General features: G+C 36.4%; 2 protein-coding genes across 3 annotated transcripts; one reads left to right on the forward strand and one right to left on the reverse strand.

The window, feature by feature from the left end:
- Positions 1-3,894: 3,894 nt before the first annotated feature.
- On the reverse strand, positions 3,895-78,542 carry cplx1 (complexin 1). Its single transcript, XM_023328511.1, has 4 exons — positions 78,358-78,542; positions 77,564-77,681; positions 12,007-12,182; positions 3,895-8,393 (listed from the first exon to the last, which is right to left on the reverse strand). The coding sequence occupies exons 2-4, from the start codon at positions 77,592-77,594 to the stop codon at positions 8,199-8,201; spliced, it is 402 nt and encodes a 133-aa protein (XP_023184279.1). The 5' UTR covers positions 77,595-77,681; positions 78,358-78,542; the 3' UTR covers positions 3,895-8,198.
- A 56,222-nt stretch (positions 78,543-134,764) lies between these two features.
- Positions 134,765-141,010, forward strand: LOC102223743 (WD40 repeat-containing protein SMU1). 2 transcript variants are annotated; one of them, XM_005808615.3, is made up of 12 exons: positions 134,765-134,854; positions 135,674-135,884; positions 136,082-136,234; positions 136,587-136,697; positions 136,779-136,907; positions 137,019-137,138; positions 137,431-137,547; positions 137,743-137,870; positions 138,010-138,136; positions 138,655-138,822; positions 138,962-139,114; positions 140,353-141,010. In XM_005808615.3, exons 1-12 carry the CDS (start codon positions 134,829-134,831, stop codon positions 140,449-140,451), a joined length of 1,542 nt encoding a protein of 513 aa, XP_005808672.1. In that variant the 5' UTR covers positions 134,765-134,828; the 3' UTR covers positions 140,452-141,010. The 2 variants fall into 2 exon arrangements, with proteins under 2 accessions (XP_005808672.1, XP_014327836.1); XM_014472350.2 differs by having other exon boundaries at positions 136,587-136,907.
- Positions 141,011-141,799: the final 789 nt, after the last annotated feature.

Genomic DNA, 141,799 nt, shown 5'->3' on the forward strand with positions numbered 1-141,799 from the left:
TACAAGTTTGCCATTTAATGACCAAAATTTCATCTACAACATTATCTTTATTAGAAGTCTAATAATTAGGATGAACACGTAAAGTTAGTCATTGTTTATCTCCACATTATTAAATTATCATTTCTAGAACGTCAAAATAATCAGCGCTAAATTTAATAATGTTATTACACACTTGGCAGAAACTATTGCAAAATATGTCCAAGGATTTTATTGCATTTTTCATCATTACATAATATGAATTAATGGTTTATTACATTTTGAAGCCTGATTCTACTATATTATTACATATTGTGGCATTAGCCTCTGTGTATCAATTTTCTAATAAAGATATATGACAGCACTGGAGTTATTATGCACATCGGTTTTTTTTTGTGATTTTACCCATGAATCTTAAACCAAAAATTAAAAACATAAAAAAGACTACATAAATGTTGGAAAAAAGATTTACTTGTTACTTGTAACATTTCATAAACATACAAATATTTCTGTATTGCTTTTGGACCTATCAAAGCTTTAGCTTATTCTTCTGATTTTTAGTAGGGTTCAGGTCTTCAGACTGGGATGTATCCATTACAAATGTGCAAAAACATTTGTCACTATTTCATTAATGTTGAAAAACAAAATTTCTCAATTGCTATGTTTTCTTTGAGTAAGAAACGGGACCAAAATCACACCTAAATAAGTTTGTTCATGCTATAAGTCATTAAAAAACATGCTGAGCCATCGTCCTCTACTTCCTGTTGTCTTCTTTGTCGTTTCCGCCAGTAGTCAATGGAAAAGGCAGCTACTAACAATCCATTCCTTGAACGGATAGTTCTGGCTGAAGACATTGTGTCTATTTAAAGCCAAAACTCAAAACTGAGGCTTCAAAGTGATCGAAATCTAATAAGTAAGATTTTACTGCCAAAATCTGATCACCAAATCCTGTCATCTCAACACAAAAAGAGCAAATTAAGACATTAACAAAAAAGTCTAAATTAACGATTGTGATTGTACATTGTAATCAACTTTCTCAGCTCCAAAGATAAATTAGTGTCTGGATGGTGCATACCAGCTGGGGTATATGACTGGGAGCCAGTGCCCAGTGGAGAGTGATTAATTGACAGTGACTGTTTCATGTCTACAGGACAGCAATAGAGCTGTGACTTTCCTGCAGCCAGAGTGCTGTTCAGAGAGCACAAAGGCAGCCTGGTCTGAAAAGGCTACCTCAAAGCATGAATACTAATGGAATTGATTTATACCTCCATTTCCTGCTGGGAGACTTGAGGAGGCGGCGCTCTCGTGTGTGTTCAACAGCCTGAAGTGGCGGAAAGGCAGCGGCACAGTAAAACCACCAGATATATCGCAGTCCTACTGCAGAACGAGCAGCCAGGTCCTGAGCCATTAACAGTGTTCAGTGGAGGTGGATTAGGTGAAAATCAGGGCAATCAGGTGGAGAAATGTTGAACTGGAAATGTTGCTGCGTCAACTGGTGTCAAAATGTAAAATGTATGACAGAAAACTGGTTGCAAATCAGATCATAGTTTAACGTTTTATCTGTCAGTAGATGATAAAAATGCTCCTTTTGTTGTTTCACAGCCACTATTAAAAACCTTTGTTCATTGTTTGAAATGAGATACATATTAACGTTTACCTACAAATACATGATATTATAGCAAAGTAGCAAAGCAGAATAATTAATCTCTAGTCTATAATGGTTCAATAATTTTCACTTTAAGTTGATAAGATGAATAGAGTTAGCATAACAGCTCTAAAAATAGCTGCAGTTAAGCTATGCTAAAAATTAGCCTGGGTCCTAAACCACTGTAACTAACAAATCCACTGCAAAGTTTTCACATCCTGAACAGAGCCATGTGTTTTGTTGGTTCATTAAATAGTTTTGTTGTTCAAAATTTTGCCCAATGTTGTGCATTTAGATTAAATTGCAATTTTGGAGAGCAGTTTGTGTTTCTACTGTCCCCCCAAAACAAAATAAATCTGGTCACGCTCCTGGTATCACAACACATTCTGACATCTGCTTCATTGCTGTTCCCTGTAGAATTTTTTAAATGCTTTGAACTGTTTTCAAACATCTGGATTTTGGAGTGGTTGACACTCTTAGTTTATTGCAATAAAAGCATCCAGTGGTGCCACTAAGAGGCTACGATCCGGGGCAAAAGTCCACCTTAAAGATCCCCAAACTACTCATACCCCGGGCACAATTACACTCAAAGTAATCTTTTAATTCTGCAAACATTATTTGCGATGTGAGAATGACCCAACTAGATGTCCAGGATTTATAGAAAATGTGTGAAAGGAGATAAAGATTAGGATGATGACAAAGACACCATCTTGCCTCAAAGACCTAAAGCTCATCACCGAGGATATTTCACCAAAACAGTTTGGCACAGTTATTTTCACATCTATACCTGCAGATGTGAAAAGAATATAACAGAATGCTCCCTCCTCACAATTAGCAATAAAACCAAGTTTAATCTAGAATAAAAAAAGCAAAACATTTTGAAGCAAGAACATTATAATACTCTAGTTTTAGTCCATTGGCTAATCTTAATTAAAGTTAGATTAATAAGATAAAGAAGAATAATTTGCAAGGTTATAGCTCAAATTAAAACTGCTTATGGTTTATTTTCACAAATATTAAAACTCATATTAATTTGCTAGACATATTTCTGTTTAATTTTGCATAAGTGCAAATAACAGCCTTCCCATTTTACAAATCTATTTTGCATATGGAGAGCTGCATGATTTATTCAACATCTGTTGCAGCAGACAGTAAGAAATATTTAGTTTCAACCAGTGCAAGGAACAACACATAGAGCCTAATTCATCATGCATAAGAAAATGCTTTTATTTTTACTGTGTTTATATGATTTACTGGGTTGACTTGTTTGCAACACAAGATTAAAAGGTAATTATCAAAGTAGAAATAAATAACTTCCAATCTGGGCTAAAATTGCCATTTCATGAACAATTTAGTGGATCTTAGAAATAACAAAAATCTCACAAATAATAAAAAGCTAATTTAAAATTCAACACTGATTACCTAACCATTGGCATAACAATCAATTAATTTTCTGAGCAGAAATAAACCAAATTTAAAGAGTAATCCATAATCCCTGCCTGGCATTTGAATTTTTGGATATTCTCATATCAAAGACCCACTTAGAACAAAAATCTTATACGGCAGAGATGCTAATTTTATCTGTTTGATGTCCGTGTAATCACTGTGAGACAATCACAAGTCAGGTCTCTCTTCAGTCATGATTTGAACGACACACTGCATTCTGTTTACAGCCCTTTTCACTTTTATTGATGTTAAATCCCAGTTAAAAGAAAAAATAAAGCCATGCCGAGAATGAAAAACAGTATTTACTGACAGACACATTTACATGTGGTTTACACTAAATGTTGTACTGATCGTCATGCAATGGGATGGACCACAACTGTAAGGCTACGTCCTAGTCTCAGAAATATAGAGTGATTTTTACCAGAAAGCAGAAATACCAGTGGTTACAAAACCAAACACATAAACTGCAAAAGCACAACATCTTACTGAGAAATTTTGGACTAGTTGAAATAAGAGAAAATGTACTTTTCCTCAACAAATATGAGCTTGTTTAAAGTCAATAACTCCTTAATATTGAAAAAGTACTTGTTCTATTGGAGAATTATGGGGAAAATGTCTACCAATAGAACTAATGCATTTTCATCAATATTAAGAAATTATTCACCTAAAACAATCTCTCATATCCTGCTGAAAATTTTTTTTCTAAGTTAGTTTTCTCTTATTTCAAGTATACTAAAATATTTGTAGACCAAAATTATGTGGTAAGATTTTGTGTTTTTGCAGTGTGCTTTTTAACAGTTTGAATGCAGAAACACAAGACTATAAAAAATTATATGAAATCACTTTATTCTCAGTGTGCGGTGATTCCACTTTAGCAGGAAAGTTACATATTGAAATATTTGTCTAAAATAGCATGCAGTGAGGCTAACAGGTGGAGCTTTGAAACACAGAGGACACGAAACGTTTATATCCACAACCTTGCCTACATCGCACACCAAAAGCATGCATACACTTTTGTCAACACATAAGGAGGATACAGAGAGGAAGAGGCTGGGAGAAAGGTGAGGAGATTTTTGCAGTACAAAATAATGCAGCAAATAAACATATTTCTATTTTTTTTCCCTTTACTCAGAATACCAGCCACCAGAGGACAGAAAACAGGACTGACAACGGACAGGGAGAAAAAACGGCACCAGAAATAGCATCTCCTCAGCACATACAGAACAGAGAAAAGACAGATGCAAGAAGAGAGAAACGTCAGACAGTTACATTCAAGTCACATCAAAGGATTATTCTTCTAGAAGCCATGTTATTCATATTCAGGCAGTTTTTAAAACCTACTAATGAGTGCACGAGTGACATAAATAGGTGACTTTCAACTTTTGTGGGCTTTTGACTCAACATTCACAAAATGGCAACATATTGAGTTCCTCCAGGGCTTGGGCAGTTTGTTTGGGCAGCAGGAGAGCAATCAATTTTCTATTTATAAGATAATGCTAAAAATGTTTATGACTGTATTTGGTGGAATATTAGATGCAGACAGTGATTGGGTTTCATTAATTTGAAAAATACTTTTCAATACACATGATTTTTGCTAAAATGTTGTTGCTTGGCATCATTCACAAGGGCAGTAATTGTAGCTTTCTAAAATATTTTAAGACCAAACGTGATAAAATTAAATGTCACCGTGGCCTAAGTTGCTAGCAGTAAGAAAAAAAGCTCACTAGCGATCAGACTTTTCATTTTAAGGCAGTGATTGAAGTTTCTAACAAATCTGGGATTGAAGATATTCTAAAATAAAAGTTAGAATATTTTCTAAACTTTCAGAAGAAATGACAAAATATCTTTACTAGTTCAATTAGATGCTGATGTAGCATCTAGCTAAACTAGCTAACAAAGAACTTAAAGGCAATACTTGTAACTTTCTTTTTTAGATCAGTCAGTTTTTCACTATTAGCAAGGGCTTATCAAGGGCAGGATTAGTAGCTATCTAGCCGGGCAAAAGATTCAAAAATCATAGTTAATTGTCTATGTACTTATTTTCCATCAATCAAAATGTTACAAGCGACAGGACTGCTTGATTTAAGGGAGTAAGTAAAGTTTCTAAAATATTCCTGGGCTAAGGATTTTGTTAAATTAAAGTTACTATGTGTTAACTGGCTTGCCATCAATAAAGTAGGATGCCAGAAATGAAACTACTTTATTAAAGACATGAATTTATGTTAATAAAATACCAGTAGACCAACCATAAAAACTTGTTCGCAACAAAACAAAAAGTTTTGTTGCGAACAATAAAGCTAGGTTGCTAGCTCAGCAGTTTAAGTTTTGTTGCTTGGGAACTTATTCAAGGCAGGAATTGTATCTTTTAAAACTTTTAAAAATCAAATGCTATAATAGAGCAACTTGCTTGCTTTAAATAAAGCTAGGTTTTGCTAGCTAAACTAGCTAAACCCAATTTAGATAAGCTTAGCTAAACTTAGGTTTAACCAACTAGCTAACCCTAGTTTCTAGCTAGCCGTGAAACTGGAGTTTATGCCATCAAAATCCATCAGGTTTAAACACAAACATATTAAATGTGACTTCCTTTTTTAACTTTTATGTCACTGCTTATCAGTATTTTAGGTAGCCCAACTACTATTTAGTTGAATGTATTCAAAACTAATAGTAGCTGTTGACAAGCTAAGTTGTTAGCAATGAAACTAATATGTCTTTATATTGACGGTAATTCAACAACAGCTGTAGTTAACGGCTACTAATCAAACATCAAGCTATAATACCTGAGAATTTACTAAAACAAAAATGAAAGCTCTTTTACTAAATCTGCTATCAACATCACTATTCTTTGGTATAATTAAATAACTGCTCCCTAACATGGCAACAACGATCAAATGGTTGACTGCTAACATAATGTTGCCACAGCTGCCGGCAGTTTACAAATGCAATGAAGTCACAAGACGTTAAAGGAATGTGCTCAATGGGTGGCATTATGCCAGTGTTGTGTGTTACACTGTATTTGAAATAATTATACAGTTTACAAAACACAAAAAAACTAAATCCCTTATAGAAGAACAGGAATACACAAGTTCTGCAACATCGAGGCAAAATGTGTGGTTTTTAAAACCTCAGCTACAACTACACCTACTGTGCCCAAGTGGATCACAAAACATTCAGTAAAAAAATCTACCACAACATCTAAGTTACTGTTTTCAAAAGCACATTGATGATTACAGAGATTTGATTTTGGACTTTCTGTACATGGCAGCTAATATTACCCTTTAAATGGCATTGGCACACATCTCATCTGTTTAACTGTAGATTGGAGTCAATCTTCAATTTTTGACTTATAAAAGCACAAATAGTTTAAGGTTTACATTGTGATGTAGTAGTCTAAAAGGCAAAGAAGGAGTTGACAGAGGCCTACTGCAATTATCTGCAATTAAGTAGGTGGATTACCAGCATAAATCTGGTGGAATGTCAGAAATATCTGGAATGTTCGACAAGACACTCTGGAATGAAGTAAAATTAAAAACAAAGGCATAGAAAAGAATTTGTACAAGTATTTGAGTTTGTGCAGCTATTTCCTAGCACAACAGACCAGAATCTGTCGGAATGTTAAATATTTTGCCTTGTTGGGCCATGAAGCTTCGTGAATCATTTCTCATTGTGTTAGCCTTCCTCATTACAGTGAACGGTTTGTGAATTCCAGTTGATGAACGCTCATGTGATTAAAACACTTTTACGACATGAAGCAAATTGTCCCACCTTCCCTCTTTAAATAAATGTGTCTGACCTACAAAACTTTCACTGTTACAGTACGTTGACACGTGTGTGCCGTTAACATCGACTAACACATTTAGGGGTAACTTTGAAACACAAAACAATGAAGATTGTCTGTTATTGCTGATTTGGGACTTCACTCCCGTTTGTTAAACCAACAGACACAGGACAACTTCATTTTGAACAATATATTGCACTATTGTCACTGTCTGTTCACATATAGTGTGTACACAACATAGTTGTGTTTGTGAAGTTTCTATTCTTTTTTTTTTTTTTACATTAAAATAAAATAAGAAAACACAAAGATATTACACGTAGCTTCAAATTAACCAGCCAGGTAAAATTTTTACACGTCTTGATTCAAAAGAAGACTAAATAACACTGGCAACAACAGAGTTTTCTAAGCCACAATCAAATATAATATAACCAGTGAACTTTTTGAATTTATATAATTTTACCCTCCTCTTTTAAAACAAGTTTTACATATAGAGAAAATATTTCTCCATGGAAGAACCTTTTGAACAATCAGTTATCTCCTAATGTACAGTGAAGTTGAATGAAATGTTTTAATTAAATAATTTATTGCCTGAAATACCAACATCTTCTCTTTCATGACTACAAATTAAATCAGTATATGCACATCGCCTCTTAGGTATTAAATGCATGCATACAAAATAAACAAATTTGTCTCAATAGAAATAAATTCCTTCACTTCACAAACTTACTTGACTTTGTTTTTACACATTTAAAATGTCATGTTCATATTTCATATTCACATAATAATCAATTTAAGGGTGAATGGCCACAACGAAGAACCAATAAAAAAATGCATGTATCTCTGTACACTATGTATCAAAAACTAGCAGGAACATAAAAGAAAAATGAACATTTTAATTAAATTTGATATGATTTGGATAATTCCCTACAAGTTAAAAATATGGCTTATACTCTTAGTAATCTTGTCATATATCATATTTCACTCATATATAGTACTCTTTTATATTATTTACAAACAAAAAAGTGGCTGTCGGCAATGTTTGAACTTATTCTGAGAAATGGATTGAAAAGATGTTAAATAAAGTGATATATGTAGGTGTTTTTGTAATTTTTAAACAGGATAACTGATTCTCTTGTCATGATATTAAAAGTATGAATCACTGTCTGAGATTGGATAGTTCAGCTCAAAGACAAAATCATGGCACACTGCGTAATTCCAGGACACTTAGTATTTGGTTTGATGGGATTGGACAAGTGTGAAGAATAGTGTGACGGCAGGTTGAAGTGGGACAGGCTGGTACAGCATTAATTAGAAGGATTTTGTAAGAAGTTAACCATATTTCCAAGCAAAACCCTGTTACTTTTTATTGAACATATCCATCAGAGGGGCTGGGATGAATTTCATGACAGTATCCACGATGCTCTCCTCTTCCTCCTCATCGCCGCAGCCGGTGGGGACGGCCTTTTTAGGGCGGGTAAGGCTGCCCTCTGAGGCCTGCTCCATGGCAGCGGCAGCCTCGGCTTCCTTCTCCTCCTTCTTCTTGATGCCATACTGCAGAAACAAGAAAGGAAAAATGACGCAGCAGGCCAGATTTTAATAACATTTTGCCATTTGTCTTTAAAGAACTGGCTTTTGCTCATGTCTTTTGGTTTTTTGAAACCCATGTACTGTAATTGAAAATGTGTAGTTAACCACTTTGCATTGCTACATATTTTAAAGAATACTCATAAAAGAGGTTGAATGTCACATATTGACTTATCTATGTTTTTTATTGTCTGAAAATTTTATTTTTACACCTTGTTTCCATTGTGATTCTTATTTGCTAGACGGCTTATGAAAATATCTGGGATTATAACCATTACTCAAACAAACAAAAACAACTATCAGCTATGTCCAGTTGGCGCCTATGTGGTATTGAATAATTGAAGTAGTTTTTGTCATTCCATTTACTCTTTGTTAGGGTCACTTAATGCTCTAAACATTGTTTCCGACTAGTATACTTGTTTTCTGATGGCTACTTCCAGCAGACTTTTTCTTAACTGTAACTCTTTATTTTTCTTTTAAATATGCCTAATTAATGATAAAATCTTAGATATAATATAAATAACCAAATCATGAGCTGTGGATATAGGATTGAGGAAAATAAATCTGTACTTAGCAGTCAGTAGCAGCTACATTTAAAGTTAACACATGGAGGCTATGGACCCTTTGCATGTTATTGTTTACATCCGGAAATTTTGCACATGTGCATAAAGCTGGAGGACTATTCTTTTCCATGCCGTCCATAGCCGCGATGCCCCGGAGAACAATAACGTTAACTAAATGAAACCTGGGGATGTAAGTTTTATTTATAGGTAAAAATAGCGCAGAAAAACAGGTAAAGACCAACTATTTTTTCTTGCTCTCTGTGTCGGCTGCGCTACGCAGACTCGTTGCCGTAGCAACTGACAACAACGCTACTTTATGTTTCACGATTCAACACCAAAAAAACATTCAAACATTTCCCACACAATGTGGGAAATGTTTGAATGTTTCCCACATTGGGAAACATTACAGTATTAGTATTTGGTAATGCTGATACTATTATCAGTATCAGTATTATCCGTTACAACATAAAAGTGTAACAGACTGAATGTCCGTTACACTTTTATGTTTTTAGGCCTGTTATCTATTTTGCGATTATTAATAAGTGCTCGTTTTGGTAGATGAGCTACCGCTGCTAGTAGCTAAGCTAACACTGCGGTGGTTGATTAGCTCATTTAAACAGGTGCTCTACTGACCATCTGTCAGCGTTGGTGTTTTTTTAAAAAATTTTTAACTGAACCGAAACAAACCAAATTCCTCCTCTACATGTTACGGTTGTTAAAGTCAAGCATGCATAACATACCCTCTCCCTCACTTTTTTTTCTGTTTCTAAAAGCTTTTTCCTAACCTTGTTATAGTTGTTGTAGTGTAGCAAAGCACTGCGTCCCTTTTTCTTTTATATATATCACATGCACATTTAAGACTTATGTTAAGTTGACAACTTGACAGCAAAAACCAACGGTAGTCATTCCTTCTGTCCAAGTGCTTTGACCAAAAAAGTTTTGAGATTCAGCATATAACTTGGGAAGGGTTTCTACCAGCAAAAGGCCACTGAAGCAATTGTTTATTGATATATTTGCTGGAGATCTTCTCTTTACTTCTCCCTCATGCTGCTTTAACTCAACCTCCTCCAATCTGTCTTGTTCGTCTCTTTCTCGCTCTCAGGCTTATTCCAAAGCAACAAAAGGCTTGCATCAGTTAAAAGTGAAGACCGTCAAGCTTAGTCAGCGCCTCTCCACAGAATAAAGTCAAACACTTCCAGAAGACTCGCTGTCAAACCACACTTTATCTCTCATCTTGTTTCCCCATTCCCTGTTTACGCTGTGGAGTTCAGAGGAGATTCTCTAACTCTTCAAGAGTCTTCCTGTCAAACATTTAACGCATTATTAGCAGTGTCAAGAGTAATATTTTACCAGAAACGTGAAACACCTGTAGAGGATAATTAAATATTAATCATAAATCTTTGCAGTTTGAAATATCAGTAAACAAAACCAATCATTTTAGTGTTTTTAAAGCCTTTAAGGTTTTAACTTCACTTTTATGCATAGATAAGAAAATTTGAACTAATAATCTTGCTATGAAGCAGTTTCCTGCGAAATTTGAATTTAAAATAAATTTGAAAATTATGATGGAGTGATGTGGCGTTGAATAAGTTGATGTTTTGTTGTGTATTTTTTGTTTATTTGAAATGTGTCAGGTGCTAATCAGCTAATTTTGTTTTTACATGATTAGGAGACATAAGTTTATTATTTTTTCTGCTCCCTTTCATTCGCTACTTATTTTAGTTGTGACATCAACTATTCGTATTGAGAGGATTGAATAAAAAAAAACAATTAAATGATTTAGATTATAAATTAGACAATATTTGCTTTTCATTCTTTGCAAAAATAAAAAAGGCTCAATCTTACTAGGTGAGTAAGATAGACTTAGCTCTACTAGCCCACCATCTGTCCCTGAATGTATCTCATCTACAGTTAAAATATACAGACTTTATTAAAATTGAATAATTTTATCAAATTTTAACATCTGATCAAGAAACTACAGCCTGAAGGAATTGTATTTCACTAAACATTTGTTTATTTACTTTTTTTTCAATATGTACAAAAAAGAAAAACATGAAGCATAATGTCAAAACTTTTGCTTTACATATTGAAGGTAGTGGGTGGAAGTGTAAACTTAAATCAATATTCCCACTCTTTATGCACCTACATAACCTTTTGTTTATTACATACATACATATATATATATATATATATATATATATATATATATATATATATATATATATATAATTCATACTTAAATTTGCAAATGGCAAAACTCTGCTTCTTTGTCAAACAATTTTTTAATGTTTTTCAGTAATTTGTGGATTTGTAAAGAGTCAATTAATTTGAATACTTTCAATTTTACATAAAGTGTGTTTTCTAAATATTCCTCTTTATGGATTACTCTTGTTATTTTCTAATAATATTAATTCTTATATTGCAGATTTGTAATTATTGCTCCAAATCTCTGCACAATAACTTAAGATTAGTGAGCAATAGAGCACATGAAATGCTTTTTACAGGATTAAATTGTAGCTGCTGGAGCTACCATCTATGGCAGGCTCAGCTTTTTGAGATAATTTTGGTAATTTATTATTTTTGACTGGACATCAGCCCCACACAGTGTAACTGCGAAGAGGCTGCCAAATCTAATGCAGACAGGTAAAATCAACTATGTTTTTTTTTTTCCCTTGCAAGTTCTTGCTGTCAGTTTCAGCAGGAGATGGGATGGAAAACATGTTTTTATTCTGCCTAGAAAGAAAATCAGCCATGTTTGCGTTTGCAGACCCTTGGATGGAAAAATCTGTGGCAGTAAATTATGACCAGGGATGGAGCCAAAAAATACCTATAGCTAATTTAAATGAATAAATAAAGGAGTTGAATGACAAATTTATTGCACTGAAACAAAATAATTGAGAAAAATATCTTCTGTTTTATTATTTCTTTTATTTTTTGGTAAAGAATTGTAATTTTAAGCTCTTTATTTCACATTTTGACCAAAAACATACAGAAAATGTCCAGATGTATTTCCTGACCTTGTCCCTGATGCCCTGTCGGATGTTTTCTCTCTCTGCCTCCATTCTTGCATATTTCGCCTTCCTCTCCTCTTCTTGTTGCCTCAGTGCTTCTTGCCTCTCCTCCTCTTTCTTCTGAGCATCAGGGTCCTTCTCCTCCTCCCCACCAAGCATTTTGCCCATGTCTTTAGTGGCTCCTGTTGACAGAAGTAGCAGAAAAGAGACGGTCACTTCAATGAAAGAAATAAACAATTCTTATTTTCGTTGCTGCACAACTCATAGGTACATCTAATAGTTGGATAATTGAATAGAAATAATTTTGTATTTCAAATTTCAAGCCGGTAAAACAGCAGCACTATCTCCCTTTGACAGAAAGCTGCAGCAATAGATGGAACAAGTGCCACAATCACGACCCAGAGATAAGAGACGCTGTAATTTCACTAACAGTTCTCTTGATTGCTTTGTTGTCCTTTGTCATCTCTAACAGAAATTTATATTCTCATGCAAAGTGTACACTTTGACCTTGGATCAAGGCCTGAACAAAAGGCTGTTGAAATACAATAACAAGGGCCCGTTGCAACTCAACTTGTTGCTAATTTATGAATATAATACACATGTGCTAACATCAAGTTTGTTGTTGTAATATGATAAAATATGCTTTTGCAAGGAAGTGTTTCAGCTGTCTTGAAATCGTTAGGATATTTATTAATGAAGTGCTATCTTATCGCATCAATCCAAAACTTGAAATTAAATGTAGTTTATTGTTGATGATGCAATCATTTCTCAGATTAAAGAGAAACCAGAGAGCTGAGCAAATGAAGTCATTACTCAGTGAGTTTAGGCTTACGAAAACATCCACAGGCAGTTTTAAAGCTGTCATGAACCGATCTATCCTCACTAAGAAAACATCTTCTGTTTGCTACAGGCACCAGCTGACATGGCTGATCTGTGTGTTTTTTTTTAGGGATTATTTTCATGCTTGATCGTTGAAAATAAGATTTTATGTTTTTTATGTAAAGATGAGGTGTGAAGATGGGACAACATGATTGTTTGTGATAAGAGAAAGTCAGAATTTTTATTAAACATTGAAATATTTGGCTTGTGTGCACTGCCAGAGGTATCACAGTAAGATTATTATTTATTTATTTACACTGAAATAAATAATTTCTGTAAAGGGTCCATATTTTATGAGTGTGAGAAGCCATATCTCTCATATAGATGTCAAGAAACAATGTGTACATCTTAAACATTTTTCACTTTTTAATCAATTAAATGTAATTGAAGAGCACAAAATAAGTCATATATATATATATATATATATATATATATATATATATATATATATGTATTTCATCGATCATATACACACACACACACACACCTCTATATGTATATGTTCCACTAAATATTGATTTCTGAACTCTTCCTGGGTTATTACTTTAGTGTTGTTTCTAAATGAATATGAACTTGTTTTCTTTGCTTTATTTGAAATCTGAAAACTCTGCATCTTTTTTGTTACTTTGACCACTTTTCATTTTCTGCAAATAAATACAAACATTTTGCTTGCAATTTCAGAGACATGTTGTCAGCAGTTCATAGAATAAAATAATAATTTTCATTTTACTCAAAAATACACCTATGAAAAGTAAAATCAGAGAAACGGATCATTTAAGGTGGTCTCTTAAATTTTTCCAGAGCTGTATATATATCAAATATATTTGATTTTCAACATCAAATATAATAAATATTTCATGTTAAGGTCTTATCAAGCTTGCGGTAAAGCTAAATCTGAAAAATATTCCTGCAAATTTGAGAAATGGAGTTTACAGGATATGTTATTACATTTTCTGAGCTTGTTATTTTTGGTTCTGTGGTCTCACTGGGTCGACTGGCAAAGTTTTAAACTGGAAGTATCCAGTCCGACAGCTACACAGACTTATTTGAAGAGTCAGTCTGCATGCTGAGCTCGCTGCCTTCTCTTGGGACTCTGTGCGCTCTTACTCTTGAGATATTGGCTCTTCTTTCCGGCTCAATGGCTGGAAACAAGGCAGTGCTTTAAGAGTGGTCAGACGAATCCTGAACCCTTGTCTCTGCACTCAATTCCAACCCACAGAAAAAGAAGAGATTATAATGAGAACTGGGCCTTCTTGAGTACGCTGGGCAAATTTGAAATCCATCCCACTCCCATAATAACCTCAGTCCGGCACTCTTCTTGTCTTTATTAGGGCCTTTGTCTTCACCTCGGTCTCCGCATGTCTCTGGTGTAGAGACTTGCAAAGTCTCTGGAGAAAGAACTCAAAGGCAGAGCCATCTGGCTTTGCATGGAAATTGATGAGACATTTCTAACCTTGAGGTTCCCTGCTGACGTCTTGAGCTTGCCATATTGTACCAGGACAAGCCCCAGTCATTCATGAGGGGATTGCTAATTAATTTTTATATAAAAAATATATTCTTTCATGAGTCTGAACCAGCATATCTTAGCCTGATAATAACGTGTACAGTGGATTAATCTGTTCAGAGATTATATATATTTTTATTATACTGTCACAACATAATGACAGCTTTAATAAATAAGTAAAAAGCTATTTTTTTTCATAAAAGTTACATTCTGCAGTTTTAATAGTAGGATAATTCAATCACTTTTCAGCATTATATTAATTTACTTTGACTCGATCTAAGAGTTAGCAGACATTCCTAATAAATATTAATCACAAAAATCTTCAAAAATGTTGTGAGGATGATTTTCAGACTTCCTGTTTATTAGTTCATGAGAGAAAAATCACATATATGTAAAATGAATCAATATATAGTTTATATAAAACCTTTAATAGCTGCTCTGAAATAAATAAAAGTAAGTTTAACATGAACAGCAGCAGATTTTGCCATTAAAAAAGCACTTCCTATATTTTTAGCCTAAATAACGAACATGATGAGGGAAAAACAATGGATGATTAAAGAAAAGCATTACTTGAGCCACAGAAAGGATTAATTTCTGTCAGAAACTACAATTTGATTATTTAGTTTCTATAAATGTGTGGTAAAGTTGCTCTTGTTGTTTTGTTTAACTCTCAGTAGATTCTGTCTCCGTTTTCTGCCGCTGTCTAAATCTCATTATTCTGGTTAATCACACACTTTGCATGCAGACACCAAGTTACATTATTAACGTGTTTCTGAGCAATCACAAAAACAGCAGTGACTCTCTCAGCTTGGAGATAACACCCACAGGAGTTTATTCTTAAACATTCTGCTGCTCTGTGATTTGCTGGAAGACAAAGGAGAAGTTAAACTTTTTCTGTCTTTGTTCCTTGCAGCTTGAGGAGATTTACCAAATCTTGCATGAGTAGCAAGCTTCAGAAAGCAAAAGACTGAGGGATAATATTTTGCATGACCTCAGGTATGACAGAAAGTTTTCAAATGAAAACTAGTCTTCTCTACTCCAACGCTTTAAAATAAGGCGTGACACACAAAATTACATTGTTCGAGCTCATATCTTTTCTGTCCTTCCATTATGCATGATGCTGAATTTACATTACACACAGGAATTTAAAATTGGATTACACTGCAGATAGTGTGCAGTATTTTCTCTCCCTAATATAAACAAGAACATGAAGGCGAAATAAGATCATCGCCGATTTAAAGACAAACTATGAGGTTAAAAAAGTTTTAGCTAAAGTTGGAGCATTCATAAATATATATTTTAGATGTAAAACCTCTAAGTTTATTTTTCCCCTGTCTTTCCCATATGCTGATGTTTATTTTAACTTTCTCTCAAACCTTCACATGTGCAATCTTGATGCTCAAGGCTAATTAGCTCGTCTGATTGTGACAAACTTGCTGTGTGGAAATCTGTGACAGGCGTCATTCCCAAAAGCCTTGGAGTCATCAGAAGCTGCCTGTGGTGGAGTCTGTATGTTGGGAGAGCTCCAGAGTAAGAGATGAGAGCGTCGGCTTCAGCAAGAACAAAAAACCCCCCCAAAGAAACAGGATTTAAGGGGCTTAATTAGAGAAGATAATGAGCAACTCTGTGTTTTACTTGTGAATTGGCGTATTTCCTTTAAATGGCAGTAGATGGCTACGTAATGGTCTGATATAATTGGGCACTATTAATCTGAAATGCAAGAGCTAACATGCATGTGGAAGTTGGAAATTATTCCTCAAAATTGATTAAAACAAACTAAAATATGTTCCTGATAAAAACTACAAAACCTTATCCTCTTAATCAGAAATTCAAATAACAGAAAAGAGAGTTACTGTCATGTAATGGTAAAAGAGAAAGGCCCAAGGAAACAATTGTACTTTAAAAAATGCTGATGGGAATAACAGGATGGCATCTAAAATGACCCATATTTAAGATGGAGAGGTGATTTTTGAACAAGGAGCCATTGGTTGATTAGAAACAGGGCACAGCTGTAATTGAAGCTGGACTGATGAAATTGGAGAAATGGCTGATAAAAATCACACCAAACAAGAGAACAGAATATAAATGCACATAAAATACCAAAATGAAGCAAAATACAAAACCAAACTTGCAAAAAACATGGTAGTCTTCAAATAATCAGATGAAAATGGGACACAGAAAGAAAATCTAAACATGAAAAAAGTACCAACAAGTGACGTTTTGTTCTTCTTGTGGTCACAATAATTTATGACTATATTTTAAAATCTAAAATAAGGTTTTCTTATTTTATATTTTATATTACAAAGGTGATTTATTATATTTCATATATTCATTTGAATATGGATGAATTGACTTTTGTTGGTACTCAAGAAGATCAGACATACAATTGCTGATGGATCAGATGATTACCATCTCTCTTTGTTATTTAGTATGACTTGTATGCAAAGATAAATTTCATGCAAGTGCAACTTAATAAAACAGACCGTCATCGTAGAGTTAATTAATTTCAGTATTGTAGCTCAAGATGCAATATATAGATCTCAATAGTTTATTTTCATAAAATATTCTAGGTGAAGCCTTATGCCACACTTTTCTTCCACTGAACTTTTCATGTAATTTGACACAGTACTTCGAAAACACTGCAGTCAGAATCATGAGGTCGTCTTGTAGCAAAACGCCAGCAGCCAGTGCAGAAAGAGGAGAGGAGACGCGTTCCACTTCCTGTCCACATTGCAAATAAATCACACATGCAAACCTGAGATATGACAACGATTAATTCTCGTTTCACCACTGGGGGCATGTGTCTGCGTAAGACATCAACCAAGCTGTACTGCTGTAACCAATAGGAAAATCTGGCTGCAGTAACCACTATTCCACCCACAGAGGGCAGCACTAAGATGACCTTCGGCAAAAATATAGAACGTTAAACAAATTGTACACAAAACTGTCAAAATGTACTAAGAAACATGGAGACACCCCCTTACTACTTTAGACAGTTTATTTGAATAAAAAAAATTATTCAGGGTTTATTTATTGTTTAAGAAACAATAATTGCTCAATGGATTGGCAGCTGGAGCACAGAAAAAAAAATTCTAACTCTTAATTAATTTAGATCACAAACTGAAGTGTTTAAAACCCGTTTGTATGTTGCTAAGCTTAATGGTTTCTAGAAATCTGAGTTCATTCCAACTCAGTTTCTAAATAAACACCAAAAATGGCAGCAGTATTGTTGTGTTTTTTGAAAAATATAAGTCTTTCAACTGGCTTGGATCATTGTATCAAACCTGTTTCAATGTCAGAGCAGCAAACACACTGAGCTAGCAATAACTCACTTCAGCTTTGAAGCAGCTTTCTAGGTCAGCGGAGGCCTCGGGACTAATTTTAAAGTTGGAAGAGGCTTAGCTGGAAGAAGCGTGGAAACTAAAAGAAAAACTCTCAGAAGTTATGGATGGTTGGATCAAGAAGTGGATTATAGTGTGAGCATTTAAATAAAGGCTGGGTTTTAATTTAGAGAGCATGGAAAAACATGAGAAGATAGCATTAAATGTGTGTGAATAAGCCAAACGAGTACAAAGCATGCAGCTGCTGAATCCCTGCTTGCTTCTGTGCATGGATGGCTTTGCTACCATCTTGTTCCTATGCTATTAATGCATGATTGAGTGAATTTCCTCCAGGTGTGTCTAGGCTGCTGCTGCATGTGGATATCTGTGTGTTTCCATTTATATGGCACATATACGTAGCTGCAAACTTTAAGGCTGAAACCACACAGGCATCAGGCACAGAATTCAGCAAAAACACAAAAAATTACCAAATATTTTTGATCACGTTTATATTGCAAATATTTTAGTATCCTTCAAATAGGACTAGTAAGAAATATGAGCTTATTTTAAGTCAGTAATTCCACAATATTGATGATAAAGTACTAGTTCTATTGGGAGTTTATTTCACTTACAAGGTGTGAAAAATGTTTTGCTTCAAGCGAAATAATCTGTCAATGAAGCAAATATTTCCTCTTCTATATTAAGGAATTACTGACTTGAAAAAGCTCCAATGCTGAATTTAACATTATAAATCTAATGCATAAATGTTTTTGTGATTTTATATTGTTACATAAATAAATACAGCATCCCAGATTCACAATGGAATATTGCTGATCAAAATGTATTCTAAAAATATATTTAAATTCTTCCATCAATCATCTAAAACGTACAGCATGACATCATAAAGTTTGTCACTTGCATGTTTTGTATTTTCAAAAACTACAGTTTTTCCAGTATTTGAATGATAACTGGATTGTTTTTTTATATATGTTTATTTTACCATCATATGTAGTTTTAACAAATAAATTTGATTATACTCACATATTATTATACGAAATAGCTGTGAATTAAAACATTATATGTTTTCAAGTTTGCATAATTTTTTTTGCTGTGATTATACATAGTTTTTATGTAAATTAAACTGCTATTTTCACATTGCATATCTTGCTGAAAAGTTATTTGTAAGTTAGTTTTGTCTTAATGCAAGTGTACTAGAATATTTGTGCTAGAAACTAAATGAAACATATTTAGTGTTTTTGCAGTGAGGATGAGCAGACTGAAAGAGTGAAAAGAGATGAAAAAAATACAAATAAAAAACCAAAAATGCCTCTGAAAATTGAATTGTGAAAATAATCAGAATCAAAACCCAGTAAATTAACAAAAAATTGAACAATTCTGCCTGAGAAAGCGAGGAAGGAAGCAAATCAAGAGACCAAACAACAAAAAAGAAGGAAGAGAAGATGAAAAGGCAGCCATTAGAGTAAAGAGGTAACAGAAGACAGAGCAGGAAAAATAAAACAAGTGATAGTAAGAGAGAGAAAACAACAGGATCAGCTCAAGGACTCTGTGTTCCTGCTCTCCCATCTGTCACCAGTCCTCAGCAGGAACACGGCTGCAGAGCGGCGGGCCCCGGCTTCAGGCCCCCAGGCCCACAGCAGCCATCATCAGTGACCTCCTGCTCCAGGCCTGGCAGAAAGGTGGACTGAACCCCGACGGGGAGACCGCCGAGGGAACCAGTCAGGCGGCGCTGCTCCACTTAGCAGGAGCTAAGCTCGTATGTGAAGCTTGTTTTACTGCTTCTCACAAATTAAACGTCGTATCTTTTTCTGTCATAAATATTCTCTAAAACTTACAGAAGGGAGCGACATCCACAAGTTCCAGAATTTGCACATAACTTTATATTTTGTCTGTTTGGCGATATTTTAAAATATTGAATTAGATGTTATGATCAGTACCATTTTTACCAAATACTTTTTTATTCTTACTTGAGTAAAAATATGTGGCAGTAGAGCTACTCTTTCTTGAGTGCAGCTTTTGACTACTCTACCCATTTCTGCTAATAACACAATAAAAAATCTAGTTTCTGCAAATAATGAATGGTGCTGCTCTTACCCACCTTATCAACACAATGCTTATCTATAAATATTTTCTGCTTTTCACCGGTGGAAAAGAAAAATCGGTGTCAGTCCGCAAGAGTTCCTGTTTTTCCCCCTGAACTTCATCGTCTCATGTGCGTTTTAAAAAATGTGTATATTGTGCTGAGGTTTGCTCAAATGTAGGAGTTGATAAAGTGAAAACCAGTACACAAAAACCTTGACAATGTATTAAAGTTAGAGAAATCTTGCACACAATGTGATATCTTGAAAGCGTGTTTTTAACTCCTACACGAGGTTTCCTCAGTGGCACACCTTAAAAAGATCTTTTGTTGAAGCTGCACTGACTCACTCTTCACACTGAGCTGTTCACGCTCATCCTGGCTATTTACTGGTTGGGCTTTCTGGAACTCAGCTATCCTTAGAGAGCTCAAGAGACAGCATTTGATCATGAAAGGATTATTTTTTATTGATGTTTACTCAGGTAAATCTCCTGTGAGCAGTTATGTAAGACACTTTACTTTTTTATCTATGTATTAACCTATAGAGAAGAACTTAAATTAAAACAACCAGCTTATTATTTAATTTGCATTCATATAAACTGTACAATTCAAACAGCAATTAATTTTGCTCCACTTTTGCACATTTTGCATTGTCTATTTGCTTTCATTTTGCACTAATAACTCTACATACAGATTCAAAACATGCATGAAGTCCAGCAGATAATATATGCATGCTTTTGCCACTTCAGCCACAAACACAGCAGGGACAGAAATGTTCAAACAGATGGAGAAAAATAATTACTCATAGGAAGCTTAGAGAAAAAAGAATATTGTTCAAAATGTTGTTTCTGAATCAATAAGTGATGTGGATGTTTTTAATTCGCAGGTGCTAATCTAATGGTAAAAGTCATTAAAAGGTTTAGCCCTTTGGCTGATTTATTTAAAAAAAAATATACATAAATAGTGTAATATTTTTCCCTGAATGCATGCATGATTTCTCTGAGAAACGTTATTTATGCTGAAGAGTCATAAGAGGTAGATAAATGCAGAAACTCTGATAAACACATGCAAGTGAGGTTTTTGCAAACATATTTCTATCCCTTTGCATGGCTAACATTTGTGCTAATTACATGGCCATGTATTTATGCATGCCATAAATACATGGCATATAAGATACTTAACAAGTAAATATATTTGGTAAAATACTATTCAGCATGATGAGACTGCAGAGATTAAAAAAGTAATCAAAAGCTTAATTACACAAATTCAGAAACAGTGAGATGATTTCTTTATTCAACACATGCAAACTATACAGATTTAATTAGTTTTAAAAACAGTTTACAACACCTCCATGCTGCAAAGCTCAGCATATCTCTGTTAGACTCGTCTTTTGTTTGGTTTATATCACCTTCATCAAAGGAGGACAGCCTCACAGAGTCTGACCTCATTTATCACATTCATCAGGTCTGAGGTCACCACCAAGGACAAGCTCAGCCATTCATCCACAGAAAAAAACAGAGTGTTACTCCTCAAATGTTTCTTTGCATTTACATGAAAATACAACAAGTTGAGCAAATACTGTCAGGAAAATCTTTGCAGGCTATAAAGAAGCGTTAAAAAAACATTTCACCAGTTTACACATTTCTAAAACTCTTAATTTTCATGCTTTATGACAGGAGCAATAATGTGAAATCATTTTTTAGCTTCTTCTCCTTCATTATTATAAAAGACAAACTATTCCTACTAATTTATAACTGGATTTGGATACATTTAGGAGTACTTTACATTTGGATATGATATATGATATATTTGTGATGAAAAGAATCACTTTCTCAATGAGACTTCAGCATTACAAATGGGAAGACATCTGGAAGAGATGGAAAATTGACATTTTGATTTAGGTATCCTTTAACTTTTTATTTCTCCCTGGAAAAAATTAAAAAGTGATTCTGCAAAAGGTACTGAAAACAGGGAACAAATTACTATCCATCCAAAACAGAATCTGTACCCCAGTTTAAACTTCATTAGCTGTAAATGACTCCTGATTGCTGTATGGATTGGTGTTCTGTATGCTGTTCCTTGTATTCTTATGTTGATCTTTATTTTTGTTGCTATAAAAAAATCCTCTATTTAATATCCACATGCCTGAATATGATATAAAAATTCAACAAAATTGTGTAGGGTGTCCTACATTTTCACTTAAAGGACAGTATAATAGATAAACTCCACAGTTGGATGTTTTATTTCTGGTTTCTAATAAGTACTAGACTTTTTTTCCTGCAGTCTAACACCAAGTAATCTTATGAAGCTGATACAAGGATTTAGCATTATACCAAAAACCCTTTAACTCTTAGCAGAGCTGCATATCATCGTCAAACAAGACGATGATCACTGAATGCGATTTATACAAAGTATAAACTTTTCTTCTCAAGGCAACCAGTAAGGGACATTTAAGCATCACTGATTGTATTTAATTTAGACATAGTTAGTCAGGGCACCTTTTATTCTTGAATGTTAATTATTACTCAAATAATTACAAATTCAAAGACTTTTCTTTCTTCTCCAGCTTCTCCGTTCACATATAGTGATCCAACACAAGGGTCACCAGAGGTTGAGCTACATTATTTAGTCTAATTAAAAAGATCAGCTCATTAGGAAATACAAAAACACTACACCAGTTGTCAAAAACAGAAAAATTATAGAATAATTGCAAATTTCATCATTTCTACCCTGATTTACAACTAAATTACCTTAGAGCTTAAAGTTTGAATCATATTTTTTCTGTATGCTTTATTTAATTTAAAACTATAGTGTTCTGTTTATGTAAAACAATAAATATATTTCTGATTAAACATTCTGTTGCTGGTTAAAAATGAAGCTCAAATCTCTGAATTATGATTCTTTAGCAGAAAAAACATCCAGTTATGCAGAAAAAGTTGAATATGTAAAAGAAGAAGGTGAAAAATTATTTGGCATCATTCTGAAGAAACATAAAATGTTACCCCATCCTCTATTTAATTGTTAATAATTATTTTATTCCAGGGTTTAGTAACATTTTCAATGTGATCATATGTGTGTTTTAATCTTAATTTTACGTCATGCTGTTTCATTGGGACTTTAATTATTCACTGGATATTTTAAGGCAATAAGTGCCTGTTAAGCGCAGCCTGAAATAGCGTCTGTTCAATATGTAACACAAACAGGTGCTGTTAGCCGTCCAGGTCGCTCAGCCACCTGGATGAGCATCGATGTCACAAGTCACATCAATCAAACCAAAATAATTTAAATTAAGAGAGAGGCAGCAAAGACTGTGAAACTGTTCCTGCAATAGACTTAGCCTTAAATAACACGTTCTGTTTCAGTTATTTATTCATTCCACACATCATAGAGGCATAATCAAGTAACTATGTTATTTGTCCAAAATAATTGAAAATTAATTTGACTTCCTAATTTAATGCTTTTAAATTGTCTCCTGTCTCTTTAAGAAGCTACTACTTTTTCAGACTCTGATCACAACAATAACTTGTAATATAAAGCCCAATTTAAAGTTAGCTTAAAATGTAAAAAGGAGACAAAGTATACCTTCATACAGCCAGGTTGCTTTTAGATTCTTTGCTTGTTTTTTCCAATAATTACATTTAAATGATTTAAAACAGCTTTTTAAAGCTACCCAAGTTACTTTCGTCTGATAACTTAGTTTTGTTGATGATAAAATTAGACAGGTTTAAGGATGTCTAAGTTTTCTGCATCCACAGGAAATGTTTACGCTGCAAAAAATGCAAATCACAAAAATACACAAAAAATGCAAATCTACCCTAGAAATGTAAAGGAACTTTCCATTAAAACTTTTAACAGTTTTTTGCCTGTACTTTCTCCTTCACGTCAATGTTTGTGAGACACATTTTAAAAATTAAAAAGATTAAAATTTTTAAACAACAGAAATGTTTGTCAATGTGCCAAGTGCTACATCGTAAAAAATATTGAAGAATTCACTTTGGGATGGACTAAACGTGATAAACCGTTAAAATAAAAATAAAAATGTGTTTTTTGAGTTGACGGAAATGTTTGTAAAATTAACAGACATTTTTTCTTTTCTTAAATTCAAAATTTCCTTACAGTGTATGTTGTATGACAGACAAAGGAAACTGTTGTTAAGTACGCTGCTTCCTTTAATCCATAAAAACATCTGTGGGGAAGAAACATTTTTAATGAAACCTGCTTTGTGGTTATTTAATTGAAGCTTTGTTGTAACTTTGCCTGTCAGTCACTGGCGGTCATGGTGGCTCATTCTCTCAGTAATTAGGCCAATTCAAAACCTAATTATTTCTGGTTTGTTGTGCACTGCTGCTGTTCGCTTTGTCCTGTCAGGTAGGAGTCCTGCAAGCAATTATGTTCATGTCAGATGTCACCAAAAATTGTTTAACCATTTACAGAACTGCATAATTGATCGTGGTGAATCCTTCAATAATGTGAAATGTCTGGATTGAATCCAGCTGCTGACATTAGGAGAGCTTTGGCGTGTTTGCAAGTTATTTTATGTTGGGTTATTTTTATATCCTGTTCACATGTTCAACATACCTGAGATGTGACTTTTGACACCTTTGAATTCTAATTAACAGGTTAACTAATTAACAGATTCCTCTCCATTCTTTGTGAGCAGATGAGCACAAAACTGATCGACAAATCCTTCAATTAAAGCTGTGAATAACAAATCTGTGTTCTGTTTCACACCACAGTGGGAAAGTAACTAAAGTACATGTTGTGCTTTTTAAAATTGTACTTAGAACCAGTTGTTTCAAATAATATTCAATGTAATGCATATTGGAATCAGCCCCATAATCCTATGAATACTATGTAAGAGAACTGTTTTCTTCCTATTTTATTATTTTAGACACAAAGTATAGCTCAATATGCATGGAAACTGCGTATATTTTTTGTGTATTTGAAATACTTCTGTAATAGTCTTCTGAGCTGAAAAGCTCATTTTCTTTTTATGTGAATGCGGGGTAGATATTATAAGCTTATACTTCTTTCTGCTCCTTTTCATTCATGGTTTCTTTTATTTATTACATGATCATATATATGTATTATTGAGTGAATGAGAAAAATTTAATGAAGTGAAAACCATCTCAGCACTACCACAAAACCTAACATCTTCAGTCTTCATTCACTGTCTGGCAGCCAATCTGCATAATGGAAAATTAATGGCGCTTCTTGATTGGCTGCTTTGTAAAGCCAGCTACACTGAAAAAAGAAAACAGGCGATACAACTTTTAAAAACAGTGTGTTAATTTGTTACAAGTATCAAAATTAACTGTATTAAGTTGTCATGTGGAAACAACCATAGAACTTAGTTAAGTTTGACAAACCTGATTCTATTAAGTCTAGCAAAATATATTTTTTTTAAAGTTGGAGCTCCATTCTCTTTTCTAGTGCAATAGAGTGTCAAGGTTTTCCAAGCTACATTTCTTTCAAATGTTTTAGATTCTACAAAAAAAAAAATAAAAAATCTGCAAGTAGGCAAATCTTTAGTAAGTAAGTTGGAGTGATGATCCATAGTAAAATCCCCAAATAGGTGAATTCATGACTCCTGAACTGTGAATAGCTGTGTTCTACTTTATATGCTTCTTGTTGTGGAGTTATTACAGGAAATCCCATTAAAAACATGAATTTTATTGTTTGAGAAAAACAATAAATGCATCTACTCTTTAATTTTACAGTTGGAGCTGTTTCAGAGAATGTATTTGTCCTACATTAGCATTTTTCTTTTAAGTTTTTCCTAAATTACCAATACTGCACTGCAATAAAATTCACCACCAGCTATTCAGCTGACAGGCTCTTAAATCTAACAACACTCCTAAAGAGCAATGATCCAATCACAGGATGATTACATTAACAGAGAGCTGCATATGAAGGCGCGGAGGAATGCATTAGATTGGGAATTCACTTAAAATGCGGCCATATATGGCACAGAGAATATGAGACAAGTGTTTAAGAACATAAGCCTTAAGCAATATAGTGTTGACAAGCTGTAGAAAGATAGAAAAAATAAACCTAAAAAAGATGTTACTCACTCGAAAAGTTCTTGAAGTGGGTCAACAACTTTTTTCTTTTTTTTTGTTTCAGGCTTGTTTACTTTTTCGGGTAAAGAACTGGGACGCCATGAAAATCCCTTTATCTATTGTAAGACTTTTAATAAAGAGCAGACTTTAGTTGAATTATACAAAATTCTATTTGAGATGTACACAGAGTCACAATTGTATGCCATATACTACGTAACTTCTATAAAAAATATGTTTTTTTTAACATATTTGTTAAAATTATCATGTTGTGACAGTATAAGACAGATAATCTGAAAAAATTGAGCTCCCCTGCCTTCTCCCAGTGACTTCTAGTGCTAACTTTAGAAATACACTTCTCCATCAGAAACAACCAATCAGAGCCAGGAGGAGGGTCTTAATGCTGTCAATCATCTCCCATGTACTTGCTGCTCACATTCTCTGCTTGCTGTCTGGAACATAGCATGCCATGCATGCTAAAGCTAGTTAGCATGGCCATGGATTATGGCAGATAAACATTTTTTCTGGAATAGTAAGTTGTTTCTCCGTATTTAGAAGCATTTAGGCAAAGTTGATTGACAACGCTAACACCCGTTGGCTGATTGGTTGTTTCATTTTGTTAGACGCCAATAGTATCACAGGAAGAAGTTGGAGGAATTTAGTCTATTCACAGATTATCTGTCTCATGCCATTAATAAATATGTAAAAAAACGGTTTTGTAAAAGTTACATAATGCAGCTTTAGAGTCTCGAACTTGGACTGAACTGGTGCTGAATGATATGGCTGAAAAATCTATCACAATATAATCATTTCAAATCAGTCAAAATAGATCATTATTAATGTTTTTGTTTTAAATATCTGAAATTCTGCAAAACCGGCGGCGTGACCTGTCCTTTTTAATCCACAGTTTTCACTCCACTGCATTATTTTTAAGATGTTACGAGGCACAGTGGTGAAACCTTAAAGTACTGCTTCGCCAGTCACTCAACAGCTGTTGCTAGGTAACCAAAGAGTGAGTGAGTTAGTTGATTCCACTGGTCTAGCTTAGCTGGCTGTGAGAAACTGAGCCGATAAAGTCTTTCCTCTGCCTACATTCCCCAGAATGCTGTGCGGCTATGGAGCAGAGTTCAGTTAAATTATTGAACATTGTATTGATCAGTTGTCGTGATTTATATTGTTATTGTTTTATTTTCCAGTCCTAGAATGAGCTGTGATGCTTTTCTTCACTCCATGGAACTAAGCTTAAGGAGATTTGTTTTCCGTGTATCGGCAGCATTATGCACACCGATCGATTCCTAAGACCCAGAGAAAGGCTTCCCTCTCAACCCAAAGTTATGCTTTTTAGCTCTAATTTCACCTCCTGGCTCTGTGATAATACCAGGAGACATGATTCGGTCCTCTCTGCCTCCTGATGACTTCGGAGAGCCCTGGCGTGAAAATTAGCTTGACGGGTTCGAAGCTTCCCACGATGCATAATCACTCTGGCCTCCTCATCCTCCCCTGCTACTCTGAGTCTACTCATCGATCACACAGGGGAGATCTGATACCAGTGATAACTAACTCCATCATTCAAACATGAGATCATGCTGACTGCCATGCTGCCACACTGGCTCTGCAGCTCTGTGAAATATGAAAATGCAATTCATACCAATCCTTCTTGCAACATGAGTGGCCATGCAGAGGAAATATGACATACAGCAAAAAACTGGAGGGCTCTGCACGCCCCAGATTACTGTGAACTGAATAATAATAATTTTGAAAAATCACAAACGCCTTTCATTAAATTCATGAAAGCCCGAAGCGATAGGGGAGAGAAATAAAAGTGACTCACACTTTAAAAGTTTCAAATCAAAGGTGCAAAATGACTTTCAATGATTATTGCAGAATATCCAGCAAACCTTCATGTTGTTGATTCACTCGCTTTTATCTCATCATGAAATAATGTGACAGCTGGTAATAAAACCCAACTGAGCTGAATAACAGAGAAAGAGAATAAATGCAGTCTCACTCAGACTCTTCAGCTGCATAAAACACTGAAATATTACGATGCAATTAGAAAAATAGCAGATTATTATTTTAGTAATACAGATGCATTGTTAGTAACTTGCTAAATTTATTTTGAACAGACGGACGAAAATAAACAGCAATTTAAATAAATATTTAGTGATTAGACATTAGTTACTTTTAAATTGTTCAATCAGAAGTTTAAGCAAGTCTATATGTAATCTATAGAAATATGTTATGGTGTGATGAAAAAAAAACACCAAATGAAGTGTATAAGAATAAATATTCGTTAAAAGGTAACAGTCTGGAATAATCCAATCCCAGCATTTTGAAACAATAAAACAGTCACCAAATCAGGTGAAATTAGATCTTATTTAGTGAAGTTTATCACTGAAACCTTCTGTTTTCTTTCAGCAAACTGTTTAACTAAGCAGCTAAGAGTTTTTTCTGTTTGTCTCAGAGCATCTGGAGACTCCTCAAGAGAAAATTGTCAAACCAAATTAAATGGATGTTGACAAAAACTCTTTGCAATACATTGTATAATTTTTTTTGAATTAGACATGTCAATCTTTTTCAACTTTTAGGTGAAGAAATAAGCATTTAGAAAGCACTTTGCATAAGCGGACTGACCTTAGCAAGATGGACAGTTTTATGGTTATCTAATCTTTATTATTATTATTATTATTATAATTGTAACCCCTCAGGTTATATATATATCACTCTTTTCTCCCCTTAAACAGTAGTAATCACGTTTTCTTAATTTGGTAAGTGTTTTACACTCACATATTGTTATTTACTACCGCCAGTAAATGCATCAGTTTTACTTGGCTCTACCTTACTGGTCAGTCAAGGGCAAAATCAAGTTTAAGCAATTTGATTGGTTGTGACGGACTGGGGTGAGAACGGTACTGGAGGTGTACGTGCCGCTGCTACGCACAGTCAGTCAGTCGGCCTGCGGCCGTTCATGGACGAGGTTGGACCTGTGCCGTTGTGGACTATTATATTTTTTTTATTGCTAACCTTTTGGAGCTACCAACTTTTCCTGAACGCTTTGCTTGGTTTTTCGAGCCACGGATCCGGACCACGCTCAACGTTTTGCTTGGATTTTGGAGCTGCAGATCCGAACCACGCTCGTGAGCCGGAACGGACGGTGGGACCGAAGTTGGAGCAGTTTTATTGCCGTTCGTTTAAAACTGGTAATCCATGGTGGGGTGAGTAACCCATTCCTCGTGGTTGTTCTGGGAGCCGCCATCATTGGAACTGCTATTCCGAGGACGAATGCTAACAGAGTCTCCTCAGGCCTGCAACGTTTGAAAAGCCAACGGACTGCTTTAATAACTCAAGAAACTGAATAGTGTGGTTGATGCCAACAGTATTTGTATTTCATACATTCAGCTTTATTGTTTTTGTTTATTGAATACCACTTGTTTAAAGGGGTTGTTTTGAACAGTTCTGGTTCTGAGACAGCACAGTTGCACTAAGTGTGCTTAAAATCTTATTACTAATCTATTGGGGTTGTAATATTGAGTGTAGCACTTCCTGCGATTAATATCTAATTAATGGGTGGGATACCTTCTGTGCTATTGTTCCATGGTGCTGAAAGTTATCTGTGCTCTGTTAATGTGCATTGCCCTTGGTTTATTACTGACCAGTACGGTTTATTAAACTGGTACATATTCAACTTTACCATCTTCCTTCCTTATTTTAGTATAAGGTCACAGTCACACTGCATTTAGATCTTACTTATAGCTATCTTAGTCTTGCTCTTGTGCTCAGTTACGCACTCTATTCACTACATATATTGTTGCCAATTAATACATTATTTTCTCATTGTGAGGTAGTTGATAGAGTGTAGGTCAGAGAATCTGGGCGCTGTTCATAGGGGAAAACTAGAACAGTGGTTACATAAATGGAGGCACCGCTGGGATATTAGACCGAGTAACTGTCCTACAATCAAGACTAGAAGAACTATAATCATACCACAATGGCCAACTCATCCCTCCCACTACCACCGTTAGAGCTTCAGACCTGGTGCAGCGAATCAAATGTAAATCCAGCTTATGCAGTTGTCGTGAGTGGAGTTCCCATGGACACCAGTATTGCGGATGTGGAAGAGTTACTGGAGACAGTTAAAGCCTTCGGCAGAGTACGTGTCCGAGCCCAAAAGTCTGTCCCTCAACTGAAAACTGACATACTGCTGTGTGAGTGTCGCAATCCAGTTGACCCTAGCAAAGCGCCTCCAGAAATATTCCCCCACACGGGTGAATTACCGTGGAAGCTAACTTTGCTTACTGAACCTGCGGAAGAACCAGACGAGTTTGCCATAAAACTAAAAAGACTGCTTGAAAGTGAAGGAAAAACATTAGCAGATATTGAGCCCTTGCTTTCCCAAGAGTCAAATCTGAAACAGGAGCACCCTTCATCTATTATTCGGGCTGTTGGAGAACTGTTGGAAAAAGTGAGACCCCCACAGGAGAACAATGCATTTCGCCGACTACGAGTTTTCTCTGGAGTTACTCCCACCCCTGCTGGTGAAGAGACACTTGAGAATTGGTTGGAGCAGGCACAATTAATGCTCGATGAATGTGATTGTTCTGCCAAAGAGAAGCGGAAGAGGATTGTTGAGAGTGTAAAGGGGCCAGCGCTTGAAATAATACAAGCTATACGCTGCAATGATCCAGACACACCCCCTCAAAAATTCTTGGAGGCAATTGAAAATGTATTTGGCACCACAGAATCAGGTGAAGACCTATATTTTGCCTTCAGATCTATGCAGCAAAACCCAAATGAAAGACTTTCAGATTTTGTTAGAAGGCTGGAGAAAGTTCTCACCAAGGCTGTTCAAAAGGGTGGTGTCCCTCCTGCCCTAAGAGACCGTGCACGAGCTGAGCAGCTGTTACGAGGTGCTGTTGAATCTGACATTATGCTGCTGCAGCTGCGGCTAAAAGAAAGACTTCACAATCCCCCATCCTTCATGGCACTGCTAAGTGAGGTACGTGCAGATGAGGATCAGAAAATGCTAAGGCGGCATACTACCAGTGTGCGACAAGTTGGCGCAGCAGACCTAAAGGCACCAAAGCTCTCTGAAATGGATGCCCTCAAGGATCAGATAAAGGAGCTTCGAAGCCAAGTACAGCAGCTAACAGTAAAAGGACAAGATAGCCCTCACCTAATTGGAGGAGTGCCACAAGCTGTGGCTGCACGTTCTAATCCTGAGATGCATGTGTTAAAAGAACAAGTTCTTAGTCTCCAACACCAGTTCAGCCAACAAGCTACACCACCCACGGCTCCCATACCTCAGCCAAGGAACCAAAGAAATTCTTGGCGTAAAGATAGAGAACCCACAAAGTTTGCCAGAGAGGGTTCCAATGTATTTTGTTACCGTTGTGGCGAAGATGGCCACATTGCCACCAATTGCACCTGTCCTGAAAACTCTTCCAAGGTCATCCGAAAACTAATTCAGTCAATGCAAAAACTGCAACAAAGTCAAAAGAGAACCAGCTCACGGTCTTCAGAGCCAGAAAGAAAAGGTGGCCAAGTCACTGTGAGCCAAATTGGTCCTCCCACACCCAACCAGATACCTACAGGTCTCATTGGGGCACCAACAGTAGGCCAAATTATTATTGAAGGCCAGCCTTGTGATGCCTTAATGGACAGTGGCTCCACTGTTTCTATTGTATTTGAGGGCTGGTATACCCAACACCTATCCCACTTACCATTACACCCCATTTCGAGTCTAGACCTTTGGGGCCTTGGCCAGAACAGTTACCCCTATAAAGGTTTTATCGCTGCTCAAATACAGTTTCCTGAGGATATTGTAAAAGGTGGGTCCCGGACAGTCTTGGCTTTAGTCTGTCCAGAACCGAATGGTCCCGAACAGCAGCCAGTGATTATTGGCACAAATGCACGGACTTTCATTCATGAGCCACAATCCAAAAGGGCATCAAAGAACAACAAGGTGGCACAAACTATGCGGGTGTGCACACAGTCCATCCAAAAGTCACCTGTGACCCCAAACAGAGCAGCAGCTTTTGTGAAATGGGTTGGACCTGGGCCTCTAACTATACCCCCTGGTTCTGGACTTACAGCTACATGTAAAGTGTCCTGCTCAGAATCTTTGGAGGACAGCATACTGGTGATTGAGACACCTGTTACCAGATCCCTTCCTGCAGGGGTGCTAATGCCCTCATGTGTGCTTTTGTCCATGGACATGGATGCAGAACAATTCCCTCTGTTCCTGAAAAATGAAACGGCCAAACCCAAGTCCCTTCCTAAAGGCACGGTCATAGCTCATGTCCATAAAGCTGACATAGTCACCCAGATACAGCCAAGCCAAGTACCCCACCAACGACTTGACCCGACAGTCTTCAATTTTGGTGACTCCCCCATTCCTGAAAACTGGAAAGTCCAACTATCACAAAAGTTGGCTGAGCGACCTGAAGTTTTCTCTCTGACCGAATGGGATGTTGGACTTGCAAAAGGGGTTGAACACCACATCCGACTAAATGATTCTAGACCATTTCGAGAACGGGTAAGACGCCTGGCTCCCGCAGACATTGATGATGTCCGTCGACACTTACAAGAGCTTCTTGCTGCTGGCATAATTAAAGAATCTCGTTCACCATACGCCTCCCCAATTGTAATCGCAAGAAAGAAAACTGGCAAAATTCGAATGTGCATTGATTACCGCACACTTAATTCCAGAACCATACCAGACCAATACACACTTCCGAGAATAGACGATGCCTTGGCCTGCCTCACTGGGAGTCGCTGGTTCTCTGTGCTCGACCTTCGCAGTGGCTATTACCAAATTGAAATGGCAGAAGAAGACAAAGAAAAAACTGCATTCATTTGCCCATTGGGTTTCTACCAATTCGAACGCATGCCTCAAGGGATCACAGGTGCCCCTGCGACATTTCAGAGATTAATGGAGAAGGCAGTAGGCGATATGAATCTCCTCCAGTGTCTAGTCTACCTCGATGATCTTATTGTGTTTGGTCGTACTCTGGAAGAGCATGAAGAGCGACTTCTGAAAGTGCTCGATCGCCTGAGAGAACAAGGGTTAAAACTGTCCATTGATAAGTGTCAATTTTGCCAACCCCAAGTCAAATACGTTGGTCACATCGTGTCTGCTGCTGGCGTCGCAACAGACCCTGACAAGATAAAGGCAGTGGCGAATTGGGAACCTCCAGTAAACCTAAAATCACTGCAGTCCTTTTTAGGGTTCTGCGGTTATTACCGCAAGTTCATCGCCAACTATTCTGCCATAGTCCGGCCCCTCACAGATCTTACAAAGGGTTACCCACCAACACAAAAGAAACAAAGGAAAAATGAGCGCATTGTCACACCATACTATCACCCTTCTGAGTCATTTGGAGAGCGATGGACGCTAGAATGCACTGAGGCGTTTCGAAAAATTATCCAGTGCCTCACCCATGCCCCAGTCTTGGCCTTTGCGGACCCTACCAAGCCGTACATCCTTCATGTGGATGCCAGTCTTGACGGGCTTGGAGCGGTCCTTAATCAGGAACACTCTGATGGCTTACGCCCTGTTGCATTTGCTAGTCGCAAGTTGAGTCAGTCAGAGAGAAACTACCCTGTTCACCAACTAGAATTCTTGGCGTTGAAGTGGGCAGTCGTGGATAAGTTCCATGATTATCTTTATGGGGCCCGCTTTACGGTGAGGACAGACAATAACCCCCTCACTTATGTACTTACAACCGCCAAGTTGAACGCAACTGGTCATAGGTGGCTAGCCGCACTTACCACTTACGACTTTGACATCCAATACAAACCCGGCCGGGATAATGTGGATGCTGATTGGTTGTCCAGAAATGCAATCGGTGATGAACTCGGTTGGAGAGTAATACCCCCCTCTGGAGTTAAAGCTCTTTTCCACCCTGTGGACAGTACCAAGTCCTCAGAGCACCCAGAACGGCTTATTGACCAACTGGGGGCCACACCGAGTGCTGTTCCTGATGCATATGCTTGTTTTACTCACCTGCAGTTAAGTCCTCTGGAGAGACTAAGCAAACTGGACCTGGCCAAAGCACAAGACCTAGATCCTGTAATAGGTCCTGCCAAGAAAGCAGTCCAGGATGCGGTCTGGCCCTCCAACAGACATCCTGACTTATTGCTTCTACAAAAGGAAAGTTCAAAACTCCTGATGAAAGATGGCCTGTTGCATCGAAAAGTTTCCAGGCCTGCCGGCCTCCAGAACTTACAACTCGTTCTCCCAATTCAGTTCAGACCACAAGTACTCAGGGCTCTTCATGATGAGTCAGGGCACCTTGGAGTTGATCGCACAGTTGAGCTACTGAGAGACAGATTTTTCTGGCCCAAGATGGTCTCCGATGTGACAGACTACATCAAGAATTGTGGCAGGTGTGTTGCCCGCAAGACCCTACCTCGACGGGCTGCACCATTACACCAAATCACAAGCAATGGCCCTCTCGACCTAGTCTGCATAGATTTTTTATCTATTGAGCCTGATTCGAAGGGAGTGGCCAATGTTCTCGTTGTTACAGACCATTTCACCCGATACGCCCAGGCCTACATCAGCAAAGATCAAAAAGCCTCAACCGTTGCCAAGATTTTGGTTGAAAAGTTCTTTGTTCACTACGGGCTGCCTGCAAGGATTCACTCTGATCAGGGGCGTGATTTTGAGAGCCGGTTAATCAAAGGACTTCTACAAATGTTGGGCATAAAGAAGTCTAGGACAACTCCTTATCACCCCCAGGGTGACCCCCAACCAGAGCGTTTTAACCGCACACTCCTATCTATGCTGGGCACGCTCAATCCCTCTCAAAAGCAAAAGTGGAGTCAACATATCAGTTTGCTGGTTCACGCTTACAATTGTACGCGGAACGACGCTACCAGTTACTCACCATACTACCTTATGTTTGGTCGTGAGGCTCGTCTGCCAGTTGACCTTTGCTTTGGTACATCTCCAGATGGCACAGACCACCAAAGTTACCTTCAGTATGTTGAAAAGCTAAGAGCAGAGTTGCAAAAGGCTTACAAACTGGCACAAGAAGTTGCAGACAAGAACCACCAGCGCAACAAAAGATACTATGACACAAGAGTAAGAAATCAAGTTCTAGGACCAGGAGACAGAGTACTTATTCGAGCTACAGGTGTACCTGGCAAGAATAAACTTGGAGACAAGTGGAGCTCAAGCCCCTATATAGTGGTTGAAAAATTGCCAAGCCTGCCGGTTTACAAGGTAAAGCCAGAAAGGGGCAGAGTCATTGTCAAAACCTTGCATCGTGACCATTTACTACCTATTGGGCACCTGGTTCGGTTTCCTGTTGATCATGAAAAGAAACCAGAGTGCCACCGACCAGAAACAAGGTCCTCAGCAGAGACCAAGACGAACAGACCTGATGACAGTGCAATGCAAAGAACTGACAAGGAGATCATGTCTGAGACGGAGGAAGACGATCTGTGGTACCTATCCACTGCTCAAAGAGAGTCTGTTTCCCAAGCACTAGATCTCCTTGCAGATCACTTCAACCGCAGAGAGTCTGCTGTCACTGCAGACCCAACACTAACTTCAAACAGTGCTTGTCCAACAGAGCCTATGAGTGCTATTACTGTCTCAGAGGCTGAGGAGGAACCAGAGGTTAGGCAGCTGCCTGACGACCCTGTGGCGGACGCAGGTCTAGCTGGGGGAGCGCTCCCTTTGGCTAGTCAGTCTGAAAGCAGTGCAGAGCCCCTCAGTGATCATCAGTCACGTCGAGAGATTAGACCAGTCATTCGGCTCAGTTATGACAAGCCTGGACATTCCATCGACAAGCCATTTGTGATAGTACACCGAGGAGTGAGAATCACCATTGAAAGAAGGAGCCATGCCCCTGTGTTCCAGTGTGTGCCTCCTGCAGTTTAGCTGGGGTTTTCTGACAAGTAATTTAGCCACCTAAGGGTAAATTGATTTGTTCTGCATAGATAGTCCGATGAGGGCATCTGGACTTTTAGAAGGGGGAGGATGTAACCCCTCAGGTTATATATATATCACTCTTTTCTCCCCTTAAACAGTAGTAATCACGTTTTCTTAATTTGGTAAGTGTTTTACACTCACATATTGTTATTTACTACCGCCAGTAAATGCATCAGTTTTACTTGGCTCTACCTTACTGGTCAGTCAAGGGCAAAATCAAGTTTAAGCAATTTGATTGGTTGTGACGGACTGGGGTGAGAACGGTACTGGAGGTGTACGTGCCGCTGCTACGCACAGTCAGTCAGTCGGCCTGCGGCCGTTCATGGACGAGGTTGGACCTGTGCCGTTGTGGACTATTATATTTTTTTTATTGCTAACCTTTTGGAGCTACCAACTTTTCCTGAACGCTTTGCTTGGTTTTTCGAGCCACGGATCCGGACCACGCTCAACGTTTTGCTTGGATTTTGGAGCTGCAGATCCGAACCACGCTCGTGAGCCGGAACGGACGGTGGGACCGAAGTTGGAGCAGTTTTATTGCCGTTCGTTTAAAACTGGTAATCCATGGTGGGGTGAGTAACCCATTCCTCGTGGTTGTTCTGGGAGCCGCCATCATTGGAACTGCTATTCCGAGGACGAATGCTAACAGAGTCTCCTCAGGCCTGCAACGTTTGAAAAGCCAACGGACTGCTTTAATAACTCAAGAAACTGAATAGTGTGGTTGATGCCAACAGTATTTGTATTTCATACATTCAGCTTTATTGTTTTTGTTTATTGAATACCACTTGTTTAAAGGGGTTGTTTTGAACAGTTCTGGTTCTGAGACAGCACAGTTGCACTAAGTGTGCTTAAAATCTTATTACTAATCTATTGGGGTTGTAATATTGAGTGTAGCACTTCCTGCGATTAATATCTAATTAATGGGTGGGATACCTTCTGTGCTATTGTTCCATGGTGCTGAAAGTTATCTGTGCTCTGTTAATGTGCATTGCCCTTGGTTTATTACTGACCAGTACGGTTTATTAAACTGGTACATATTCAACTTTACCATCTTCCTTCCTTATTTTAGTATAAGGTCACAGTCACACTGCATTTAGATCTTACTTATAGCTATCTTAGTCTTGCTCTTGTGCTCAGTTACGCACTCTATTCACTACATATATTGTTGCCAATTAATACATTATTTTCTCATTGTGAGGTAGTTGATAGAGTGTAGGTCAGAGAATCTGGGCGCTGTTCATAGGGGAAAACTAGAACAGTGGTTACATAATAAATGTAGGGAGTAACAGAAATGCACAGTGCATAATGTAGCTGAAGTTATAAATATGAAAATAAGTAGTGGTGAGGAACTTTCCAGACAAAAACAACCTTTTTGACTCCAACCTCTCTCCATAAAAGCAACTCTCTCTTCTCTATTCATGTAAGCGATAAGTGGGTGTAGTTGAGAAAAAGCCAGATGAAAAGAAGCAGAACCATGAGCTTTCCTCCCCACACACTCTTTGATTTCACTTCTCAGACTTCAGTGCATTATTTATGATAAGAAAGGCATGAAGCTGCAAATACCAGAAATCAAAGGTATGGTAGCTTTTTCACATTAAATACTTTTTTCCCCTCTAAATCTCCTCTTGACCTTGACTTTCATAAGTTTCACTGCTGTCTGACCATTATTTATGAAATAATGGGTTACTTATGAAAATTGACTGCAGAAGAAAATTTAAGTCTGACTTTGAATTTCAAAGCAGGGTTGGGCATTCCTGCATGTCCTCTTATGTTCACCAGGAGACCCGACTTTCCAACATCTCTTTGAAATTCTTGTGCAAAGAGGAAAAAACCCCAAAGTGTAAGAAGTAAGCAGCAAATTTAGGTCAGCTTCAGATTCCCTGTGAAGGTTATCCTGCAATAGTCAGCCCCGCCCACTCCTCACTACTCCACAGGGCTGCCTACTGACCAGTTCTCTGTCTAACAGGTCCGGAAAATCTCTGAGACCTGGGTATTACCCTAAAAGTACTCTATAAGAGATAATCTATTTAAACTGGTGGCGAAAGTGATTCGTCTAGCTCTAACTACCTCCAATCCAGAAGTTATGACCCTTTACAGTTAAGAAACAATCAGCTGAGTAGCCCTCACAGCTGCATAATTCCAATAACCACTTCTGTTAACGGTAGCCCACTTTCTAAATCATAACTTGCACTTGGAACCGGCTAGATTATGTTTAGTGACTTAGATGTAAGTCCCAGGGTCATTATTTACTCTCACCAAAGGAAATTATGAAGCCCCCTATTTACTGGAATCATGCCCATTAGTTTTACCTTAATTAAAAGAACTGAACGAAGATTAAATGACTCTATTAATTTCAATGTCCACCAACCTCATTAGAATTTTATAGTATAAATTTATTAAGCAAGCTTGAGCAGGGATATGCGACATACAAATCAATAATCAATCGTATATAGATCAAAAACAGTGTAATAAAATTTACATGTACAATCATACTACCCTGTCTCCTTTCCCTAAGAGTTAAGTCGCACGTTCTGAAATGGAATTTCGAGGAGCAGATTCAACTCATACCCAGACGATGGTGGATCTTTTAGCAACAGGAATTTCTAGCATCCTTGGTTGAGGTCTTTGTCTCGTGTGGGAAAATCCTCCTTAGAAAGGTAACAAAGCAGAACGGGTCTGAATCCTTTTGCAAAACCCAGTTCCTCATCCCTGAGGGACCTTTGTCCTTCCTCCAAGTCTTGTTGCAGAGTTTGAAATTGCTGGGCTGAGACGAGACCGACGGTCGAATGAAGAACCAGAGATGGGGCGATGGAACCCAGTCCTTTCTTGGCGGTGTGAAGTCCGAGCTCCCCCGTGGTTCTGAAGTGCGGTCCGTGGCTCAATCTGCTTCTGCAAGTTGTCTCTCCTTCTGCGCCGCCGGACTGGGAACCACTGGTTCCTCTTCTCAGCCCCTTTTTATGCATCTCTCCACCATGTATGTGTATGGGGAGGTTTGGTCTACGTGACTTGCTTCACATCTGCTGTTTTCTCATGAAAAAGTCCCCACATTGCCCAACCTGTTTTTGCTGACCGTAGTGGAAAGTCCCGTACTTCCCCTTTCTCCGTTGCCTCAGCCAAACTCAACACACCACCCATCCTGTGCGCTTTGGCCATCTGTTCAGAACTGCTTGCGACATTTCCTGTTTCAGGGCTGTACTGCATTCCTCTCTTTTCCTATAACTCACTATTATTCATTATAACTCATTAAACACATTCAACCTGTTGTTAAACCTGTTTGAATTAATTTCAAATGATTACAACTTCACATTCATTGACAATAAATCACATCTTTCTCATAATTATCACATTGTTAAATCATTACAGATCATTAATCAGAGATTTTTTGTAGACAGTTATTGAGCGATTACTTATACTCATATTATTCAGACATATTCAACTTAATTAACTTTTAATCAAACTACAAGATTACTTTATTTCTTCCAAGCCATTATGCACCTTTTTCTGCGTGTGCCTGGAAAGATCTCATACCCTTATGCCAGTTTTCTTGACACCTGCAAGTCTTATTTGTGGTGAGGCACTTCCTGATCTGCTTCTGCAGTTTCCCTTTGAATTTCAGGAATTTTAACAACCATGTGAGAAGAAAGAGCATAACAGGAGTAAAAAAAAAAGAGATGGTAAGAGTGACTGAAGCGTTGCATGGAGAGAGAAAGGAATGAGGAAAAGTGGAAAATTGTGAAGAAAAAGAGGCTGTGAGGTAATTGTGATGGAGGAAGATAAGGAAGTAGAGTGTGACGGCGGGCTTTGTGCTGCTGACTCATTTGTGTCGCTGACCTTGGCTGGCAGAGGAAGAAGGACAGAAAGGAATATCAATGTTTTCTCCACTCATGTAGAGCGGAGCAAGCCGGGCCAAATTTTACAAGTTCTTAACAGTGTTTGACAAGTCTGGCTGTGGCTCACAAGGCCCTTGGTGAATTAAATCAACAGAGCAGTAAGAAAAAAAAGGCAGTAATAAAGTTTTATGGAAATTGTGCATATAAAGTAAAAGCTAAATTAAAAATATATAAATGAAATCAACAAATTAAAACATTATTTTCTGTGCACCAATTTGCTTTTCTGTTATGTATGAATAAAGTGTTAAAATAATGATAAAAGTGGATCCATTCAGTTCTTTGTAAACTCCATCACATCATTCAGACATAAAAATTTCGAAAACTGTTTCTTTTGGCTGGCACATTCCTGTCAAATCTGAGAAATATCATCTTTATTTTCACTATTTTTTGTGTAAATGTTTTGACCAGATCATAATATAAGTTAGCTTCCTGTGTTTTTCAGCAGGTCTGTTTTTAAGTTAAGTTGTGTGTCCTTTGTTTAATATTTTGTAAGACCCTTTTGAGTGGAGTTATATTTCGTTGACCTCTTTTATGGACCCATAAAGACACAGCTTAAAGACATTTTCTGTGTCCTCTATGTTTTTTCTGCTTGGTCCCTTAATTCTTGAATTTTCTATTTCTTGTGAAATCCTGCAGAAGGTAACAGATCAGGGAATTTTAGCTGCACAAATTTTATGTCTCACTACCCCAGTGTCTATTCAGTATCTTTAAAATACTAACCAGTTTATCTAGCTAGATATATTACTATTACAGTTTGTGCTTGGTGCAGGAAAGAAAACAGTAGCTCTTCCCTTTAAAACCAATAAATACTATTGCCAATGTAGTAATAAAACATTGTACCACCAGAGGTGGTAAAAAAGTAGTAAAGTGTGTTTTGCCAATTTTTTCATGGTCTTCTAACAAAGATTTAAGAGGCCATTTCCTCTTAAATGTTGCCACATTCTGCTGATACCAAACATGAACATGAAATTAGTGTTTATTCAACACAAATTTCCTTATCTTTCTGCCAAGCATTGGTCAAAAACGTTTTTTGAAAGAAATTTCAGAAGACAGATCAGATCAGCAGTATTCTAAATGACAGACAACAATGCAAATTTCTAAAACTTTGTCTACACAAATGGCATAAAATGGGCCGTTTATTCAAGCTTTGCCTTCGGCTTGATCTGAAATGGCTTTTGTTCATTTCTATGAGCAGCTGGTTGATGTTACCTTTAGAAATAAAACACACTTCAGTCTGATTAGGAGCATAAAGGCAGCGAGTCCCAAAATTGCCCTCCACTTTTAGCTTGAAGCAAATTGGTGTTGCTGATTTGCTTCAAGTCTTGCTGATATTTTTCTGATGTCTAGTATTAAGAAGGTCAAGTTTTTGCTTCTGCTCTCTTGAGTTTATTAGATTTAACAAAGCCAACCAGTTTGATGACAGCAGTGAAACTATTTTAATGTTTTATACCCTGAAAATGCACCTGAGAGCAGCATCTTGTAAACCATGACTTGGCCTTTCATTGGGAACTACTGAGCTGAAGTCGATTAGGGAATAGTTACACAAATAAAACAGATGTTGTACTTTGCAAGTCTGACCTGCATGCAGCACTAGAGTACAAAATCTGTACATCCCTCACATGAAGAGGCAGGGTGCTTCACAGCACAACAATTATATTTCCCATCATGTTAAGCAACTTGAATTGCCGATTGCTGAAATGTTCATAAAAAATGTACTTGCTTGTCTTACAGGTTGGATAATTTTACTCAAATAAAATGATTTGTTTAAGTACTTTTTACTAATCTCTAATAGAGGTACCAATACGTGTGAATGCCTATATTAACACAATTAAATACATTTTATTTCCCTTTTTTCCTTATTGATCAGTTACATAACAGTTTTATGTTGTCAAAATATTGTTTTTCATGTGCAGAGGGGTTTTTGCAGCCCCAAAAAATGTTTTCCCTTCATCTACCTCAATGTTGTTCTCATCTAATGAAGAGGCAACACATCCTAAAGCTGCAACCTCAGACACCCGTCTACCCAAGTCTCATGTTGTTTGTTTATTTTGTCTGAATGGGCTGTTCTGAAACAAATTTTGTTTGTATGATGACAATAAAGGCTGATTCTGTAGTGGTTGGACAAAGTACAAACTAACTGCAGACAGAGGCAACATATGTAGTATATTGTACAGAGAAGAGGAGTTTTTGAATTGAACTGAAGAATCATAACCAGGTTGTCTTTGAAACATTACTGATAATCACAGTCTAGTAGATCAAAAGACAGTCTCTAATTACTCTGTCTGGCAAAAACAGGCAGATTAGAGAAAACAATTTCCAATTTTTTCATTACTGCCCTTAAAGGCAGTGTTGTTTTGACGCTGTAGTGCAGAAACCAACCTTCCCTCTTTCTATGCGATCTCTCTGCTCCCTCATTCAGCGCTGGTTAGCAGCAGCTAAACCAGAGCTCAGTGAACTCTTCTGACAGGCTCTATGTCTGGGAGTCACCCTGAATCATGCACGAGTCATGACCACATAAACTCTCCGCCTGCAGTCACGCACGGTCCCACACACAGCTGTAATGCTGTTTATGAATCAGCATGTTTAGACCGGAGACGGGAGCAGCTCACTCGGAAAATTAACCTTTATTCCCCAGGGCTGAACGCCGAGAGCTGGTGGCTGGCAGACTGTGTTAAAGCCTGGGAGGAGAAGCTCATGTGCACTGGGTTTAGGAGGCTAAGTGGACCCGGAAGGTGCAGGTCCAGAAGATGGAGAATAAACAGATGTCAGAGCAGCTTAGATCACTCTTATGGCTGACTATTAAATCCTGCTGGCACCATGATGTCAAAACAGGAGCAGCTGGCTGCTGTACATCAGCTCCAATAGAACTATATTTAATGAAAAATATGGTCTTTGACAAACATTTTAAGTTGGTAAAAAAAAGATTTGTTACAAAATTTATTTATTTTTCTCAAGATACAAAAAGAGCTCATCTAAATACCTTATTGATCCCAAAGTAAAATGAAATGTTGTTGTAAATTATATTAATTCAAATTCTTCAGAAAGTTATTTTTCCAGTAACAGTCTGTATTTCAGGGATTTTGAGGAAGCCTCCAGTGTAGAAAAGAATGGTTCAAATGCATAAAAAAATTCATCCCAGTGATGCTACGAAGTTAATTTTCCCCATGAATGTAATACAGTAATACCAAACCATTGCCGTGGACCACATCTTTTTGTTTAAGGAATTGTTTTGACACACACTGAAGTCTTTCTTAAGTGAAGAAGCATCAGAACTTTGCAGTCTTTCCCTTTAAAAAGAAGAAAAATAGGCCAATCAAGATTTCTTATGTCAAATGACTTGATATCATCTCCGTTTTCCTTTCAACTAGAATCCCCAATAATTAGCAGCCTCAACATTTGCATACCATCAGCAGAGCATTGAAAATTGGTCTCTCTCATTTGCATGCTGCTCATCACGTCTTCACACTCTCATTAGTTTTTTCTGTCTTTCTCAGCCTGGAGCTGAGCTTGACAGGCACAAAGGCAAACGCACCAGTCACACACTTTAAACCTGTTCGCACAGAAATGTGTGAAAGAATTATTTTTTTGTAAGGTGTACAAGTCAGATCCAGAATCGCAGAAACAATATCAATCAAAACAAAAGTAATGTTTCTAGGGTTGAAAATTCTGTTTCCTCCTTTTAGTGCTGTAGCAGAAATTGCACAGTTTGAATCAGGTTCGTCGATGGAGGGACAAATTCAAAACATACAGAACAAAAGCAACAGATGATAAGATTTGGGGAATAAACATTCAAACACAAATGCAGACTAAAGCTTGGGATGCAGGCAAATTTACATTGTAAAAACACTAAATTTTTGTCTAAATTCTAGTGCAAAATTTATTACATTTGAAATGAGACAAAAATAAGTTAAAAGTGCAATTTTTGAAAGATAAATGCTTATTCTTAATATTTATGGAAGATTTTAAAACAATTTTCTGGTAGATTTCTCCACTTAAGGCAGGAAAAGTGTCTTGTTATAAGTGAACAAATATACCAGGGGAACTAGGTCTTTTTAAAATCCACAAGGATTATTCATTAAAAAAAACTATCTTGCTGAAATGTTAACTTTAAGTTAGTTTTGTCTTATTTTAGGTTTACTAAATCATTTGCACATGAAACTGAACAGAAATACTTGGTAGTATTTTATATTTTTGCTGAGTAGAAAACAAAATCCTATTATAATTATCTTATCTTTTTAAACAAAAGTTATTCCTCTTCTGAATGACTTATGTCACATAGTGCAAGTCAGAACCTCGATTTAATTTATTTCAACACTATTTGAGGAACATCTGAGTAAAACGGAGTCTGCTTCTTGCATCAGTCTGAAAGTGAAGTATGAGATTGCTAGTGACAGTATTTTTACTAAAAGCTGCTTTCTGTCAAACTGAAATTCTATCTTTACAAAATGGGAGCTTTAAAATAATTAATTGTCAAAGTCAAAAGTTCTTTTGAACATATTGGATGATGGAATTGATATATTCTCAGCCACAGCCATCTCTATCAATAGTTCTCCATCAGCATGCTTCAGCCTGTGCTTTGATGCCGCTCTATGACAAACCTCTTTTATAGCTGCAGTAGATATGGATTGAACAGTATTGTACTGTCTTGGAGGGGAAAAATTGGCATTGATGTCTGGACTGCACGTCGCCCTGATAACAAAGCTGCCAATTCACTCCCATAATGACTCTGGCAATAGAAAGAGCAATTCCCCCCCTAACAGCATGACACTCAGGTTATGTTGTCTTTTTGTACCTTCGTGGAGTCAGCAGGGTGACGGGATTTCAGCAACGCTGTGGAAGCTGTTAGCTAATATCGAGCCACAGTTTTTCTATGGGAGGACTCACTTTTAAGAGGAAGTTTTGTCTGCACTTTTTTTTTGCAGAGAATGATGGGTTGGCGTGTTCACTTGAACTTGCTGCATGCAGGAACTAAAGTCATTTATTGGACCAGTGGCCAAGCATTACCAGAGTCTTCTGTCATTACACATGATACACTGACAGAAAAACCTCCATGTCTTTACATTACGTTACATTTGGATTTATTAAATATGCAAATCATCTGATTGAACTCATACAAAGGAAATCTATTATGAAAAATTTACATTTTCATGCTTTTTTATTTCCATTTTATAGCTCTGCTGCTTCTAAAACCAACCCAAGTACTTAAAAAGAAACATCTAGCAGTTGTTTTGAGCAATAAGTTAATGTTCTCTTGGTATCTGGAAAAATATTTATTTCAAAAATCTTCTGAATGTAATATCATAAATCAACAGGCACTGACCCCTCACCTAGTAACCCCAGCTAAATTAAGGCCATTGCCTAGCAACCCCACCAAAGCCCAGACCCGTTACCTAGCAACCCATGAGGAGTTTCAGGACGTTTGGAACTCTGCTTGGGCTGCTAGAGTTCCAACCCAAACTGCTGTATGATTTTTAAAGATGTACAGTTGTATAATTGAGTATCTGTTTGCAGCCATTTTCACGTACGAGTATAAATGTTGAGTTGGGGGGTGTGGCCACAGTATAGTTCAATTACGGTAGGTTAAATTAGGAATATTAATCAACATATCAGCAGTAAGCATCATTGGAAATATACAAGAGATAGCACAACAACTAACTTTCAGAAAGCGTCCAAAAAGACAAGGAATGGAGAATAAACAAAACACACAAACATGAAATTACCATGAAGATAGGAGATAGGAAGCCTTAACAAGAATAATGAAACCAAATCAGTATAGTTATATCAAAGCAGCTGCTGACAAAGCTGAAGTCAATCATTTGAAAAGTCCTCTTGACTACTGCTCTTCACCAGTCCTTTTTAAAAAAATAAAAAATAAAACAACGTAACTGGGTTTCCTGCTCAGATCCAAACAATAATGAACACAGATGTTTGACTGATTTATTAAATAAGCTCAGAGAGAAATGAGCTAAGCAGACTAATATCACAAATTTCTTCCATCCTGCAAGCAACACATTTAACTGTCCCCAAAATTAAGGTCTGCAAACTAATTAGTTTTCCATGGCGCCATCTTTTTTTACTGGCCTGAGATCCTACAGAGTAAAAATTTACTTTGCTCTATAAACAGGCGTTCAATGAATCAGCATTCCTGTTTGTTACAGCCTTTCACAGTCAGAGCATCTTCGTTACAGAAAAAATGCTACAAGGTGGCACAGCATGCTTAAAACTGAGAATATTGTTGAAGCTATCTCACATTCTTCTTTTGCAATCTTCATTAGAGCAATTTTTTATGTTGGTATGAATAGAAGAAAGAAAATATCAGTTGCACTGCTGTGAAAACATGGACGCAAAGTCAGTTTAACCTGCAAGCCAGCTGTGCAGGTAAGTGCAGTCTGGTTTCAGCAATCCCTGCTGCTGCTCTTTAGGTGTAACTCTTCATGAAGCTTAATAAAACATTTTAGCAATCACAAGAAGTTCGCACTCCCACTCACAGAAACCCAGCAGCCTTTTCTGAACACCCACATCCGATGTACCTTCACACAGATTCACAGTTATGAAGCCTACAATTTACAATACCTACAGAGAAACACAAATGAGTTGTGATCTATTGCAAAGTTTACATCTTAACTGCTTATTGTGCAAAACAAACAAACAAACAAACAAAACACTTCTGTCATACAGTTTAAACTATTTACTATGATATATATATGGAATGTATGAATATATATATATATATATATATATATATATATATATATATATATATGCAAATGTACACAATTTTGCTGCCTTACTTGCTTTATTTTAGGCTGTTTTTTTGGTTTGTTTTTGGGTTTTTGGCCAGTGAGTACTTTTGACAATTTTGGCTCACCTGACGAAGGGTTTGGACGCCCCTGGATTAAAACCTTGAACCCTTAACATTTTAAGACTGTTGTTTTGGCTTCCAAAGGTAAATGTCTGAGGGAAACTGTGACGAGGTTCTTTATGGTTTAGTCAAAAAAAAAAATGACTGTTCCAAGTCGGAGATCGTTTAAGAGGTTTTATTCAGCTCTCACAAAGATGGCAGGTGCAGATCACACAAAAAGGACATCCAGAGCAGGTTAAATAATCATTAGTACCTTCACTTGCAATAGTCCATCACCTCCAGCGTGATTTCCTCAGGAGTCTAACCACAGACTGCCTCCTGTGGAGCAGAGCCCTGCTTTTAAAGCCACAGGCTCCGCCCACAGACAATCCAAACTAGCAAAAATACTAATTATTTCCAACTCAAATCAGAAGTTTGATTCTGATTTGAGTCAAACTTCAAATCAGTTTGAAGTTTGTAAAGTATACAAAATAATAATAGGAAAAATAAATAAATAAACTTGTAAACAAAATACAATACTCAATTTAATAGACAACACCCAGTGCGCTCTGATGACATCACCTCCTCATGTGACTCCCTCCCGGCACGCCACAATCCGGAAACACCCTACTTGAAAACAAAACCGGGAAAACGTATTAATGCTAAAAATAGGTTAGAATGAATGTTTAACTGAAGCAGGAACACCGCGTGTGCACCCACGATGAACCGCCCCAGTCCAAGCTGCAACAAAAGTAAGTTAATGATTATGTATGTGTTTGTCGGCGTGTGTGCACGGTTGTGCGGGCATGCTAACACGGACTCTAAGTCCCAGCTCGTGACGGCTCCTCCGTCACACCACCCCTCTCCTCTCCAAGGTTGGCAAAATTTGGCAACCTAGAAAGAAAGTCTGCCACTTTATTAAGTCTGCCACTCCTATGACAGATGGTAAATTTGTAAGGTTGCAAGGACAAATACCACCTAGTCAGACGATGGTTACTGTCCTTCATGGTGTTGATCCAGGTCAGGGCACGATGGTCTGTCTCCAAATCAAAGTCTCTGCCCATCAAATAATACTTGAGACTTTCCAGAGCCCATTTAATGGCCAGGCCTTCTTTTTCCACCACAGAATACCTCACCTCACGAGGTAGCAGCTTACGGCTCAGGTAGAGTATGGGTTGCTCCTCCCCAGGATCTCCTTGAGCCAGGACAGCTCCTAGGCCAACTGTGGATGCATCCACTTGAACCAGAAATTTCTTACTGAAATCAGGACTTCGGAGGACAGGAGATGAACATAGATGCTCTTTCAGAGTGTTAAAAGAAGCTTCACACTCCTTGGTCCACACCACAGGATTCTTTTGGTCTTTAGCTGTCAAACTGGTGAGTGGAGAAGCAAGTGTGGCAAAATGAGGCACAAACCTTCGATACCAACCAGCTAGTCCCAGGAACGACCGCACTTCCTTCTTGGTTCGAGGACGAGGACACTTTTGGATCGCTTCAACTTTGTCCATCTGTGGCCGCACCTCTCCTCTCCCCAGCTGGTAACCCAGGTATCTGGTCTCCTGTTGTGCCCAAACACACTTTGATATGTTAAGTGTCAGTCCTGCACCTCCAATCTTTTCCAACACTCTTGCTAGATGTGAGACATGCTCCTCCCAGCTATTGCTGTAAATGATTACATCATCCAGATAAGCAGCGCTGTAGTCTTCACTTCCTTGCAAGACTTTGTCCATTAGCCGCTGGAAGGTGGCTGGAGCACCATGCAGGCCAAATGGCATTACAGTAAATTGGAAAAGACCAGAAGGGGTACGAAATGCTGTGTACGGTCTGCTCGAAGGCTCCAATGGAACCTGCCAGTAGCCTTTACACAGGTCCAGAGTGGTAATGAACTTGGCTTTTCCAATCCTTTCCAGCAGCTCATCCACCCTGGGCATGGGATAGGCATCAAACTCTGAAACTGCATTAAGCTTTCTGAAATCAATGCAAATCCGCAGAGAGCCATCTTTCTTACACACAATGACCACTGGACTGCACCATTCAGAGTTTGAAGGTTCAATAATACCTGACGTTAGCATGGTCTCGACTTCATCTCGCAGCTGCCCCACCAACTGCTGTGGAACTCTATATGGGCGTTGACGAATTGGCTGCTTCTCTTTCAGTCGAATTGCATGCTCAATCAAGGAGGTCCGGCCTGGATTAGGAGAAAAGAGAGGAGACAGTTTCTGGAAGATCTGCTGAAGTTGTGAGGCTTGGTGTGAGGTCAAGTGGCTGAGATTGGGGGTTGACTGTTCAGCCATCACTTCAACACCAGGAACCTCTTCTTCCTCTTCCACTGGCCTCAACAGGCATGATGTTTCTGGAGCTGGACATGATAGTTATTTCCACTCCTTTAGCAAGTTCACATGATAAGCCTGTGTAGCTTTCTTTTTGTCAGGATGGTAGACTTCATAGGTGGTGGGTCCTAGCTGTCGGCTGATGGTATAGGGCCCTTGCCACTTTGCCAAAAGCTTGCTGGTGGATGAAGGCAGGAGAAGCAACACCTTCTGTCCAGGACTTAAGACCCTTTGCCGTGCCTGCTGGTCATACCACCTCTTTTGCTTCTGCTGAGCCTGCAGCAGGTTCTTTTCAGCTTCTTCCTGGTACTCAGCAAGCCGACCTCTCATCTGCAGCACGTACTGGACCACACCTTTGGCACTGGATGAGGTTTCTGATGCATCCCAGCTTTTTCTCAGCAGGTCTAATGGTCCCTGAACATCCCACCCATACAGGAGTTCAAATGGGGAGAATCCAGTTGACGCTTGCGGCACCTCACGATAGGCGAAGAGAAGGAATGGTAACCAGCGGTCCCAATCTCTGCCAGTGTCATCCACAAACTTCTGCAGCATCCTCTTCAGTGTCTGGTTGAACCTTTCGACCAGTCCATCAGTTTGCGGATGGTAAGGCGTCGTCCTGATGGCTGAGATCCCAAGCTGTTTATGAAAGAGTTTTAGGAGGTTAGAGGTGAAATTAGTTCCCTGGTCTGTCAAAATCTGATCTGGGATTCCAACTCTTGAAAATAGCTGGACCAGAACTCGAACTATTGCAGGAGCAGTAATGGTATGCAGTGGAAAAGCCTCTGGAAATCTGGTGGCATAGTCACATACTACCAGGATGTACTGATGACCACGCCCACTCTTCACTAGGGGTCCAACAATGTCCATTGCAACCTTACGAAAAGGAGTGGAGACGACGGGTAGTGGCTGGAGGAGCGCCCGATCTGATTTCCGAGCAGGACGAGTCTTCTGGCATGTGGGACAAGAAGCACACAATGCATTAATGTCATTGTACATTGACGGCCAAAAAAAACGTGAGCTGACACGCATAAATGTTTTGTGACGCCCCAAGTGCCCTGCCCATGGAATGGTGTGTGCCAAATGCATGACAAGTGCCCTACAGCAAGTTGGAACTACCAACCGTTGTTTTTCATTACAAGCATACAATACACCATCTTTTAACACAAAAGTTTCTCTTCCTCTCCACTTAGCATCAGTTTTTTCCTCCACTCGATCAAACAAAGGTTGTAAAGACACATCCTGTTTCTGTAAAGTAGCAATATTTTCAGGTATTTTCCACATGTCATCTACTGTTAAATCTGTTGTCACATTTCCACTCAGCATTAACTTTTTCTCAAATTTTTTCTGTTTTCTGGATTTTCTAGACCTCTTTGGAACTTCAAACAAACTCTCATCAAAGTCAGGTAGGGACTCAACTTGTTCTTTGGCCTGAGAACGAGTAATCACCGGACAGGAAACATTGCTAACTTTGCCCCCCTCGGTTTGTACCTCTTCCAAAAGATGAAACATCACAGGTAAATCAGTACCCAAAATGATATCAAAAGGTAGGTTTTCTACCACACCAACAGTTAGCAAATATGGTTGATCATCAATAATGACAGTCACTTCTGCTTTTGGATAAACATGACAATCTCCATGCACACACAAAATCTCAGTTTTCTTTTCATAGTTCATACATCCAACAGGTACAAGACTCTTTTTTATAAGTGATGTGGAACTACCACTGTCTATTAATGCCGTCACCTGCTGTCCATTCACAGTCACAGTTTTATGAGTTCTAGTTTCAAAGTTTTTGACTCCAGCTTGATTTTCAACTCTAGGAGCATAGCAGGAACCAGTAAACTTAGTCTTCTTTATTGGGCACACAGAAGCCTTGTGGCCCAGCTGCTGGCAATAATAGCAAATCAATGTCTTACCATTAGATGGTGGATTCAGAGAACTGGTGATACCTTTAACCTCCTGTCTTGGGTCCCTGGGATACCGTTGATGTCCAGCTGGTTGAACAGGTCGCGGTCCAGGGTTGGAGAACCGTGCTGCTCCTCCTCGCCGTGCGTTCATGTACTGTAGAGCCAACTTTGCAGCAGTCAGACCATCCTCAGGTTCATGTTCCTTCACCCAGGTCCTTACATCAGAGGGCAGAATGCTCAGCAGTTGTTCCTGGATGATGAGCTCCCCGATGTCCTCCTTGGAATGCTGGTCCGGACGGATCCATCGTCGGTAGAGACCTCTAAGGCGGTGGTAGGTTTCAGTAGGAGTTTCACCAGCAGGTATACTTGTTGCTCTGAACTTCTGTCTGTATGTCTCAGGTGAGATGTCAAACTTTGTTAACAAAGCAGTTTTCAAGTCCTTGTAGCAGTGAGCACAGTCCTCATCCATGGCAGCATAGGCCTCCAGCGCTTTCCCAGAAAGGAGTGGAATGAGACGGCACGCCCATTCACACTCTGGCCACCTCCAGGTCTTGGCAATGCGCTCAAACCGCAGCAGATAGTTTTCAAGGTCTTCTCCTAATTGATAAGGGGGAATTTTTGGATCAGTGGTGTAACTTACTGACTGAGGTTGATAGCTTTGATCACCGTCGTCATCATCATCATCGTCACTTTGCTCTGCACCAACTCCTAACTGAAGGTGAGGACGTGGTACTTGCTGTGGTTGCTGCAGGGACATCCTAAGATGTCGCAGTTCCTTCAGCAGCCCTTTCTCTCGCTTTTGCTGACCTGCCATAAAGCCCTTCATCAAAGTGAGAAACTCACTGCCAGATGCACTTGATCCACTGGGGCCAGGCTTTGGTTCACCTTCCTCATCTGATCCATCCGTCGTTGGCATGCTTTCCCATGCTTTGTCAGTCACCTGTTCTTCCATCTTTGATTGTGATCGAAGACCAGATCTTTGCTTCACCAAACGAGATCCTCTTCTCCGGCTCGCCATAATCCCACTTCTGACACCATGTGTGACGAGGTTCTTTATGGTTTAGTCAAAAAAAAAATGACTGTTCCAAGTCGGAGATCGTTTAAGAGGTTTTATTCAGCTCTCACAAAGATGGCAGGTGCAGATCACACAAAAAGGACATCCAGAGCAGGTTAAATAATCATTAGTACCTTCACTTGCAATAGTCCATCACCTCCAGCGTGATTTCCTCAGGAGTCTAACCACAGACTGCCTCCTGTGGAGCAGAGCCCTGCTTTTAAAGCCACAGGCTCCGCCCACAGACAATCCAAACTAGCAAAAATACTAATTATTTCCAACTCAAATCAGAAGTTTGATTCTGATTTGAGTCAAACTTCAAATCAGTTTGAAGTTTGTAAAGTATACAAAATAATAATAGGAAAAATAAATAAATAAACTTGTAAACAAAATACAATACTCAATTTAATAGACAACACCCAGTGCGCTCTGATGACATCACCTCCTCATGTGACTCCCTCCCGGCACGCCACAATCCGGAAACACCCTACTTGAAAACAAAACCGGGAAAACGTATTAATGCTAAAAATAGGTTAGAATGAATGTTTAACTGAAGCAGGAACACCGCGTGTGCACCCACGATGAACCGCCCCAGTCCAAGCTGCAACAAAAGTAAGTTAATGATTATGTATGTGTTTGTCGGCGTGTGTGCGCGGTTGTGCGGGCATGCTAACACGGACTCTAAGTCCCAGCTCGTGACGGCTCCTCCGTCACAGAAACATTGAGAATTTGTCAGCAGTTGTCCAACAGGAAGATGTATATAGTAGCGATGGACACAACCCACTGTGGACGGCATATCAAGTCTGACAGCTTAGCTCAACTTCAGGATTGGTGAGTTTATTCCCCAGATTCATCACCTGAGCTCAGGACACATTAATCATGCTATGACTCAATGCTGGAGGGATATGTGGGGAGGTCTCCAACAACCACAACAACAATCCAAGCACATGAACACAGGGGAGGCAGCCCACAATTTAACTTCCCAAATAAATACAAAAAAATGCTGCATTCAGATCAGATTTTTATATTTTATTTAAGCAAAAATGTTTCACTGAGATTAAAATCTAATTTTCAAGAGCGACCAGGACTCAAAGGCAGATACACACGAAACAGACCAAAGCTATCTAAGACAAAACATATTAACTGATATTCAGCATAGATTAGAGCACAAACCTTAAGCAAGCTGCAGAAACAACAACAAAGAGTCACACAGACCATTTGAATTTTCTCTTATCCTATTAAAATTGACTTAATGACCCCACAGTAACTAATTTTGACAATTACCTGTTAACATAAATCAGTACAGTCCTCAACAACACGTTGAATGTTCTTCTTCAGAGGTTTTTATGTTGTTATTTTCAGTGGTTCTTGGGGCAGCGCCACCACAGGAGAAGAGAGGAACAGGTTTTCCAAAGGTTTTGGTTCGTTTGACTCAGTGCAGTGTGAAAACAAACTGCACCAGCAGAATATGTAACAATTTTCTATCAGACTATCTGGTGTGAAAACACTGTAAGATACATCACATCTGGACTAAACTAGATCCTTTATCTATGTTGTCCTTTATTCTTTTAGTTTTACTAAAATCTTGTCAAACAGTATTTTACTCAAATACATGTTTTACAAATTGTGAACAGCAACAGAACCCCAACTCAGAAGAGACAACTATAAATTAGCTGGATGTCCCAGTAATAAACCAACAGAAACAAATACCCAAGCCACTAATATCTGAATCCATCAGACTTTGAAGTATTTTCTTCTTGCAAACCACACAGCAAATCTGATTGAAAAATCTATATTTGGACTAAAATGTATGATATTTAAATATCAAGCACTTGATTTTAAGACTAAAATCTAATTAAAACTTCAAAATCGCTTCATAACAGTGAGAAATTTGGTAACCTGTCTATGTGTGTGTGTTTAGCTGTGAGTGCTTGCCTTGCAGGCACATCTGCCGCTGCATTTTGTCTCTTTATATTCTGTTTCTATAGTGAGGAGGAATTTCCCAGCAACAGATGGCGGATGATGTGTACTCCATCTTATCAGCAGAGCTGCGGCAGTGTTGTGTGCTCACCATCCCTGCCTCGACCATGCTGTCCTTGTCCTCATGTCCAACTCTTTACAGCCGCGGGATCAACCACCACCACCAGCTTTTACTCCACAGTACCATAAAAAACTGCGAGTGCATACATTTTCTGCATGGCTTGGCCCAATAGGAGCAAAACCACAGAAATATTGGCAGGTATTTTGAGAGTGAAGGTTTCTAAGGCTACTTGACATATGGCAGCCAGTAGGATAAAAAGCTTGTCATGCACAGATTGAACCAACTAACTTAAAAGAACCAGAAGGATCTGGAAGAAAAACAAATAGAAGCACTTAATTAGTATAATAAATATATCAAAACTTGCTTACTTTATTTTACGCAAACCATAAAATAAAGCTATACACAAAGATTTCTTCTTACTTCCTATGATCTTGTTGGCTCTTACTACTGCCAGCTAATCAGTCACTGAAGTACACTTGGGAAGCCTTGTCCTGCTGTTAACACCTTTTAATTACAATAAAAACAATCACACCAGCAAATGTGGACATTGCAGTGGAAACGATGACAAAATGACTGAAAATATTTGATCTATGATTCATAAAGTGCATTACCCTGAACATCTATGCCCTGGAACTTAATAACTCTTGAGCTTTTTTTTTCTGTGCGTTTGCTGAGTAAATTAGTACTTTGACTTTATCAGTTCAGCCTGATTAACTTCCAGTTGTACAGTCCAAAAAGTGTACCTGTCAGTGTATATTTAGTCTATATCATTCATCTGGCTTCATTTAGCTGAGGAGATGACCCTGCACCCTGCAGGCAAGGAAACAGAAATCAGACTAATAAAGAAGTGTTAATCTGAGACTGTGGAAGCACTAGAGCGTTGTGAAAATCTATAATTGTAAGATATATCAAATGAGTTGTGCTGATCATAAGTTTCTGAAAAGGGGAGATGAAAAAGAAGATCATGTTGCCAACATGTCCCAATTTTCTGCAACAAAACTGTTCATAGTTTAGAAAAGAATTTTAGAAATATTTCTTTTTGTCCCAAAATGGGGAAATTTATTTGTCTCATCAGCAATTTAAGGTAAATATTCACATGAAGGGGGAAAAAAGAGGTAAGCCTAAGAGACTGTATAGTAGGACAAACTTACCTGTTTGTGGGGGGGGAAGGAGGGAGACGGGGTAACTAGTATTTTAACATATTTAAGCACTTTTACTAGACTTCTTTTAGTGGTAATGTATTTATTTATTATATTCTTGTATCTTTTATGGATGTCTCCAGATGTACGATTTTAATGTTGTGTGGATGTGAATTAATGTGTGAGCAACAGATAACCTTAATTTCCCTATGGGATTAATAAAATTTAACCTAACCTAACCTAACCTAACCTAACTTACAACCTAAGAATAACAAGTCTTTCTAGTTAGTAAAAATAACATATTCATATTAAAAGTAATGCACAGCTGATTCATTTAGAGAAAGAAAAATCTACCAGATGAAAAAAAGATCTACCGTAGTGAATGTATATACTTAGAAAAGTGACAATCGTCTACTTAAAAACATGATGGCAAAAATTGGACAATTAATATAATTGAATAGATTTTAAGAACTTTAACCTGAAGTTAAGATTGTTGATTTAATTATCACTCTTGTGTATGGCCTTAAAAAAAGGATTTCGTGTTTGGAATAATTTATCAATTATCGGACATTAAGTAAAACAATTACTTAATATTGAAAAACATTTACCTAAAGCAAGAATGTTTTTCCAATGTCTTAAGTGAAATAATCTGATAGTTGCACTAGTACTTTTTCATCAATTTTAAAATTATTGACTTAAAGCAAGTTCCTATATTTTGCTGAGGAGTTACCTTTAAGCTAGTTTTGTTTTATTTTAAGTGTACTTAAACCATTTGTTAAACCATGACATTTGCATTAGAAACAAGATCAAAATGCTTGGTAAGATTTTATTTTTGCGTAAACCTCTTTTTCTATAGATTTCTCTTGCTTTGACTGAAATGTGGTCATTATTTTGAGCTTGATGATTTTATCTTTTTGACACTGATATTTTGTTCCATCAGGAGACTTGAGATAAGTAGCTTCATAACAACTCTGCTTTCAGGTTGAAAATCTGACCACAGCTTCTGGGATAAAAGCAGCAGCCTTGACTGAAACCTCGGTGGGTGTTCTGCGGTGTCTCTTTGATCCGCAGGCTCTCAGCTGAACCTTGTGCTGTTTATCAAACAGAGTCAGTGCTCTGTCGCGTTCAGATTCACATCAGCACCACTAAGCATCTCCCAATAAATTCCCATATGCCAGGTGAAGATACTCAAATCTGCAGGGACTATTTTTTTGTGCTCTTCCAAGAGGTTCTTGGATTTATGAGGCCTCAAAATAAATGGGGTGATAAAATTTAATGGACCTACAGCAGCTCAGTTTTCAGCATAGATAAATGACAGGCCTGTTTGTTTATTTCTCACGGGTTCCTCTGTGTGTGTATGTTGATAAATTCACAGCAGAACTCAAGGAAACTCACTCATATTCTTCTGAGAGTTTACTCATGACTGAATAGCTACAGCCTTGGATAGTGATGTAATGCCAAGATAACATACGGAAGAGGGCGGCCATTTTGGACTCTCCTCAAGAGGGTGCGGTGAAGGTCAGCTGTTACTTTCGTTGTCGCCAGAGAGCGACACATTGTTCTCACTGGCCAGCGAAAGCACAGCATGCCGGGCTGGTTAGCCAAGTGGAAAATGATCAGTGATAATCTAAGATCAGATCACGTCACAGTGGTTATTTTCGGCAACAGAAGTTCCTTTACATAATCAGCAACAATATTTGCATGAAATTTGCAGCATTAGAAAAGCTAAAATACAAAAGCGCACTTAGATTTGTAAAATCACGTAATAAGATTAAAAAGTATTAAAAAGAAAAACATTTTTACCTGTCACAGGTTTATTATCTATATTATTTATGTTTAGATATAAGGTTAGCATATTAGATTCTAGCTGTACATTGTTTATTGATATTTACGGTAATAATTCAATTATTATTAGATTTGCTTTCAGCACACTGCAAAAACACAAAAGCATACCAAGTATTTTTAGTCTAGTTTCTGGTGCAAATATCTTAGTACATTTGAAATAAGACAAAACTAACTTGCAAGAAACTTTTCAGCAAGATAAGTTTAAGTAAATAATTCCTTAATATGGATGAAAACGTTTTTGTTCCACTGGCAGATTATTTAATTTATAACATGGAAAAAATGTCTTAGATCTGCCAGTGGAACAAATACCTTTTCATCAATATTCAAGGAATTGTTGAATTAAAACAAGCTCTTATACCTTTGCTAAAAGTTACTTTTTAATTAGCTCAGTCTTATTTCAAATGGATTAAGATATTTGCACCAGAAACCAGATAATAAAAAGAAAAATCTCTGGTAAAATGTTGTGTTTTTGCAGTGTATAGATTATTTATTATTCATTTATATCTGGTTTTTAGTTCTGGGCTGGGTGTACATTTAATGAAATTTGTGCTTAAAATAACTTTTTGCAAAAATCTCACATAAAGTGTTTTCTATAGTAAAAGAAATCTGCGTCACCTAATTCTTTCAGTTTAAGCTGTTCTTATATGATTGATTTCGCTTGTTCTTTTTTAGTCTTTTTTAGTCGTGCTATTTAAGAAAATTATCTTTGATAATGCATTTTGTGAGTTGGAAGATCCTCAAAATTATTAAACTTTCATTTTAATTTAAACAAACAAAAATACATTTATTAAATTGCTTCTGGTCAGAGACACATTTGCTTGGTTAACTGATAATGACTCTCTGCACCTTTAATATAACCACCTGTTTAGAGCCATTTGGAAATAGTTCGACAGATTACCACTTGTGTTTTAGATCTTTGTGTTCTCATTGAGCTCTGATTTCATGGCAGATGTGCTTCCATATTCTCTCTCCTCAATTTTTCTGACCCAAGCTAAACATTGCCGTTTGATGTTAAATCGGTAATAAATGGACCGTGGAAGTCGGCACAGAGATATTGCATAATGTAGGTGCAAACATTCAGGCCACACAGATGACTCATTTCCTCTCATCGCAGTTACTGCAGAGGTGGAGAGGGAGCCCATCTGGGGGGTGCGTTTATGTCACTAATGTGTTGCTTTGTGAGTCTCTGTACACATACGTGTTTTAGACTAATTTGTGTTTTCAGTTTTAGTTTACGTATGCATCAGTGCTCATCAGAAGTTTACATACTGTCATCATAGGGCTACATTTCCTGGTAATTTCATGGTATCAATGATGCATGCAATCATTTTACAAGATGGAATAATTTATAGCACACAACTTCAACGAATTTGGTTAACAAGTTTGAATTATTTAGCTTTTTCTAAAATTGAAACAGGGTCAAAGTTCACTCACACATTTTGTTATGATAGGCACGATTTGAACTGTTCAGGTTCCTACCACAAACTCAACTTTTAAACCAAGTCAATGAATTTTAAGTAGGTTTGAGGATGGTTGCATCACGATCCTTTGGGAATCTCATCAGGACGCATCACTGATTCCTTTGATTCCTTCTGCCCTCGGCTCAGAACGCAGTGACTGCCAGCTCAGGTGTGTTTGCCAAGTAAACAGCTGCTGACCTCTGCATAAAGTCCTGCATGCTGCTGGGCTGGCTGACAGAATGTCTCCCTGCTTTCCATCTGCATACAAAGTCAGAGCTTTCTGAAAATGTTAAAATGCAAACACATGCTGTGTTAATAGTAGGAGGCTGATGTAGCCATATTCACGCTACATTTACAGTATTTTTCAATGCAAGACTGCTGCACTCAGCTATTGCTGTCTTTGCAAAATGATTCATATCCCTTGAACGTTTTCATATGTTTAACCTTACAGCTGCAAAATGTATTTTATCAGAATGTCTCTTTGTAATACATCAGTATGAAGACAAAGGAAACTTGTACATATTAATAAAGTTTTGGTGAATATTTGTAGTGTTCTTTAGAGACAATGTGAAAAAAGACAACACTAAAAAGTTTCAGATATTCATGTGATTAGGATGTTTCTTCTCTGAACTTTTGCTCTGAAGGGATCATGATCTGCAGTGGCCAAACATCAGATAAGGATGCAGCATTATATTCAGCATCGTCCTTTATTTGTCTGGGATGGTGACTCATGTCACCTGAAAGCAAATGGCTCCACAACCATGACATCCATTAGCTTCTCTTGGGTCATTAATAATGGGGGATGCATGCTTGCTTTTTTAATCTCATTAATTATCCAAGGTTTTGTGAGAAGCCCTAATGGTCTGCAAGGGCCACTCCAGCATTGATTTACTTCTGAACTTCAAATACTGCATAATAAATATCTTTTACAAAAATACAATCTAATCTTTTTTATGTAGAACACTATAATAGCTTGAGAAAAAGCAGCCACACACTAAATTAAAGTAATATTTGTGCACTGAGTCAGTGTTTTTAAGCAAAACTCTTTGTTATCATGTAATTTTGGAGCTAACATTCTAGATACGCCATCTTTCTCGTTCCTTTGTGCTCAAATCTCAGCTATTATCTGAAAAATGAGATTGCTTTAACACAATCATTTTTTAACATGGACACTGTTCTCTTTAATCCCACCCAGCAGCCTGGAGGAGCCTGGCAGGATGCCATCTGGTATTGTTAGATTCCTGATATTGATCTCTCAAAAGCTGGCCAGCGAACTACAAGAGTACCATACCAACCATCAAAAAATTAACTGAAAGAACAAAGATATCTGAATTAATGCAAAAAAATAAATAAATAAATAATCATGCTCTAACGATTCCAGCTTTAAAAAATCTCTCTGCCAGGAAGCATATTTGCTCAATAGAAACCCCTCAAAGGAAAAGGATCCAGGTGACATTTGAATTATGGTGATTCACATAACAGAGCTGGATATGCAGCTCCCTATCAAAATGGACTCTAATGTGCTATCTGGCCATCCTCCTCACAGCAGTGTGTGGTTAAGGCATCATGCAGCCAGAGTGTAAACCATTAACCACTTTGTAGGTCAAACGCTGAATCATAGTAAGCCTCAGTGACTGTCATGCAGAAAGAGCCTCTTGACAATGCAGGTGTTTCCAAATCCCAAACTCTGTCCTGGTAGATTAAAATGGGAATCCATTTAGAGAAGTAATTAGCACAATGAAGTAAAAAAAATCAAGGTGCATGCAGGTTTAACTTCAGAGAGACTTATTTGTCTGCAGGGATGAGAGAGTGAGTTGTTCTCTTGACAAAAGCGCTATAAAAATATGATTTATTATTATTATTCACTTGCTGATTATGGGTTTATATACGCTTGCATATGTTTATTTGTCATGCTGACAGCAAACTCAGAGGGAAAATATTTCATTTTTATGAAACTTTTATTTTATTTTTTTATCAGTTTTTATTTTACCAGTTCACACAACGTAAAGAAATATATGCACTTTTTAAGGCTGATCTATTATGCTTCCTTGAAAAGGTTAAAATAGATTTGTGGGCTATACAAAACATGTTCATTATATATATATATTTTGCACAAAATTATTGTTGTATAGTAAGATTTTAGTCTGCTCAGTTCTGCATAATTTGTGCTCTTTTCATACTGAACTGTTGTGTCATAAACAAACATGTCAAACTGCTCTTTACATACAGTTTTGTTTGGGACTGTCCTCTATGCATCCACTAAATCCATATTTTTGTCTTCATGCACATCAGTGGTTCTGCCTTTTTTTAGTTTAATTCCAACCCGTTGTTAGCCTTTGTGCTGAACACATTCAAAGAGTTGTGGACTTCTGGAAGTTGTTTTATTGCCACAAAAGTTAAACTTTATTGTGGCTTTTCTGGTCCGCCGACCTTCGAATTTTTTCTCGTTTATTATTTTTCTCTTACAGCTTCTTGTGTTTAAACTTTAAATCAGCTTCACTAGACTTGCCCATCAATCACTCAAGAAAAGCTGGTTGATGCTAAAAGGCACAGGAACATTTAACATTTTATGAAATCAGTCTGCTCACTGATAGAAACCACTGAACTACAAAAGCAAGTTGTCAGTCAAAGAGAGAGCGTTTGGGCTTTTGCTTTGTCCGGAGCAGGTGTGTGTCCCACCTTATTTTGCACATTCCTTTCATGTCAGTTCAAAAATGCTTCTGCACAGTGGATACCTCAGGGACATTTGGTGTTAAAAAATGAAAAGATGTGATCGACAGGCACCTCTGCCACATGGGGATTACCTCGGCAGCAGTTGGACTGTTTGCCTCGCGGCATGCTGTTGAAAGGCAAAAAAAACCCCACAGACAGGAAAATGTCAATTTATTGTCATTATAAGACTTAGTTTTACAGCACAAAAAGAGTGTAGAGGCGGATTCAGAAATTGATGTCGAAAATAACCTGACAAAAATTGTGAATTTCAACAGGATTTTGAGCAACTACTGACATTTTTTAATAACAGTCTGTGTTGTGTTTTATTTGCCTAAACCTTCTTTCTTAATATAGTAAATCTGCTTCATACCGCATCCCCAAATGTTTTAAAAAATGTTCAAAATACATAACACATTTTAAAAGGGTAAATATAATAGTTTTAAGCTTCATTTTCAACTGTAATCTTATGTGTGAAATTTATAATTTAACCAAAAATTGAGATGCTGTTACGACTGCAATACAAGCAACTAATAAATAACATAAACTTAAATCACAATTAGTGATATCTAGGTTTTTGACCTAATTTCAGTTTATGCAAAGATGATTTATAAAGTGGTTTATTCAATAAAGAGGAAGAAGCGATGAAAACTATTTCCTTAGAAACAGCAGCTTGGAGACCTAACAATCCAGAGACCTGCAGAATGATTTACATCAAATATGCAAATGAAAGCATCACTTTTCTCCACATAATTCAAGTTATTACAGAGAATGTTTTATTAAACTTGCATGAAAACACAACAAAGGGTATTGTCATCGCTATTTTTTCCTTTTACCATCTAGGATGGGATTTTGTCAAACATGGGTTGAAATAACCCACAATCATTACAAAATTATTTAAATTCAGTCAGGAAACATTTAGTCTATCTGTGAAAAAAAGATTTCAAGTTTGTTGAAAATGTCACTGTAGTCTTGCCTTGTTCATGTGAAGTCAGCAAGCTGAGTGTATTACTGCAAAAAATATATTGATTGTTGAGGCTTGTGTGTTGTTTCATCATAAAAGCTGTCTATGGAGCGTAACTTAAGTTTTCAAAAATCCCCCTGGTCAGTCCCTGTCATTTGCTACCTGATCACCACACAGATGACACCATAAGTGTGACATGAAGACCTTCAGGGCTGAGTTACTGGACTGTGGTGGCAAGTAAACACATCACCCTCAGCTGTCTTCAAAGAGTCATTTGAACCGCTTTGAACTTCTTTTTTCTGTAGAGACTGGGAGAGAAAAATTTCTTTTCATGTGGCTTTTAAAGCAAAGGTTAGTAATGCAGATAAAATATGTTGTTTAAAATATGATTGGAGTGTCATAGACAATCACACAATATATGTTGAAACATTACAAACATCGACAGGTAAATGGAGAAACTTCCTCAACTCCTTATGACGAATCACAAGAAAAACCTGAAAGTTGACATTTGGCAACTACCTTAACATTTTTGCCAGAAACTACTTATAAAGAGCTTTAATATTTTATTATTTGATATTTTATTATATACTTATATTTCTCCTAGGAGACAATAAAGTATATTCTATTGCATCTTTTCTATTGTCTGATGTTCCCAGAGTGGGGGTGTCCAAACCTTTTGTTATGTGGGCCAAAATTGTTGAGTCAAAAGTAGTGGGGCTAAGAGAAAAAATAAATAAATCAAAATAAAATCTATATTTTTTTGTAGGATCCCAAAAAATTATTTTGCATATTTACTGTATTAAACGAAAGGTCTAATTTTACATGTTTATAGGATCAGTTAAACAAGTTAAAGAAATACATTAAATAAATATCACTTTATTATTTAACAAACTAAATAAAAGCTGATTTGTTTGCAGCAAATCAGCTTCAGCCAAGCAAAATCAGCAAAGTTGATTTTTCAGTAAAAGTCACATGGTTCTACTTATAAAAGTTTGGTTTTAAAACGATTAATATATTGTGTTGTAATTTCAGTTATAAGGGAATTATGTCATCCCTTATCCCTTGTCATCCCTTACCAAAAATCACCCTGATTAAAAATAAAAAGTTTAATAAACAAAGTTGTATCATTTGTTTATGACACAAACAAATGATATAAATTTATGGGGCCACCAATGACCTTTGGACACCTCTGCCATAAAGCTTCAGAGCTCTACAAATACCAACCCAAATCTGATGGTATCCATGGAAACCAACTCACACACACACACACACACACACAGACACACACACACCCCAGAGATGTATCATTCGAACCAGTTTTTACTAATGTTATCATTCTATGTCTGTAATGGTTTCAGTGAGATTCTGGTCGTAATGTTATAGTTGGCTGATGCTGCATAACAGATGGAGTTTATCTTCTGACTGAAAACTGAAACATTTCAACAGCTTTTCTCCTAACCCTGCCTCACATCCTCGTGTTTCGTTCATAAAAGTACTGCGGAGGGGAAATTTATTTCCCATGTTACATTTTTCAGTTCTGATGAGATACAGTTACTAAATTAAAACAATGCTTTATTCCTCTTTTGTTCATGGTTTTTAGTTCAGCTTAATGCAACATTTTTAGTTAGTTGAAGCTGAATGAAATATTCTGTTAAATACTATTGTTTATTAATGCCAATAATAGAACATCAAAAGTGAAGCAAAAATGAATGTATTTTGCAGTTGGTTATAGTTTTTAGTGAAAATCATCACACTTTTGCAGTTTTTATGTAAACTGCATAAAGTATAGCTTCAAAAGAAAGCAAAATGACATACAGTTTTTGTTTTCTTACAACTAAAAATCTAAAAGGCATGACAATGCATGCTTTTTCGCTGCATACTGAAATTGTTGTTCTTTTTACTTTGTAAAGCAGCTCAAGCTCAGTCTGTATGAAAAACATGCAAATAACCAATTTTCAAGTCTTGCCATAGGTTGGATTTAGGTCTAGACATTATCTAGACCAGTGGTTCTCAAATGGGGGTACGCGTACCCCTGGGGGTACGTGGAGGTACTGCAGGGGGTACGTGAAGCTTTTCAAAATATCTTTAAAAAATCAGTAGGCTCCTCATAATAAGTCTTGGGAAAAATTAGTTTGTAAAAAGTTCGATAAAATATAAATGTGTGTTCGTGCACTGAATTATTATTTATGTATATATTTAATTTTGTACCATTACAGAGACCAATATAAATTAGCAGCGTTTTGCATATTTCAGTTTTGACTGGTTTTATACCTTCCTGGTGGTCACCGTCTTCTGTTTTTCTTTTTTGTTTAACCATGCAATGTTTGCAATATGGATGTATTTGTCAGGTTCACTGATATAAGTTGTTTGGCTTTAATAAATCAGACAGTGATTTTACAGCACTGTACCTCTTTTTTATTCCAAAAATATTTTGCCCGTGTCAGGGGGTACTTGACTAAAAATATATTTTTAAGGGGGTACATCACTGAAAAAAGTTTGAGAACCACTGGTCTAGACCAACTAAACAATCTAACAGTAGCTCTGACTGAATGTTTTAAGGTTGTTGTTCTGAACCTCCACCCCAGTCTCAAGTGTTTTCTATATTAGCTTAGTTAAAATAAATTAGTATAGTGATGAAAAAGTATGCAGTAATCTCATCTGACTTTATAGCTTCTGTCGTTTATCAAATTTAATTAGCCTTTTTCATATCCTGAGTCCTTAAAACTGTAATAAAATGGAAAACGATGAATCACTTTAATGCCAGAGCACTTCCCTGCAAATTCTGGCAAGTCATCAGTGTTTTAATACTGAAATTTGTCCTTTTCTAGTCAAATTCAGGCGTGATGGACCATCAGAGAGAAACATTGAGAGCAAAAGTGTGACTCAGTTCCTCCAATTTATCAGAATCCCAAATTGATTAAAACAATTAGTCTGTAATATCAGTACTCCCAAAGGAATGAGGGGAGAAAGAGTTGGCTCTTCAGCATCCACTCCATTTTTTTTTTACTAATTATTTTATTAAAAGTTTAATTAAGATCATTACTTTTGTTCTATTGGAAGATTTGAAGGCTTTCAAGGTTTATATTGAGCTTTTCACCATCAAACCACTGTACATATTTAAATTAGATAAAAATGAGCCTGGTCTTCTATTCATAGATTAAGTCTAAATCTTATTAGAAAATCATGAAGCTTCAGATCTGATTGGCTTATTATATAACGAGAAATATGAATCTTATGAATGTTGGCACAATCTGAAAGTAGCTTATAAAAATGTGAATAATTTAGTGCCTTTATCCAACACATTCTGCTTTGCGTTAAAGAGACAGGAACTAAATGGCTATTGATTTTGTCTGTCTGAGGGGAAGTTGAATATAATGCAGTGATATATCCATCTGTTAAAAAATATTACCTTCATAAAGAATTGTAACCACTTTAAAGGGAAGGTGTGCAAAGGATTTGTGTAATTTGGCAATTTGTTTATAGGGATAAAAAATAATTAGTTTTATATTTTATGTTTTTGGGTAATAGTAAAAAAGTAAAAGGGTATTTTGCTATTTAATACAATCTAAACAAAAGAGAAAATGGCCTTCAAAGTGAGAGGTGGAGCTGATGATTACATTTTTTCTCTGCCTGCGCTGTTCTCAATTGTTTCTGTGACTGAATGCAGTATGGGATTGTAAGAATGTTTTGATAAAGTGACAGCTTTTTCATGAGCTTCATTATAATTTTTAAATCATAAAATATATATTTTTTATTCAGTCTGAAATTTTTTTTTGCCCACAGAGGCAAATTTTTTTGTTTTTGTTTATGTCATACTATGTTCTACCACTGGAGGCACTGTGGTGAAACATCTGGACTCGTCTTAAAGTTGACACATTAACTTGATGCCCCATGTTTTAAATACAATCATTATTTTAAAATTTAGGTTACATGACTTAAAGATGCACAGTCTCAGCTAAAAACTGTAGTCACAAACAAGAAAAAAAAACATAAAAATGATGGATCAGATTTCCTAAGTCACTTAGCTAAAAATATAATGTATGTCAGAAAACAGATTTATCACAATCAGATTTTATAAACGTTGCAGCACAGAAGCCAAACTCTCAAGAGATAAACATATCATACACAGATGGTTAAGATGTGAAAACATCCCTCTAAAGACTATGATGTGCCATAGTTGGAGCCAACAGGAGCTTAATCTGTTCCTCTAGAATAAATGAGAAGAAATCAGAGAACTTGGCATCACCGCACCTCAGTTTATCAGAATTACATTGCTTTCTCTTCTTTGGCTCATTTATTCAAAATGGCTCAAAGTGGGATGATATTCTCCGTGAAATATTATGATTTTCTTTCAACTCAGTTGCAAGCCAGTTAAGTGTGAAGAAACCAATCAGAATTGCTCACTGTCTACTCAGTCATGTGCAAAGGTTTAATATGAAATCCAGCAGGAGTCGTCTGTTAGGCTGAAATTACAGTTTGTTTTTATGTAAACTTCTGGTTAAACAGTAAAAGCTCATATGATTTGCCACATCTGCTGCAACATGTGCAGATAGTAGCAGAAAAACATTTGCATAAATTCTGCTCCAAAAAACATATTTTGAAGACATAACTGGTTGGTATTTGAGTTAAGTCTTGAGTTTATATTGATCAAACAGCCAAAGGACAATGAACTGAAGCAATGTAATCATTTCCTCGACAAACGACACAAAGAGACTTTTGTCTCACAATTCTGACTTTAATCTCAAAAATCTGACTTTTATCTCACAGATAAACAAAGAATGATGACTTTCTGAACTCAGAATCTTGAGAATAAAGTCAGTAAAGTTCTTTTTTTTTCTCAGTTCTGTTCTGCACTTTGTGTATCGTAAATATATTTAAAAAATTGGAAGAGTAGCTCAAGTTTTTGATGCATAAAAAAGTTAAATATTCTGGTAATGAGGAAGTAAACAACCCATTCACCAGGGTTGCTGGAAAGGTCAAACAAGAGTTGTGTATCTCCATATAGCCACGTATCCTCCAGGGTTCTTCAGCTAATCCTAATTAATCCTTGAGGATAATAATGTGCTATCTCCTAAGTGACCACACAACCACAGCACAGGGAGTTCTGCTCTGCTTTTTCACGGTTACTCTATCAATATTAGTCACAGTACTTCACAATTAATGCATGGATCTAACATCACACTGTCTCTTGTTATTACACACAAACATGACCCATTACACCCACACTGCTTTAACAAATGTGTATTTGTGTGACTAATTGTGCCAACAGCTACTGAAACTGCTACCAGGCCTTTCATGTTCGACAGCCTCCATTTTGTCACCAAATGAGCTCGTGAATCCCTTCACAGAAGCCACTAGACTTGTTCATAAGCAGACGTTACAACAAAATTAAATATGCAAAAACTTTTCATCAAAAGAGATGGTTTTGCTGTCGAGCAGCAAATCTTGTCGTAATGTCCTCCAGTGTGATTATTTTCCAGCAGAATGGACGGTTTTATAATTAGAAGTCATTCTTTTTTTTAATGACCTGAGACATTTTGGATGGAAGCAATTAGTTGTAAATATTGTAAATATGTTGTGGGTCTAGTTGAGTTGTAAAATCAAATTGATTAAAGTTGGTTTAGAGCTCATGCCTGAAAAGCTGTTAGTATAAACCAATATCATCCAGTTCTAATGGATTCAGTTTTTTCTCAAGCTAAACCTGAAGATACAACAACGAGCCCTGCGCTGCAGAGCCGATAGGAGATGGATATGGATGGATTTTTGTGACCTTTACAGGCACCCACACCACTTAAAGTTTAATCTCTGTTTCTGTTTATTGCATAGTTATTGCTGGAGTACAGATCAATACTAAATACATGCTGGGCCAACAAGATATTGGATGGTCTACATGTTTTCCATTCACAGGAAATCCATCAGAGGAAAGTAATGGATTCTGGGGTATAGATAATGTTTGTGGTTTCTAAAAGACACATTAAAATCCCAGTTCAGGTCCAACATTCACCACCACAGTTAAACAAATGTTCGACTCAAGTTCGACTCACACCTCTGTGCTTTCTGAGCAGTTGGATCAAGGTTGTAACCTAAACAAAAGGTCACTTGGGGCCCAGTTTTTATGATTTCTGTTCAGTTACACAGTAAATCACAATGAATTTATTTGCAATGATGCAATATCTTTCAATGGACTGGAACATTATTCATTATCATATTCATTTTTAATTTTCCTTGCTTATGAGCTCAGAAGATACATTAAGATGAAAATGATCAAAGAACACAAGTCATTACTTCTTAACTCAAGCAACTTTTTTTCCCTATTTTTTTCAGTGATTAAATCATTAGTACAAACTGAGGTTGTCTGCTAAGTTCGTAGGTTTTCCCACATATATAGTTTTAAATTTGCATGTAAAAAACTATATATTTGTATTTTAATTATTTTGAAACACTGCAAAATTTATAGACATAATGACATATATTTTAGAGAGAGACTGTTTTAAGTTGCCAGCAGAAAAAAATCCGGTTCATATGTTCCAAAATACATCAGAAGTTTAAGTTGCTACATTATCTCTAAATTCTTACTTTTATTTCAAAGTTTAGAAAAAGTTCACTTTGAGATAAATAGTTAAACACAGATTAATGCTAAGTATTCAGAAACTGACGTCATTGATTAGGTCAGACTAGAAATACAAACAATTTTTAATGCTTCTTCAATTCTGTCAGACCAAAGTTTTAAGTCTTACTGTACTCTGATTATTATTTTGTGACTAAAGTAGCAACACAATCAGTTGTTACTACTTTGGTAAAAGCAGTTGTACCATAAATTAAGATAAGCTCTATTTTGATTATTAAATTATTTTCTGTAGCTTTCACTAGTTTAATAAACACTCAATAGGTATGCTGAAAGAAAGATTATCTACCAGTCAAGCCCTGCAACTTATAGGAGGCGTATCTGCATTTTGTACTTCTTTGAGATCTCTGCAAAAATATGAAAAAAAATCAAACTTATAGTTTTATTCACAATAGTTTTTAACTGTAAGCCATAAAGTGATGCCAGCAGCAGGAAAAAGAGAGTTTGAAGCTTAACATCCATTTGAGTAAAACATAATTTCAACTGCATAAAGATACACATTGCCTGAACACAGGCTAGATGATTGTATCTTTTTTTAAATTAAATTATAAAATAAATCTTTAGGGATTTTTTTAGTTAAAGATGTTAAAAATGTTCCAAAATATATTTTCTTCAGAAAAAGGAGCAAAGTTAATATAATTTGAAATGGAAAAAAACCTCAAATGACAACATTTAAAGGCAAAAAGATTTTTTAGGGCTAATATTTTTTGTGAAACGTATATAAAATATGCAAAAAAAGGGCGTGCCGTGGTGGTGTAGTGGTTAGCGCGACCCGTATTTGGAGACCTTGGGTCCTCGACGCGGCCATTGCGGGTTCGACTCCCGGACCCGGCGACATTTGCCGCATGTCTTCCCCGTTTCCTGTCAGCCCACTATCATATAAGGGACACTAGAGCCCACAAAAAGACCCCCTGGAGGGGTAAAAAAATAAATAAAATAAAAAATAGTACACTGCAAAAACACAATATCTTAAGTACTTCTGGTTTAGCTTCTAGTACAAATATCACAGTAGACTGAAATAAGATACAAGTAACTTTCAGCAAGATATAGGAGCTTGTTTTAGGTTAACAATTCCCTAATATAGATGAATAAATACTAATCTAAACCAAAGTAATCTGCCAGTGGAACAATACATTTTTCCCATATTAGAAGTGAAATTATAATATGGGAATTTATTAATAGCAGTATTAATAAATTATTGATTTAAAACAAGCTCATATTGTCGTGATCTGTGTGTTTATTTTGAGTTTCCTGTGTATCTGTGTCTCCGTGTTGTCCTGTCTCCCTTTGATTAGTTCCCAAGTGTTTCTCGTTCCCTGATTACCTCCTGTGTATTTAGTGTCACCTGTGTGTCTGTGTCTTTGTCGGGTCCTCGTCTCATTTGACTTCTAGTCTGTCGTCTTTGTACCCAGTCCGTCGTCTCGTCCATTTGTGAAACGGTTGCTACCGATGTCGAGTCCTGGCTTCCGCTCGGCCGTGCTGCCCGTTGTTTTGGACCATGTGTACTGTGTTTTTCTGGACATTCATCATTAAAATCATTCATTTATCGCATCCTGGGTCTACAGCGTTCTGCCTCACCACCTCTACACGGCACTTTATGACACATATTTCTTGCTGAAAAGTTACTTGTAAGCTAGTTTTGTCTTATTTCAAGTGTACTAAAACATATGTACTATAAACTATACAGACATACTGTACTTGGTAATGTTTTGTGCGTTTGCAGTGTATGGTTCTCCATCTTTGCTACATTTGGTTCTTTGTTTTTTTGGTCACAGATGTAAACTCAGAAGCTTTATTTCCTGGTACTTCAGACTGCAATCATAATTGTTTGAAATGAAACATTCTAGGCTTTAAAGAATGCAAACATGTCTGCTAAGTTTGAATCCTTGCAGTACAATCCATAAAATGTAAAATGAAGCCCCAATAAACAGTTTTTTTGTTTGCATATAAATGAAGTGTGTATGTTTACATCTATCCTAACTTTATATTCATCAGACCCATATTGGATATTTTTTTACAGTAAATAGCGTTTTGTATTTCCCAGGGTGAAGTTTCTTTCCTTCAGGGATTGTTTATATGTTTGCCCAGTGGTTGTGTGTAAATGGCTCAGCTGCAGGCTGCCATATCTGCACTGTTGTGGTGCTTTTTCCCCCTCCTGTGGTTTTCAGCGGGGCGGGAGGTCTGTCGCATCCCACTGATTGTGATTCCCAGCGTGTGTCTGTGTGTTTGGGTTTGTTTATCAGTATGTCAGGAAGTTTGAAATTTGATGCCTTTGTACTGTGTGTGTGCATGTGTGTGTGTAGCCTGCCAGAAATGTGTGCTTCGCTGTATTTGTGTTTGCATCACTCAAACAACACACACACCCTAACGCTTTAACATCTAATGCCAGGTAAACTCAACTACTAAGGTCCATCCAGTCCCTCATCCTGTCACACACAGCTCTCTTTCTAACTCTCCATCCATCTCTCGTCACACACAAGCAGACACGCCATCATGGCTGCACACACAACCGCATCCTCCCCTGTGGCTGCCTGATTGAGGTTTTCTCGCCTCAACCTTTAAATTTACTGTAATAGTAGAACGAGCAAGGTAGAGAAGAAAGGGATTGAAAGCTAACCTGAAGGATAGAAAAACAAAGGGGAAGAGAGGGAGAGTGATGAAGTAAAAGAAGACAGAGTTAAGGAAGTGTGGTAAGAGGGAAGGAGGAAGAGTGACAGAGGTGGCAACCCAGGGGAGAGGAAAGGTGAGCGAAAAAACGGCAGAGAGTTTGGTGGAAAGAGTGTTAGAGAAGGAGAAACTCAAAGAAAACATCTCCCATTAAAGCGCTATTACAGCCTCTGCTGGTCCAGACTTTACAACCTCAGCATTCAGCCACTGATGATATAACACCCCGTTTTAAAGATCAATTTATCACTTTTCATCTCCTCCTACACCTCATTTTCCTCCGTCCTCTACTACAGGAAAGACAGGACTGGATGGTGGCTCACTATTTACCATCATTTTGGATGAAGTCATTTATTGTAAATCTAATGCGTGACCATTTTCTCATTCTGTGAAGCCATCAAACAAACACAGACATACTCTGCATCGATGAATAATCCTTTCTTTGTTTGCAGTCAGGGAGGCAATTCCCCTAAATGTCACTGATGAGCTATGATCAAAGTCCAGAAAGTCCTAAACCAATTTATGAAAGGCTCTACATCAGTTTTATTCTGCCCTAAAGCCATAGTTTCTCATGATAACAATCTCATTTTCTACTTTTGGGGTCACACTAGTTCACAGTTTTTTCATACAAAGCCCAAAGGTTAATGTATGTAATGTGTACATTACAAAGCAGTGTTCATTTATAAAGTGGAAGCAAAATTATGATTTTTACAAATAGTATTGTGTGAAATTGTATTAATTCCTCCTGAATCAATAATTAGTGAAGCTTCAATACAATGCTGCTGCATGTTTTTGGTGAGATGCCTCTACCAGTTCCCACATTTACAAATGTACATTAAGCTATATTTCTCTCTCCCTACTGTAAAAAAGTCATAACCACAGAATGATACTGCCACCACTTTGTTTCACTGTGGGCATTTTCAGTTTAAGGACTTTGTTTTCCACCATACAATAATGGCGTTTCTATTATAAATGTGTGCAAAACTTTGTCAATGTTGAAAAAACAATTTTGCAATAGCTGTGTTTAAAGAAGAAACAAAAGAAATCAAATGTGAATAAGTTTGTTCACACAATACGTTATTCAAAAACATGCCGCACCATCATCCTCCTGCTACTTCCTGTCACCTTCTTCTATGTGGTTTGCGCCGGTGGCAACATCCAGTTATTTATTATGTGATGAGAAAAGAACAATCCATTACAGTTTTGCAAAATAAACCAATTTTGATATGGCAGAAAAACCACCTTATCCTAGTGCCAAAACTTTTATTGAAAAGGTTTTTTCAAAATTGCCATGTTTCCATTAAGCTAATTTATTTTCAAAAGTTTAATTTGTGGAATTATATGGTCAATAGAAATGCATTTACACTTTTTCATGCAGTTTTTTGTTCACTATTTTTGTCTAGGAAATCTCCAAGGCGGTCACAGAACAAGTTAATTTTTGGTTTAAATTAAATTACGTAGTGTTGGCTTTTCGGTAAGGATACCTGGTTAAAAAAAGATAGCAAGAAAAAACTGAACACTACACTTGCGATACAGCTCATAAATCCTTGTAACAAATATACAATAGTTTGTTTCTCTCTTTCACAAGCTGTCAGCATACACTAATGTTAGTGTTTGCTTTGTGACAAAATGTGAAAACGAAAAAATGGTATTAATCATTTTGTAAGGCACTGCAAATGTTGGTTTCTGTAAGATAGGAGTGATTTGATTTGTTATGTTTTTTATATCTCCACTTTAAATGCAATCGGTTCTGATAGCAGTGTAGCTGTCAACACTGAATGGTTAAACCGTTATGTTTTAGAGCATTTTAGAGCATGTTTGTTGAGTAGCACATTTATGTTAGAGACACATAAACAGTATTTGGAGCCCCAGTAAGAGTAAGATTTCAGCTATAAATAGATTTACAACATTAGATTTTTTTCTATTTTTGCTCAGTGTTGGGTTTTTTTAACTCCTGGCTTATGAAAAGTTTTCAAGCAAACCAGAGCTTAAGAGAGAACAATAGTGGATCAGGACCGCAAAGTGTTTGAATTTGAGACAATGGACCGTTGCAAAGTTGTTCCTATGAAAACAACATTTTTAATGACTGTCTTTATTCTGACAAAAACTGGAGCAGAAATAATTGACTTACTCATAATGAAACAAGATTTGCCAGTTTGAAACAGGTGCAATGTTAAAGTGCTTGAGATGTTTATCGAGATTAGATTGTACCCAGGTCTTACTGAGGAAAAGACTCATTAAAACTGACAAGGAACTACATTAATGATGGGTCTGTGAGTTTTTAATAACGGGACAACTTTCTCCAGTAAGCACTGACAGCTGGACCAGACTGACTACTTCAATGACATCAACTGGCAGGAATTATCCCTGATAGTTACACGGCTGTCCTTTCACTGCACCTTCTCTATCAAGATGCAATCATTAAGAGCAACTTCACACAGTAGCACAATACATGTAAGAATAAGACAACAAGAATAAAGTTGCAATAATTCAAGAAAAATGTCATAATAATATGATATTAGTCATAATATTATGAAAATACAGTTGCAATATTATGACTATTTTCATATTATGACGTTTTTCTAGTAATATCATTTCATTCTCATATGACGTCATACTCTTAATTTTCTGACTTTATTATTGTAATTTTGTGATTTATAAAATTTTTGCATGGCCCTAATGCTCCATCGTAGTAAACTCTGTTCATTTGTTGTAAAGAAAAAACATCCCAGTAAAATTAGACTAACTTTATTCTCATAACACTGTGACTTTTTTCTCATAATGTTATAATTTTATTTTCATAATACTGTGACTTTTTTCTCGTAATATATTATTTTCATACAACTTTCTTCTAGTAATTTTCATTCTTCATTATTGTAATTATATTATTATTATTATTACTACTATAGTAAAGACCTATCACTTTGCTGTAGTAAAACTAAATAAATTTTTTGTAAAAAAAACAAAACAAAAACAAACTCATAGTAAAATTAGGCTCCAAGTATCTTTAAAGATATAAATCCTCAAGACAAGAAATACCGCCATGCTTTAACATAACCAGACTCATATTATAGACATAGTCCTTAACATAATAGGTATTGAATCAGTGCATTGGAAGATACATTTCACCTTGATTGCAGCACCAAATTGAAAAAGATGTGATTTTCATGGTAAATAGTCAACTTACTCTAACTAACAAAGTTTTTGACAATTTTTGCAGCATAAACAGCCCAAAAACGTCTGGACTACAAAGGTGAAGGGGTCATGGTGACAGATGAGTGCTTCTTTGATGCGTGCTGAGTCGACCTTTCTCATCATCACTGAATGAAAAACGCAGAAAAAAAATGTAGATGTCTAAATTGGAGCAGATGGAGTGTGAGTATCTCCTCGCCGTGCACAGAGAGAAAGAATTTAGATGATAGCCCACAGCTAATCCACTACACACCGAAAACTCATTACTGCTTAAGAAGGTAGCATAAAAACTTGCTCCCCAGGTTGGAAAGAATTACCATTCTGAAGGTGAAGACCTCGGCAAAAGCTGCATGATTTTCCCCACGTGTGAAATTTCTTTTGTGCACAAGTCAGCGGCTTTGACTTGTCTTTAATGATGGAAAGCTGGCTGGTGGGGGGGCACCTGCTGCTCCTGGGATACCCTCTAAGGAACCAACAAGCAGTTAAACAACATGATGCATGCCAAGCAAAGAGAGCAGCAACTTCAGCTTAGCTGAATTGAGCTTCAGCTCCTTTCACTGTAGCCGGTGACAACATTTTTTTTTTTTATCTGCGAGTCACTAACACAAACCTGTCAACAACAGCTGTGTAAAGCCTTGGAGATAAGCAAGAGAATAGCATATTATTCACTAATGCAAAACAGGAAGGCAAACCTTAACATTCAGGAGATATTTTAGTAAAAAAGGCTTTTCAAATTGTCATGTCATTATGAAAATTAGGTTGTTACATCTTTTTGAAAGCAAACAACAGGATAAAACTGCCATTTTTTTTCAATACCAGATTAATTTTACCATCTTGTTGAAAGTATGGACATTACAAGTGCATGCAGTTTCTTTCTAATCCAGTATGATACATGACCAGATTTTAAGCTCTAAAGGAAGTGAAATTTTTGTGATTTAATACATATCCGCAGAGAAGACGTCTGGGCCAGCTGTGGAGCCTCTTTGCTGTTCCAGAGCCCAGTGGGGAACTTCTTCAAATTTTCCTAATGCCCCTATGTCAAAGCCGTCTCAAACTGTGGCTTCAAAAAAACAGCTGCTTTACCCTTTCTGATTTCTCATGACAAGAAAAATTTCAAGTCATTTGAGATATTTTGGAGTAATAACTGAAAAGGGCTTCAGTTTGGAAAATGGTGGAGTTGCAGTGTCTTGCAAAAGTATTCAAGGACATTTACAATTTTTCACAAACTGTAATGAATTTCATTGGGATTTTATGTGAAGGATTAACCCATTGTAAACTTTCAAAGTTTTTCAGAATGGAAATTAAGTAATCAGTGATATTTGGTGCAACAACTTGCCTTAATCTTGTGTGCCATTTGCTTTCAGTCCAGAAAGTCTTCAGAGATTTGTTAGAAAAGATTAGTGAACAAAATGCTTCATAACGAACAACGAACACAGCAGATAATGAGAAAATTAAGGAGAGATTTATAGCAGTACCAAAAATCTTACAAACTTTGAATGTATCACAGATCATTAGTCAATCCATCATCTGTAAATAGAGAGAGCCAATGATAACTCTGGAGTTATCATTGGCTCTGGAGATGTAAAGAGATATAATAGAGATATAAAGCTCAGGTATGTGAATCTGTGGACAAGCCAACATATATAGTACCTGTGAACTCTAGAAATCTGGGTTTTATGGGAAAGTAGCAAAAAGAGAGACAATGATGAAAGAAAACCATAAAAATCAGTGAGTGCAGTTTGTTACATTATTACAAACATGTCAAAGATTGTCTTTTTGTGAGATGAAACTAAAATGGAAACTTTTGGCCTACAGAAAAGACACTGTGTGTTGCAGAAAAACAAAACTGCACATCATATCGAACACTATTCTGCTTCATGGTAGTGGCAGTATAATGCTGTGGGGCTGCTTTACTTCAACAGGGACCGGGAAGATGGACAATGGGTCTAGAGATGAAAATTAGCTACTTGGCTATATTCTCATGCATTTACATGTAAATGTTCATATCGTCCCATTTAAAAAAAAAAACTTGAACTTGAACTATTTTGCATCAATTGAGTGAAACACAGGCAATCCTGGAAGAGATGTTTTACTTTCTGAAGAAATACAACCTTGAACACAGAAAGGGCTCCAATAGGATTTACATCTAAGAGTATTTTCATTAGAATGACTCAGTCAATGTCTTCACCTAAAGCCAATTAAGACTCTTGTGGAAAGACTTGAAAATTGATCTTCTCAGACACTCTTCATTCAATTTGACTGAACTTTAGTAATTTGTCACAGAAAAAAATCGATAAAATGTTCTAAATGCGTAAAGCTGGCAGAGATATACCACAAAAAACTAACTGAAAAGTATTAAACCTGTCAGATTTATTACTTAAACCAACTTATGCATCATTTTCTGTTGTTCTGTCACACAAAAGCTCAAAACACATTGGCCTGTTTGGTATGAATAGTTGTGTTAGTAATATGCAACAAAAACAGTTTTTCTAGAGCCTTTTGCCTAAACTCGTAGTAAACAGCAAAAAGATTGGCTTTTCAGATGACAAGTGGGTTACATTTTCTCTAAACAAACAGTCACCCTGCTGAGACTCTTGCTCCTTTGTGAAAACCACTTAAAGTCCTTTCACTTTCCACTGCGTCATCCGTATATTCACACAGGACAAGCAGCTTATATTCCTTCAAAATCCATTAATCTGTTATGAGAATCTCGCGTCCGGGGACTCGCTGCAGCACAAGCAATTAGGAACTCATTCACATTCCTGAATGCTGGAATGAAATTATTGAAGATTAGATTCTGTCTCGATTAACGCCCCCATCGCCGTCTCCTCCTCCTCCTTCAGAGGGAAAGTGTTCACTCAGCATAGAGGGACGAGAGTCACTGCGGCGTCCAGTCAAGACGCACCACACAGCAGTAATGATGAGACTGTATAGAGCTGCTTCATGAAACACAGAATGGCCACAATGGTTCAGCAACCACAAAGGAGAAAGCTCAGGGGCCCTTGGGGCCAAAAATGTTTTATGCATCAAGCAGAACTGGCAAAATATTATATATATATCCAAAAACAACATATATGTATGAAATTAATGCCTTTTGGAACTTACCTCCCAACGCTTGTTTCATAACGAAATTCATAGTGATGGCTTTGGATTCCTTGCCTTCCTTATCCGATCGATGTTACATTCAATTGTTGCACAAAAGTAGAATCCTGTGTTTTCAGATCTAAAAGCAACAACAAAATAACAATTGGGCTTATTACCAGTTGATGGAAACTTTTTTTTCTTTCAAAAATACATAATTGATATTTCTGACCTCGGAGAGTGAAAAAAAAACAAAACAATTTCTAACTGGGCTTTCGTGAGCGTTCGTTCGTTGCGCAAATTGAAGGACACGAAGGTCAATTATTCAACAGCATCCTGAATCAGCTTTTATCATGGCCTAATTGTTAATCTTATTTAAAATGTAGTTGAAGCTTCGTTCGGGTTATCACTCCGAATTAGACGAGTTTTAATGAGGCTCCACAGGACGGTCCGTTGTCACGCATGTGGACTAAACCACTCCTGTGTATTTGTTAAGATCATGTGGTAAAACTTTCCATCTTCCATTGGAGGGACCCTGGACACAGCCATCCCACTCCGGGAAGAAAAGCTGCTCCTAAACCACGTTAATCAGGCAAAAATATATTTAAAAAAAATCCTACCTGGTGCATGCATTCATTCAAAAAACATCCTGCAAATTTGCTCACAGAATCAACATTGCAAGACACGCAGATGGCGTAAAAGCACACATGCACTTCCTTGTACGATCAGAGTGGTTTCAGCACCAGCGCTACCCGGATAGCTCCACATGCCAAAGCCGCCTATCAGCGCTGAAGCAGCCGCATCAAACATCGGTTTACCTCCGTCCGGCAGGTTACGGTTCACCTCAGCGAGCGGGGATCACAGAGCGGGGATCAGGCTGCAACACCAGCGAAGTTCTCCAGCAGCAGGCGGCAGCGGCGCGGGCTAATGACTGCTCGTCCCTCGCATCTCCGGCTCCAGGGGCTCGGGGAAAAAAAAAAAAAAAGAAAAAAGGACGTCCTTGGTGCTTCCTCCTGCTCTCCGATTCGTCTGCACACACACTCACAAAAACACACGTAGGAAGAGAGAGAGAGGAGAGGAGGAGGAAGAAGTGGAGTGGAGTGGAGGGGGTGGTGGTTTGCAGCCGTTTACACCGTGATGGGACCGTATCACATGCAGAGAGAAGCGTCCCACCATCGTCCTCCTGACCGACACAGAGAGATCAATTATTCAGCCCGGAGGCAGGCTGCCTGCTTCATTTCTGCAGCGAGAAGATGCAATCGGTTTATAGGCCACCTTTAAAATTCAGACTGTGGGAGAACATGTTGGCGTCTCTTGCTTTTTCAGCGCGTCTATTCGTTTCGCTCCCAGCTGGAGCTGCTAAAGAAAATTACACAATGTTCCAGTTGGGTGTCTTTAATGTTGCAATGAAGAGATCTGCTGTGTTGGTGCTGTTTTATACCATTCGGTGTTAAATTCAGATTACATCCCATGGCGCCATATGACTGGAAAAAAGGAACCTTTTCTGTGTCATGTTTACCTAGAAGAGACATTCAGGACTCCCAACCCTCTGACACAAAAAGGAACAAGGAGGACATGAATTTTAAACATTAACCACTAATAAAGAAGTCATTATTTAGACCTCATTATCCAAATATCCTTACACCTAGATAAGCCTCTGTACTTTGTACATGAGTATAGTCACAGCTAAAAACATGCATGTAACAAAATATCAGGAAAAAAAACTCAAAATAAGTCGGGTCTCTAATGTTTTCTAGAAAGGTGACCCCAGTCTTTCAACTATTTCAACCTTCTATAGGTCCTACATTAGAGCTAACCAAGTCCCAACAAGATGCTGTGGTTACATGCATTTTCTCCACTCCTATTTTTAAATGCACACTTCATCTGCAAGGACACCATTAGCATTGTTTCTTTCCAGTATGTGGCACACAACTTCAATTACTTTTCTGTAATTCACATAGAGTCAGAAGTATGTGTTATGAAATTTTATAGAACAATCACATAACTATGACTTTTAGTTCTTAAAAGAAATTTGACATTGTAATTTAAGGCCTTGGAATTGGGCCTCTGTCTCTTAAAAAAATCTAATCTTTTTAAAACTTCACCTTCAGGAAGTCATCACAACAGCGCTCCTCTATTACCCCTTTAAAAACATTTTAGCACTGAAAAGTAGATCAACAGATGTTGGCTAAATGCTGCTGGCTAGTCTAAAGGAGCTAGTTTTGGGAGGGCTGCACTGGGAGGCAGAAGCTTGGAAAGTTAGAAACTGCAGCTCTGAGGGGGCGGTCTGTCTCGAAGGTGGCACTAAGTCCAACCAGATGGTTTTCACAGATGAATGGTTGCCATGGAGATTAAATAATTTGTCAAACCTGTATGTTTTTGATGAAGGAGCATTGTAACATGACATAAAGCTAAAAAATAAAGTCAGTTTTCCACAAAACTGCCACATAATGCTTCAAATATGAGATTGTGACAAAAATGAAAGACTCACCAATTTTAAGGCAAATTTATGTTGTTGTTTTTTTAAAATTAAATTAGCATAAGTTGTAAACAAGAAGAAAAACAAACTGAATTAGCATTAGGTAGGACACCAAACCAAAATTAGCCAAAAGAAAACCAACAGAACGCCAAACAAATTCAAAGAAAGCAAAAGCAGCTGAACGTAACCAAAACAACAAACAAGACAAAAAATACCAGTACTGTTTGCTGGGTAAAGAACCATCAGCCACTGGTGTGAGGAAAACAGCCAGGTATAAATAGAATGGGAACGCTGGCTCAGGTGCTCACAATCCCAAGACTCACCCAGTTCACCAGAGAGACAAAGAGGCAGATAATCAGAAGAAGTTTATTATCTAAACACAAGCAGGGTGATTTTGGAATCCTGTTAACTTCTGAGTAAAAAGCTGAAAATTCATTTCCTTTTGAATTTATTGATTCAAATTGTTTAATCTTGACATGTCCTTGTCTCATTAATCATGTCAACCACCCATGTATAAAACATTTTTAAAATATTTCTTCTAATATGAGGTTTTTTTGATAGTTAATATTTCATAGATTTGTGTCTAAATTCTACATCTGGTCACAGAGAACAAAACTTTCTTTGCAGATTCTTGCAAAAGTTTTAAGCTGACGTGACTCATCTGTCCAAGTTCTGTTATTAGTTCACACTTGGACCTCAAAACTGACCCACAATAATAACTGTGGAAACTTCAGTTGTTAAAGGAGCAACAGTACCATGATCTCACCTTTTGCTAAGTGTGTTGAGGTTGTGAGGACAAAGTGAAAGAGCTGAAGCAAACACTCTCAAGACATGCACGTACACAGGTTCACTGTTAGACACCAGATTCACGTTCTGGCTTTGACATTTCTTATTACGAACACTATATAGCGGAAATATGTTCTCTTATTTTTTATTGGTACAAAAATTATTTCAAGATGCTCCTAACATGTTGAGTATTTGAATGTATTTCAAGATTTTACTAATTCAAACTGTAAAGTAGCGGAAAAACAAGAAACTCTTTCTTCAGGTAGGAACTGTAAATGAATAAAAAGCCCATATTGAAATACTGCAAAACACAAAATATTACCAAGTACTTTTGATCTATTTTATAGTGCAAATACCTTACTATACTTGAAATAAGACAAAACTAACTTGCAATCTTTCAGCACAATAAAGGAGCTCATTTATGTCAATAATTCCTTAATATTAATGAAGAAATACTAGTTATAAGTGAAATAATCTGCTAGTGGCACAAGACATTTTCTCATATTATAACTTAAATGTCTTGTTTCAGTAACAGATTATTTCACTATATAATAAAATTTTATTGCAGTAGCATAATCCCACACTGAAAACTTTTTAAAAAAGTAATTAAAGTACTTTTATTCAACAGAAAGAAAGTCCACACTTAAAAGTAATTGTTTTTATTTAAATCACCAGTGGTGCACACTTATTTGTTTTCCCAAGAAATCTATTTAAAGTAAAAGTATTCAATTTGATACTTAATCTTTATTTTAATTTTAGGTGTTTATAGGAATATCTAATCATAAATTTATTCAGCTAAACTTGATGTAGATTAGAATAATGCAGTAGGTCCAAATACATCTATAAGGAAAATTATTTCTAAGGGATCTATTTACCTGTTTTGCTTTTTTTATCACAATTGAAGATAATGCTATTAACCTTTTACAGATATACATGTATTGTGAGAGTTTTATTGAGAGTGACATATGTTTTTTTTCATTTTCTACATAGTATTTTCTCACAGAACACAAAACAGACAAGCATAGGATACAAATGTATTCATATTCCCTAAAATTCAGCTGCATATATTTCGTTTCCTTGGAAACACATGTGATTTCTGTAGATCCATTGGGCGGCACAGAATGATTCTATAATTATACATCAGTGTAGAAAAGGTAACTTGGATACTTGGGGCTATTTGACAGCAGTCAAATCTAACTTTAAAATCATAATTACATTTTATTGAGAACAAAAATAAATTTGTTTTCAACAATGTTGTTATTAATCTCCCTTTAGCCTTTTTAATAAAAGTTAATTTCTTTCTGTTCTGTTGCAACAGAAATTATAATCTTAATATCATTTGTAGTAGAAACCTAATCTATTCGATTCACTTAATATTCTCAGACACGGGACTGCTTTATTGAGTGTTTGGTGTACAACAGGATAATTCAAAGAAAAAATCAAAATTGCCTGTAAGGGAAAATGATAAGTTTGTCTCTCTTAAGAAAAGAGAAAAACGTAAAGAGTAACTTTTGCCAGCAGGAGCTTCATGATTTCTTCAGAGAGCCTCAAGTCCATTTAAAGGATGAGGAGAGATGAACCTTCTGGTGTCAGTTCTTATTGCCAATAATCTTTACTTCAGTCAAGTCAGGTGAAAGGAAAAGAAAAATAAAATAAAAAACTGTTTTCCCTCAAGCTTACTTTTAAGCTCTCAGAGTTAATAAAAAGAAGAAAGGTTATTTTTGAACTACAACATTTTGTGAATATCTGAATGTTTCGCCTAATTTAGGGCAGATATGTAACTTATGTGTTTTCCTCATAAAGATAAACATACAAATATGTCTCACATATCTTTAAATGCATCAGCTAAAGCTTTGATGCTACTTTTGTTCATATTTAGCATGAAAGCAGAAAACGTTTGTCATTTTAGGTAAAATGTTACTTCAGACTTGAGCTGCACTCCACTTATTTTCTTAACATTTTGTTTTTTATTTAAATTTGCATTGGTAGATTTAAAACATAAAATAGCCTTTTAGTTTGAACATGGTGGATGTCAAAGAGCTGTTAGATGAAATCCTGGCATTCATTTTTTTATTAACTTTAACTCAAGTCCTGCAACTTTTGGATGCATTCCTGCTACAACACGCCTGAATCAGAAGGATGATTTTCCTCCTTGAGAATTTAATGACCAGGTTTTGCAAAGACTGGGTCATTAACCACTCATTTGGTGCAGGTGTAGCTGGCTGATGGGGATTTAAAGAGGTGTAGGAGAGTTGGACTGATGATCAGCCTTCTTTATGAAGTCAAGACCTATGTGTTTTTATTCCCCTCCTTTCAAGTTCAGGTTTGATTGGGGACTGTGAACTGTAACATGGTTCAAATGCACATGTGAATGCAGACAGGAAGCTGCTCCAAAAGTGGGAAGTGCCATACAGCGCAGGGCATTCTGGGTAAATACAACCAAAACAAATGGGCAACTCTAGTCTTAGTGGGAGAAACTTCTTGTGTTCTTTTGCCAAAATCAAAAGAGAAATCCTACAATGTCTGAATCTGTTTTTTGTTTACATTTTGTGAAAAAGGAAGTTGGTTTTTGTCGTTTCTTTCAGTGGTTCTTGGTGAAGCAGAAGTGAACAGGTTTTTAAAGGGGATAATTTATTTTAAAGATGTGGTGTAAAAAGGAACAGCATCTGCTGAAAATGTAACAAATTATGCTATTTAATTTATTTATGTAACCTTTATGTCACCAGGAAAATCCCATTCAGATTCCTGGCCAAGACTGGCAACAGCACACAGAAATTACAGAACATACATAACAAAATCAGAAACACTGCCATAAAGAAATATATTAAAAGATTCCTTAGATGAAATATTTACAGACAGATGACTCCTTCTCAAAATCAGTCAGAATTGCCTTAAAAACATTAATGACAAAAGAATCTTTTGCTCCATGATGATGGAGCAGAGACCTGAAAAGATTTCTTTCCCAGTTTTGACCATCAATCAAACTGAGTCTACCAGACTATTGGTATTTGCCCTCCTTTGTGTAAAGTTCATTTATGTTTCCCATCTTACCTACTATGTCTAAGTTCACTCTTCATGTTCTCTGTTCCTTCGAAGTTGAAGTCATTTTTTGGTTCCAATCCAGCCTCAGATCCTTCCTCTAAACCTCTCGGTGACAGATCTCTGAATCTCTTCCACTGCAGCTCCGTTTTCATCTCCAACACACTGTTCAAGACCTGGATCTCATAATCCATCTGCTCCTCTCCGACTGGATGCCAACCTCACTCTCCACAACCCATCGCCAGAATCTCTTCTTCCCCTAAACTCTGGAACAATAAGCCATTCAAATTCATGTCTCTGTTTAAGAGTTTTCTCCAGATTTTATCCCTCAGCCTTCGTAGCAGCTTCTCTTTTCCTCTAGATGCCTGTAAATCCCTTAGTTGTGCATATTTATAATTGATTACTCAAGCAAGAGTAAAAATGTATCTGATTTGGAGGCTACTTAAGTACTGAGTAACTGTTCAAAACGTCTGATTTAATATTTAAATTTGTGTTGCAAAATACGGAGACTAGAGGAAAATATGAACCAGTTTCTGTTCATAGACAAAAAATAGAGAATCTGTGAAAGATCTCTGCCAAAAAGACATTGTACAAAGTAATAATGGAAGATGTTTCAAGAACTGTGACACAATTTTTGAATTTAAAGATTTACAATAACTAAACATGACTTTTGTCCAGTTTCACCAGGATTAAAGTATAGATGGAACTGTGTGTAAAATCTGTCTTTTTGCATCTATAATTCTATTTCCTTCTAAATCCTTGCTTTTATGTTCATTGTTTATTTGCTTGCTCCCTTTTTCATGCATGCCAGGACTAATTCTGCTGTCTTCTGGGAATCAGCCAGAATGCGTCAGCTCTGTTTGAACGATTTATTTTTACCATCAGTGGCCTCACATCCCACTGAGACCAACTGCAGCGCAGTGACAGCCTCTTTGGTTACACACTGGACCACTTTAGACATTTTGCGGGGATTCCAGCAATCAAGAAGTCAGAAAATAAAACCCAGAACATGAAACCTCCTCAGAGCTTCGATCCCAGGGCTGATTGCCTTTTGGCATTTTTAAAATCAACAGTCTGCTTCAGGATAGCCACCAGGAAAACTCTCTTCTTTTTGGCACAGTAAAAGTTAACCTACAAGAAAAAATGGTCGTTATTTTGTGCTATTACATATAAAACAAAATTGATATACATAAAGTTTATCTTATATTATTTTAATTTAAGATTAATTTGAAGAAGGAACATTACAGAGCTAATTTTATTATTGGTTGTAAAAGTTCACATTTACCTCCCAGCAGTAGCAGTTTAGCCCAATCATGTCATCTGAAGGGAAAACAAAAGAACATAAAGTGGCATGAAGCTGTATATTTAAGTAAAATAACCTTCGTCTGTCATTTAATTACCACCAATCTGAACCACAGATATCCAGTTTTCATAACACAATCTGCACATTTTCCCTCAAATGTTTACATTTAAATGTTTTTGTATTTTTTAAAAGTCATTATTATTAATGTTTTATTTTTTATTCCCTGTGTTCTGTCAGTTTGAGCTTAACTCCCTCCAGTATTTCCTTCAGAAGATGTTTGAAACATCAACAAGAGTGTCAGACAGTATCTTAGTGAACTTGGGATGAACCTAAAGCATTAACTTTCTTTCAGCTCCAGTTGTGGGAGAAAAAACTAAATAGTTCATTTTTTAAACTACTTGAATATAACATGTCATTATTGTCCATATTATCAGTTGCTTATTTAAAAAAATACAATTTTGTAATATCAGAGTTTCCATCTAATAAGAAGCACAATTTAAATCATCCTTGTACCACTTCCTATCGTCGTCTTTGTCGTTTGAGGCAGTAGTAACACCTGGCTGTTGATCACATGACTCTTGTGATGCGAAAAAATCTTTTCCATTGCAGTTTTGCGAAATACACTAATTTTGACACTGTGGAAAAAAATCACCTCATTTTGCACAAGGATTTAATTAATTTATTTTTTGTTTAACTGTCATATTTCCATGAAGCAAATTTATTTTCATAATTCCAATTATGCAGCAAAAGACATTTAGGTCACAGCAAGAAGATTTGAACCAGGAAGTAAGGATCCATTTTGCATTTATTTTATGTTATTTTACATCATTTTGAAAGTCTTATGTCTTTTTGGATGTGTGGGAGCATGATTATTCTATCCATCCATCCATCCATCCATCCATCCATCCATCCATCCATCCATCCATCCATCCATCCATCCATACACAAGACTTAAAATCTCTCCAGTCCTTTTCTTTCTTATTCTGAGTTTTTCTGTTTTCTTATTTTAATGTATTATTCAGTCTAGTCTCTTCGACTCTTCAACTCAGCTTTAATGGCATACATTAGACAGAAGGACAAAGCAAGCCTTTCAACTCTTTCATACACTGAAGCACAATGAAATGGTCCAGAAAAGTGCTTGCTCACTGCTGGTGGAACCTTGTTACCTTTTATCTCGTACATATAATGGAAAACTCTTCAACCACTACAGTGTAAAATACCTTATAAATGGAGAAGGCTGAGTCATGAAACCATGTGATGATTTGGATACTTGTAAAAAGCATTATCCCAAGTGAACTAGGGAGATGCATGTTTGGAAAATATGTAGTTTCACAATTCAGTTTTTGAGTCTGAGAAATTTTCTTTCATTTAAAACAGATTTCCTTTCACTTATTTTGGTAATGACAGCAGCGGCTGGAGTGAATAAAAGCGTCACGGCAGGCCAGCTTTGCCCTCATTAGCAGCCTGGTCGTGCTCTCAGTCGGCTGTTTCTCCAGCGGGAAACAAGCAGAGCAGGAAGGTGGGTCAGGTGAGATTTCCCCTGCATGTTTTCTCTTTCCACTGCCCTCCTCTGCAGTCCTTGTCCCTCTCCTTGAAGCCCGAGGTTGGACAGAAATGTCAGGAACACAAGGTGCCAGACAGGCGTCCGCAATCACCATGTGTTATGGTTACTGTTCCCTCATTAGAAAGTATAACAGGGTTACTCTCCAAAATTAAATAAGGACTGTGTGATGATATCTGAGTAACCTCCTGACAATGCGTTTTATGCCTACTGAACCCTTTCCGGGTCAGAGATTATTTTTATTTTCATGCCTACCAGCTTAGTTCTTCTTGGATTAATCAAGGTTTCTTAATGATTTGCTGCTTCATGATTAATAAAGGGCAAATAGTATGGAAAGTTCACATTTTGCAAGTTTTTGTACTTCCATTTGGTTCTGAAAAAAACACTGAACTGTTTTTTGTCTGGAAAATGGACTGTTTCAAAAAACCTCCAGAATGTAAAGTCACAAATTAGCAGGCACTACCCGTTGCCTAGCAACCCCAGCCAAACCCAGCCCGTTGCCTAGCAACCCCAACAGAGTTCCGTTGCCATCCAGAAGCCACTTGTTGCAATTCAATTTTTCCAGATAAATTCTAAAACGAAAATTTTCGTAGCTGTTTCTCAAACTTTGCATTGAATAAAGTTTGATGTCTGTGATGAAGTTTTGGTTGTCGATTGTTAAGAATTCTTCAAGTAGTTAGACGTTTATGTTCATGCTCTTATTTTGAAGTAGGTGTAGACTGTTTACTCAAAATTGTTCCATTTCCTCTCCTCACTGTCTCACGTTTTTTCTCCAAATAACTGTATTTCAAGCAAACATACAGGAACAAAATAAAACATGGACTGTAGAGAACAAGATAGGAACATAAATACTTGATCTAAGAGCATAATAGAACATGTGAGTTATAATTAATGTAATTTGAACTGAATGCCGACCCATGTTTCCTGTATAGATTATTTTTTTAGCATATCCTTTTCTTTGTCGCTACCTTCATTTGGCACATTCTTCTTTAAAAGACTCGGCAGTACCATTACTAATGCTGCATTATTATCCATACGTGATAGTGCTTTCTATTTTTGTAGTAGCTGTTTTGTTTGAGAAAGGTTCGCTCTGAAATCAATAAAACTGTCTCCAGCTTGCCTGCCTTTTGGCATTATAAATCCAGCTGGTATAATAAATCATTTATTCATTGATCTGAAGTGAATTCAATTAAATCATGGAACAAGAGCTTTGGCTGTGATAATTATTAAATAAGCTGAAATGTTTTGTAAATTTGTAGTAATTTTAGTAAACTAATTTGAAAACTAACAATATTTGTTTAACTGTTGAACAATTTCTGCTTTTTTAAAATAAATATCTACATTTTGTTGATGTTTTAGGCCAGCTGTGTTTCTCTTGCCTGTTCAGTCCTGCAAGTTTTCAAAGATCTTGATGAAATAATGTGTCTGTTTATGTCAGCACATTTTGTTTCTTCATTTTGTCATCTGGACAATTTGCTGAGTGACACCGGGGCATTAAATGCAATATTCAGGAAAACAGAATGCTTGCATTTTGCTGCTGTGAGTTTGCTGTTCATCATCACACTTCTGCATCCTGAAATGTCAAACTGGGTGTTAATGTATTTAAGCCCCTTTAGAGCCTGCCCACCTCTATTAGGTTATCTCTGTATTTATCTCTCTAAATAAAAAGCCTACACATTGAATATCTGTCAAGATAGTGCATTCAAAAGCTTTCACAAATCTAAAAAAGAAGCACCTGGTTGCATTATTAGACATTTAAATGCTGGAAAGTGTGATTTTTTCCCCACTTAGGACATTCTCTTAATTTTGTTGTCAATTGTGACATTTTCAGCACATCAATGATCCACAAAATTAACCTTTAAAGGATGTTTTTTTTTAAATTATGTAATTATTCTCTGTTAGAGCAAACCAGACAAAAGTCAATGTGTTTTTCAGGTTATGTATTTCAGGCTGTGTTTAAGGATACTGGTTTATTTCTCTATTTTGCATTGCAGCTTTGACGTAAAACGTTGAATATCCAATGTTTTTACTTCAAACCTACAACATAAACTTTAAAAGCTATTTATTTGTTTTCATAGATTCCTTCACAGTTATTGGTATCCATGGAACATAAAATAAATTTATCTTTGATACAATTGTGTAATTTCACACTGAAAACTTTATTTTTCTAACTATCACAGGTGCTACACCTGTCACTATCTCCAAAAAAACCCATGAAATATGTAAGAAAGTTTCAAAAAATGTTGTTTTTTAGGTTTATCTGTACTTTTAATTGGTAATCCGTATTTTCTTTTTTCGCTGCTGTACAAACATGATATGACAGAGTGCCAACTATTTTAGCCACTCTTCAAAATGCATTTTGCATTTTCCATGGAAAAGGGAAAAGATGCCATTGAAGTGAGGCAGATATGTGTTTATTTTTTATGAATTATGGAATAGCAGCAAGAGAAATAAACATTTGCCTAAATATGATCAAAAATAAAAATAAGTTTTAAAAAACTGAAACTGTGCCAAAGAGGAAGTAAAATAGACATTAAGAGACCGTAATGTCTGCACCGAATAACCAAGTCACCATAGTAACTATTACATAATCTACATGTTAACCCGTTGAATGTGAGGCATACAAGGAAAAAAAACTTTTCTGATCTCCCATCATAAACCAAGATTTGAATTTTTCTGAATTCTTCTAAGATTGGAGTCTTCTGTCTACATCAAGTGAATCTGAATCGAAGTGTTTCAGTCAAAAACTCCCCAGAAACAACAGAAATAAAAGATGAATTTGTGGAAAATCCCGTTATTCTGTCTTTTAAGAAATAAATCGATGGCTTACTCTCAAATAGTTGAGAATGAATAATTCAAAAATCACTAATCACAGAATATTTTTCTTAATGGTGATTTTCAAGTACAGGAAATATTTTAAAATACATAAATAGTCCAATCAAACTGAGCCAACCCAAATATTTAAATATGTCACAGAGGGGGTGAAATATATATTTTAAAAGTGTTTCTGCACTCTCCCCATTGCCTCTCCCAGAAATCATACTTTATAAGCAGTTCCTCACAGTGGAGAAAATAACTACATCTTCTAAACATGATAAATATTTATAAGCTACAGAATGTGTTACTTTCTTTGGAGGATGTCCTCTAATGAGTTTTTTTTTGCATTCTTGCTGTGTTGAGCTTCATTTTTGCAAGAATTTTGTGCAAGTAATACTTTGAGTTATGTTATACAGTTTCAATGAAGTAAAATACATTAAAATCGTCTCCATAAATATTCCATTTCTTTACATACCTTAGCTAGCATTTAATTCCTCTTTTTATGGTATAATCATGGATAATTTGAAACAAAATGCATTTCGAGACATTACAAATAAATAATGGTGGCTGTAGGAAGGAAAAAAGCAAAACTGGTCTGTCAAATATAGTTATTGCATTACATCTGTCAGCTTAGAGACTTCACTATTGATAAAATGTGAAAATGAAAATATGTAAATGTATGTTTTCCCCAACTACTAAAATGAAGTAATATGAAAAATGTGAAGATATTTTTAACTGGTGTTTTTGCTCATGATGGTTGATTTGGACACAATCTAGCACCAATTGTGGTTTATAGTCTTGTTCTGTTGAAGTTGCAAAAGTGCAAAATTATTCTAATAATTGTCAATCAGAAAAGTTATTATTGATCCTGCTCTTCTCATCCTTTAAAATAATCAGCTGCGATTGGGTCAAACTAAAAGTGTAAAACCACAGTATGCTTTTTTTCATTCAACTTTTTTTTTTTTATTTACCATTACCAAGTCAGACCATGACCAGAATTTTATCCTAACTGTCAATGCACTTTTACAAGTACCTCTTGTACCTGTGACAAGATACCCATTGCCATATCTGGCTGCAGGTGGATTAATTCTTAGGTGGATGTTCATCTTTTTTTAACATAGAGTCAAATGCCAGCATGAACTGAACTCCATTTCATGAAATTATAATGGATGACTAAAACCTTTCTGACTAGAAGATATGATGGTTAATGGTTTTGTGAAGTTTCCAGAGACATTGGTAAAATATTTGAAGTCTATTATAGTGAGCTAACCAAAAAGTCTTACAATGAAACAACAGAAAATGAAATTATGAAGTCTGGAGGAAAGAAAACTGGACTTGGCTCCATGCAAGACTAGCATAAACATATTGTCACTATAAAGTTTGCTTTTTCCTCACTCTGGATGAGAAGCATGGCATCAACTTTTCAACATAAGAATTGAGTGTGTTGATTTAGATTGCTTGTTTTTGTAAACCTTTGACATGCTGATACCTATTACCATTATGAAACATTCAAAAGCCTGCAAACATTCCCAAATTTATTGTTTCATAATAGACAAGAGAGAAAAAATGAAAAAGATTAAACAGAATTTTATTCTGTCCGACCTTTCTGTTATCTGCCTTAAGTCTTGCTTTCTCTTTCTCGTATGCTGCAGATGTACCTCAATATGTTATATATTATTCGGTTTGCCATTTAATAGTGTTATACATATCTGTGCTTCATTCTAATTCTGATTAAGATCTTCCACTGAATTTTATCACTAAAGTGCTGCAGACACTTGGAAGCACAAGTGACAGTTTGGAAAGCAGCTATGAATCTGCTAATGGGGTAGATCCACACACATTTATTCCTCAGCGCAGGTCAACAAAAGCATTATTATTATGCACATACTAATTCAGCCTCTGTGTCTGAGGCATGGGCAGCAGTGGCAGCGCTCCCAGCACTTTAAGTCTAATGTAATATCACAGAGACATATGAAGGCATCGTGGTTACAGCTGAGCTCCCAAAAAGCTACAAATGGACTGAATTATGCTTTTATCGGAATGCATTTTCCCTCATCTCCTTTCTCCCCCCCCCCCCCCCCCCCCCCCCCCCCCTCCCCCCCCCCCCCCCCCCCCTCCCCCCCCCCCCCCCCCCCGAGTTTATTTTTTTCCAAAGCAGCAGACATGAAAGTCTTCATCTGAAGCTCTTAGAGGGATTAAATCAATTTAAGAAGGCTGTACAGCCAAGGTCAAGGATGGAAAAATATTTCAAGCCAAAAATCCAAATAAGAGGCCGTAAATTCTAGCTGCATGATTCTAAGCAATTTTGGTCAGTTTCTGGCACTTCACTTTTAAAAAATCCCTTTTTAAATTGTCAAACAGTTTAAAAATATCTTTCTAAATATATCAGCTGCAAATCCTGCTTGACAGAGTTTTCATTATGAATTAAAAGAGGCATGGAAAGGATTGGAGTCTTGTTATTGTTGCAGGTAAAATCATGTTATGTTTGTGCTTGAACCTCATGTGGAGCCAGTTCCTTTCAGCTGAATGCATTTCATTTCACCTCACATGAAAAGATGAGAAAACCCATTATGGACAGTCTTGTCATAGGAGAAGATAGAGGCTGCAAAGAAAAACAAAATGAGTAATCCCCATCCACTCTGCGTCTTTCTCCCGCTCTTACGTACTTATTTTCCTTCAACCTAGCACGGCTTACATTGAACATAAAATGAAAAGCCAGCAGCTCTATTAATGGACATTTCTCTCTCCAGCATTCCTACTTTTTGAAGAATATAACTGAGCTTCAGTAGATCTGGACAGTAAATCATAATTCCACTGCTCTCCTACAAAAGTACCAGCCCAGTTCTATTATATAAAATAGGATCGGGCAAACGCCGACTTTTGTTTACAACATAGTGTCATTTTCATTAGCTTCAAGCATCATAGAACAGAAACAAAAGCTTGGAAACATTCGTCTGTGTGTAATTAATTTATTTAACGTGATTCATGTAGTGTACTCACTGAAATAAATTTTTCAACAATTTTCAAATTTATTAAATGCAGAATTTTGCTTCTCAGTCGCATAAAGTCATCAGTTTTTCTTTTCAGATCTTATAGCAAGATTTGATTTTACAAACAAAACACATCAATACCTTAATATTTATAAAACTAACAATACAAATGAACTATAAGTTGAGTCAATTTTTAATTTATCACTATACAATGTTCACACTAGCTGTAGTTGTTGCCATAATAGATGTTTCTGTTGCCAACCTGGCAAGGAAAATATTTTATGTAAATTATTTTTAGTCATTTTACAATCCAGAGTAGCTTCTAGATCAGTGATTTTGACACAAATCTCTTGTGTTTCATTTTCCACGCTCCAACATCATCTGTGTTTTGTTGCATGTGGAAAACTGACATTCCTTTAATGTCAACAGGCAGCAAACTGTAGTCACTCGCTGTGTGCTGTCAGTCCGAGGATACAAAGATCCTTGAGTTGTGTGATCCTCCCTGGGTTTTGTTCCAAAGCAAAAACCAGCACTCTTTTCAAATCCTGGTCATTTCTGTTATTTTGCATTTAATCACTACACTGAAGCAAAGTAAATAAAATGGGAAGATATATAATTTTTTCTCTAAAACTCCACTTGATCGGTAGAGTAGAGCTAATCAGTGCATCTCTTTGTTTATGTATTTAATCTCTTTTTCAAAATTTGTGTTATTAAGTGATTTTAATCTTTTGACAAATTAATGACTGTCCAGGGACAACATGAAAAAAGACTTTCAGCCGATACTGTCGAGGTTGCAAAAAAATCTTAATTAATGTGCATTGTCCTACTAAATTAATTAAAATCAATGTACTGTATCAAAGATAAAGTACAATGGCTACAGATTCATAGTTTGAAACATATTACAGCACAAACAAATTAAACAAGTTGTAATGTTGTATTAACCCCTCCCCACCACCACCACCACACACACACACACACACATCTATATATATGTATATATATATGCTTTAACAAACAATAAGAAAATAACACTTCCACTCAAACCAAATTCAACTCACATTGTTTATGCTTCATTTAGAGAAAAGTAAACCCAGAGCATGATACAGCCACTGCCAAGTTTTACCGCAGCTGTGATATTCCTTTGGTATTATGCAGTGTTTTGTATCAAATTTAACTTTCCTAATTTTGGCACGAAGATTTGATTTCATCAAGCCAAAACACATTTGTCCACGAGACCTTAATGCTAAAATCTAATCAAAATGTACTTCAATAAATTCAGAAGTTTGGATTTAATCAATAAGGACTCTCTCGTTACTTTGTTCCCCTTCTAAACAGTCTTTTTTTTTCAGATAAAAACCACAATAAAATGCACAGTTATATGTCACATTAAAGGTGGAAAAATGACAAAAAGCTGCAGTTAATAGGGGTGTAGACACTTTTTTAGTTAAGTGTTTGAATGCTGCTGTAAGTCACCTAAAAGAACAACATTAAAGCAAAGCCAGTCTGACCTTTGCCTGGTTTGGCCTCAGCTAGCTTCCCATCACACCTCTCAGTCCAGTATGAATCGCCTCTGGGAACGAATGAGTCTGCATCCTTATCCATCCAGGCGCTAATGGTGGTAATAAACTTTTCACCCCCATCTGGAAGTGAATCCTTTAATGGAATGAGAAATAAAATATGAGGTGGCAGGGGAAAGGCTGTAAACTCATCTGATGCTGCTCTTTGCATTGATTGTGCCTTTTATTTCCTATCTTTTCTAATCAAATCGAATCATTTGGACCTGATTTTGTTTAGATGAAAACATTTTTTGAACATTTTCCATGTTTTTGATGATATCATAATTAAAGAGGAGTATTATTCCTTTTACTATTGATGAAGTTTAAACATCAATTATTTAATGTTTTGGTAAAACTAACTATGAATGTATTGAACTAAACCAACTCAGTAAGCACTTAAACAATAGTAGAAGAATAGTATTTCTGCAGCACTCAACAGGGAAGGTGTAATGAGTCAGCAGGTAGTTATTACATGCATGGCTACATTACCTTTTTTTAATAATTATTTTACATCCATGCTCAACCTCAGCTGACATGAGTGAAAAACCAAGTTGGGTTTTGTTCTCTCCTCTGGCTATTTTCCAGCCTTGCTGCATGAGTCAAATCTCCAAACCAGTTTCAGTGACTTACTTTCCTGTTTGGAGGTCACCTTGCTATTGGAAGCACATGCAACAGGGAGAGATAACAACCTCAGCTCTCACTCTGAATCCTCGAACATGCAACCAGAGAAACTGAACGGGGGCAGCAGGAAATGATTTATTGACATAAAATGTTGCATTTATGAAAATTGCATGGTTTATTAAGAATAAAATCTGGATAGTGCACAAGAGAAATTAATACCGTCTGCTTTTGCTTTTTCTGTTTTTCATAATCCAGTGACAAATTTGAGGATATTTTGTAAAGATTTTATGATAAACCAACATGAAGTAGTGCATAATAATGAATTGAAAGGAAATTGACTCACTGTTTTCATGTTTTGTTTTGTTGTTGATAAATTGTAATCTGAAAAGTATGTTGTGCATTTGTTTTCAGCCCCATCTACTCTGATGCTCCTAAAATATAGTCTAAGACTTTGATAGGACAAGTATTAGTTGTCCACCTTACATGTAAAATCCATATTTAAAGAGAGTCCTAACAAGTCCCATTTATAGTGATTCTGGTGATAAATGAAATGCATGCAACATTTTTTGATTTTCATTTGTAAAAAAAGAGACAAAAAGCTTCAGTGTTAAGTAAAACTTTATATATATCAGACAAATATGTTACAAGTTTTATGTAATGTGAAAAAATGTGAAATATTTTCAGGGTTATAAATAACTTTGCTCAATAGTAAATTCAGCTTCTGTTTAATGCCTTCAATGTTTCAGTAAACTATTTAAAATTATTACATTATTATCACTGCAAAATTTAGATTTATTTATGTTTGTACAATCAAGATTTGCAGGTTTCCAAACTCCCTCCAAAAAATCATGATATGTATTTGAATCTTTTAATAAATCTTTTCATTTATAGTTATAGTTATAGTCAGTTTAACTTCAGGATTTATTTTGGCCATGTTTAAAACAAAGTTATCAGTATGCATAACTGTGGTACCTCAACTCAATATGCTGCTTGTGCTTGAAGCAATTAGCATGGAATTATTTCATGAATAAAACAAAACAGAAGCAGCTATGAGATGAAATGATGACAGTCTGGATAAAAATAAGATGTTCTACCAAAACAACACTTCTCCTATGAGTTGCACTGAATCATTTTTGGTTCACATGTGAAATCTCACCCTGACTCAAACCCTTGTAAAGCTAACAAACTCCCAGCTGGTAAAATGCCAACTCTGTTATTGTCAGCATCGCGGTTCCCTTTTTATTGCGCTTAGAGTTATCTGAGTGAAAGAATATATGGATGACAGCAAACCTACAGTAAGCAGATGTTTGTGTTTAAATGGTTTTAGACACCGCTACATGAGGGGATTTAGACAAAAAGGAGGTTATGCTTATGTTGCAAAGCCCAGCCAAAATAACTGGTTAAACTGGAGATGAGATTTTTCCTGTAACTCAAGCTTGACGTCACGCAATCTGATACTGGGAGAAAATAAAATGAGATTAAATGCTTCACAGTAATGACATCCTTGTTCATACAAAAGAAACAGGAAGACTGGTGTCATTAAAACAGACAATTCAATTAGATCTTATTGCTTTAGATTAGATTAAATTAAATTACAGCTCAGCAGATCTGATTTTGTTTTCTCTGTTAGTTGAGAGATTACACAACAGAATCAGAACAAAACTGAGCAAGAATGTTAAGTTTGATAAAATGTGATCAAATTCAATCAGTCAATAATTGCAACTTCCCCCCTCTCAGAATAAAAAAAATAAGTATTCGTTTGATCTATTGAAAGTTGATTTTAAAAAATCTGCATTTTATCTGTTCAGCAACTTCTATTTTTATTTGTCCCACATACAGGATTAATGTGTACTAATTGAATAATTGCAAGAATAGGAATTTTGTTAGAAAAGAATAAGAAGATATGGCATTAAGTAAAACTGATCGACACATTTTTTTAATAAAGCTTCCATCTAACTCAGAGAACAATAAAAGGATGCTTTTAATTTGTTAAACATATTTTATTCTCCATTGGCTTTGTGACTTTAAATGGGTACTTTGTTCCTTGCAAGTTGTGAAGACAGAACATTTAACTTGCACTACATCCTTTGATTTGCTTTCTAATTAGGACTTAAAACTGTAATCTCCTAAAAACTGTTAATGCCTTTATCACCTGCAAACTCAATTTGTTTTCTAATTGCAAAACACATTTTGGGAAGCAAACTTCTAATCGCTGTGGCAAAGCTTTTCTTCCTTCCTTTTCCTTTTACACAGTGTTTTTGTAGAGAATTTTGACACACGTCATCAATAAAGATCAGACTATTTCTGTGGCATTTTGTGCACAGATGAACACAAAGTAGAACAAAACTGAGATGATTGTCTCATTCGACTGAAAAAATCTTTTTAAAAAATCAAGTCAAAACCTAGTCATGTTGAATACTTTAGAATATTATTAAAAAGTTTATTTAATAGAACTCAAATCATTAGTTTTGAAGTTCTGTCACAGAGACTTATGTTTGACATCAAAGAAAGTAAATGTAAAGATCACAAGAAGTTTAGCTTTTTTTTATAAAACAAAAAGTGTACATGGTTTACAGAGTACTTGAGAAAACTGTGGTTAGTGTAGACCACTGTTTCCTCTTCAGGTTTCTCCGCAGGTCATCTTCAGTTTCCATCTGAGCTACTGTTTCTACTTTTTATGTCATGAAAATAATAAAAAATAGCTGTATTTTGACTACCCATCTATCATCCCCATTCCACTTTTACAGAAAAAGCTTTCTAAGAGCTTTTTAGTCATTTCCTCTAGTGGCAACTGACAGTTTTTAATCAGCCCTGCTGAAAAAGTAAACTTTAACAACTTTAATTTAAGTTGTGTTTTCTTATTTTTGCTTAGCAATGGGTAATAACTCTTTTCATTCATGGTTTTGAAAATTAATTTAACTTTTCCTGGCAGAATACCAAGGTGTTGTCAAAGCAACAATATGTAATTATGGAGACTCTATTTTCTGTATTGAAAAGGCTCTTGCTTTTCTTGCACATTTTGTCCAGGTTGTGACATTTCTTCACTCTCATGTAGGAATGTGCAAATCCCTGCTTTTCAAATGAGCTGTAAAAAAAAATCTAAATAAAATAGGCCTGGGTTTTATCATCTCATACAGAGCATCCATCCATCCAGTGTCTGTACCTGCTTATCTGGCAGCTAAGGGAAATGAATTGACTTTACAGTTGTATTTTTGGACTGCGGGAGGAAGTTGGAGTACCTGGAAAGAACAGGTACAGGGAGGACATGAAAACTCAATACAGAAACCTTTAATATTTCTTTGTGATGTGCCTCTGTGTTGAGCTGGAAGGATTTATAGTCTCTAGCATTTATGTCTAAAGATTGAGCTTTTAAATTTTTTTATTGTTCACCTTTAAGTGAACTACAGCCGCAAAATAACAAGGTACTGTTGGTATTGTTGCCATTTCTTTTTTTTTTCTGGAGCCGATATGCTCCTGTCTAAGACACCTCAGCCGCTTATACTCATACATAAAAATGTATGAATGTGTTTGTGAATATGGCTCTAATGTAAAAACGCTTAATTTGGTTAACCAGAAAAGTGCCATTTCTCATACTTAGTTTAATGTCTGACTAGTTTCTAGATAACATTGTACATGTGTTCGTGTGTAGAAGGAAAAAAGGAGATTCGGGGCTGTGAACGCAACAGTCTATGACAAATAATGTGCTAATATATCTTCATACTTGCTTTGTTTTGATTCCCAATCGACATCGTCTTGTATTTTAATAACTTTATACTCAATATCCAATTTAAAAGTTACTCAACCTCTATATCTGTCCACACAAACGAACCTCCTACCATCATGTTTAATTCCTAACAGGAAGTTGTGTTTGTTGTGAAGCAGTTTAGGTTTTAGCTTCGCGTTGTACTGCCCCCTATGGGTGTGGGGTGTTTAAAACAACTCATTGAGATAGTGTGACTTCATGAAGATGAAAACATTTCTGTGTGTATGATATTTTTTTAATGATGTGGCATAGATATTTGTTTTTATAAAGACCCAGTTACATGTCTACAAGAAATTTTTAATCAAGATAACCTCAATAATCTAAACCTGATAGAACTAAACCTCCTTTATTTTCACTTAAAATGAGTTTTTAAATTGAAACCTGGTTTTACTTTTGTTACATTGAAACTTCTTTAGCTGTACGTAGACCCCATATGGGGAACCAGCACTCCTGACTTTATGCTATGGAAAAAGATATGCTGTTGTACCTCATCTGGTTTCACATCTCCCTCAAAAAGAAGAGAAGCGCTACCCTGAAACAGCAGGGGAATAGTGTGACACCAGTCAGAGGGAATAGTTAAAAGCTCTTCTCAGTGACAGCCACATTCCAGGGGGTTTCTAAAGCCCCGTGCAGCAGAACGGAGCAGAAACGTGATGGCAGCAGAGTGTTGCTTTCCCTGTGCATCTGCAATGCGTCTTCATCAGTGGAATACAGTTGTTTGTGTAATCTCCATCTCCCTCCCCTTCTCTCAGTCTAATTTTGTCTTGGTTGTAAGCAGGAACACAATGCAATCTGCTTTGCCAAAATACCCACAACAGAGATCTGTCAAAGGGATGAAAATTCGCAATTATGCTTGTGCTTTGGATTTTTAAAAACGACAAGGCAGGTCTTGTGTGTGCCAGTAAAGAAAGCTTTTCTATCTTAGAAATCTGGTAAATGAAGATTTGGATGTTTTCAGTGTGGCAGTGTTCAGCTCCCTGTGGGATTTAGGTGCACAGAAAGGAGTGCATGTTCCCCCAGTTCTTCTTCATTTAATGGTAATATTTTGAAGAATTAGGCCAAGTCAGTCAGTTCGAGTCTGTATTGAATTAAAAAAGAAGAAATGGTATATGATGTAAAGAAGCCCGAGGCAGCAAAGGAAACCAGCTAAGATTTGCGTAGTTTGATAAGATATGATGATTTTTGAGTTAATTGTGCAGTAGAATCAGCTGTACATTCAAAACATAAAGGAAGACACTAAAGAACAATATTTGAGCGACATAAAACAGAAATTTAGCCAGTTGGTGATTGTGAACTGGATGGATCAATGAAGTAGCAACCAAATTAAAGGTTGAGGAATTATAACTTCATTTAATAAAAAGCACCAGAAGAAAGCACAAATATTAATTTGATTCACTTTAAGGGTTTTGATGGGCACTATTTACTGCCTGCAAATTTGCTAAACTGCCAAGAACAAATCATTTATCAGTTTATACTGTGATAAAGTATTGATTTTTTTGCTCATAAAATATAATGCAACATTCTAAAACATTGACATAAAATGAAGATTATCCTATCAAATAGCACTGAGTCTCCATAGAAAAGACTCTCTGTCAAATAGTAATTAGAAGAGAAGAAAGTGTAGGCAATAAGCAAAGAACAGCTGTTGAGAAATTACATTCATGCATTAAAGTGAGAAAATTGCTATTATCACAGAGATTTTACTTAGTAGTTTGGCAAATAAAGTAATTTTTTAAAGCCTCATTAAAATCCCCTGAGAGTGACTCATTAACAAACCTCAATTAAATGTTCATTCAAATCCAAAACCTGTTGAAGGACAACAAATACAAGTCTTGAGCCTTTTAGAGAGAAAAACAAATGAGGTTAAAGAAACTCGGGTTCAGTTAAGACCTGAAGCGAACTAAGTCATATCTGTACCAAGACGAATCTGTTTAGTCATTGTTTGGTAAAACTGAGGATATTTTTCTGTGTTTACTGCTATCTAATGGTGGAACCAACAAAATATTTAATGAAATTGTATTTTGAAAGCTATTAAAAGCAGGTATTTGAAACAACATTAAATCAACAATGATGACGGGAGAAATCTGAGTAGAGAATATAAACAAAATCTTCAGTGCTGAAAACAATTAATGTTTTTTAATGCAGATATTTTGTCTTTCTCTATCTTTTATCTATTGCTTGTTAGCACTGTTTTTGTGAATTTATTCAGCTTATAATGATTTTCCAGGCTTAAAGTATTAAATGTTACCATCACCATGCTTCAGGTTGGGTTCAGCTTAATTTAGTCTTTATAACTCTGTATCAAAACTAATTTACAGCCGTTTCAGTCCTGTCATTTAGGTAGATTTAATTTAAACTACGTACCTTCCCATTACATTAATCACGTATCTTTTGATTGTAGTTGTAAGCTATAACTGCTGACTGCACCAGCGAACCGTGATTCTGGGTCCGTGAATGAAGCAGCAGCTGAAAGGAGTGACCCCTGTTAACAAGAAAAAACCAGCAGAAACCAGCTCAGTGTGAAAGTCCATCTGCCGAGACAAGTTTAAATGTTATCTGAAAACAAGGATGTAGCTGCAACGCTAAAGATGGCACAAAAAAGCTGCATGTGGTTCAGTGAACCACTGGCACTGCAGGGAGAATCCCTCATCAGTCGTATAAAGGCCGACTCTGAGGAGCAGCAGATGGGGAAGTTTTATTTAAGAATAGTCAGCTGCAGATTTATTTTAGACTTTCACCAAAAAAGTCCAGAAAAAGCAACTTTTATTTGTTATTTTATTAAGTGGAATCCAATTGGCAACTTAGGATTTTTGAGACTTCAAGACGAAGGAATGTTAATTGACAGTTATAGAAAAAATTGGCAATCCCTTCGTTAAATAACTTTTCCCTGCAATTCTGTCATTTAATTTATTTTGAATATATTTAGATTTTATATAATACATTGCTAATGTACTAACAAAATAAATACTGTACAACAAATACTAATATTAAACTTTTATTTTCATATTGACTTTGTCTAATAAATAGAGGAAGAGATAAAAAAAACAGTTTTTTACGTTTTAAAGTTTTATTTTAAAAAATGAAGTAGTAAAGCCTCTTGATACGTAATCACAGAAGCAAAAAGTAAAAATAATGACAGTTCTCTTGCATATAGTGTTACATTTTTAATACATTTTAAATGCATTTAGAGGACAATGAATATTTTTATTGTGCAAATAAATCGTGTAAATCACCACATAGACTTTGATGTACTAAATTGTTGTGTAATATGCTAGGAATCATTTTACTCAAGCAAACAGAAGTTACTAAATATATCTTAAGTTGTCTTTTTCTGAATTATTTAGTCATTTTGAAATTATCTACAATTTCTAAGTACAATATTTCTCAAAGAAACATAACTGATGATCTTATTGCTACTGCTATACATAAGTTTATTTAAATTTTACATCCTGACACTTCTTCTCTAAAGAATTAATGAGCTAATTAGGGCCATTTAAGCATTTCAGTATAAATATATTGATGATGACCACACGATTTATGATCTCCTGAGCTGTGCAGATAAGTAGAAAAAATAATCTTCCTCTCTCCAGAGTTAGTTGTGGAGTACCACAGGATTTATTGCTCGGGTCAAATTTCTTTACAATTCATTTGTTTCCATTAAAATCAATAAAAAGCATGAGAGGAATTTATGTTAATACAAAATGCTGATGATTTTCAGCCATATTTATTCCTAAAGGATTGCTATATCACCATATTACTTTGAAATGAACCCCATTGATTTTAATTTAACTTGGTCTGAACTATATTCTGTAAAGCTTTATGTGAATGTAATCTGTAAGTTAGACACCAAAATTAGAAAATCACTCTTCAATATAAAAGTTAAGAGGAAGTAAAACTTTTTAGTGGGTCCAAGAACATCTGCTAATTGGTTTAATAAGGGGGTGCCATGGAAGTTTAGTGTGTGATGGTCTCTGTACATGCTTGGGTTTGTTTGTGTACGCCTGAGAGCTGGAGTTCATACTCTGTATCAAGGCCAGCTGGCAGTCTGTAATTAAAGAGCCCATTTAGCAGCGGTGGTTCCTATATCTGCCTTAAAGGTGTCAGTGCTGAGAGCATGCCTCTTTATGTGTGATGGATGCTGTAATTACAGCAGGCAAGAGAGTGATCTGCTAGAATTAGCTGCAAATCGATTGTATTTTTTTTCCCCCACCCAATTATGTGGCCTTTTTATTAAGATCCACGTTGTTTGGGTAAGATTACCAAACCAGGACCATTTAAAAACATTCTATAACTCAAATCCTAATGTTCCTTCCAATGAAGTTGCGATTTTCTAATAAATCGCTGTTGCATGCAACTTTTAGATTTTGCTGTCATTGTAATATATGAAGATCAAAGGATGAGGATTGTTAAATAATAAATTGCATCATGGGAAAAAGGATACTATTCCTGACAGCTGCATTTTCAAAAACCTGCGGGGGGGGGGGAAAATATCGGGAGACAGGAGCTGGAGAAGGAATGAGTTGGGAGAACTGCACCTCAGCTGCTTTGTGTCTGAAGTCCCTCCACTTCTTCAATAATTGAACTGTTTCCTAAATTCTGCATATAAAACTTTTTCTGCCTACGTGGCTAGATTGAATTATTTTCTGCTGACGGAAAAGGTTTCTCCAGTGAGAGAGTCGATGGATTACTTTTGTTTCCACGGTTCGGCTAATGGTGACAGACTGTTGCAGTTTGCTCAGTTTCTGGGAGGACTTTCTGAGACATATATCAAAACAATTGCAGCTAGTTTGTGCTTTTTGGGATTTGCTACACACCTGCTTAAGTGAGATGATGAAGAGTGGGAAAATGTAAAAAGTTATCAACCAGAACCTGAATTATTGTACATTTTGTCACCATTTCTGGATTGTACATCACTGAAGACCTAAAAGAAACAAGAATTGAACCAGACAACTTGCCATCTATTTAAAAGTTAGTTTTATAGATAACATCCTTGTAAATATAGTACATTTTGCATAAAAAATATACTTTTCCACATGCATGAAGGCAGAAAATGATTTGGAAATTATTAATAAAAACTGCCTGAGAAAGATGAATGAGATATTTCACAGTTTTATCATTCTTTCTTGCGATTCATCAACTAAGCAGATTTTATCTGCAGGCTTGCTGTGCTGTCCCTGAGGTTGATTTCCTGGCTTATTGGGCTTACCGAGCAGCTCTACAGGAAGCTAATGTGCAGCTTAATCAAAGCAATTGTTTAAAAGGTCATCTAATGAGTGGCATTGAAGATCATATGTTAGCCTTTATCCCTCTGTGTGGGACCTTGTGGCGAGCAGGGACCACCTGCTAGCTCTAGTCAAAACATTAGCTGATGTTAATTACCTGCAGCGATAGCTTTGTTTTTACACATTCAGCTATTGGCCATGAAAACACCTTCCAATTTAGATTATTTATATCAGATTATTTATATAGATGCCTCACTATGACACAGTAAAGGGATTCCTCATGATGTATTTGCACTTCTTCTGCATAGTTTTGAACATTGTGCACACACAGTCATCCTGAAATTTACATATTCATTATGCCAGGTTGTTTTTTGGAAAAAATGGAAACTGCAAAGAATTGTTTTTTCTGAGCACCTGGTCAGAAGATCATTTCAAGGACATTTCTTTTCCTTGAAAAGCAAATATCCTGACTTAGAGCAAGGAATCAAACTACTGATCTTGGACTGGTCAGCAAATCAATTTGGATCAGGCGAGCAACTCAATTAAGTTCATCTGAAAAATGCATAAATAAGAAATTGGAGCAAAAGGCAAAACAGGTAGAGTAGACCAATGATTAAATATATCAAGGTAAAATAGGCTTTTTACCTTCATCCCCAAAAAATACCAAAACAGATCTAAAAATGTCAAAGAAAATATCGCAATAAGTAGTTCTGCTGTTGTAACAACACTGTTTAAAGCCATCAGAACCTCCACAATTTTTTCATGTCAGAAACCAGACCTTTCTTCCTCCATTTGTTCCCTTTGCCAAGTCTAAACAGTGAAGTTTTTGATGTGGGAGGAGACATGGGGTCTTGTGGTGAGCAGGGACCACTGGTATTAGCCCTGCACTTCTCATGCAGAGCTAATGATCATTGGACTGCAATTAGCATACATAAGAGCCTTAATTTTGACTGAGGGTCACTCAATTCAGCTTGAGGACACCCTTTAAATCTACAACTTGACTTTTGTTTTCTCTCACAATCCTCACATTTAAATCACAGCCTTGATGTTCCAAACCTTGGCAAGAAAGGCGCCTTGAGGAAGGCGATTTTAAAATGGCTGTTTGGTTTTGCCATCATGCGGTAAGATCAAAAAAAAAAATCACATAAAAGGCAGATTTATGTGCATATTTCAATTGTTAAGGCTAAACGGTCTAAAAAAAAATTATCAGCTGATCAGCAAACTGTTTGAGTCTAAATTCAGCTGTTTTTAATTTCCCTGATCTCTAACATTAAATGTGAATATTTAATTAAGTTCCAGGAAAAAAATCAGTATCAGTAATGAACTTAGCAGGTATTTTTCCGTAAAAATGCCACAAACTTGTTTGGAAAAACTTGAAAAGTAGCTTTCCGAGCATCATAAGTGTTCAGTAAAGACAGAATTATGGGTTTCCCCGTTAGTCATTTAACATATTTATATAGCCTGTTTTCTCTATTTTTATTTAATTAACTTATGTTTTATATGAAAATAAAAACTGGTTTTAAAAAGTACGACTAACTCAGCTTTTAACACAGATTCACACTGCACTTTCTGAGTTTTACATACTTTACTATAATTGTCCTTTACTGACTCACCAATATTGTTCATGACTCTGCAATTTTTCCTGCCTTATGGTATAACAGTGATTGGTGATTTTCCCCCCACAGAGCCTCTGCAGGACAGCGTTCACTGCTTTTTTGTATGAGTCAGTTATAATTCAGCTCACAGTATGCTTCCTTGCTGTTCCGCTTAATAACTGGACTTAAGGAAAGATGTTTCTCCCTCTTAATGAAAGTAACACTTTTCCTTTGCGCTGTTCTCGTGACTCACACACGGAAAGCTGTGGGAATGAAACCCGAGGCTCAGATGAACGTATCAAATCACACAGAGGGACGGAGGACGCCAGTGACCAGCACAGTCTCTATTTCACTGCTCCTGCTTAAAACTGCATATTTTTTAAAAATAAATGTTATTTTACGTATTTACGTAGATAATTTACGTAGATGTTTACGTAGATAATCTGTGAAAAGATTAATCTCCTCCACCTCCTCTCTGAGCTACTATTGCTGTTTGAAGACATGAACCACTCCCAACCAAAAACAACCAATCAGAGCCAGGAGGAGGGTCTTAGCACTCTTAATCATCCTCATGTAGTCACTGCTAAATGTGCTAATGGCAGAGAAACACCTTTACAAGAAAACCGTTTATCCACTGTCATTGGTGTCCATGCTAACTAGCCTGAAGATTCGCAACAGGCTCAATAACAAAGGAGGGAAGGAGAAAAAGGAAGAGCAGCGCCACACAGAAGTTGATTGACAGCACTAAGACATGCCTCCTGGCTCTGATTGATTGTTTCTAGTGAGCATTGGAAGCTCAACATTTTTTCAAAGATTATCTGTCTCATACTATGCTGTCAATACATAGCAATAGTTTCAACGAATATGAAAAAAAAAAGTTACACACTGCAGCTTTAAGTCCAACATTTTTTTACTGAAATGGCACCCGGTAATGAGGATGACTCACGAGTAAAACAACAAGTTAGATATTATTGGATACAATATATATTACAACACTCTTATGCTTTATTGTTACCATTGAAGTGAATAAGTGATCATAAGAAGGATCCTGAAAATTGAGACAACGGTGTTCAAAAGTTGAGATTTGCTCTAATCTGTCTTCTTAAGACAGTAACATTACTTTTCATGGATATAAATCTGCATGTATACATATGTAAGAAATGGTTGCTGGTTTTACAGCATCAGGGAACCCTGACACAAAGATGCTTGCAGTACTTGCAAATTTAGATAACAGTTCTGTGTCAAAGATAAAAGGCTCTATCAATTATGAGAGTTTAGTCTTATTAAAAAGTCAAAGACTTTCATAAATAATTATTATAGTTAAAGTCTTGACTCAGAAATTATTATACTGACGGCTGATATATTAACTGAAGAACAGATAACAAAGTCTGCCTTAGGTGTTTCTCTCCTTTTGTAGTTACTAACAAAATGAAAGCAATAACATGTTAGCTGATCCTCAAATCATTCGTCATGAACAGATGGATGTAAAGCAACACATTTGATAAAATTTAGTTTTGTTTGGAATCACTTTTATCCATTTCACATTTATAAACTTTAATGAAAACTTAGTAATCCCTGGACTCTGTCATTAAAATCAAAATTTTAAAATCTGCCACGTTATTGGGGCTGATAAGAGAAGAGGAACAGGAGCTGCAACCTTTCCCAGTTGATGACTCCTGAGAGAGCCGACATTGCAGCAGATTGCAGTTTGTTGTCACGATGAATCACAATGTCTCTTGGCTGCAGCCGCTTTTGTCAGTCTGACCACACCGTTTAGAGGCTTCTCTTTTAGAGCAAAATATCACTGCCGGTGTCCAAAGGCAGGGATTCCTCACCAAAAATACTGTGTCTTTATGCTCACAACATATTTACATTATACAATTTGATAAAAATATATTACTATTACTGTCTAGATAAGTAGTAATGTGAAAATAGCTTTCTCTCCTCCTGACAAAGGGTTCCTGTGGATAGCCAAAGGTCAGTAAATGTTGATCGGACCATTAAACGGACACACATGTCAAAAACTAAACACCACCACAGCCAGGTGGACACACTTTGAACAAAACACAAACATTTGGAAATTGCACACCAGCTCTAAAAAAGTTCTGCAAATACTGATGCAAATAAGAAAGCAGCATGTAGGAACTAGTTTGGAAAAAGATCACAGGGGGCATCCTGCGATTCTGCTGAAACAAAACGTGTGCACAGAATCATTATGCAACACATGACAAATTAAGTCTTAGATGAATAATGTGATCCATAAACTTTGACTTTTTGTTGCAACTTTGTGGCATTAGACAAAAGGAAATGCAATTTACATAACTCTACATTGGGAGATAGATGACATCCAGCTTAGATAAAAGCTCAAAAGTTAACTAATTGTTACCTTATTTACATAAAAATGACAGAAAGAATCACCATGTCATCTTTTCACTGCAGCTTTTGTTCATTAGATAGTTTGGTTCAGGAAAAGCACAAAATGATACCTAAAGTACATTTGAATTATGCATAATTTGCAAAGTTGAATGTCATTTATGTTTTGTTTTTTCTTCTGGCAGAAAACGCTTTCAAATAAAAAAAATTTAAATGATGGGCACATTTATTTTATTTCCTAATAGAAAATCTTGAAGTAACACTGTGTCAATGGAAATGACTCAAAAAAGACTTATGTTTCATATTGCAACTGAACAATCACAAAATTAAATGTAATCTGTTGAGATTTTATGCAATAGAGCAAGACAAAGCAGTGGAAAATCGGAAAAAAAATCACATGTATGCTGCGTGTTCAACCCTCTTTGTTGGAAAAAGTTGGAGTGAAATCAAAGAGTTTCAGAGAACTTTTGCAAAGCACCTGTCCATTTAGTCTATTCTGTTTTTTAAATAAATGTAAGAATATGAAAATCTCTCACAAGATAACTTAATAGTCACAAGACCCCAGCAGGCTTTGGTGTCAAATAAATTGTTTTTTTAAGGAAAATTGTCTTGCAAGGAAGATTTTTTGTCACAAAGCCACAGCAGATTGCAGACCCCCATGCCTCAGTGGACCCCTCATTTCAACACTGCTGTCAAAAGCAAATAGTGATAGGAAGCCCCAGCTTCTGACAGCTGCTGACAGAGATCAGCGCTCAAGGCTCACATCCAGTCGTGTTTCATTCAAAGACCTTTGTAAGCGCGTCGGCTCAAAGTCTGAAGGCTTTAACAAGTTTTAAACCACTCACCCTTCGATTGGGACCATATCTCGCTGCAGTCTTTGCCTTTTTTTTGTGATGTCCTGAAGTGACATAAATTAAGTGTTGGTGCTTTTTAAATCCCTAGTTTTAACATTTTAGCACAATTTTTTTATTACCTGTGTCTAATGATACACTCACACCTTACTTCAAATTCCTATATTCAGTAGACTGCTTATCTTCATTCGAAGCAATGTTGAGCTCACTTTTATTGGTGTAATGGACCAAGCAAGTAAAGCATGAGGACAAAGCTGTACTTATTTTAGAAAGGTGGGTTTATTTACCATAAAATTCAAAAGAACATACAAAAAAACTAATTATATAACAGGGGCACAAAATAAATGAAATGAACTACATAAAGTTTAGGTTTGATAGCCAAAACTGTAAACTAACAGGTAAACAGAAAACAACAGACCTACCCAACAAAAGACGAAGCAGATGAGGGCAGTTTGGCACAAAATGGGAACACAGTAGTTACATATTACTGAACAAAATAAACCAAACAACACTAATAGATAACTTATTATTAAAGTTACTAATAAAGAAGCACAACTTAAAGTAAATAAATTCATATGTCAAAGAAAATAAGCAACGTTTGGCCCATTCTGCCTTTTCCTTGATGCCCAGTCAAAGCTTCCTATCTGCAGTATAGCTGCACATTAGAGGTGAATTGGTAAAATAAGAAAAGAAAAAAACCTGTATGTAAGCATTGGTTGAACATGCCGAAGCTATATAAATAGAAGCAATGCATAGCGTCAAATTGACATTTAATATGTAAACAGCTTGTGTTAACTTTGTGGGTTTGCCAGGTTAATTTCTAAAGATCTGCAAGAATCGATAATCACAGGAAAATATCATCAGTCAGTAAATGCCATTTTTTAAGAGAAATGTTTGTCTTTTTTGTTCAGAATACTTTATACTTGTTTTTTTTTTTTCTTCATTTTATTCAAATATTTTGCCCTCACCAATGGAAAACACTCAGATTTATTTTAAGAAATAAATGAGCTATATGTGGAGCTAATTTGGTTGCTGGTGGGAAGCAGCTAATTTAAAAAAGTCGTAATACACTGTTTATATTTTATTACTTCACCATACATTTTAATTTCCCTGCAACCCACCAGCAAACTTGCTGATCAATATGTAGATAATTGTCACATAAAATTATATATTTGAAAATAATTGGCACAATTACTCAAATCCTAAACTGCTTTTCTATGTTAATTCATTTTCCCACAGAGTCTGAGAGCAAAGCTGAATTAATTACCACCTTCTCAAGGAGGATACTAGCTTCCACGTTTAATTTGTTCTTTCTTCTTTATTGATCAGCTTTATTTCATCAGCTGGGGATCGACAGAGAAGGCAGAGGGGATTCTCTTTTTAGTCTGATGAAACATGATGTCAGTGGGACGCAATTACATCTGTCTGTCAAACACTAAAGACACTGATACGAATAATCCACCATCTTCATCCTTTTTGGGTCCTGAGTAGGAATTTAAAATCACTTGGTTTTCATTTTCTATACTTTTACACATGAAGTCATGTTGAGTGTTTTTGATGTGAGCAAAATGGCTCTCTACCCAGGGCGCCATGATTTAGAGGTGAATCTTGGGGTGTTTAATATTTCATCTGTAAGGACCGTGTTGGCACAGAAAAGAAATATGATGATGACCGGGTACTGGCTGGTCATTCACAAATTAGACTCTGATTTGAAGCTAAATTAAAGGGAAAGTTCACAGTTGTTATGAGGAACCTAGACTCCATTTCATCATTTCTAATTCCCAGTTCCAAAGATGCCTTAAAAGTCAATTTTTATGTATTACTTAACAGTCATATTAGAACCCAGAAAAGTCCATCCATCCATCCATGGTGGTGTTTATCTCCAGCTGTCAAATGGGTGACAGGCGGTGTCCAGAAAAGACCAAATCATTTTTATTATGCGACAATATATGAAACTCAATTGAAAGGCATGCTTTCTTTTAACCACACAAAAATAAAAACTTACAAGAAAATGTTGTTTTTTTCCCTGTTCTGTAATCTTTACACTTTTTCTGTTTGCTCCATTAAAATCTAAGGAAAAATAAAATCCAGTCTGTTGGTGGGAAGAAATGGTAAAATACTGTTATTTTGGGATTTTCATGCCGCACTTTAGTCAACATTGTAGCTTACTTCAGACATGCTATACAAATAAACTTGGCTTTCATGTATTTTTATTAGATTTCTTTCATTTGTCCGACTACAACCATTAGAGCGTACATCAATTTTATTTAATAAATGGAAAAACAAACTCCTGCTGAAAAAAAAATCAAGAAAATAAACCATCATGAATTTTTTATTTAGGCCCAAACACCAGAGGCATGATGCTCCGTCCGATCGACTGTAGGCTTTGATGAGCCACTGAGAGTTGGACGCATCACTCTCATCTCTCCAAGGAATCTAATTAAAGCTGAGACGTGTGACCACTCGCTGAGATGAATGACATATTTCTACTTACGCCTCTAAGCCAGTTCAGCCTTGGAGTTTCCTAAACCTAAAGAGAAAACATACTCTAAAAAAGGCAATTTTACTCTACATCCCATACAATTGGGCTGTGATAATGTGTGTAGAAGTGTGGGTGATGTGATTAGATGCTTACTATACTGCACTGCCTGTAAATAATTTATAATTTTTACCTCACAGTTGCCTTTTTCCACAAATGCATTAGGGAGTTCTTCCCAGTTGTAGCGCCTTACGCTACAGACTTACTCATTATATCCAAACAGAGACACACATACTCAGCGTGAATTGTCCAACCGGGTGTTTTTCCTCTTCTCTCCACCCCAAATCACAATGAGAAATTACAGGCTGTTAGAGAAATCACAGGCTGTTGAGCCAATAACAAGAACGAGCCATTTGTAGCATGCTGTGTCATTCATTTCATGTCATTTCTCATCATTACGAAGGTCTTAATGCAGCACACAATCACTCAGTCATTATGTGAGCACGAAAGTATCTATGAAAGCTACAGAACAACTCAGCATGTTTCAGTTGATAGTGGTGGCTATTTAGGTAATGGTGCTTTAATTTTTAGGAAATCTTGTTAGTTTTTTTCAGCCAAATTCTGCGTTGAGAGAGTACAGATGTCTGTGTGGACGCTGCCAAAGTCCAGGTGGAGAAAGTTTCATCTTAAACAGAGTTATCAAATCAAATCAAACTTTATTTGTAAACACATTTCAGTAACAAGGCAGTTCAAAGTGCTTTACATCATAAAAACACAAAGATATGTTTCAGTTATAATGTTATTTTCTGGTGTCCTGTTTACAGTTTTTCACCTTTTTTGTTGGTCTTTCAAACAAACCATTGATATTTTCATTTGTTCTATTTTTTAAGGCAAATAGTTCACTTGTTGAAGCATCACTTTTCATATGTCATACCATATGTTTATTGTGAGTTATATGTGAAGAATGTTTTTTGTCCATCAATTTGCATTCGAGATCACAGACATATAGGGAGAAATAATTTAAAAGGGACCTATCATGCAAAATTCACTTTTTGCACATTTTTATACTTCCATTTGGGTCTCAACTGCTTCTAAAAACAGTTGAGACCCAAATGACGCGCACTGTAACAGGAGAGGTGTCCACAGGTGCTCTGCCGTGTATGAAAGGTGTGTTCTAACACAAACGCCCCACAAACTTGTGAATGTGTGTCGTCTTTTGGGCCATAGGTGAAATATGGGAGCGCCTCTAGTCAGAAACAAAACTGCAACACAGAAGCATTAAATATTTCATCTGTACAGCAAAGATGCCCTTTAACTGTCAGTCTGATCTTTGAAAAATGCCTCTAAATAATAACTTTGGTGGACCATTAAACCCTAATTATATCACATTTTAGAAATATCACCTTTTGACTTCACACTAAAAACTGGTTGGAAGTGCTTGGAGTGGTAACACGAATCAGAGGTAACTCCCAGCTGCTATAGAAGTGCTCTTGATGAATCCACAGAAAGCTCCAAAGGTTGCATTTTAACCTGGCAGCTCCATGGCATGAATCTGAAGCAACATGTTATTGCAGTTGAATCACCTGTTCTGGACTAAATGGAGGTGAAAATACCTGACATTTTCCTCCCACTTGACGCCTTGGTAGCTGGCATGTGGTGCTACAGAGAAATGTCACAGCAAGCGGCGACAGTGTGTGAGCTCTTTGACACGAGATGCAAGCCCACACTGCAGCTGTGCGTGACAGTGTTTTTCATGCTGTCGTATGTTGTGGCTGTGCAGGGACGTGACAGCCCATACATTGACTTATCTCAATGCACTGCTGGCAACGTATAGAGGAAGATTGCAGCAAATCACAAAAAAAGATTGGTTTTTAGTGTCGTGACATAAACTCTGAGCATCAAAAGAGATGACGTTGTTGTCTTTGTGTCATGGAGCAGATTCGGAACAGCAGAAGAAAATTGTTTTTTGGTCAAACCATCCATCAAGTCAGGGAGACGAGACCTAACTGGTGACAAATTGTCAGGAGTGGTCGATGTTTTAGGTCAACAGAGGCACAAAACTTATCATATGGTATAATGTAGCCTCAACACAAATACAACACATTTTCTTTTTATATTTGATTTGTACGCTCTCTATTGTTACTCTACAGTAAGACAAAGACAGATTACTTTATGCTTTTTTTATGCTGTTTACATTTTCCAACTGTGAGTTGCCAGCTGAAAGCCATTCTACACAACCCAAGCATTTTGACAGAAAAATGTGCTTGTCTCTACATAGTCACTGTGCCCACACAGGCACTATAAATGTTTGTGAGCCCTGCCAAGAAAGCTGATTTCAGCGTATCAGTGATAACTGATGATACAAAACCAAAAGGGCTCAAAGTTTCTGTTTTTAACAAATGCTATTTAACCCTATCACCATACTGAAAAAAAAGGTTTGTACCAAATGATGTCATCTTATATACATCAAATATTTAATTAAGGATTATGGTCATCATATTTTAACAGATTTTTGTTAGGTTTCTCTAGAGAAACCTAGTTTAGTTGAACTATGTAATTCACACTAAATAGTGAGAAGAATGAAGGTGTACTGGTACATAAATCCTCCAGTTTGGTATATATTTAGGTTTTATGGTCATGTTTCTAGTATTCTTCAAATAGTAAAATTAAATACAATAATATTTCATTCAGCAGTTTTTTAATTTTCAGAAATTTTCATTTTATTATATTATAAAACTTTAAATGGTGAAAATTAAATAAAACTGACTTTTCTTTTATGAATAAATCAGACATTGTCAATACCTGGATAGATACAGTAGATATATTACACAAAAAATAGCCACTTAAAAGGAGTCAGTGTTAGTGTTTAAATGTTTTTAGGTAACACTGTGTCCATATTTTATACAAAACATATTTACATTACTGTGTAGCTCTATTGATATTTTGACAGCATAATGTCCCAGTTGTACCTGAATGCAGCATGCGCAGCTGTTGAGAAAATCCCTCCTCATATGCCTCACATTTGATATGATCCAACGAGGTTAGTTTGACTGGATACTACAGGTAGCAATTAAGACATCAGGTGACTTTTCTCCAGTACTTGTGATGTTTACATTTAGCTCCGGGTTGTTTCAGGTGAGTAATTCAGTTAAGTGCCGAGTAAGCATTAAACATTAATCCTGTTGTGAAACGCTGACATAAATACACCTTTCTTTCTCCACTGTACCTGCATAAAAATTTTTCCTCTCTGAATGTTTAGGTGTCATTTTTGAAAGCTGACCTCCAGAACTGTACATTGTCCACTTAGTTATGCATAAAAATGTACGTGTTCATCGGGTATAAAGCAATAAACTTTTTCTTTTCCCACATAAGCAGTTTACAACAGCAGTTAACAAATTAGGTAATCCTTACTCCTCCTGACGGCTCTAGAACATAAATGGACACAGCAAAAGTTGGGATAAAACACCAGACAGTTGTTCAACAATAACCGAGTACATTTTTTAATTTAGAAACTTTTCTAAATTTATTTTAAAATTTATTAGTTTTTTAAAAATGTAAAAACTTATATGTGTACCGATGATATACACATAATTCTTCCCATAAAAATTACCTAAGGTATATAAAAAACTAAAAGTACCACTATAACTAACAAAAACTAAACTGAAAGTGAACAATATCTAACTTATAACAACTAATAGAAACTAGCAAACCCACTCCAAAAACCGATTAAAGGTAACAGAATAAGACAAAGACACAATGAAATAAAACTAAACAATAATAAAAAATGCAATAGTATTATAACTCTGAACATTAGTGAACAAACAGCATCATCCACTCTACATCTTAAATTTATTTATCATTTCACTCGAGATAACTAACAGATGGAAAAGTGCCTCATTGTCTCTGTCTTTTACTTTGTGTTAAATTGAGGATCCACAAAGTCTCAAATCCACAAAGCAACAGCAAAAACCATATTAAGTGTCCAATATTTTGACCCTTTATGACACAAAATAAATCCCAGTTTTCTTAGGTGACATTGGAGCCAAATAACTGCAAAACTGTTGCCTGGTCATACCTGGAAATTGCACACTAATACTAGCTGACTGACTCTGCAAGTCTTTGATGGGGAGAGATTGAGCTGACAACATTGATAATGGGGATGGATCCATCTTCCCTGCTCTATCATTCATCATTTTGTTTCACCTTGGTATAAAGGTTACATGTCTATCTGTCTCAATAGAGCTGCTGCTGCAGTTTCAATGAGCTGAAGTCTTTTGTCACAGGATGATAGACTTATCTTTAAATTACTCCACAGCGAAAGTGGGTCACTTTTGAACTTCATCTTGTTTCCTTTTTGTCTTAACTGAATTATATTTCGTTTTAAAGTCATTGTTGGATCATTTAAGAAGATCCAACGGCGACTAAATGCTATTTTTTCAGTACTATGAATCTCCAGTACAGACTGATATTTTTCTGCTGTGTGTTAAGAGGGAAAGTTATTAGGTTAGCTTAAATTTTGGAAAAGCATGGCTCTCCTTCCCTCCTGTTCGCCCGGGTCCCGAACGGATGTCGTCACGGCTGGCAAGGAGACGGCGTGGCACAATGACGTCACAGATCACAGAGTTTAATTCATACAAAGCAATCGACAACAAAGCTGCAGAGATACAGAGATATACATTTTATATAGACAAGGGGAAACAGACAACACGAAACACAGAGACAGACAAAGGCGCCCACGTGGAGAAAAAGATGGAAAAAAAACTCAGAACCTCGGGTGCTGTCCTGGAATTATAAACTAAAGACGTGTTTCCCTATTTAATATATGCAAAAAAGGCGTTCCGTTGTTCAACCAATCAGAGACCTGTTTCGGCCCCCCAAAGAAACTTAGAAACTCTCCTCATCACAGCTCAGATGTCTGGTTTTTGTCTAGGCAAAAAGGGGCGGACCACTTCGTCTTGGGCCGTGCCAGGTACGGGGAGAGGCGCCAAAGAGTCTCCTGCTCTATCAGAATGTAAATTTTATTGCTGTGTCTGTCAGCGGGGGAGAAAAAAAGGGCCCTGCTTTGTCTGCTTACCGCATCTCAGACGAAACCTGTTCCAAATAAAAGTATTGTATATAACTGTTACACATGTCATCGATTAACTGTATTAAGCACCAAAAAATAATCATTTTTCTTAACATGTGCCACCAAGTGTACATGACCAAAGATTCTGGGACAAAGTGTAAAATCTGAGTCCATCCTGCGCTCTTCATTTCCATTTGAAATACCCTATTCCTCAGATAATAACGCTGCATAAATAAGCATTTTATTGAAAATTTGAGACTTTCTTTGTGTCTATAAACATTTTATGCAGGGTGCCTCGGGTGCACATCTATCCAGGATGCTTGCAATAATCCTCACTCAAACAAAGCAATAAGATCTTGCCATCTTAATGGGGTTATTTGAATTCAAGAGCACATTATTTTTCAACAAACCTCTTATTTTAGTTCATTATTATATTTTTAATTAGCAAATCAGTCCATGTAATGTGTTTGCAAAACCTAATTAACTCTAAGTAACCCAAATTAAGATGTCCGGATAGAAAATTAAAATGCAAAATGTGAAAAATAGAAAATAATCAGAGGTTTACATGAAAAAATAAATACTTTTGGCACTCTTGAAGCAGCTTGCTGCTTTATATTTTTAAGCGAGAAGTTGTGTAATACACACAAAGTGAAGATCCGTCTTTCCACTTTAATAAGTCTTGTGAGTGTAATTTCTTTTACAAACAACTGAGCTGTTAAAGTGATGAAGGGAAACTCCGTGTCTCCAAGCAACTGTCAAGTTTCACGCTGTGGGGAGATGACCATGTGAAGCATGAGGAAATTAAGTCTCTTGTCCCAATTTAACTAAGATTTTGATGAATTAATCATGAATTTCCATTTTTTCCTGAGAGAGCATATTCATTGCAGGAAAATTACGTTTTCATGGGGCACTGATATTGGTAAGGGTTTGCTGTAGCTGCAAAATTTTCATAAATCCATGAGAAGTAAATCAAAATAGAAACTATTGATTTAATTAGATTATGTAACACAATGTATTGTTTATCCATGTTTTCCACTTTCATTTAAATAATCTCAAAATATTCTATTTTTAATCCAGGACTGAGACTGTGACTTTGATATTTGTTCCCAAGACAACTTACAGCTGCCATGTTTAAATATAGAATAGAATAGAATTCAACTTTATTGTCATTGCACTGTCACAAGTACAAGCAACGAGATGTAGTTTGCATCTATCCAGAAGTGCTCTACGAGATATAAATATTTATTTACGGATGTACAAGACTATGTATGTATGGACTATAAGGGGTTATAGCAAGAGATATAGATATTGTGTATAAATATAAATATGGGAGCTATATGCACAGATTATACAGATTATACAAGAATGTTAGGGAATGGATTATAGAGAAATAATGGCAGATAAAATTTACAGGTTGTATGTGTGTGTGAAGAAAAGAGTCCGTGATATGTGTGTGTGTGTGTGTGTGTGTGCGTGTGTGTGTGTGTGTGAGGATAGTCCATGTGTTATTGTTGTACGAGAGGATAGGGGAGTACAGTCCTTATAGTTTATGTTTTATGTCAGGAGGCATTCAAAAGCATGACAGCTGTGGGAAATTATTTATAAACATAAATACAGGTTCAAATATAGGAAAATACCTCCAGCAATATTTTTTTGTACCATACCTTTTATTGCAACCATCGGTTTGCCTCTGGCATAATTCTGACTGGATATTTAAACTCTTGTGATACAATGGAGTACATCCAAATAAATCCTTTTAGTAATGGCAAAGTGAAACTACAAGCTGAAGTTAATCATCATCATTGTTCAGAAATTGATAGTCTTCTATGTTGCATTCAGTTGTTGTTTAGATATTATTAAAAAAAGAGGATCATTTAATGCTAGCTTTGGACAAAACGTTTGGCTCTTTTCCTCTTTAATCTTGCCCGGGATTGACGAGTGACGCTCTCCATGGGCGACGTGCAGCGACCGCGTGCTGCTAAAACGAAACAACAACAAAGCGTGTTGACGTCACAGATCACAGAGTTTAATCTCATACAAAGCAATCGACAACAAAGCTGCAGAGGAACAGAGATATGCATTTTCTCATAAAAATAAAAACACACAAGGGGAAGACAGACAAACACAAAACACATAAGACAGACAAAGGCGCCCAACGTGGAGTAAAAAGATGGAAAAAAACTCTAACTTGTTTTCTGGCCTGGTATTTTTAAACAGAAGAGGAGTTTCCCTATTTAATATATGCAAAAAGGCGTTCCGTTCTTTGACCTATCAGAAACTCCCTCAACACCCAGAGATCCTGGGACTCCCCCTATCTCAGCTCCGATGTCTGGCTTTTATCTAAGTGAAAGGGCGGACGACTTCGTCCTGGGCCGCGCCAGGTACGGGGAGAGGCGCCAAAGAGTCTGTAACTCCTATCAGAGTGTAAATTTTATAGCTTTGTGTCTGTCAGCGGGGGAGGAAAAAAAGCCCTGCTTTGGCCTGCTTCTTCAGCTGAATTCCCAAATGTTCAACAGAAAACTGTTCCAAATAAAGTGTTGGCTATCCCTTTACACATGTCGTAAGATTAAGTGTATTTTTAGCATTAAATAATCATTTTCCTTAACAATATCAAACCAACTCTAAAATGATTTAAACATTTCAAAATCAAATTTTGTTACAGTTCCCTTCAGAAAACATTTTAGGCAAAATTAAGAACAACAAGCCTGAAAACAGAATATATTTTCCTAACAAACATTGAAGTAGCACCATATTTTTTTGGCCTTGAGGCTAATGTTCGCCTCACATTTAGCTCTTCCGTATGCCTTGCATCTCTGAAAGCCTGAACTAAGACGGTGCTTTTAATCCTCTGCAGATGAATCAATACATGAAAGCATGCGTGCAGAAAAGCTGTGAACACATGACCCTTTTAAAAGTGTTTTCTGCTCAGTTTTCACTGTGAAATCGCACGGTCTCACTATATGTTCAGTGATTTAAATTTCCATGAGAACAGAATTCATCAAACTGTAACAAAAAGCCAAATGAATTTCATGGCATCGCTCTTCACCTTGCAACAAGATAAAGTGGCACTTACACAGTGAGCACAATCAGGTTCCCGACAACCCTTCAGAGAGGAAAACTCTTATCTGCTGAGCTGAGGCATTCACCAGAGACAAGCTGCATATGATCACTCTTTCAGGTAGCTGTTCAACAGTCAGATTTCATTGTTATGTGTGACATGGAAGGAGATAAGACGAGGAGTTGCCGAGGTGTTCGGGTGATCCTTGGGGAAAGACTCGCTGCCATGAAGAAAACAGTGGCTGAGAAAACATTGCAGCATTTTGAAACATGAGCATTTCACTAGCAAAGCAACAGAAGTAGTTTCTGTCGTGAACACATAAACAACCCACACGGTAATACAGCAGCCTCTAATGGCTTTATGGTTGTTCCAGAAAGAGAAATAAAACTGAGGAGTGTTGAACATGTTCTTTTAGAACTATTTCTATGAAATTTTGCCACAGAAGTTATTTCAAGAACAAATGTGACATTATTGTTGGGTTTTCACAATCTGCTTCCAGCTATCTGTGCAGACAAAATGAGCAAGTCATTTGGTCAAATTAATATCAACTTCCAATGAGTTAAATTGAAGACCCAAATGCAACAGGACACAGGCAGACATAATAATGAAGACCTTAATGAGGAACCAGAAATATTTATAAAAACCAGAAGAAGACACATGGAAACCAGAATGACTCACATAAACAATGAACAGAAAAGAGCACAAAACTAAGGAAACAAGTCAAAAACAAATGATGAGTATAAATTGACTAACTCAAAGAAAAATGTTAAAATGGCAAATAAATAATAAAGAAATAATCAGAAATAATCAGATTCAGAACATGTTGAATCCCAAGTGAGTGATCAGACCACTGGAGAGTTTTGTTTCTGGACATTTTATGACTTTACCAACTTGCCCAGGATTTTATACACATGAGATGCTAAAAACAGACAAGTTGTCAGATGGTACTGATGTGCTCCAGACGTGTTTTATTTGGAGGCGTCAAAGGACTCGTTTGGTCATGACAATGATCTTGGTGGGTAACTAGCAAGTCTTTTAAGCTGTGAATGTGACTTCCAAGAAGGAAAGGATGTGTCATCAGAGTCAGCTGCAGTTGTAAAGCTGGGTAAATTACATTTCAGTTTTTTACATAAAAAATTTTGCTGTTGATGGTTTGTGTAGCAAGTTTAGCTTAAATAGTGTATGGACTTTCTAATCGGTAATAATAACAGAGAGTAGTAATGTGTGAGTAATAATTTATGCTATGGACATGTAGTGCTTTTTCAGCTGTATTGAAATTGAAATAGTATTTTATAAGACTGCAATGGAAACACTTTTTTTACATCAAATGTGATCAACAACTGGATGTTACGACTAGCAGAAAAGACCAGGAAGACAACAGGAAGCGGGTGGAGGATAATGTGAACGACATCTTTTTAATTATCTATTGTGTGGAAAAGACTTTTCACATGTGATTTTAATTGTGTTTTATATTTAATGGAATATCAGCAAAGTTTTGTGCACATTGTAGTTGGAACTTGGCTAATTGCTATGTTGGCTATGAGATTATGTTGCCATTTTCAAACAGTCTAAGTTAACCATTTTTATGCTTTCAACCTTTTACCTGTAAAAGTAAAACCTTCACACTAGAATAAATCTTATAGATCTTTCTCTAATAAAGTCTTGATCCCACTGAAAAGGAAATAATCTGAGTTAAATCTGAAGGCTAAAATTAATCCAAAATTATTGTTTTTTATTTCACTCTCTGAAATAAGCCTAATATTGATTTGTTGGATTTTTCTTTTGGCTCTGCTGTAAAGATGAACACCATTAGCTATTCCATAATTTACCATGAACTACAACTTTCAAAGTCCCTTTGATTTTTATTTAACGGACTACTTTAAGTCTTATTGACTCTTTGGGATGAAGTGTAGAGTGAAATGCATGCTTCCATCATGAGGAACCTTTCAAAAAGATGGATATTAGGAGTGTTTCATTTGCTTTAATGGAGCTGAGGTTGTGAACTAAGCAGTGCATCCAGGACTGATTGCTCTTCAGGGCTGTGAGAGGTTTCCTGTTTTCACTCAAAGTAATTTTATTTCACTACTGAGGGCGAGGTAATTCATGTACATCCAACCATAACATTCTCAGGACAGGAGATTGATGTGTTTGAGACTAAACTTGCAGGAAAATAAGGAGTAAAGATTCATTGCCTTCCAGCAAAAATAAGAGGAGGGAGGGAAATAATCTGAAGAAAATAAGATGACCTTTAATATCATGCTGAATTTGATATTTCTCCCTGAGTCATTCATATTTTGTTTGTCGTGTTTTTGCTACCCAGCAGCAGGACTGCTGCCTTAACGGGAATGAGTTTGGTCATCCATAAAAGAACCAAGATGATGAGATTTTGTCCTGTTAGATAGAGACATTTTATGCAATTTGTCACCTGATGCTGCAGGGTTTTCTCGCATTCTGTGTCATTTCAACATCTTTCTTTCTTTTGAGGCTTCTATGTATTTGAGTCCAAGTAATAACTTTCACACTAGCATATTCAAATACTTTCTAAGTCTTAAAATATTAACTAACCACCCTTTAAGATAAACTAGGAATGTTTCAGATTTGTGGGTTGTACAGGATATGGGGCTTTGTCCAAATTGAAGGACAAAATAAAGAAACTCCTCCCCGATTTGTGGATCTGAAAAAAACCTGACTATTCAGATCAGTCCTACGATTTTTAAAGTCTCTATGCTTTTAAGCAAACAGATACTGGAAATAATTTGTGAATTTTAGTTCCTCCCTGTTTCAGGTCTAAGTAGGTTTGCTCCAATTCACCTGTATGCTCGTCACTTGATAGCCATAATGATAAAGGAAGCAGTGTTGCCATATTTAAACACATTGAGCTTGCAAAAATTTTTTGAATGGGTTGTTAAAATTTGGGCTGCTTTTGACAACATTTGGCAGGTTTTTTATAAAATGTTCAAAGGATAATTTTATCAAAGTATTTATTATTGTGTGGCAGAAAAGCACAGAACATCTTAATAAGATGCAGTGTCATTGCACTCATTCTTATCTGGAATCTATGAAACCTGATTTCATCAATGATTAACAGTCATTGATTAATCAATAGTCCCAATGTAACAGAACATAAAAGGACATAATGCCACAAAGAAATGTGTAAAAACGTGTTGTGTTCCAAAAGTCATGTATTTAGCACAATTAACATGAGTTTCAGTAGAGGTTGAGATTTTTTTTTTAATTTGTTTATTTTTTATTTTAAGAGTTTTACATTGCGTTTGGGCTGGAATCCTGAAAAGAACTGAATTTAAATTAGCTTACGCAGTGTTCAAAAAGAGCTGCATCATTCTCAATATTAAACACCATAAAATACAGCATAGAACTGAAATGATCTTCACCAACAATCGATCAAGATCTAAAATAAAGTCATTTGACCTGGATTGTACAAACGTTAATGACTGTCTACACATACTATCATACAACAGGGAACTGTAGAGGACTGATGAAAAAGCTAAAACTAACAGCAGCATCCCAAGCTCTCTTATTCAAAGTGTCATCTCTTTAGTGAGGCTGCCATGCCAACCCTCAGCAGATATTGGTTTCATTAGGATAAACCCTGCTGCGGACTTGCGAAACTGTGACAAAGCTTGATCAAATTACAGATAAAAAGAAAAATATAATTTGTCTGCCTTCTCTTAAAAAAAATTTACAATTTTTTTTTAAAAAGCTAGCAGCCATGAATAATTGATTCCTGAGGGAAATAAACTGACTCTTGAATGAAGATGTCAGTTCAGGAATGAAAAACCCTGACACTTGTAGAAGTCTAACGGCATCAATAATGTAAAAAAGACGTATGTTAAAGATATTTTGGTTAAATGTCAGGCAAAATAAGTGTAATGTGTGATGCAATGCACTAGCATTGACTTTAGAGTTTGCTCATATTGTGAAGCAGAAAGAACAAAACCGTAACTTTTTTTTTCAAACAGAAAAGAGGTACAGCTACAAATAAATTGGTTACTTCAACTAAGTTATCCAACGCAGCTTTTTGTTTTTATACAGAAGAAAAACACTGTTACAAAGAACATAAGATGGTCGTTGTTGTTGTTAATTTTATTGCCGAGTGCTTTTACACGGTTAAACTGTAAATAAAGTGAGAAAAAACAAAACATCAATACGTAGTATTGCAGAATTCAATCAACACAAACTTAAACATGGATTTATTAGCTAGGCTTAAATAACCTGTTATAAGGCAGTTTATTCTTAGAACATTTCGTCATATAATAAACATCGGCATTCAACTATCAGTGCAGCAAACACAGCTAGCATTGGGCTAATTAGCACTAGCAAATTCAGCAAGCTCACGCTCAGAACAGATAACAAAAACTCATCTCCCCACAACTTACAGCATTAATAACTCACCACGTTGGGCAACACTCATGAACGCCAGTAGAATATGATTTTATTGTAGTTTCAGCTTGTTAGCTTCAGCTAACGGCAGTCTCGGTGTATTACTGGCCTGCCGTAAGTTTCTTCTCTTGTTTCACCTCACCTCCACTACCAATGCAAAACAACTACAGAGCCCCCTAGCGGAATGGGAGGAGTGAATCCAACAACCACTCAGTTCATAGAAACAGTTTAATAATTGGAAAAAAGATTAAACTTATTTTAAAACTAGGATAGACTTGGAATGCATGCCATTGGGAACATATTTATCCACATGAATGGCATTATCAAGTGTTTCCGTCTGAATTTGTGCTATTTAACTAGACTGAACTGACTTTATAGTGACCGGTGAAAAGGTTGTTCTGCACGTTAAAGTTCACATCCAAAGTGTGTGGGGGTGTGTGCTTCCTCACACACACCATGAGAACCTCTTGCTTTCTCACTCGTCCACCTTTTAAAACTGCTAAGTAGTCAGTTTGTGACAGATTCCTAAAATACCATGACAGCATATAAGGGTTGTTATTTTCAAACCCACACAAACATACATATGTCTTGTCCTATTAGCTTTGAAACCACTGCAGAAACCAGCGCTGTCACTCTACAGTGTGCAAGGGGTTTGCTGCATGTTACAGGCTTATGAGCTCCCCAGCATTGGGCAGTCAGCAGTTCTGGTGCCCAGGAAGCAGCCTGAAGCAGAGGAGGTACTGTCATTCCTCTCAGCTCCTCTCTTTTAAAGGTGTTGATTTTCCATTTCTCCCTGCGGAAGAAAGGGAAGGTCTTTTCTCACATGCCATCTGGCTGTAGAATAGTAGATGCCAGTCCTTCTCAGTCTTTCTTCAATAAATTATTGTTTTTATCTGTGTCAGCTAACCTGTAAATCCTTTTCTTTTAATACATCAGATTCATAGCAAGCTAATTCAGTAGCTTTTTCTAATGATGATAGCTTTGAATCTAGTCTATCACAAAGGATTTTGACTGGATTTGATGTGATAGACTACCATAAAGTACTTTTAAAATAGAAGAAAATGTATAAATGGTTTTTTCTTTTATTCCCAAAATAATGAGCACCACTAGTTGCGCTATTCCTAAAGCACAGTTCTGCTAACACATCATACTAACATTGTGTTTAGCAGAAGCTAAGTGTTAAATTTCTCCATGTTGATACCCAAAATGTGTCAATGACACAACATGTGTTACAATGTAGGGTATATCACCCTAAATGGGGATCAAATTTTGTATTGCACACCTACCTGAATGGTTTCGCTCCAGGAAGTGATAATTTGGAGATCTCACTCATGGTTTTATTTTTATAGGTTTTAGTAATTAACTGGGTAGTTTGGCTTCTGTCTCACAGAGTCTATTATGGTAAAGTCTTGGCTGGTCGCTCTGTGGTAAATAAAAATCTACTAAAATATCAAATATAAGTCTATTTCACAATTTCATTTTAAAATATGTGCTACATTTCTTTCATGTCTGTCCAATTTACACTTTTGAAGCACAGTTTCCTGTTTCGATAAGTTTTTTATTATCTAAAAGGTTGCAGTCATTTAAATGCTGTTCTAACTCTTTGTGTCCTTCTACTTCCTCCTGTCCCTGATCGCCCCTGTCCTCCACACTCTGTCCTCCACACTCACTCTCTCTTTTTCTTTTCTTCCTTTTTCTATCTCGTCATGTCCCTGATCAACTCTGTTTTCTTTCTTTTCACTGCTGTTTCTCTTCCACCTTGAAGTTCCTTTTAACCAGCAGCCTGGTAAAAATCAACCGCTATTTCTACGCTTGTTTTCATACAGAGGAGCACTGAAAGCAGATGAGCATTATGCATCATGTCTATCCTGCATTTTAAACTGAAATAAAATTATCTAAAATGTTGAAGGATTTAGGTTTTTATGTTTTTCTTCAAAATAGAATACATTGATGTAGAAGAGAAAGAAAAACGTAACTACTTTGAAGTAGCTTTAGTGATTTGGCCAGAAAATGTGAAATGTGTTACTTATAACAATTGCAGCAATTTTGTATTTTTATTATTATTATTATTATTATTATTATTATTATTATTATTATTATTATTATTATTATTATTATTATTATTTAGTTTAACTCACAGGCTCAGTTGTACCATTTTAAACTGAAAGGCTTAGAGCAGAAAAACATTTCAGATTTCTTATATTATTTCTGCAGCTGCTCTCATGAAAAAGTTTGAGATTTTCCACCTGATCTAAAATTTTAAGAACAACCATTGAATCCAGTTCTGTTTCTACATAACAACTTACCAACATCACTGTGACAAACCTTAGCACATTAGTTTTGCAGGAATATATCCCATATGGAATAGAAAACATTTCTGAGATTAAAATGTTTCATACAGTATTTGTATGTTTGAAAAGACATCTTTTGGATTCCATTTTTATATTCTTTATCATAGCAAACCTCTCACAATTATTTGAGTGCCTCTGCTCTTCATGCTGTGTTGTCATGATGGAGGTTGTGCAATATGAAGGTAATCCTTAAAAAAAACTGGAAAGTTAAACCTGAATGTGTCTCATTTCCTCTGAATGGCATTCTGCTCAGCAGGAACTGAAAGAAGATGTATTTACTTATTAACTTGTCTGCGTAGGCCAATCAATAAGTCCCAGGACAAGGGTGATGGCTGTTATGTTAAAAGGTCAGGTCAGCTTATAAATGAAGCAATAAGGAAAATGTAGGCAAGGAAATCCTCAGAATCAGCATCTTTTCCGTTGTGCAAATAGTTGGAGTTGCTAAGAAATTACCATGTTAATTACCCATAAATAGCCTCTCTTTGTTTTCTGCATTTAGCATAATAACCTCATTTCAACCTGCTGGATTTGCCCACTGTGGGCTCTGATGAATGGGTTTCTGAAAACAAACGAGCGTTAATTGTGGGCCTCTGAGGAACGGTCCTAATCCTTTCTGGCTTTGCACTTCACAAGATTTTTTAATGTATGTAGTATAAAAGTGCTTGTCAGCAACACCCATGCAATTTATTTGGAATAAAACAACAAGCATGAATTCATCCATGAAATACAGTAGGTGGGCTGGATTGCTGCAGTTGAAAATTGTTTTTCTTCCAAAATTGCTGTATGTCTTGAAAAAAATTATTCCACCTTTGTTTTTTCCATTAGATTTATATGCAGCTTTGTTTCTCACCATGATAATGTTGTGCAGTTTGTGTTTACCACAATTAACATGTGAATTTGAAAAAAGAAACTTCTGAAGCAAGTTAATCCCATAAGATAGTGTCTTTGAACAGGATACATTTAATTAAAAGTATGCAAAAGATGCATGTGTATTATCCAGACCCACTTGACCCAGCAGAATGAGACTAATTAGTTGAATAAGTCACAAAAACTAATTAATTTATAATTCTCAGTGTAAAAAATATTCACCTTTGAACTTTTCCAAATTTGCATTTGTTATAATGACAAACTATACAGTTTTTAATAAGGATTTCATCTAACAGTCAAATACAAAGTAGTGACAATTCTGAAGTGGAAGAAAAATGAAACATGGTTTTTAAACAAATGTAGAATAAAAATGTGAAAAGTTTGAGTTTTTTTTTTTTTTTACATTTTTTAGAAACATTTTTGTATATTTTTCTGTGTCTCTGTGTTGTCTTGTGGATGGATGGAGTTAAAAGATTTAAACAACATAAAAAAGATGATGAAACCAAGTATCTGAAATAAATACTCAATATTATGTTTTCTAACTTACTGGTAATTAATCCCTCTCTACTGGGCCAAAAGCATGATGCAGAAAGTAATAATTCTCCTGAAATACAAAATGTTTCTTTTCATAGTCTTTTCTTATGCCTGAAATGTTTAACTTACAAAATAACTTTCAACAATTTATCCAAGTAATTATAATTTGTTAAGACATCCAAAGCTTTTCTGAGTACCATGCTGCAAAAACAGAAAATCTTAACAAGTATTTTTGTTCTGATTTCTAGTGCAAATATCTTAGTGTACTCGAGAAAAGACAACACTAACTTACAAGCAACCTTTCAGCAAGATATATAGGAGCTTGTTTTAAGGAAATAATTCTTTAATATTCATTATAAAAATATATAATATAAATATTCATTTATTTTACTTATGATGGGAAAAATGTCTCATAAGTGAAATAAGGAATTATTGACTTAAAACAAGCTCCTATAGGTTACTGAGAAGTTATTTGTAAGTTAGTTTTGTCTTATTTCTAATGTACTAACATTTGCACAAGAAACTAGACCAAGATACCTGGTAAAATTTTCTGTTTTTGCAATGCAGCTCTACTTTTCAAAAAGCTTCTATGTTCATTTTCCTCTTTGCAATTTGATTTGATGTAACTGAACAATTGAAAAACTCAAAATGAGCATTGCAACCCAAAACCTACAAAAGTAACCTCAAAACCCTCTTTTGAATTGCTTTATTGGTTGCACAAATGCCCTGTATGTTTCCGAAACCTCCAAAAAGCTCTGCAGTGGGTAGTTAAATGAGCTGACAAACAAGAGGCCTCAGGTTGTAGATTTACATGAGAGCAGATACTGGAACGAGTAAAAAGTGGAACAAGATAGGCCTGTCAGTTAAAAGAGAAAGCTTAGCCCTCTCAGAACTATCCACTTGTGTCAGCGGCTTTTCCTCTGTAGCAGCAGACAACAGACGCTGGAGCTATTCAGCTGAGCAGAGGCAGCAGCATTCACTCAGTGAGTGGCTTGCTTCTGTTTACATTGTCACTGGTGGAGACATGCCCTGCTGCTGCATATCTCTCTTATCCAGACTGCTCTGCACTGACATATATCAGTTCACATGTGAGCTGCTTGGTACTCTGCCTTACAGCCACAATCCCATTTCAAGCTCCATGCTTTATCACCTTGATGACCTACAATTTATCTCGCCTCAATGCAAGCTTCATGTGGGATGAAAAAACCCTGCTAAGCGTCTTTGTGTGGGTTTGTTCGCCTTCATTCCAATGAATTCCTGAGATGCAGGATTGCTTCTTTTTCTGGCTCTGCTTCAGAGGATTTAGATGATAAGTGTACACTGTAAAAACACAAAATCTTGCCAAGTATTTTTGGTCAAGTTTCTGCTGCAAATGTCTTGGTACACTTGAAATAAGACAAAACTAACTCATAAGTAACTTCTCAGCAAGATATTGGAGTTTGTTTTAAGTAAATAATTCCTTTGATATTGATTTTGAAACTCCAATAGCAAATTATTTCCCTTAATTATTATTATTTCCATTGGCAAAGTATTTTCCCAGTGTTATAAGTTAGATAAACTGCCAGAGGAAGTAATATTTTTTCCATCAATATTAAGAAATTATTTGTGCTGCTCTTACATTCCAATCATACATGTTTCCCTTATATGGTGGAGTCTACATGCATTAGATTAGTTATGTCAGCTTGTTGTGAATAAACAGGCAGAACAATAAACTTGATTTAAGTTGTAAAAAATTCATTGTATAAATAAATAAATTATAATAATAAATGAAGATCAAATATTTACATACAGTCAAAATTATACCAATGGCAGAACCAATTCCCCCCAAATATTAGCATTTCAAACAATGTCAGAAACACCATGAAAATAAACAAATGGGTCAAAAGCAGTTTAGCCGAATTGTTGAAGACCCTTAAAACATTAACTGAAAATAATCAGTAGTCCTATTTCAAGATTTAAATAGTTTTTTATACTAACTTATCAAAAATATCCAACTTTGTTGTAAAAATAGACAAAACAGCACCTAAAACAGATCCTAGAAGCAGAATTAACCTTATTTATTTAGCTCAATATATTTGGTGGTACATTTCTTAAATTGTGTCCCTTGTATCCCTCCATAGTTGCAGTCTTTACCTCATCCACAATCCAGATTTGAATTTTTGAACATACAGTTTAACTATTCCTGTCTTAGAGTTTAATTTTGGCTTTCCTATTGATCCACTGGGAATAATGGATGTCATTATGACAGATGCTTAAACCTCGGTGAAGAACTCCCTGTGGGAAAATCAAGATTTACAACTCGTCCCTCCACCGGCTCTATGTTTATAGATCTACGTCTTTCGTACACTAACTGCCTGATTGCCTCTACAAACTGCCACTTGTGACTCAAGGGCTGACTGACTGGAGCAGAAATCAGCCATTAGCACGTAGCTACAAGAAGCTTAGCAACAAATCAATGGACTCATGTTCTTTGTATTTTCCAGGTACACTCAAGAGCAAAGCTCTCAAAAAGACTCAAACAAAACCCTACAAAGCAGCAATTCTTTGTTATTAGAAGCATATACTTTTCATTCAGATTTCAGTGGGTTTCTGCAGGAGCTGGTTTCTGAGTTATGGAATGAGTACTGAAAAGACATAAAAATTTAACTTGTATGCACTATATAAGTTCACATTACAGAATCATGATAGAAATGGAAATATAAATAAATCATGAGAGAGGGTGTATATGTTTGCCTTCAAGCCCAACCAATCAGATTTTCAATCGGCAGCTCAAGTCATGATTTCATTGTTTTTGCATCTTCCTTCAGCAGCTCAAATATGGGCTTTTTTTTTTATCTCTGAGACCTTCTGTGGCACAAAAACAAAAAGTGTGGGTTACGTATTTTGTTCTTTATAACTAGTTCTGTGTAGCCCTTCCATCTGGAAAATGCCCTAGTAGAAAAACATGTTTTTGGAAAAGCCAATAAAAATAAAATTCAAACTTCACTGAACCACAACGAAACAAAATGCAATAATGTAAACAAATGTTACGGACGAGTTTCTGGGCATGTCAATGAAATGTACCTCCAGTTTTATTATTACAGAAGGATATTTGCTCCTAACTTTATCTGGCATAACAAAATTAAATCTGAGATGCTTAAAAATTTTTCTTGAGATACATTCCTGTAAGATTACTTGTTTAAATAATGAAGTCTCCGTAATGTTTGCAGCAAAGTGCACTTTTATTGAGATTAAGATCACATAAAGCTCACATTTCATTAATAAAATGAAACAAAGGAGCTAGGATTCATGAAGACAGATAATTAAGAATTTATGATTTGTAATGTGATGCACTTTTAACTCAGATCAAAAATGTTAATGTTATGTTCTGTGTTTTTCTGTGTATTTATTTCGAGTTTCTGTCTCTGAGTCTCCCTGTTGTCCTGTCTTACCCTTTGATTGCTCCCTGCTGTGTCTCGTTTCCTTGATTACTCCCTGTGTATTTAACCCCACCTGTGTTCCTTGTTCCTCGTTGGGTCCTCATCTCATTTAGTGTCATCGTGCTGTCTCTGTCTGGATGTCCATTTGTTCACCCAGCACTACCTGTGTTAAGCCCTGGTTTCTGCTGAGCAGTGCTGCCTGGGTTTTGGACTGTTTGTTTTATTTGGGATTTCATCATTAAAACCACCATTATTCATCTTACCTTGGTCTCCAAACGTCTGCCTCACCTCACATTACCGCACATTGTGACAGTGAACTTTGATGTGAAAAACAGATTGAAGGTTTAATCTGGTGTGAAACATTATTTTTCTTTTGAACTGTCCTGAATTTCCTTGAATTTTGACTTTGAACAAGGTTGGCTTTCATTTAAACATTCATAGAGATCTACTAAAAACTACTGAAAAAAACTTTTTTCAGTAGTTTTTTTTATTGCTTTTCATTAAACTTTGGTCAGAACTTGTACTTAACATATTGTAGATGAAAAGTTTTCAAATCTAGGCCTTAAGGTTCAGTCTTGAGGCTTAGATCAAAAGGCTGAATCCCATCTTCAGTATGTAGTTAAGTTCAGAGTCCTGCACCACCAGCCCTCAAGAACTGGATTTGAATACCCCTCTTGTAAAGGATGTGTTTAAAAATGTAGAAGGCTGTGTAAGTGGAAGACAGTCAAGACAGACAGTTCTTCAGAAATGGGAAAAGTCAACCAAGAGATACAAGATATTTTGCAATCATCTTGTAAATTCTGAAATATTGTTCTCAAAGAAGAGCTATGTCTGCAGTTCTCAACTAAAGTCAAACTTAAATCCAGGGAAGGCTTGACTTTGCTATTGGTACTCTTTATCATAATTCAAGATGTAATCATGAAGAGGAGGGAATCTGATTTGGTATCCTCTTGATCTGTTGGTGTCTTCAAACGAATGGTTTACAGAAGCTTACTGGTTTGGAAAATGGGAGCTATTCTTTCTTTAGATCTGAGAAATCAGTTTCTGCCTCAAACAGAAATTCAAATATCTTGGTGTCTTGTTCTCCAGTGGATGGAATAAGACATGGTGGCACAGTCTGAAGCTGCAAAGAAAGTGCTAAATGGAAAGATTTTGATTTACTGCTCCATCTGTATTTCAACCATCTGAATCATGACTGAGATAAGAGTCTTAAAGGAGTCCTGATCAATATTTCTTTCAGAAAATCCTTTGGGCGTTTTCACTAAAGGATGAATGCATTTCTCTCAAAATATGTAATAGTTTGAGTTTTTTATTAGATAAAATAAATAACTGGAAACAACCTACATGTCTTAACAGGTCATGAAAGAACCTTTTTAAATGGATTCTTTGAACAAACATTTTAGATTATTTTACAAAATATCTCAAGGTTGCATCATCATCAAGGATATTATCTTTGAACAAAATAAAAAATTGAATCAACACTGCTGTGAAAATATATAAAGTTTGTATTCTTTGAAGCAGTATAGAGAAATGAAAGAACCATGACTTATGCAGTATTGGGTTGTTAAGAGTCCCTACTTACAGAAATCTTTAATTAACTTCACAATATTTATTAGTGTTCTAATATTCTTGTTATTTGCCTCAGTATTATATTACACAATCATCGATCAACATTCTGGATCAAAAATCTGGTGTATTTTAATACTTTATCCAACTTTTGTTATTAAATTTTGTTGTTCTCTTGCTACTTCTAGCAATTATTAAAGGCTCAAATGAAATAACATGCAAACATTCTTCCCTGTTCCAACTCATTCATATCCAAATCCTCTTCCTTCAGCAGTATTGTACTTGTAATCCCCTCTTTATCTGACAAGAAGCTTCAAAGATTTATTGTTATGAGCAAAATGTGCTAATCTGTTTTCTCCATTATAATAAATTCTGTTGAAACTCATTCATGATTTGGAGTAAGATTCCCCATGTTCTCATGTGGGTTTGTTTTCATTTTTTGTAGTATCTGCCAGTTTATTTTGAAAAATCATAAATCTGTTTTTAACAAGTCATAAAATACATAAAAATATATGGAAAAAGTTAATGAATGAACAATCACAAAGACAGTTAGCTAAGATTGGATGCACATTTGCAAGATGATTTGATTATCTCACCTTGATAATCGGGACTATCTGTAAAATCCATAAAAGCTATTTTTTCCCATGCATTCTGAACAACCTATAAACAGATGCAACCTTGTGTTGATGTATTTTATTTCCTTCACTTCTTCCCAGGTTCATCCATCTCTTCTGCTGCCCGGCCCGGGCAGCAGCGCTGCCATCGATTGATTCATTCATCTGTTCATCTTTCAAAGAAGCTGCTGCACTTTGATTTGTTGTTGAGGAAGTTTCTGCGCGGTCAACTCAACAACACCTCAGATCACATAATATGTATTGCTTTACTCATGAATTTAGCAGTCAGGTGAGAACATTTCCTCATTGTGCTGCTTATGATATTCAAATATGTTGCAAAGATCTGATTTTATTATAGTCAAAAACTGGCAAGGCCATAAATTTAGAATCATCTTTTGTTTTTTCCCACAAAGGATGAAGCGATTAAATTACAGCCGTTTGTTCTGCTGTCAGTCTTCCAGCGCGGTGGCAGCTACCTCATTGGAAAGCATTCTCTAAACAGCTCCTGCTTTGTCATGAGAGAATAGGGCAGAAAATACATTGATGGATTTTTTTCTGCCTTCATGTTAATGTATTCTGAGGCACTGGGGTGTTATGGTACTTTGCTGCTCCTCATTGCTCCTCCCCTCCCCATCCTCTCTGTTGCTCCTCATCACTTTCCAATATATTTCTCCATCTGCAAAGACAAATACAACCAGGCGGGATCTGCTGTGTTCTTGTTGCCAAATTCACATCGAATGTGGATGGGGCTCACAGCAGGATTATGTCATGATTACCCAAAACAATCAAACCCTGCAGATTGAAGTGGTGCATCATCATAACCTTGAAAGACCTTCACTGGCAGAGAAAAGGGAGTCAAGAGGGCCTTTGTGTCATAACTGTGCAGACAGCAGCCCCTGTTGATCATGCAGAGAAATAAACAAGTGCTTTATAAAAGAAAAAGACAACAGCTACACGTGCTAAAAGTACAGCAACTCTAGGTTAAAGGAAATATATTTTATGTATAGTCTATTAATAACAGCTGGTTTAATAACCTTGTTCATGATCTGAGTAAACGTGAGTCAGGAGTAATGTGCTGCTACATAATTAGTTGTATTCTTATAGAAGCTATGTTACTGTTATTTTAATAGATACATAAAATTTTTGATGTTATTTAGAAGGCTACCAGAAAGAGTGAAATCAGAGACCAAATTGCTCCTTAAATAATAGCACTCTGCTAAATATCAATATAAAGGCTGAGAATACTGTAAATTCAACTTTTATTTTAATAGTATAGTCTCACACTGAACATTTTAGAAAGATCGAAACTAATTTCAGATTTATTGAGTAACACAGTAATTGTTGACAATATTATAAATTTAAGTATTCCATTTTATACTGACATGATCCGACATAGAGGCATACCTCTCTTAACTACCCTTCAAATGGGAAAGACAAAATAAACATGACATTCAAGTAAGGGATGCATATTGATCTATGGGGTGCAAATAATTGTATAGGACGACGATTGAAAAACATTTTTTCAAACTAAAGTGTAATGTATTCCAAGGTTAACGTCACCAAGTGATGGACATTTTATGAAAAAATATGAAAGTGATAATTAATTCACATTTAATTACTTAATTCATTTAGTTCTGTTTATTTCTATTTTCATCTATGTAACGATTAGCACCTTTAAACAATTATGAACATAGTTTTGTTTATTTGATACATACCTAATGCATACAACAACGATATATATTTTTTATAATATAATTATTATTCTATTTCTCTTTTGGCACCCGATCTCAGCCTAAGGTTTATAAAAAAATATTTTATAGTTTTTTTTTTTAAATAATTTTTTGACACAAACAAATACGACGTTGCTTGCAGCTTTTATTTTGAAGAGCCACAGTTCGTTCCATCACTTCCGTATCTCTTCTTCGTGTTTTTTCATGCGGTAGGAGTGTTTTGTGGCTGCTTCATCGAAATAAATAACCATGTCTATTGAAGTGGAATCTGCAGAGTAAGTAGTCTTTGAAACAACCGTTAACTTCCATGTGTTTGATAAAAACTTGCGGAATAATAACTGAATATCAAATATTTATATTTAAGGAGAGGCCTCGCTCATCCTCAGCTGCAGAACACCGACCGATGTTAGCATCCAAAGCTAGCTTGCTAACTATTTCAAGCACTTTAAACGTATATCCTGCTCATCAGCTTGCCTAACTAGAATGTTTAGTTAATTGTAGTGCAGGAATGGGCTTTAAACTGCTCACTTGTTTCATAGTTATACTACCCCCCACACAACTAATTTGAAAAGGCTAAATGAAGCTAAAGTTAGCATGAGTTAGTATTCCGCTCCTTCAGCTATTACTGTCAAACTTGGGCAAATTAAGACATTATCATGCAACATGTACTGTTTTACCTAAATATGTAGACATATTGTTTTGTAATTTGATGCGCTCCGTAGTTCCCTCATAATTCTGTTAAATAGAAATTTGTAAGGATCTGAAACGTCTCCCTTCTGGAGACGTTTTAACGTAGGAGGTTTGTTAATAAAGCGTTTTTTTTAGTATATATTTGGTGATTTTATGAACCTATTAAATGAAGAACATGAGTGACGCCATATATTTGATAGATTTGCAATATTGGGCATGCTACCTACATATCCAAACAAGTTGCATGTCAAAAAAATGGCTTAATTAAAAAAGAAATGTGCACAATAAATCATGTAAAATATTATATTGTTAACATGAAAAACAGCGACAGCACACATTGTATCTAACTATTACATTCAGAATTCATATTAGCTGTATCACCAGTATAATTTCTGTCTTCCCAGCGTGGTACGTCTGATTATGCAGTATTTGAAGGAAAATAATCTGCACCGAACCCTGGCCACGTTGCAGGAGGAGACAACAGTGTCTCTAAACACAGTGGACAGCATAGAAAGCTTTGTGGCGGACATCAACAGTGGCCACTGGGATACCGTCCTGCAAGCCATCCAGTCCCTCAAGCTACCAGATAAAACCTTGATAGATCTTTATGAACAGGTGAGTTTTGGATTTGTTATTTTTGTTACATTAAATTCTACTACCTATCAACATTTTCAGAACTATATTGTTTTTAATAGTTATTCTAGCTCATTTTGACCTATTGCAGACTAGCTTCAAGTTATAATTCATTTATTTTATTAGATGTGTTTATAAAATTAGCTTATTATTAACCTGTGTATCCTTTTCCTAACCAGGTTGTCTTGGAGCTTATTGAGCTGAGAGAGCTCGGTGCTGCTCGTTCACTCCTCAGACAGACCGATCCCATGATCATGCTCAAACAGACGCAGCCAGAGAGATACATCCACTTGGAGAACCTGTTGGCTCGCTCCTACTTCGATCCCAGAGAGGTGAGTCCAACATGTGCAGCAGATGCAGCATTGTTTTTTCGTTATGGTATTAGTTTAGTGTCCTAATTAAATCCTATTTACTGATCTGGGGGAGATCTTAGTTTTCCAAGTCGAGTCAGGTCTCTGCTTCTGGATTGGAGTTCAGTAAAATCATTGAACATCCTGTTGGATGCATTTTCTGCTGGTATTGATTGTGATGTATATTAATTATTTATTGCCCAGCCCTAGTTTGTCACATGTGTTTTTTAAGCTTTTATATGTGCACTTTAAAAATTGATTGAAGAACTAATGCACAATGTGGAATTTTGCAGCATTTTCCCTTTATAACTTACTTGGATGTGTTTCTGTACAGGCTTATCCAGATGGCAGCAGTAAAGAGAAGCGGCGCGCCGCCATCGCTCAGGCCCTGGCAGGAGAGGTCAGCGTGGTGCCGCCCTCCCGTCTCATGGCTCTGCTGGGACAGGTTAGTAACCTTAAAACTTTTAAACTTGCATTATATACAGACATTGCTGACATTTCACAACTCTTAAATTTCCTTCTTCAGTCTCTGAAGTGGCAGCAGCATCAAGGTCTCCTGCCGCCTGGTATGACTATCGACTTGTTCAGAGGTAAAGCAGCTGTGAAAGATGTGGAGGAGGAGCGCTTCCCCACTCAGTTGAGCAGGCACATAAAGGTACCCACACTGTCAGAAATATGGCCTGCAGAGGGGGTTATTTTGGCCACTCTTTAATCAAAGCTGTTCATTTAGCCGAGCTGGGGTGTAAGTCATTTTCTCTCTCTGCAGTTTGGACAGAAATCTCATGTGGAGTGTTCTAGATTCTCCCCTGATGGTCAGTACCTGGTCACTGGGTCTGTGGATGGATTCATTGAAGTGTGGAACTTCACCACTGGAAAAATCAGGAAGGTAAAAACACAAAATCTTACTGTTTTTGGTCTCGCTTCTAGTGCAAGTACTAGTTATGATTGAAAGAATCTGCCAGTGGAACGAGTACTTTTAAATTAATATTAAGGAATTAATTACATAAAACAAACTCCTATATCTTGCTGAAAAGTTTCTTGTAAGTTAGTTTTGTCTTATTTTAAATGTACTAAGATATTTGCCTTAGAAACTAGACAGAAAATACTTGATAAGATGTTGTGCTTTTGCAGTGAACTTGTGTATTTGTTTGACAAGACTTAATTTGTCTGTTTTCCAGGATCTGAAATATCAGGCTCAAGATAACTTCATGATGATGGATGATGCTGTGCTGTGTATGTGCTTCAGTCGAGACACTGAGATGTTAGCAACTGGAGCCCAAGATGGAAAGATTAAGGTCACTTTTTGTTTCTGTTGTATTTTGAAGTTTTTAAAACACAGTTTAACTCTTACTGTTTTCATTCAGCATTCTTATTTCATTCCTGATTATTGTAAAATACATTTATTTTGTAAAAACATAAACTGATGGAGCAGTATTTTCTGTTCTCTCTGTCTTGAGTCATCATTAAATACTTTGTATACTTGCATGTAGGTGTGGAAGATTCAGAGTGGTCAGTGTCTGAGGAGATTCGAGCGCGCCCACAGCAAAGGAGTAACTTGTGTGAGTTTCTGTAAAGACACCAGCCAGCTGCTCAGCGCCTCCTTCGATCAGACAATCAGGTAAACTCATCTAAACTTCTCTTTTTCACTCCGAATATTTTTGAAAGTGCAGCTTTTTAAAGTCTCAAGTGGCTTTGTAGACTTTGCTGAACACACATGCTCAACTCTTTTCATTTTTCGTGTTTTTGTTTTGCACAAGAATCCATGGACTGAAATCCGGTAAATCACTGAAGGAGTTCCGTGGCCACGCCTCGTTTGTCAACGAAGCTACATTTACCCCAGACGGCCATCACATCATCAGTGCTTCCTCAGATGGAACAGTCAAAGTAAGATATTGAAAAAAGTTAAGATTTTATAAACTATAGAAAAGAAGAGAAAAAAGAGTGATTTAAGTTGTTTTTCCAGGTCTGTATATTTATGGGGAGAATTTATGTACATCCAGATTTTCAGATCAGTTTTCTGCTCCATTAGGACACCTTTTTATTATGTTTTTTTTTTTATTTAAAAGATGCTCATCCAAATATGTGTATTCAACCATTCAGCTATTTGACACTCTAGCAATCTATTCATTACTTTGCTCCTCCTTTTAATTTTCCATCAACCTATTATTTTGTCTCCCTATCCATGTGTATTTCCCTCCATTAATTTTTTTGTTTAGTCACCACAATTAATTTATTAATCCTTACCTACAGTTAATATTCTTTCCTTCAATAAATACTACATGAAAGAGAACTTGAGTCTGAAAAAGTACAGCAAACTTTCTCTTTAACTTATTGGGATCCTAACATGAATCATCTAGTCCAGTTGCAGCATACCGACTTCTTTCCTTGTGTTTTCTTTTCAGGTGTGGAACGTGAAAACTACGGAGTGCAGCAGCACATTTAAGCCTCTTGGTACGTCAGCTGGCACAGACATCACCGTCAACAATGTCCTCCTGCTGCCCAAGAACCCTGAGCATTTCGTAGTGTGTAACCGCTCCAATACAGTGGTCATCATGAACATGCAGGGACAGGTAAGTTTAAGTTTATATATATATATATATATATATATGTATATATATATATATATATATATATATATATATATTTTTTTTTTTTTTAAGCTTTTAGATATTCGTTTTATGTGAGCATCTTTGCTTTTCTTGAATACAGATTGTGAGGAGTTTCAGCTCCGGTAAAAGGGAAGGCGGTGACTTTGTGTGCTGCACTCTGTCGCCCCGCGGCGAGTGGATATACTGCGTAGGTGAAGACTTTGTGCTCTACTGCTTCAGCACCGTCACAGGCAAACTGGAGAGAACACTGACGGTACGATGCTGCACGCAAACACAGATCAAAGAGTCCAAAAATATCACAGCACACCCTCTGCACCGTTTGTGGTGCAGTATTTGTCAGGCAAATATCCACACAGGTACTGATGGTGAGAACGTAAACCTGCAGGATGCAAACACAAACTGATTAATACTCAAGGTTGCATCTTAATCAGTGATTTTCAAAATTAAGCTTATTGTTATTTATGGATTGCCTTTAAACAAATTTCCCCACTTGCTTTGCTGCTCTACTTTTATTTTTAAAAGTAGCTTTAATAATATAGTTAACTGTGTGCAGAAATCCTGACATCCATGCTTTGTTTTTAAAATGTATAATTTACTGAAACTATAATGCTTTGATCAGAACATTTTTCCTAATTTTTTTTAAATAACTGTGCAGATATTTGCTGTAGTGTTAGCTTTTTCTTATCTACCACATTGATACTTTATTTTGTTCTGCAACACTGACTGAAAAGCAACAGATTTTCTCTCAAGTTTCTTGGGTGTATATATATTAATGAAGTTGTGCCACTAGTCATAAAGTTATGCCTTTTCTTTGTATCTTCATGTCTTTTCAAGTCTTGTGTCAATCCTGTTGTTCTTCTATCCATCTATATCCACCTGTATTATGGCCAACCTAGGTAACCCAACTGCATGTAAAAAAAAGATAAAATCCGGACCTCTTCCTCAAATCAAATCCGGATATTACTTCAGAATTTATTTACAACAAACTGAAGCTGTTTCTTCAGGGTGAAGCAAAGCCAAAATTACAAGGATTTTACCCAGTCAGCGCTTCCAAAACTCTATAGACAAACAAAAGGAGACACCTTCCCCCATCTAGGCCTGTCACAGTAACAAATTTTGCTGGATGACAAATTCTCAGTAATTATAGTAATAAACAATAATGTTGTTTTAAATCTATTTTCAAGTAATATATTGAAAATAGCTTAATAATGCAAGATCACCCACTCAAAGACCAGTAATTTTTAATTTAGTAAACAACCTTTAACATTAGAACTGGATAATAAGAAAAAAATTCTAGGAAGAAGAGGATCTGCAACTCAGATCTGGAAAGAAACCAACCATAATCTGTTCTTCTTTGACGTCTGTAGTTTTTGCAGCTTCTTTTTGACCACTGCTAAGTTGAAATGAAAACTGAGTAGGAACCCAGTTTTACCTTTAGCACAACAGTGAAGTTCTGCTCCAGGTGACTGGTTCTGCTGCTTTCTTCTTCAGGTTCACGAGAAAGATGTGATTGGCATCGCCCATCACCCCCACCAGAACCTGATCGCCACTTACAGCGAGGATGGCTTGCTGAAACTCTGGAGACCCTGAAGCATCCTCAGGAGAGGAACCTGGACATTCTCTTTTCTTTCATTCTTTTTGTTTATTTTTTGTTTTTTCACTCTGGTGAATCCTTCCCAGGATCAAATGGACTTTGATGTATAGGAGAACCATCAGCCTTTTACACTCAGAATAATAGAAAAGTAGTTCATTTAAAAAAAAAGTGTACAGTTTTTTTTTTCGTTTTTTTTTTAAGTTTTTGTATCATTAAAATCTAACAGCTTATGGCATTTTAATGTATCCTGTGGGACTAAAGTTCTTTATTAGACAGAGAAATGTTTTAGCTTCAGTTTTCCGTCACAGATGTTTTGTAACAGCTGGACAGGAACTCCTCATCTTAAAATAAGGTTTTGATCCCTTAATTTTTCATTTGTTCAAAACAGAACTCCAAAGATGACAGTAAGAAAACTTGCTCAGTGCAAAGAAATGTGAATGTTTTCATATGAATTTAGGACATTTCTGGCAAATCACTTGAAAACTTGAAGATTTACTGGAAGTATAAATGCCATGTAACATTTTTCTGTCTGCCATTAAAGCCCTCTGAGCTGAACAGTGCAATCTGAGTTATTTCGGTGTATAATCAAACAAAAGACCTGGAAGAGTGTTATAAGGTGTTTAACAAACAAATTGTGTTTTGATTTTTTTAAGTTTTGAGTTGTTGAAACATGTCTCAACTTTCTTAGCCAGTCTTTGTGGGGAAGAAGGAGCCTACATTCAGCCATTTTTCATGAAGGAGAGGCCTGGTGGAATTTAAACCCAAAACAAACTGGTCCACTGATTCTTAAAGCAGCTGCTCTGCAGAGAAAAGTGTCAGGCTTTTCAGCAACAGCTTCAAAATAAAAGCCTGTGTTACATGAACACCTGTTTTTCTTCCAAATTTAATCTTTTAAGGTCAGCTTGATCATAACTAAAATCGAAACATTAATGATTTGTGTTTATGAATGTCTATCCTTCTTGGTAAACAAGGGATGCTTGTTTCCATAATTGTTTACAGCTCAGGCAGTTTCCAGTAAACATCATAACATCCTACTGGTGCACTACAAATGTCACGGCCAAAAGTTAGCAAGTAGGTTATATGTAACACTTCAACAGAAACCACACCTCCAGAAAGCAATCGTTTCTCATTGAGAGCTGACAATATTACCATTAACAAAACTTATTTAATATTCTAAGTATGTGACGTCTTCTGGCCACTGAAGTTTGAGCCATTTTTTCTCGTCATTTATTCATGCATGCAACATGTATTAAGACGTATCCCATTCACTAAAGGGAATTTGGTAGCATAACTTATTTTATCACGTTAGTTGTATGCTGGCTAATGTTAAAACAGCAAGATAAA

Source organism: Xiphophorus maculatus, chromosome 23, assembly GCF_002775205.1.
Source record: "Xiphophorus maculatus strain JP 163 A chromosome 23, X_maculatus-5.0-male, whole genome shotgun sequence".
NCBI lineage: Eukaryota > Metazoa > Chordata > Actinopteri > Cyprinodontiformes > Poeciliidae > Xiphophorus > Xiphophorus maculatus.

What these genes read in the sequence shown, in the direction of transcription:
- LOC102223743 (XM_014472350.2), top strand. Translation starts at nt 134,829, where the DNA reads ATGTCTATTGAAGTGGAATCTGCAGA. An exon ending in CCTCAGATGGAACAGTCAAA is followed by an intron (nt 138,137 to 138,654) that starts GTAAGATATTGA and finishes TTTTCTTTTCAG; the next exon opens with GTGTGGAACGTGAAAACTAC. An exon ending in AACTGGAGAGAACACTGACG is followed by an intron (nt 139,115 to 140,352) that starts GTACGATGCTGC and finishes TTTCTTCTTCAG; the next exon opens with GTTCACGAGAAAGATGTGAT.
- cplx1 (XM_023328511.1), bottom strand. Translation starts at nt 77,594, where the DNA reads ATGAATTTCGTTATGAAACAAGCGTTGGGAG. An exon ending in TATGAAACAAGCGTTGGGAG is followed by an intron (nt 12,183 to 77,563) that starts GTAAGTTCCAAA and finishes TTCTGTCAACAG; the next exon opens with GAGCCACTAAAGACATGGGC. An exon ending in GACAGGGCATCAGGGACAAG is followed by an intron (nt 8,394 to 12,006) that starts GTCAGGAAATAC and finishes TTGTTTCTGCAG; the next exon opens with TATGGCATCAAGAAGAAGGA.